Source organism: Dasypus novemcinctus, chromosome 2, assembly GCF_030445035.2.
Source record: "Dasypus novemcinctus isolate mDasNov1 chromosome 2, mDasNov1.1.hap2, whole genome shotgun sequence".
In the NCBI taxonomy this organism is placed as follows: Eukaryota; Metazoa; Chordata; class Mammalia; order Cingulata; family Dasypodidae; genus Dasypus; species Dasypus novemcinctus.
This window is the reverse complement of record NC_080674.1, coordinates 120,863,546-121,007,724: the sequence shown is the minus strand read 5'-3', so window position 1 is coordinate 121,007,724 and position 144,179 is coordinate 120,863,546. Positions and strand designations below refer to the sequence as shown.

The window sequence follows — 144,179 nt, the reverse complement described above, 5'->3', positions numbered from 1 at the left end:
AAGGCCCAAAGCCTGTGAAGACAGATGAAGGCACCAGTAGTGCACTCTCAAGTGTTAGAGATGGCCAGCGAGCATCTATTTTGGAGGGAAAGTGGTGTGAATCAAGGGCTTAGACTAAAGTCTGGATGTTCTCACCATTGTACATGAGACACTGTTAGTATGAGATGGGGTTGAGGCTGGATGAGAAAGTGGATGGGTTGTGGACTCAGGCCAGGGACTGTTTCAGGCCCCACAAATGTTAGGGGTGAGCTTAGCCCTGGTCCTGATGCCTCACCCCCTTCAGGGCAGCCTTGACTCCAGCCTGTTTCCATGCCTGACCTTCACTGTCCTGTGTTCTGTAAGCATCTTATATCTTTCTATAAATGTATTTGCTTATTATAGTCAGAGTTGGCCTTGTTTGCTGTCAAGAACACAGACAGAAACAGAAACCTTAAAGGGAATTTCATCCCACCTTTCATACATCAAGTCTTTATCTCTCCAGTACCCTGGCCAAGAGGTTGGTTACAATCACATGTCCTGAGGGTTAAAGACCCAAGTTAGAGGCCACAGTCCCCCAACTCGGGACTCACACTCTCTTTCATCATCAGGTAGAATCAGAAAAGGATGAACAAATGGAACTGATAAATACTTAGACATGATTTAGCAAGTCATCAGTCAGGTCTTCATTTTGAAAAGATTACATAATCTTGAACATAGAAGATCTTAAAGATTATTTTTAAAAATTCATATTTGGTGCTTTTAAATTGCTCACCCTTTCTAAAAGGACTTCAATATTTATTTTAGAGATGTTTGTATTTGTTGTGTTACTTTTTCACCAACTTTAACTCCCAAGTTGGAATACATCTGCTTTTGGGGCCAGGAACTGTGTCTGAGTCATCTCTGTAGCACAATGCAATGTACACAGTAGGCCCTTAGCAAATACTTGTTGAAGTCATATCTTTTATTTATCATTTATAATAGGCAATACTGTGTGGTTAACATGTTACGTATCTGCTACAGTATCAGTCTCTTTGGGATGTAGGAAAATAGGTATAAATTTTAGATAAATAGAAATATATTTTTACCCTGTTCCATAAGAAGTTTGCAGCACACTTTAGCGGTTATTAGTAATGATGCATAAAGATTTGAGTAAACCGGAAAGTGAAGATATTGGATATTGTAAGTAGTGACATAGTGTAAGAAAACGTTCCAGGCAGGAAGCCAAAGAAAATCGTGGGTGATAAGAAAGAATAAGACAAAAATTGGGAATAGTAAGAAATAATAAGTATAAATATTGTGACATTGTGTGCTGAGTTGCAGTCTTCAAAGCATTTTATTTGTGTCTCTCATGCCTGGAGAGATAGGGGGCCTGATCACATTGCTGCAGAAGAATCCGATTCTCAGAGGCCACATGGCTATTAAGAGAATGACTGAGGATTGAAACTAGGTTTTTCTCTGTTGCTTTAGCTCTTAGTGACAATTTTCAGCTTCAATGAGAGACAGAAAAAATACCTGAGTATTTATGATGAAAAGAGAAAAATCACTAACAATAGCCGAACTTTATTGACAGTTATAGCAGTTTGATGTTATTGATGAATTCCAAAAAGAAATATTGGATTATGTTTGTAAACTGATCTTTTCCTCTGGGCATATTAGATTATATTGGATTCATAGGTTTACTTGATTAAGTAATTATGTAAACCTCTTGTGCCAGTAGGGTGTTGAGTTCCCACCCTTTGGTGGATGGGGACTCACAGATAAAAGGCCTGGCAAAGGACAGAGTTGGGGGGTTTTGATTTTGGAGTTTGATGCTGAAGGCTTAAGCTGGAGCCCCAGAAAGTAAGCCCACAGAGGAAAGAGAAGCAGTCCCCTGGAAGGCAGGAACCCTGGAAGCCTGAACCCTCACAGACATCGGCAGCCATCTTGCTCCAACACGTGAAAATAGACTTTGGTGAGGGAAGTAACTTATGTTTTATGGCCTGGTGTCTGTAAGCTCCTGCCCCAAATAAATACCCTTTATAAAAACCAACCAATTTCTGGTATTTTGCATCAGCACCCCTTTGGCTGACTAATACAGCAGTTTACAGGGCAGACACTTGTATTAACTTGCTTAATCTTCACAGTGTAAGAAGCCATTTCTCCATTTTGAAGATGAGAGAACTGAGCCACAAGGTAGATTAATGATTTTCCCATGATTACTTGGTTCCTAAATGGTAGCAGTGGAAGCAGATTTTGAATGCAGGCTGTTTGGTTCCACACTCCTAATCTCTTTACCTTATTCTGAGCATGAGTTCTCACCCCTAGAGAAGATTCTACTGAAATTACATATACAGACATACAGACATGACTTTGTATTCTATAGCTTCAGTGGTGGTTGGCCTAGGAATAGCCTGGCTTCTGTGCTTGTTGCTAGGCCAGAGGTATTGATGATAGTTTCATTTATTTATTGATCACTTATTCTACATAGCTTAATTTTATTCTCAAATATTCTTTAGATATTCCATAGCTATGGAAACAAAGGTATAGAGTTAAACAATGAGCACAGGTTCACATAGAAAGTGGCAGAGCCAAGAATTCAGTTTAGAACTTTGTGACGCCAAAGATTCTTCTCTTAAAACTACATTAAACAGCTAACATATCTTCTTCAGTGCAACCCTCCTCCCACCCCCAACTCTATCCCCTAAGTGCTCATAGTTTTAATAATCATTTTGAGGTGATTGATGGTTGCCTTCCAAACAGCCATACCCATCTTCTTCCTTGTTAACAGAACCATGATTTTGTTTCTTTCTTTCTTTTTTTTTTTTTTAATGAGCGACCAGAGATTGAACATAGGACCTTGTACATGGCAAGCAGGCACTCAACTACTGGGCTACATCCACTCCCCAAAGAAAGTTAGTATTTTCATTTGTTCATTTTTGTTTTTAGGAGGTACCAGGGATCGAACCCAGGACCTTGTACCTGGGAAGCTGATGCTCAGCCACTTAGCTACATTGTTCTCCTTATTTATCTCTTGAAAGACCAGTGAGTGGTTCAGGGATTAGCATGTTTGGGCAATTCTGACTAATGACATATGAAAGAAAGTCACTGGTGCAGAGTGGTTTTCAGAAAAGTTTTCCTTTCTCTTGAAAAGGAAAAAGTGTAGTCTCTTCCTTCCCTTCCTCCTCCTCTGGTGAAGGTGTGCTATCTGGAGTAGTGGTAGCTATCCATCCTGCAGCCAAGAAGGGACAAGCCAATGCAAGAAAAGCCACTGTGTGCTGAGGGACTTGCAGTAAGGCTGGAGAGAACTTAGATCTCTGATGACATCCTTGAGCCACTGAATATCCCCATTTTAGAACCTTTCAACCTTTTCATTGAGACAATAACATTTCTTTAGTGTTTAGGCCACTTTTGTTTGGAATTTCTTTTATATACATTTGTGTGCATCGTTTAAGATTTATTTTATTTATTTGTCCCCCACCCCCTTGTTGCTTGCACTCACTGTGTGCACTCTGTGTCTGTTCATCTGCTCTTTAGGAGACACCAGGAACCGAACCTGGGACCTTCCGTGTGGAGAGAAGTGCTCAATCACTTGAGCCACCTCAGTCCCCAGTTTTGTTGTCTCTCTCATTATCTTTCCTCTTTGTGTCTCCTTGTTGTGTCAGCTTGCTGTGCCTGCCCATTGTGCCAGCCCTTCATGACAGCTTGCTGTTTTGCTCCTTTTCTCCAGGAGGCCCTGGGAACCAAACCTGGTAGGCAGGAGCTCAACCGCTCAAGCCACATCCAGTACCCCAGTTGTATGCATCTTGACTGATACAATTACATCATCTCCTCACTATCATCATTATAGAAACATATCGGGTGCTTATTATTGCCAGACATTGTGTTAAGCATATTATGTGCATTATTTTCTTTAATCCTCACTACAGCCCTATAAAATGGGGACTTTTATTATTCCTGTTTTACAGATGAGGAAATTAGAAGTTAATTTGTCGCAGGACCCACAGCCAGGAACTGACAACAATTATCTGAAGTACCAGGCACTTTATTTCCTTCACCTTTATTAATACTTGCAATGAAACAACCTTTATTATCCTTTTTTTATTGATGAGGAACCTGCAGTTTAAAGACATTAAGTTCTGCCCTACAGCTAGTAGTGCAAGATTCAAGCTGAGGCCTTCTTGACTCCCGAGCCCAGGCGGTGTTCACAGTGTGTGCAGGGCTCCCGCTCTGTTCTTACTCTTCTGGAACTCTGAAAGCACCCCTTGTTCTCAGTCTTTTCTTTAACTCTTCTTTCCTTAACCCCTACTTGTTGTCCTCCAATCCACCAGGCCCTTGCTTTCTCTTGGGTGACAAGGGATGCTAATCTCTGCTCACAAGGGATTTAAGGAATCTGCTACATCTCCTACTAACAGGAGGCCATAACAGGCAGCACCTCTCTCTCCTGGCAGCCACTAAACATTGACGACAGGTGGAGATCTCAGGCCTGTAGTAGGTACACGATGGGGCAAAGCGTGCTGGCCCTGGCTTGCCTCAAGCCTCTGTGCGCTGTGTCCTGGTGAGTATGATTTCCTGCATGTGACTTGTAGGCAGAGCTGGCTCAAATGCTGATCCTCAGGACAATTAGAATATAGAAGAAAGCCTGTTTTTAGACCAAGGTAGAATTGAAATATTGACAATATTAAAAATTAGAGGCAGGAAAAAGAAGAGGACAGAATGAAACTGAGTAATGGGGAGTGAATCTGAACCCACAGATTCCTTCCCCCTTTGCCCAGTATGCTTCCTCCTCTCCTGTAGGCTGAGCTCACTAGGAAACTGTGGCCCTTCATTTCCCACCTCAGTCAGTTGTGCCAGACTCCTTGCCTGTGTTCATGCAAGTCGGGATGTTTCCTGCTGCTCCCCCTGCCTCCCCATCTTTCAATCCAAATTCTACCCATTCTTCAAGATTCAGGATAAGTCGCATATTCTCCAGGAAGCCTTTTGGAACACCTGCTCATGTGTGTCTCTCTTTCTCAGGACCTGTGATGATTCAACTCCTAAGCATGGATTGTTTTTGAAAGTTGTTTCTTTGCTCCCTCTGAAGCCTTTTGATGGGTCATTGTCATGACTGGTCCTGGAATTCCTGACCCTTGAGGTGTCCTTGCTGGATGTTTAAGGCAATGTTTGCCACCTTAGATAATCATGAGCCCATGGTGAAGGGCATCTGATGTCCTTACCTGAGCTCCATCCTTTCCTCCATCTTCAGGTGACATCACCTCAGTTTTTCTTTGGTGTAGTTAGGAAAGGGCATATGGCCCAACCCTAGCCAATCAGCTTATTTCATTTCTTAAACCACTGTGGTCTGTTCAAGGAGAACATGCAACTCAGGCCACTTCAATATGAGTCAGCCCTGGGACTTGTGCTGGAATTATTAAAAAGGTGAGAAACTCTTTCCTTAATCTAATTTAATGAAGGCCTGGGTTCTTTGTGCTTCAAACAAAGAAAGTGTGCTGAGAATAAAGCCAACACAGAGGAAATTAGGTCAAGAGTTAGCAAGAGACATATTGATTCCTGACATCATTTGATCTAAATTATATACCCAGACAGACCCACCCTTAGAATCTTCATTTCCTTGAGACAATGAATTCCCTTTTTGCTTAAGCCTGTTTAAACTGGTATTTCTCTCAGTTGGAACTCTCAGCATCCCAAAGTTTCATCCACCCAACAAATGGAGTTTCCCAATACTGTATTATTAAGCCTATGCTGTAAGCCTGCAACTACTAGAAGAAAAAGCAAAAGTTGTGTCCAAAACAACAACAAATGCATTTGGTTGCTGCCTCTTTCCCTTTCTTCTTCCTTCCCTTTTTCCATTTTTCCCTTGGAGTATAGGAAAGTGAGCAGGGGCCTGATGCATGGCCTCGAAAGCCTTATCAAGGCTTTGGATTTGTCTTCAATAAGATTCTGTGCTCAAAAGGAACTAAGCATGGTTCTCTTCCTAACTTGAACTTAATAAAACAGAATTCTGGACTCAGTGTGGTGTTCATACTAAAAGGATTTTGTTCTTGGGGAAAACCGGGTGCTAGATCATTCCTAAAGTTGCCTGAGCATTCTAAGGACCCTCTGAACAGACCAAGGGGATTTGGGCCTGGTTCACAGGAGGTTGTTAGAGAATTAGCAACGAGACGGCATTTTCAGAAAAAGGACAGGCTATGAATAATTTCCAGTAATTTCACAGTTGTGGCTTGGGTTTTTTAACAGGTTTATATACTTTTGTGGCATGGGAAGTTTCTGGGCCTTCTGCATGGCAAGAAAAGTAGAGGGATGAAGCAAGGAAGACATTTGTAGATAATGAAGCAATTTTCAACTGGTAGATGTCGCAACTGCAAACAAACAACATTAACACAACAAAATGAAAAGCACATACATACAAACAGAATGGATATTTTCTTTCCTGCTCTTACTGTGAGCAAATTTTTGTTGTTGTTGTTGAACAAATTTAAAAATTTGAGTCACATTGGTTTTCAGGGTTTGCCAAGTAGGTGAAAATTATTTGTCTGCTTATTTTTTCTGGACTTCAGGCCCCCTGCTTTGGGCTCTGTGCCTGTTCATGGTGCAAGAGAGGACTGGCTAAGGGTTATTCCCCCAAAGCCTCCCTGATCACCATTTCCTCTGGGAGATGGGAAGTTGCTGCGGTGGCCTCCAGCCCAGGGACTTAGCCGAATGTCCCAAAGCATGGAAGTTTCCTCACTTTGCTTTGTTCAGATCACAAGACTTTATGTGTCAGAGAAGAGGAACTGATGCTGACAGCTGGCTTTCTAAGGGAGGTTGGGGAAGCTTGAGATATAAATTATTGGCATTTTCCTCAATGAAATGAACTGTTTGATAAAAGCTAGTTAACTGACCAGTTGGTTTGACATCTTGTAGTTTCCACTTCATCCTTCAAGTTGCCTCAGTGGTGCATAAGTATATGACTTTTTTCTCTAGAATCTATGTGTTTCCTAAGCCTCCCAAACTCTTTAAAATGTATATGAGACTATGTTTCCTTTTTTTTTTATTTTTTCTTTAACTGTTTTCTTAAAATTACAGAAAGAGGGGAGCAGATGTGGCTCAAACAGTTGAGTGCCTGCTTCCCACATGGGAGGTCCTGGGTTCGGTAACTGGTGCCTCCTAAAAAAACCTGGGGCCTCCTGGTGAAGGCAAGTTGGCCCACGTGGCAAGCTGGCTTGAGTAGAGAACTGGCACAGCAAGACAACACAACAAAAAGACACAGAGGAGAGACAATAAGAGATGCAGCAGACAAGGGAGCTGAGGTGGTGCAAGAGATTGAGTGCTTCTCTCCCACTCCAGAAGGTCCCAGGATTGGCTCCAGATGCAGCCAAAAAGAGAAGACAAGCAGACACAGAAGAACGCACAGAGAATGGACACAGAGAGCAGACGAGGGGGTGGGGGAGGGGAGAAATAAATAAATCTTTTAAAAAATTTTTTCATTTAAAAAACAAAACAAAAAAAAACAACTCAGGGGAGCTGATGTGGCTCAGTGGTTGACTGCCTGGCTCCTATATACAAGGCTTCAGATTCAGTGTCTGGTTCCTGGTACCTGAAAAAAAAATTACACAAAGAATTCATGCTTATTATAGAAACATTAGAAAATTAGGAAAAACAAAATGAAGAAGAAAGAATAAGCCTAGAAGTAATTGTTGTTAACATTTTGTTACATGTATTATTATTTCCTTTTTACAAAAATAGGTTTCCTCTATTAACTCTTAGTAACATGTTGCAGTGGTTTGAAGCTGTATGTACCCCCAGGAAAGCATGCTCTTAAATTTAATCCATTCCTGTGGGTGTAAACCCATTGTAACTAGGATCTTTTGAAGAGGTTACTTAGGTTAAAGGTGACCCAACTCATTCAGTATAGTCTTAATCTTTTTATTGGAGTCCTTTATAAACAGAATGAATTCAGAGGGAAAGAGAGAAAGCCATGGAAGGAAGGAACTAAAAGCAAGGAAACCTGGAAGAGAAGGGAAATACCAGCAGATGCCACCTATTGCCTTGCCACATGGCAGAGGAGCCAAGGATGCCAGCTGGTCTTTGGGAAAAAAACATTGCTTTGATGATGTCTTCATTTGGACATTCTCACAGCCTCACACTGTAAGCTAATAAATTCCCATTGTTTTAGTCAACACATTTCATGGTATCTGCTTTAAGCTTTAAGCAGCCTAGAAAACTAGAACACTTGTTTTATTATTTTTAAATTGAGTATATTCTAGACATTTTTCCTTGTCAATAAATATACGTCTATGCAGTCATCTTAGGCTGGCTGCATAATATTCTATTGTCTGGACATATATATATATATTATATATATATATAAATATAAATATAAATATATATATATATATATTTATTTATTTTTTTATTTTTTTGCCAGTTCCTATTATTTGGCAAGGAAGAGTTTTCTTGGATTTTCTTTTAAAGATTTATTTTATTTCGTTTATTCCCCCCCGTTGTCTTCTCTCTTGTGTAAACATTCGCTGTGTTCTTCTGTGTCTGCTTACATTCTCCGTGGCACCGGGAATCTGTGTTTCTTTTTGTTGCATCATCTTTTTTTTTTTTTAAAGATTTATTTTTATTTATTTCTCTCCCCTTCCTCTCCCACCCCGGTTGTCTGTTCTCTGTGTCTATTTGCTGCGTCTTCTTTGTCCCCTTCTGTTGTCAGCGGCACGGGAATCTGTGTTTCTTTTTGTTGTGTCATCTTGTTCTGTCAGCTCTCTGTGTGTGCGGCACCATTCCTGGGCAGGCTGCACTTTCTTTCGCGCTGGGCGGCTGTCCTTACAGGGCGCACTCCTTGCACGTGGGGCTCCCCTACGCAAGGGACACCCCTGCGTGGCAGGGCACTCCTTGCACACATCAGCACTGCACATGGGCCAGCTCCACACAGGTCAAGGAGGCCCAGGGTTTGAACTGTGGACCTCCCATGTGGTAGACGTACACCCTAACCACTGGGCCAAGTCCACCACCTTGTTGTGACATCTTACTGCATTAGCTCTCCATGTGTGCGGCGCCACTCCTGGGCGGGTTGTGCTTTTTTACCATGGGGTATCTCTCCTTGCAGAGTGCACTTCTTGCGCATGGGTTCCCCTACGTGGGGGACATCCCTGCGTGGCATGGCACTCCTTGCACACATTAGCACTGCACGTGGGCCAGGAGGCCCTAGGTTCGAACCCTGAACCTCCCATATAGTAGGTGGATGCTCAATCAGTTGAGTCACATCTACTTCCCATTCTTGGTTTCTTTACATAACATCTTGTATTTACAAATTTGTGTACATCTTTGATTATTTCTCAAAACTTTCTTGAATTGGAATTTTATGTTAAAGTGTGCCTGTTTGTAAGATTTGAATACACTTTGCCAAGGTAAAAGGTTGTGCCAGCTTAGGAGAAGCTATAACTTGAGCACCAGGTTTCAAGCACTGATGACAATTCTGCTCACTTTGGGTGAGGAGTGTAACAAACCACACAGACTTATTTTCTTTTTCAATAAACTTCCTTCTTCTTTGTGGTTTTGCCTCTCTTTATCCTTAATACATTAAGAATTTTCAGTACAATAGAAGTATATTGCCCCTCCACACTATTAACCAATATTTCCTGACTGCCAATCATGAACTCAAACTCGGGGCTCAGCACAGCAGTGAGCAGGACCCAGTCCATGCCTTCAGGGAGTGCACAGCTTGGTGGTGTTAAGTAGACCAGAATTTTATGTAAGTAATAACAAAGGCATGCATAGTAATTTTAAGATCATCATTTAAGATGCTCTCATTTAATTTATACAACACTAACAGTTGTATAACTGTCAGTATTACTAACCACAGTTTTAATGAAATGAAGACATAAGGCAAAAAGAGATTGGCTGAAAGCTTATATAGCTAATACATGGCAGGGTGGCAACTCTAAAGCTCCTGCTTCCTCTATTTTGCCCTCAGAGGGCAAGGGGAGAAAGAAAATATTATAGCAAGGACATTAGAAGGAACTTGTAACAGTTTGATATGGTTATAAATTCCAAAAATAGATACTGGATTATGCTTGTAATCTGATCTATACCTGGGCATGACTGAGTTATGATTAGGGCGTTGAGTCCCTACCCCTTGGTACGTGGGGACTCACAGATACAAGGCATGGCAAAGAACAGATTTGAGGGTTTCTGATGCTGGAGTTTCGATGTTGGAGTTTGATGCTGAAGACTTAAGCAGGAACCCTGGGAAGTAAGTTCCCAGAGGAAAAAGAAGCTAGCCCCAGGAAGAAAGGAACTTTGAACCCAGAGAAAAGCAAGCCTCAGGAACATAGGAACTCAGGAAACTTGAACCGTTGCAGACATTGGCAGACATAAGCAGACATCTTGCTCCAAATAGACTTTGGTGAGGGAAGTAACTTATGCTTTATAGCCTGGAATCTGTAAGCTCCTACCCCCAATAAATACCCTTTATAAAAACCAACCAATTTCTGGTATTTTGCATAAGCACCCTTTTGGCTGACTAATACAGACCTGCTTACCCCAAGTTCTTTTCCTCATTTTCTCTCTTCTCTGAAAATCCTTCATGCATTCCTTTATGCCAAACTTTGCCTCTTGAGACATTCTTCTTTTTAAGAGGTAAATAGACATGAAGCCCCAAGAAATATAATAATGTCTGTAGTTGTTCTTTTTATAGAAAGTCTAGATGGGAGTGGGATAGCAAAAATGGAGGGAGGGATTTTAGTAGACAAGTTTCACTGCCTGTATTTAATATATACAGACCCTCCTTCCATAAGATGTTGAGACTCTAATATTGAAATAATTGATATTTTAAGAGATGATAATTTTAGATTTGATAGTTCCAGTTCAATAATTTATTTTTATTTTATGAATTATGATACCATTACATATTTCCTACATATAGTATGTATAAAATCCATAACTAAGAAAGGGACCTTCTGACTATCCAGTGTGTTGTAGTATCACAGAAGTAATAGGACATTCTTGATTATGATTTAATCAAATTGGAACTTCCCAAAATATGGGCAGGGTCATTTTAGATTTTAGAGGTAGGGAAATTTTTCTCTCTCTTAGTGAACAAATGTGTTTCCTATTAGCAGATCAGAGTTTTCAAATGAATAGTGTGGCAGTTTGATATTATTGATGAATTCCAAAAAGAAATATTGTGTTTGTAAACTGGTCTTTTCCTCTGGGCATGATACCCTTTGATTGTATTAAATTCAGAGGTTTCACTTTTATTTGATTAAGATTAGGGCTTTGATTTAGCCACATCAGTGGGATATTGAGTCCCCGCCCCCTCGGCTGGCGGACACACAGAAAACCATAGGGGAGAGGAGAGAGCTTAGTTTTGATGCTGGAGCCCAGGGGAGAGAGCAGAGCCATTTGCCTGATAGACTACAGCTGGCCTTGTGGAGAGAGCACAGCAGCTGAGCCTCAAAGGACATGAGCCCTGGGAAAGAGACCAGTCTTATGCCAGCCTACATCTGAGATAGGAAGAAGCTGGGACCATGGAGCCTAAGAGGAAGAGGAAGGCTGAACCCTTAAGAGAACCTCAGCCATCTTGCTCCAGTACTGCAATGGACTTTGGTGAGGGAAGTAACTTACTCTTTATGGCCTTGTGACTGTAAGCTTCTACTATTTATAAAAGCCAACAGCCTTCTGGTACTTTACATCAGTACCTCTGTGGCTGACTAATACAGTTCCCCCTTTTGCCTTAGGTACTAGGAAGTACAGAGCTAATTTGGGTGTTGATTGCAGTGATAGTCTGTATTATAGGCTTTATAATTCAGCTCTCTCCCCTGGGTTTTCTAATCCAGGGCCTAGTTCTTTTATCTTGTTTTAATGGGTCAATTGGATTTTTGGCTTTTGTCATAAACTTCCTCCTTCTTTTTGAAAATAGATGAGAAATTAAAGATGAATAAATGGAAGGGGATGTGAAGAAATGACCACTGGACTGGAATGTGGAAAAAAGAAGGGCATAGGTAAATTACTCTATCAGTCACTTGTCCCAGCTTAGATATCTGCCTGGCTACATTTTACCTGAGTCAACTGCTTTTCTGCAATCCATATGCAAGGTGTGTGTTATCTCATTTGTGACATGCTTGGGCTTGGCTAGCCAAATAAAGTCAATTGGTCATCTTTTTGGCTTCTGAAGTTAATATTCTTATCCAGTGTTTGGAGAGCCTCTGTTAGAGGAGAAGCACTGTATAAACACATCTGTTCTTCCCATAGTCAGAAGAAGTGACTTAAGATTGAGTGTGCTGGACTACAAAAGTACTTCCATTGGAGAACTGGATGGTCCAGTGCTTCAAAATAGTAGTGGTGCAGCAAGGAAAAGTTGCTGCAGAGCTTGCTTTGGAGGTTGAGCCTGAATTGGTGTGGTCTTTCTCTGAGATGCCTTCTTCCAATGGCAAAGTGTGTACCTTCATATCTCTCTAAGGATACCTCTGGGTATCCTGGCCCCTAAATAAATAGCTTGCTTTTTTAGGTTAGTTGATGGGAAGGATTCTCTATGTGAGATTCTGAAGTGTGATGCTTGAAGGCAATAATGCAGATTCATTGACAATGTTTAAAGGAAGAGGAATGTGCTGCCTGAGATAGATGGGTGCTGAGTGAGAACAAGGTCTATCATTTGGGGTGAGTTCAGTTCTTGTTCTCTCTGCCCCTCTAATCCTCTAGCTTCTGTAACACAATGGGGCCAAACTAATGTCAGCAAGATCCAGAAGCTCTTCAAGGAGTTAGTCTCCTGTATACACTGTTTTAATTTTATGGGGATGAAGTCTCCACACAATCCTTGACAATTTAGATTGGGATTAGAGAAGTTAAGGAATCATATTTAAATGATTTCTTAGCTTTTTTCTCCTCTCTTATTTACTAGTAGTCATTCTAGAAAATCAAATATCAGGTCAAATACAATGAAAGTTCAAAACCTGTTTCTATAATTAATTTTATTTTGTCTTTGAGAAAATCAGTCTCTTTTCCTTCCCCAAGCAGAAGACAACTTTGCTTCCCAGGCATTTTCTTTGCAAAGAGTTTTTTTTTTTCTCTTTATTTTCAGGGATCACACAAAAAATGGCAAAAATATTGGTACCAGAGACTCATTGTTAACAACTAGGAGGAAGTTTTAAAAGATTTAGAAAGACTGAAACTCAGCAGAGAGAAATTAAGCCAACTATTATAGCTTAAACTCAGGGGACTTTCTCTCCCATAATATTCTTAATTCTTTTAGATAGTCTATGTCCATATATTCTAATTCCTTGTTACTTAAAGTGTGATATGAAGATTTGGCATCACTTGGGAACTTTACATAAAAGTCTTGGATTCCCTGGATTGACATCAATAAGAAAGAGATCCCGTTGACTGTTAATATTAAGATAACTCTAATTTCCCTGGATATATGCCCTGTAGAACTCCCTGCCAACCATGTGTCCTCTGTCATTAACATCCCACACCAGTATTCCTCCGCTGCCATTGCTGAACCTCTCTGTGATCCAAAACTTCCTAAAAAGTGAAGCCCCAATATATTGCCCAGTCCCCTTAATAGTAAAATGGAATATAGCAATGAGTTTAAAGGTTAGATATAGAATACTTACTAATTTGGAAAAATTATGGTAAAAGTAAATTGGGGTATCAAAAAATTGTCTACGTCCAATCTTTTTCTTTTCTTTTTTCTAATTATTAAGCTTATCTTCACAAGAGTTTTAGATCACAGTAATTCAAATATACAATATACAGTACTCCCACATATCCAACATAAAACCAATCTTATTGGTCCCAATGAGCTCTCATTTTCAGTAATGATTCAACTTCATTACTCAGATTTTTTTCTGGTAAAACCTAAGAAAGACTCAGTTCATCCTTAAAATGACTTCAAGCTTTGGAATCCTCAGAAGGTCACCCACATGCTAGCTGAGGAGCAGATGGCTTTTCTCTAGTGTTGCCTGTGACTTACTGCCTGCTGGGGGATTCCGAGGGAAGGCCAAGGACCCCTCCCAGGGCAGACAGATGCAAGGGCCATGTTTCTTACAGTGCTCATCACATCAGGACTCTGATATGTTAAAAGTAGAAATGCGGGGTGCCCTCTCTCCCAATCCTTGTTGAATGTTGTCATCTGGGATCAGGCAGTCCTGTGTTTACCGTCCCAGTCTTCGAGGGACATCCAAAGGCTACAGTTCTGACAGACACCTTGCTATACTCAGTCCTTGCTACCTTCCATATACACCTAGCCACTCTGGCACCAAGCCCTCCCTTCAACCTATTTCCTCCATGCAAATCACCTCATGCTGAATAATTGATGCTTGTGGGTCACTATTGATATAAGTCCATCAGACACTAAGAGTCTGAGTCCCCGTTCAGATGGGACCCCAGCTATGTGAAGCAACAGTATGATGTAAGTGGTTAAAATGACAACACCACCAAACATATCAACAACATATACATGTTTTGTTTAATTACTAAGGAAATCAAAATGACACGGAAAAGTATTTTTCCTAGCTCACTGGAAATGCTTGTTGAGTCAGCTCTTGAGATCAGAGCTAGATGAACAATTTAATTTGGGAAGATAAATTTTAAGGTAAACATCCATAAACTAGAGAGGGGCAACCACAGGGTAAGGATGTTGAGGTGTCTGGAAATCATTTACACAGTGAAAGGAAATGGCAAGTAGAGGTCAGGATGTCTTTAAATACTTAAATGGCTCTCGTGTGGCCAGGTGAGGTCTCTTTTTCTGGATTATTTGGGTGTATACACTAAGATCAATGGGAGAAAATTACAAAGAGGTGGATTCTGCAGCCACAAATCATCCAATAAGGGGTGAATACTTTGGAAATCAGACTTCTCTATCACAAAAGTATCTAAGAGGGATTATGTTTATATCAGAGCACTTTAGAAGAAATTCTTCAAATAAGATTAACTAGATTCTTGGAAAAAAAATCTAAAAGGAATCTTAGAGATTATTTTCTAGAGTGGGGATTTAATTTACTCTAACTCACAGTAATTACTGGCAGAGAGCAAACTAGAACACAGATTTCTAATTCCTGGCCCAATATGCTTTTCAATGCATGCCATTATTTCTTCTAAGGTCCCATATAAATCTCATTTTCTTTGATGCTCTATCTTCCCCATGGGGATCAGGTGACTGAATGGGAAATTGGAGAAAATCTGGTAGACTAGAATGATTTGCTCTCTCTGGAGTTCGCTATAAAGGGAATTAATGCTCTAGAGGCTAAACTTTCTTCTTATCCTTAGATCATTTCTTTCCTTCATTCAAGTCCTCTGATTTCTACAGATTGCTACACCTTTTTCATAATTTATCAATAGGGTTCTGGCTAATTTTCCACTTAAACTTTGACTTTATTTGATAGCCACTTCACTTGCTTGTTTCTCAGTACATAGGTTGGAAATCCATTTATGCTTTGGGTCAATGGAATGAAATGATTGACCATTGAGATGTCATATTTAATTCAGAGAAGGAGTAGACCCATTCGTGAAAGGAAAAAATTCCTTTAGACATGCCCAGAAAATATACTGGGCTAAAGCACATACTTTGACCCAGGTACTGTGGGATTTCTGAATAGATTGTAGGGCTTTGAGGCACTTGGGACTCAGTTACATTCATGACCCAGTGTAGAAGCTTGCTGACACTTAAATCTCTGGTGTCAACTGGCCAACCATTGCAAGTGTCGACTTTCCTATCTGGGAATTAGAGTTGTAGCAGTTTGATGTAGTTATGAATTCCAAAAATAAATGTTGGATTATGTTTGAAACTGGTCTGTACCTGGATATGATTAAATTATGATTAGGGCTTTGATTGGGCCACATCAGTAGGGCATTGAATCTGCACCCCTTTGTGGGGATAAAAGGCATAGCAAAGGACAGAGTTAAGAGTTTTTGATGCTGGAGTTTTGAGCTGGAGCCCAGAAGTGAACACACAGGAGAAGAACACATGGCAGAAGCCCTGGGGAGAGAGTCAGTGCCATTTGCCTGATAGTCTATAGCTGGCCTTGTGGAGTAAGCACAGCAGCTGCAGCCTCAGGAAGAGGGGAACCCAAGAAGCCTGAACTCTTGGCAGATGTTGGCAGCCATCTTGCCACAATGCATGGCAAAAGACTTGGGTGAGGCTTTATGGCCTGATAACTATAAGCTTCTACCCCAAATAAATACCTTTTTTAAAAGCCAACAGATTTTTGGTATTTTGCATCAGCACCCCTTTAGCTGACTAATACAAGGGGTATTTCCAACACTAACACTGTTTACCTCCAGGAATGTTAGGAGGAGTCATGAGCGAAAACTGCAAGAATTAAAATATAAAGTACTACTATTAGACCCATCAACTTTTAGCGAAAACAAAAAACAAAAGAACAAAACATGGCCAATAGAAGTAATCGTGTAATTATGGCAGAGAAAAGAGGGTAAAAAAGAAAAATTAAAACTATTTTTAATAACTGAGCCTTAAAATCCATTTCATTAATCACAATGTAAGGCTCTCTTACCTCTCATCTTTCTTCCCTTCACTTTATTCCTTTTGCCTAATGGTAGTCCCCTCCTTTTGCCTCATGTTTACCCCCTCCTTTCTTGTCTTCACCTACTCCTTTTATCACCACTTTCTCCTTCCTTCCTTCTTTCCTTCCCTCCACCCTCCCTCCCTTCCTTTCTTCTGTGTTGCACTAACTAGGAATATGAAGATGCATTTAGCAATGAAGGCACAAAGAGAAGTAAGATAGGTGAGCAAGAAGTCAACTACCATTGTTTGCTTGATTCTCACTATCATTCAGTAATGCTTAAGATCATCTATAGTGCAATACACTCTGCTAGAGTTTGCGAGGATGCCAAAAGATAAATATAAGCTGTGCCCTCCAGATGTTTATAGTCCAGTGGGGAAGGGAAATATAAAATAGCCATTCTACTTGGGAGAAACTGGTTAGTGTTTTAAGGGAAGCTCAGAAAGATGGCCTTGAGACGCAGGAAAGGGGACATGACTTGTGGTGGGAGGAGGTAGTAAACCAGATACACTTAATGAATTTGGTAGAATTAGATCCTTGGAGTGATGAGTATATAGTAGTTCACTTATTCATAATTTCTTTGACAAATATTTATTGTGTGTCTCTATGTGTCAAGTATTGTACTTGGAATGGGTATATGACAGTGAGCAAAACAATATGGTCCAAGTCTTCATGGTACTCCTAGTCTAGTATGGGAGACAGACTAAACAAATTAACACACATTCATACATATTTAATAAATGAAAGGAAAGTACAGGGCGCCATAAGATACAGCAACAGGAGGAACCTAATTTCGACTGAGGAGGACATTAACAGAGGACTCTGAGTTTCAGAGATGAACAGGAGTTGGTGTTGGGAAGAGTTCTCCAGGAGTCAGTGACAGTATGAGTCAAGATCTTGGAGCAGGGAAATGGATGTGGCTCAAGTGATAAGGCCTCCACCTACCATATGGGAGGACTTGGGCTTGATCCCTGGGGCGTCCTGGTAAAAAATAAGAAGAGAAAGTGTGACTGCACACTGAGCCAGTGCCTGCATGGTGGGCCGAATGCTATGTGAGTGCCCACATGATAAGCCAAGTGCCCACGCAAGTGCCTGCATGGCAAACCAAGAGCCTGTGCAGTGAGCTGAGTGCCTATGCAAGTGCCTGTGTGGTGAGCCAAATGCCTGTGTGAGTGCCTGTGTGGTGAGCCAGCGCCTATGTGGCGAGCCGAGTATCTGTGCAGCAAGCCAAGTGCCCACACAAGTGAGTCACAAAGCAAGGCGATGATGCAACAAAACAGAGACGAAGGGGAGAGTCAAGGTGAAGTGCAGCAGAGATCAGGACCTGAGGTGACACAACTGACAGGGAACCTCTCTACACATTGGAGGCCCCCAGGATCAAATCCGGGTGAATCCTAGAGGACAAAGACGAGAAGAGAAGACAAAAAGAGAGAAACAGATACAGAAGATTACACAGCAAATGGACACAGACAGCAAAAACAGCGGCGGGGGGCGGGGGGGAGATCTTGGGGCAATTTCCTTATACTGAAGGAACCAAAAGCAGGCCTTTGTGTCTTGAGTTCAGTATACAAGAAATAGAATGATAATCTTATATCTAAAAGGTCAGGGTGTTAGGCAGAGGCTAGATCACATGGGGCCTTTTAAGTCATGGTAAGAATTTTGGGTTTTATTGTAAGTGCAATTGGAAAAAATTGAAAAATTAAAGAAGAGAGTTACATGACCCAATTAATGTTTCAAGAAGTTCCTTCTGGCTGCCACTGAAAGACCGAACTGGAGGGAACAAGAGTAGGCATGGGGAGACCAGTTCAAATCTGCTGCAGTAGTCCTAGTGATGGTGGCTGGGCAGAGCTAGGTGGTGGCTGTCATATGGAGACCAATTTTAGATTATGTTGGTTGAGAGGGCAGATGACTTTCTAATTAATATCGGTTGTATCCAGCCAAACTGCATTTTTAGTTTTCCTATTTCCACTTGTTAAGTGTTGAAGAATCTGTAATTGCATTTTCAGTAACCACCTCTGGTACCATTTTTATGTTCAATCAATATCAATGTCAACCCACACAAAGGTCATTTGTCCCAGTTCTTCTCAGCTGCTGGGTTTCCCTCTGTTCTGCCCTTACTCTCAGGCCACTGTACTGAGCTTCTCTGGATTCTTTCCTCTCTCATGTTCTTCCCTACTTTGCCCCTTTCTTGTGTTGTTCTCAGTGAGGGAGTTCAAAAGGAGGAAGTAACAGGGGACTTGTCAGAAGGAAGGTAGCGACTGCAGGGAAAAGGAGGCAAAATAGAAGGCTGGGTGCCAAGGCAAACTTTGCTGACTTTGTGTCCAAGTTTTGTCACAAGTTTTTCCTTTTCTGTCATCTCTGCTGAGAAAAACAGAAGCTGTGGATGAATGCCCTTTCACATCCTACCTCTCATGACCCCTTACAACAGGAATGTAGATCACAAGGCCCACGTGAAAGGTAGTAGCTCCCTCATGGCTTGGCATTCAAAATGGCCACCATTACAGTGATTCCTTTGAGAAAAAATGGAGGAGTTATTGAGAATTTTAATGATGCCTGAAAATCTCTGAGGGAAGCGAGAGAGTGCTGCAAGGGGGCATCCTTGGGGAAGGGTGAACAGACCATAGTTGCTTGAAGACCTTCCTGGGAAGCTTCTGGAATGGACCTGAAATATCTGTTGGATCCCTAGGCTTAAGCACTGAAGGTTCCTGTGAGAAATCAGTCATGTTTTCTGGGAAGGGCAACACATAAGTGCATTGACCTTTTATTTTTTTTATTTTATTTTATTTTCTGTCTTTATTTTTAATGTTACATTAAAAAAAATGAGGTCCTCATATATCCCCCACTCCCCTCACCCCCCCACTCCTCCCATAACAACAACCTCCTCCATCATCATGGGACATTCATTGCACTTGGTGACTACACCTCTGAACACTACTGCACCACAGGTCAGTGGTCCACATAATTACACTCTCCCCCAGTCCACCCAGTGGGCCATGGGAGGACATACATTGTCCAGTAACTGTCCCTGCAGTACCACGCAGAACAACTCCAAGTCCTGCATTGACCTTTTAACTCCAGATTCTTTATTAAATTAGGGAAGAGGGGAGCTGCTTGGCCTTTTTAAAAAAATTCATTTAAAAGCAAGTGTTTATTTTGTATGAAAAAACAGAATACAGATCACAGGAACAATTTGCTAGTTGCACTGAGTAATTATTGCTCATATATTATAATATTCTTATTTTACATTTATCTGGTCTACTCCAGCTCTTTTCTGGTTACTATTTGAAAGGAATACCTTTTTCCAACCTTTCACTTTTAACTTGGTTGTGTCCTTATTAGTGGTTACAGGAGACAATGGGAGTTTCAGGTGGGCTTTGTTCTAATGTATTGTAGTTTGAGCTTCTTCACTTTGGTATGAATTATAAGCCTCTGGTGATACTTTAAGCTAATGGTTTTTAATACTGATCTCACATTAGAATGACTTGAGGGCCCCGCGTGATAAAAGTGCAACCTGCCCAGGAATGGCGCAGCACACATGGAGAGCTGATGCAACAAAAAGAGACACAGATTTCCAATGCTGCTGACAAGAATCCAAGTGGACACAGAAGAACACAGAGCGAATGGACAGAGAGAGCAGACAATGGGGAGGGGCAGGGAATAAGGAGAGAGAAATAAATAAATAAATAAATCTTAAAAAAAAAAGAAAATAGAATCACTTGAAGGGCTTATAATAAAGCATGATGCTTGGGCCTTACCCACAGAAATTCTATTTAATTGGTTTGAGGTGGGGCTCATAGCTTAATAAACTTCCCCAGGTGATTTTGAAGTACAGCCAAGGTTGGGAAACTTGACCTTGATTTCTGCAGGGAACCTTTTTCCATCACCAGGCCTCTTCCTAAACAATACTACTCAGGATAATTTGCTTACAAAAATTATCCTTTGGAATCTCCCATGGACTAGTGAAGGAAGATGAACCATTGACAGGCCCTTGATATTGATGAATCTACTTATGAAACTTTATTTTTGAAATTGAAACTTAGGTTAGTATTATAGGGTGCCTAAGAGTTACCTCCTGAGAGCCTCCTTGTTGCTCAAATGTGGCCTCTCTCTAAGTTGAACTCAGCATATAAATGCATTACTTTCCCCCAGTGTGAGACATGACTCCCGGGGATCAGCCTTCTTGGCATTGAGGAACTGCTACCAAGCACCAACTAGCAATGCAACTGGAGAAAGACATTGACCAAAAGGGGGAAAGGATAAAGACAAATGAGTTTATATGGCTATGAGACTTCAAAATGAGTTGGGAGGCCATTCTGGAGGTTACACTTACGCACATCTCAGCAGGATCTCATTGACTGCCACAGTAAATATTGCCTCAGATAGCAGACACTATATGCAGTGCAGACAGCTAAGGAGTTTGATGCCCCTGCCAGTGGACCCTACTTGGGAATTTATGACTGCCAGTGTGACAGAGTTGGACTCAGTTGTGGTTTCTCTACACATGGCTCTTCTGCCCCTTCTATTTGAACCTGGGCCAGCTGGGCCCTGAATCTCAAGAGAGTTGCAACACCTATTCTCCAGTTCATTGGACTCACCCAGGACAACTAACAAGAGATGATGATGGACAATGACCATTCCAAGGAACAGAGAGAGTCTGCAACTGCAATCAAGACAGTCCCATCCATCTGCCCCATGGGATCTAAGATCCCTCTCAATTAGAGGTGGAGTGGGCATCTCCATCCCAGAATCCTTAGGATTGGGGGTTGAACGATGGATCAGAGTACACTTACTGGTATTCTAGTATAGACTTATTGTGATTCTAGCAATGGAAGAACTTTTATCATTTATGTGGAGGCAGTGGCCAATGGAGGCTCTGAGGGAAGGGAGAGGGAAACATACATATAACATGGGACATTTTCAGGACTTGGAATTGTCCTGAATGACATTGCAATGATAGATACAGGCCATTATGTATATGGCCGTAACCTGCAGAATTGAGCAGGAGAGAGTGTAAACTGCAATGTAAAGTATAATCCATGCTTAGTGGCAATGCTCCAAAATGTGTTTATCAATTGTAACTAATGTACCACACTAATGAAGGATGTTGTTAATGTGGAAAAGGAGGGAGGAGTCGGGAGCGGGGCATATGGGAATTCCCTCTATTTTTTATGTAACATTTATGTAATCTAAGTATCTTTTTAAAAAAATAAAGTATATAATTTTAAAAAATTACATAGAGTCCTTGCAGTAGGGGTTCTGATTTAGTAGGTCTGGGTGGGCTATGGAATCTGTATTGAAACAAGGCTTTCAGAATTGGATGATCACATCTGGGAGCTACTATTCTAGAAAACCCACTTCCACAACTCAGATTGATCCAGGTCACCAACTAATTTTGTTCATTTCATTTTTGTTAACTGGTTTTTGATGTCCAACATCCATCTCCCCTTTACTTTAATTAAACAGCAACTTGATTTTCCTAGGGGCCACCATTCCTCCTCTCCTTTTAGTCCATGAGGTTGGCCCATAATCAATGGTGGCCAGTTAATAAATTCCATCCTTCTTGAAAAAGTGATATTTCAAGGATGGGCATATGGAAGAAGTTGATTCAATATAACTCAATCCTTAGAATTTTCCTGGAAGTGTTGCAAAAGAAAGTTCTCTCTTTCCTGTGAAGTTGCTAAACTGGATGGAAGTAAACCAGAACCTGCATGCAGGTGATGCTGCCTGAGAATGGAGAAGAAATTGGAGAAGGCAGAGAAGGAAGTGGGGGGAGCAGGGGTATGTGGAGAGGGGTGGAGAAGAGAGAGCCAGACCTCTGGCAACATTTTTGAAACCCTAAAAAGCAATGCAATACCTAAATGTAAAAGTCAGATCACTACCAGAACTTTGTTATAGGAGGCAATAAATTCTCTCTTCTTTAACCCGTTCAAATTGGGTTTCTGTCACTTGCAACCAAATATATCCTTCTTAGTATTTCCATATTGTCCTTCCACTCTAGTCCTAGATGACCTGGCAGGAACATTGACTAAGGGTCTAAGTTTCTCTATAAGGCTCACTGAAGTTATCTGGGGTCAGAAGACTGAGTTTGAGTCCTGGTGCCCGCTCATTTACAAATAATGACCAGGGGAAAACCTTATAATCTCCTATAAAGTATAGGTGAAAATCTCTCCCCTACCTGTATCACAGGGTTACTGTGATAATCAGATGAGATGATTGATGTACACTGCTTTCTTTAGTGGTATGGATGTGTGAAAATGCAAGTATGGGGCACAGGAGAAAGGGAATGCTGATTTTTGGTGTTGGCTCTGTGCTAGACACAATGCCAGGACCTTTACATATATAACCTAATTTCATCTTTACAACAACTCTGTGAGAGGCAGGTGGTGGTGGGAGTTCATTTGTATAGCAATTAGTTTATTTCCTGGTTCAGGAAGGTTGCTCAATAAATATTCACTTCTTGTTATAACTGTGCCACTAACTTAGTGACCTAGGATGAATAGCATCTCCAGCTCTCAGCTTTCTTCAACTGTAATATGGAGTCTTAACTTAAATGATAATTATCATTCCATCTAGGCTGCATTGCACAAGGCAGAACTTTTGTAATATGTCACTTGGAAAAAGGGTTCTGTGTTCAGAAAAGTTTGGAACATGAAGGAATCAATGGTAAGCAGGGGCTTGTATAAGTTTGCATAGCAAATCTGTGGACAAGCTTGGGGTGACTGGATGCTCTATAGCTTCATAGAGGTTTGGGTTACACAGGTGCATGCATTTGTAAAAATTCAGTGCCTGTGATCTTACTCTTTAATTCCTAGTTTGTAAACTTTTTAAAAAATATTTATTTTTATTTATTCCTCTCCCCTTCCCCGCCGTTGTCTGCTCTCTGTCCATTCTCTGTATGTTCTTCTGCACCCACTTGCATTATCCAGTGGCACCCAGAAACTATGTCTCTTTTTTGTTGCGTCATCTTGCTGTGTCAACTCTCTGTGAGTATGGCACCACTCCTGGGAGGGCTGCACTTTTTTTTTCACGCGGGGCGGCTCTCCTTGAGGGGCATACTCCTTGCATGTTGGGCACCCCAAGCGGGGGCACCCCTGCGTGGCACAGCACTCCTTGCGCACAGCAGCACTGCACGTGGGCCAGCTTACCACACGGGTCAGGAAGCCCTGAGGATCGAACCCTGCCATGTCCGCTTCCCCCTAGTATGCAAATTTTACACCAGAAGGAAAGAACTGTAAACAAATATTCCACTCTAGATAATGCTGAAGGAAAATTGTATTCATGTCTATAGTTTACTTTGAAAAGCACCCAAAATAAGATGTGTGGATAGGCAGATAGATGAATAGATACATAGTAAAGCATAGTATAATGATAATGACAGAATCTAGACAGGTTTGTACTAGTGTTCCCTGGAAAGTGCTTTAAATTGTGCTAAATGTTTGAAATTTTTCATAATTAAATGTTGTTAAAAAATAATCTGCAGCCAAGCTTGGACGCCTGCCCAAGAGCTGTGTCTCTCTGATCAGCCCATGTTCCTGCTTCTTTGTGGGCCTCCATGAGGAGACCCATTAAATAAAGATCTGAGCTCTTGTTTTCTGCAAGATCTCTTAGTTGAAACAGGCACAATATTTTATGTGTTGAAAAAAAGGCCCACCCTCTTTTCATGAGGTAAGCTTATTTCCTTCTAGCATGTTCCCCTTATTTTAACGAAAGCCAAAGCTCTCTTTAAGCCACAGTAAGCAGTTCTGAAATAACCCCTCTGTTTCAGCTGTCATCACCTCTATTTCCAGCTGCTCCCTTGGCTTTGAGCTCCCCCTTCTCCCACAGTCACTTTATCACCATCATCCCTCCCTCAGCCTCCCTGCAGCCTGCATTCTGGACCCAGCAAGCCTGGAAAACCATCTGGGATTCCTCCTTTACCTTCCCTCTTTTAATCTCGAGACAAGCCAGGAGTTTAAGCAGAATTCTCTATTATGGTTTTAGTCCATTTAATCAATTAGACACATCAAATCTGTTACTGTTCTTAAACTCTGATTTCAGCACAATTTTTGCACAATTATAATCTCTGTCATTTGTTATGCTTTTCTTAATTCCAAACACTTCCCATCTCTTTTCATGGCTTATTTGAATTTTCAGAAGATAGTTTGGCAAGTATCATCTCGCTTTCACAGATGGAGAATCTAGGAGATGTTGAAAACTAACATTTATTAAGTTCCTACTGTGTGCACTCACTGTGCTGTGAGCTTTCATGTACACTGTCCCACTTATAACTCACATCCTCTGAGGTAGAGGCTTATTGTATAGGCACCCCTTTTACAAATGAGGAAACTGAGTCCCACAGAGAATATTTTCTGAGGCCCAACTACCAGATGGCAACTGACACCAGAAGTGCAGTACGACCAAATGTCAGAGCAAGGGAAGATAGTAGCAGTTTCCTAAGTCAACCACTGTATTTTCCAGCTGATATTACTAAGGCCAACAGAGTTGAAACAAGTTATTGAGAAGAAAAGCTAGAATTAGAATTCAGGTCCAAATTTTCTAACTAGCCCTAATTTAGAAAATGAGAAACTTCATATAGATAAAGACCTATAGATAAGGTTGGAGTGTTTCACGTACGTAGGGTAGTTGTATGTCATTTTAGGCTGGCATTGCAATTTTTAAATATGGCATGGGCTGAGTGCTGTGTTGCCTTGAAAACTCACAGCCTGTGAGGCACTTGGGCAGCCTGGGCATAACCAGTGTTCCTGTGTGCAATAATTGTCTTGTGTGCCTGGAGATTATGAAAGCGGGAACAGCACCCATAGTTTCAGTATAAACATTGCAATGAGAAGTGAGTGAAAAAAACATGGTGGAAGACCCTGGACTAGCTGGACTTCTGGGCCTGCTCATTTAATGCTCCCGTCTGTCACCTCCTGATTCAATTTGACTGGATTTGAAGGTGAATAGGGAGGGCAAAGGCTTAATTTCCTTATTGACCTGATTTGTATCATTTTCACTCAAATAGCATAAACTTGCCTAGCTGATAGATTTTGGATATGACTGTTCATACCAAGTGTTGCAAACCAAAATCTTCTTACTTTTGAAGCTGATATTTACTTCCACTTCCCAATAGAGTTGGTAGCTGGGTCTGAGGTTTATTTGTATATTTAGTTGCTAGTATATCTGCTATAATTGATTGGTCCTGTAACACATGGTGTCGTTGAAGGTGAACAAAGCTGTATGAACTGTCATGTGAACAGGTGGCTCATATTTGTGAATGGCACATATAGTAGGTTGAATTGTCTCCCCTAAAAGATATGTTCAAGTCTTAACCCCACTACCTGTAAATATGACCTTATTTGGAAATAGGATGTTTGCAGATGTGACCCAGTTAAAATGAGGCCGTACTGAATCAAGGTGGACCCTAAATCCAATAACTGATGTCTTTATAAGAGAAATGAGAGGGAAATTTGGGTACAGAGACACAGAGGAGACATACAGACCTTAGCAAGGGCATTTATTTTATAATAATAAGTGAAAATGCTTTTAGAGTCTGTTTCTGGGGCTCCTTTGTGTGGCTTCTCACTTTTGGGGTATGGAGAATGGGGACATAATGAATGAATGTCTTTGAAGAAAGAGCAGGAGCTTCAGGTTCCCTGGGCTCTCTGCATAGCTCTAGGATGCCTTTGTAATTGTTCTGATTTGAAATTGCCTGCTTGCTTATGTACTTTCCCTCTCCCTCTGCCAAGACCTCCTTGAAGTTGTCATGTCTCCAGGGTCCAACTCAGTGCCTGACAAAAAAAAAAAAGGCATTTAATAAGTGTTTGAAATAGTGATAGAGCGATATGGAAGTGACTCTGAGGCAGGCTACAGAGTGGTCAAGACATTGACTCTGTTCTCATGGTCTCGAATATGCACATGAATTTTTCCATGATAATGCCGGACAAACCCTATTCTCATTTTTTTCCTTTGGCTTTTAAAGTATCTTACCATTGTGACTTAAAACAATTGGGGCAGGCAAAACTTATTCTTAATTAAATACTTTAGAAATATTTCTCCCTATGCATCTTTTACTTTGCGATCCTTAAAATAGGGATATTGTTATCTCCATTTTTTAAAGTTTCTGTACAGTATAAGGATCCTTTAAAAATTGCCTTGGATATTTGGAATTATATCATAGTATAATTTTGAAGGAGTATTTGCCCTTTTTTATTTTAGCTTGCATGCAGATTTTCCTAAAAGCAAAACTTTTTTTTTTTAAAGATTTATTTTTTATTTATTTCTCTCCCCTTTCCCCCCTCCACCCCCAGTTGTCTGTTCCCTGTGTCCATTTGCTGTGTTCTTCTGTGACTGCTTCTATCCTTATCAGCAGCACCGGGAATCTGTGTTTCTTTTTTTGTTGCGCCATCTTGTGTCAGCTCTCCGTGTGGGTGGCGCCATTCCTGGGCAGGCTGCACTTTCTTTCGCACTGGGTGGCTCTCCTTATGGGGCGCACTCCTTGCGCATGGGGCTCTGCTACACGGTGGACACCCCTGCAATGGCAGGGCACTCCTTGCGCGCATCAGCACTGCACATGGGCCTGCTCCACATGGATCAAGGAGGCCCGGGGTTTGAACTGAGGACCTTGCATGTGGTAGGCAGAAGCCCTATCCATTGGACCAAGTCCACTTCCCAGCAAAATTTTCCTGATTGAACCCAGGCTGTGAGGAGAAATTACATGATGTATCTGGGGATATGTCATGCACATTATAGTCATTCAATAAATACTACTTAAAGAGAATATTTCTTACTTTAAAAGGCTGAATAAAGTATTTTAAAATAAAAGTCAAAGTAGCTTTAACAGATATAAATATGTGTGCTTATTCTTGCAGGTTTTATGTATAAGCACAGTTTTTACAATTCCCTGCTAAGTAATAAGTGGATAGATTTCAAGACTAAGATTAATACTTTACTTTGGAATATTTTAACTTTTTTCCATTTAAGATTTTTTATTTGGAGTCTGTGGGAAAAGGGCAGGATGAAAGTAATAATCACCCATAAATTTGCCAAATTTTTGAGAAGTGTAATCTATTCCATCATCACCACTATCAAAAGCTAATCTCTGTTACTAACAATTTGGTCACATTACAGACCTTTTTAATCTCACGCATACACACACACAGACACACATACAACTCTCACTCATATAGATTGCTTTAGTTTTCTAGCTGCTAAAACAAATACTGTTCTCAAGGCATTAGCTTAACAATGGGAATTTATTGGCTTATGGTTTTGAGGCTAGAAGTCTAAAATTGAGGTGTCAACAAGGTGATGCATTCTCCCCAAAAACTGGAATTCTGGTGCTGGCTGCTGGTGATCTTTGGTTTTTGGCTTCTCTGTCACATGGCAGTGCACATGGCAGCATCTTCTCCTTTCTTTTTCCCATTCTGTGGATTTCCAGCTTCTGGCTGCTTGCCATGCCTTCCCTTTCCATTTGACTTTCACTCTGCTTATAAAGGATTCCAGTAATCCATATTAAAGCCTAACGTAATTCAGTTGGGCCACACCCTAACTGAGGTGACATCTTGAAGGGATTTTATTTACAGTGGGTTCACACTCACCAGAATGTGGACTAAGACCAACAATAGGTCCAGACTGGGAATCATAATTCAGTCCACATTCACATGTATTTTTATTTTCCAAAATAGAATTGTGCTAATTATACTATACTACTCTTGTCTTGTTGTTGTTGTTTTTTTTTTACCTAAAAGTATTTTATAAACCTATTTCAAAGTCAGTATATATACATCTCTCTTTTTTTTCTTCTTCAATTTTGGGCTTTAAATTCAGCTTTTCAATGTTTTTTCAGTTTATTTCTGTGTTTGGTATGAGGCAGGGATGTAAAGTTGGCTTTCTAAATGGATTGCCAGATGCTTCATCCAGTCATCAAATAAACTATTCTATCCTACTGAGTTGAAATACTGCTTTCATTAGGAACTGAATTCCCATATGCATGTGAATCTGTTTCTGGACTTTTATTGTCTTTCACTGATTTATTTCTTATTTCTATAGCAATTAATTATTGTTTAATTTCTACAACTTTTAATGTATTTTGACACCAATTTTTCTGTTCCTGTACAAAGTAATACAGGAATAAAATACAGTTTTAATTACTGTTTTAATTTTTATATCTGGTAGGAAGAGGTCCCCTTCACTGTTTCTATCTTCTGGTTTGTTTTGCTTTTATTTTTTAATTTTAAATTTTAACAAAGTAATACATGTACATAACTTAAAAACTAAATAAAATGAAAAGGCTTATAATTACAAATAACATTGATCCCACTCTTTGTCAACTTTTAATCCTTACAGGTAATCTCTTTTGCCTCTTTTTAAAATTTTATCTTTCTGGCATTTACCTCTAAATTTCTAAATAATAAGTTTATATTACTTGATTTATCACTTTTAAACATCATTTCTGGGGAAGTGAACTTGACCCAATGGATAGGGTGTCCGCCTACCACATGGGACGTCCACAGTTCAAACCCCAGGCCTCTTGATCCGTGTGGAGCTGGCCCATGTGCAGTGCTGATGCGTGCAAGGAGTGCCGTGCCACGCCGGGGTGTCACTCGCGTAGGGGAGCCCCACGCGCAAGAAATGTACCTCGTAAGGAGAGTCGCCCAGCACGAAAGAAAGTGCAACCTGCCCAAGAATGGCACTGCACACACGGAGAACTGACACAAGATGATGCAACTAAAAAGAAACACAGATTCCTGGTGCCGCTGATAAGGATAGAAGCAGTCACAGAAGAACACACAATTAATGGACACAGAGAGCAGACAACTGGGGGTGAGGGGGAAGGGGAGAGAAATAAATTTTTTTAAAAATCTTAAAAAAAAATGAACATCATTTCTGGACTTCTGCTCTAGATGGTAAGCATTCCTCTCTCTTACACCCCTTTCCCCTCCTTCTCAACAGAGCATATCACAAATTTTGATTACATCAATCATTAGTGCTTACACTAAAGATTGGACACTTTTACATAGTTTACTTTAGGGTTCCCTATTTGTGTGATATAGTCCTTTGGGTTTTGTAAAATTCATCATGTTATGTACCCACCGTTACAGTTTCACATTCCTAAAAATGCTTTGTGATCCACCTATTCATTTGTCCCCCTCAATGCCTGGCAACCACTGAGTTTTTTACTTTCTCTGTAGTTGTGCCTTTTCCAGGCTGACTTTTTTCACTTAGCAATATGCATTTAAAGTTTTGCCATGTCTTTTTGTGGTTTGATAGTTCATTTCTTTTTATCATTGAAAAATATTCCATTGTATGGATGTACCACAATTTGTTTATCCAACCACTTATTAAAGAACATCTTGATTGATTTTAATTTTTGTCAGTTATGAATAAAGCTGCTATGACATGAAAAAAATTGGACACTTTAAATTGCAGAACCAATTTGATTAGTATATTATGACTGCATTTCTTACACAAAATTTTGGGTTCCGTTGGAGTTACTAATTGCTTTTATTTTAACTTATAGAATTTTTTAAAAATAAAATTTTATTGAAGTATATCATTTATACATGAAAATACATAAACAATAAATGTATAGAAAAATTTGTGAACTTAAATCATACAAGGCTCCCATCCATCTCCCCACTACCAACACCTTGCATTGTTGTGAAACATTTTTTTTTAAGATTATTTATTTATTTATTTCTCTCCCCACCCCGGTTGTCTGTTCTCTTTGTCTATTTGTTGCATCTTCTTTGTTTGCTTCTGTTGTTGTCAGCAGCACGGGAATCTGTGTTTCTTTTTGTTGCGTCGTCTTGTTGTGTCAGCTCTCCGTGTGGGCGGCGCCATTCTTGGGCACGCTGCACTTTCTTTTGTGCTGGGCTACTCTCCCTACGGGGCGCACTCCTTGCGCGTGGGGCTCCCCTATGTGAGGGACACCCCTGCATGGCACGGCACTCCTTGCGTGCATCAGCACTGCGCATGGGCCAGCTCCACACGGGTCAGGGAGGCCTGGGGTTTGAACCGAGGACCTCCCATGTGGTAGATGGACGCCCTAACCACTGGGCCAACTCTGCTTCCCAAACATTTCTTATAAACTATGAAAGAACATCACCAAAATATTACTACAAACTACAGCCCATATCTTACACTTGGAGTATTTTTCCACCAACCCACATAATTATTAACATTCTATATTAGTATTACATATTTGTATTGTTCAGGAGAAAACGTTCTCATATTTGTCCTGTTAACTACAGGCTGGCATCCTGTTACCTTGTACAATATTTAAACTTACATCTAAATTTTTCCAAATATTCCATCAAAGACACTGTATACCTACTAGCAGAATTTTTCCCAGTTGTCGAAAGCATCAAATAATTGATCAATTCCCTCCTTTTACCTGTAAACTTCCTTCCCAGAACCTCTGTTTTCTTACTCCAAACTCCTGTTTCTTCAGTCCCACATTTTTCTGTTAGTTTACCTACTCATTTTGTTGGAGCATATTTTCCAGTTGCTGTAAACCTTTCTGTATTCTGAACAACGTTTATGTTTAAATATGTTACTTTTAAACAACATATTTGAAATTTGTTAAGTTTGTTTTTTTAAATTAGAGAACTTGTAGGTTTACAGAAAAATCATGTAAAAAATACAGCATTCCCAGATACCTACTCCATTATTAACATTTTGCTTTAGTGTGGTACATTTGGTATAATTCATGAAAGAACAATTTTTGTAATTGTACTATTTATTTTATGCCATTATTTACATTAGGGTTCCCTGTGTTGCACAGTCCTATGTTTTATCTTCAATTTTTATTCTAGCAACATATATGAACAGAAAATTTCCCTTTTAACTGCATTCACACATATAATTCAGTGATGTTAGTTATACTCACAAAAATGTGCTACCATCACCATCATCCATTTCCAAAACTTTACAATCAACCTAAATATAATTAAGCATTAAATGTCTATTACCTACCCCTAACCTAATTTCTGGTAACCTATGTTCTAGATTCTAACTCTATGTTTGCTTATTATAATTATTTCATATCAGTGAGATCATACAATATTTTTTCTTTTGTGTCTGGCTTATTTCACTCAACATAATGTCATCAAGGTTCATTCATGTGGTCGCATGAACCAGAACTTCATTCCTTTTTAGTACTGAATAATATTCCATTGTATATAAATATGCTGTGTTTTGCTTTTCCCTTCATTGGTTGATGGACACTTCGGTTGCTTCCATTTTTTGCAATTGTGAGTAATGCCTCTATAACATTGGTATGCAAATATCTGTTTTGAGTCCTGCTTTCAATTCTTTTGGGTATATACCTAGTAGAGGGATTGCTGTTTCATCTGGTAATTCTATAGTAAGCTTTCTGAGGAATTGTCAAATAGTCTTCCACAGCAACTGCTCCATTTTCCATTCCTGCCAGCAATGAAAAAGTGTTCTATTTCCCACATCTTCTCCAACACTTGTAATTTTTTTTTAATAGTAGCCATTCTAATGGGTATGAAATGGTATCTTATTGTGGTTTTTATTTTCATTTTCCTAATAGCTAATGATGTTTAGAATCTTTTTATGTTCACCCAGCACCATTTGTTGAAGAGACGATTCTTTCCCAATTGAGCGGACTTGACAACATTATCAAAAATTAATTGGTCATAGATATGAAGGTCTATTTCTGAACTCTTAAATCAATTGGTCTATATATCTATCCTTGTGTCAGTACCATGCTATCTTGACCCCTGTAGCTTTGCAATAAGCTTTAAAGTCAGGAAGTATGAGTCCTCTAACTTTGTTCTTCCTTTTCAAGATGTTTTTGGCTATTCAGGGCCGTTTACCCTTCCAAATAAATTTGATTATTGGTTTTTCCATTTCTGCAAAGTAGGCTGTTGGAATTTTGATTGGGATTGCATTGAATCTGTAAATCATTATGGGTAGAATTGATATATTAACAATATTTAGTCTCCTAATACATGGACATGAAATGCCCTTCCAGTTATTTACATCTTCTTTGATTTCTTTTAGCTAAGTTTTGTACTTTTCTGTGTTTGAGTCCTTTATATATAATTTATGCCTAGATATTTGATTCTTTTCATTGTTATTGTAAATGGAGTGTTTTCATTGATTTCCTCTTCAGCTTGCTCATTACTAGTGAAGAAACACTACTGATATTTACACATTGTTCTTATATTCCTCTGTTTTGCTGAATTCGTTTATTAACTCTAGCAGCTTTGTTGGAGATTTTACTAGTTTAACTTTTTTTCTCCTCTACTACATGACCCCCCCCCCCACCACCATTGGAATAGAAACACTTTGTTTCTATTCTTTGGTTGGATATCCTAGAAATTATAACATGTGTTCTTGACTTATCACATGTTAATCCATAACTTTACCCTCTTCCCAGACAGCACAAATTATCACCTTCCCAAATTTTATGAATGGCCAGTACTCATTTAGATTTACTCACATGTTTACTACTTCCTTCACTACATCTTTATCACTTCATTTGCTCTCCTTTTTTCTCTGAGCTTTACCTTCTTCCTATGATCATTCTCTAGGATATCCTTTGTGAAAATCTGCAGGAGACAGACTCTAACTTTGAGATTTATTTCTGGTGAGAATAGAATTATAAGTAGGCAGTTATTTTCTTTTAGTGCACTGAAGATAATATCCCCCTGTCTTCTGGGGTTTTTTTGTTGTTGATATTGAGAAATAGATATCATTCTGCCACTTTTCTGAAAGTAATTTTTTTTTTTTCTGTAGCTTCTCTTAGTACTTGCTCTTTGTCTTTGGGTCTTTTGTTTTGTTTTGTTTTGCAATTCGAAGTTTGGATTTCTTTATTTTTATCCTGTTAGGGATTTATTGGGCTCCTTAATTTGTGAATTTCTATTTTTCAACAATTCTAGATATTTCTCAGCAATTTTTTCTTTAATTTTCCTCTCTACTCTCCTCCTTGGTCTCCAATTATACATATGTTAATCCTTTTCATTCTATGTTAATTGTTGACCCATGAGTTGGGCACTTGTTTTTGTAAATAAAGTTTGGGTTAAAGTTACACTTACTCAATTACCTATTGCCTTTGACTTCTTGTGAGCTACAATGGCAGAGTTGAGTAATTGCCTCAAGACCATATGACCTTCAAAACCTAAAATATTTACTATCTGACATTTTAAGCAAAAGTTTGCCAATTCTTACTCTATATTTTTTTAAAACAATTTTCCTGTTTTTGCCCTCATCCTTTTTGTCTCTCTGTGATGCATTTGGGAGACTTTCTTCTGATTTGTATATTTATTCCCTAATTTTATCTTTGGCTATATTTGATTTATTGTTAAACTTCCATTAAATTCTTAATTATGGCTATTGTATTTTTTTTTAAAGATTTATTTATTTATTTATTTATTTATTTATTTCTCTCCCCTTGCCCCCCACCCCGGTTGTCTGTTCTCTGTGTTTATTTGCTGTGTCTTGTTTCTTTGCTTCTGTTGTTGTCAGCGGCATGGGAATCTGTGTCTCTTTTTGTTGCAACATCTTGTGTCAGCTCTCCGTGTGTGCAGTGCCATTCCTGGGCAGGCTGCTCTTTCTTTGGTGCTGGGCGGCTCTCCTTACGGGGCACACTCCTTGCGCGTGAGGCTCCCCTATGTGGGGACACCCCTGCGTGGCATGGCACTCCTGCACATCAGCACTGCGCGTGGGCCAGCTCCACACCGGTCAAGGAGGCCCAGGGTTTGAACTGCAGACCTCCCATTTGGTAGACGGATGCCCTGACCACTGGGCCAAGTCTGCTTCCCATGACTATTGTATTTTACAGTCTAAACTTTCTGTTTCTTTTTGAAATCGAAGTCACTTTTTATAGTTTCCATTTGTCAGCTGAAATTTTCTAGGTTTTCTTTTATATATTTGAACACAGAAAACATGGTTTTAGAGTCTATGTTTGATACTTTCACTATCTGAAGTCTTTGAGAGTTTCTTATGTTTCCTTTTTTTTTTTTTTCCTTTTTTTCCCCAACACTCCTCCTAGCTCATGGAGTCTTATGCTGGACATTGTATTTAAAATTTATTTGTAGAAAATTTGAGGCCTAGGATGAAAACATCTACCACCAGAGAGTATTTTCATTTGCTTCTGACATTCTGGGGCTGTTATAATGGAAGTTCCAGACTTCAATTCCCTGAAACACCCATATGAGGGCAGTTTTACTTCCAATTCACTCTTTCTGTAACAGCAATGATTCCCAAACTTGTCTGCACATTAAAATCATCTGGGGAACTTTGAAATATACTGATGCCTGTGTTCTGCCCCAGCAATTATGATTCAATTGGTCTTTGGGGTGGCTTTGGAATATTTAAAGGATCTCCAGTGATTCTAATGGGTAGGCAATTTTGGGAAGCTGTGCTCCCAACTTAATGTGTGGATATTTATCAGACTCTTAACTTGGCAGGCCCTTTTTTCTATATTGCAGCTGTTTCTTCCTCATCAGGATAAAAGTAATTTTGCTTTCTTCTCACATTCTCCCAAATTTTGGCTTGGTAACCCTCCACTATCTTATTAACTCTTTTGATGCTTTTAAGATTATATATACACACATACACACATATGATAAATCATATGTGTGTATGTGTGTGTGTGTATAAATTGTGTGTGTGTGTAATAAATTTCATACAGTTGTTTTAGTGACCACAACAGGAAGGTTTGTCTAGCCTACCTTTAAGATAACTGGAAGTCCTCCAGATGTTTTTTAAAAGAAACAACAAAAGGGGTGGTATTTTAGAGTTCTTAGCCTTGTGAAAATGTCTTTATTTTATCCATTCTCTGGAGTCATAGGTTGACTGGGTTTTGAAGTCTATGTTGAAACTAATTTTTCTTTCATATATTTCAAGGTACCCACTATTTGATCTCACTCACTATAGCTGAATAATCTGATTCCTGTCTTATGACTATTTCTTTGTAAATGATCTTTTTTCCCCCGCCTCTATGGGAACTGTTAAGATCTTCTCTTTTCCTCCAGAACTCTGTAATTTCACAATTATGTACTTTGGTATGTGTTTTATTCCATCCATTTTCTTGGGCGTAAAAGGAACACTTTCAATCTGGAGATTTTTGTATTTTATTGCTGGGAAAATTTCTTGGCATATTGCTTTCATGCTTTCCTTCTGTCTATTTGTTCTCTTCTCTTTTTCCAGAAATAATTTTGGTTGGATATTGGCCTTCTTGGATTCATGCTCTACATTATTTATCTTTTCTTTCCTACATTTTAGTGTTATGCATTTCTGTGCTAGTTCTTGGATGAATTCATCAACTTTATACTGCAGTCCTCCTATTGACTGTTTCATTTTGATGTCGATTCTGCACGAAGAGCAAGCGCGGAACCCTACATGCGCCACTCACGACAGAAGCCCTTTTCGAATGTTTCATTTTGATTAAATACTTATTTCCAGGAGTTCCTGTTCTTTGATTTACTCTTTTTCATAACATTTATTTCTGAGTATAAGGATATAATATCTCCACATGTTTCCCTATGGATTGTAGATTTTTAAAATCTTATTTATTTCTTTTATATATTTTTTCTTGTTTTGGTATTTCTGTTTTCAAGCTAGAGGTTTTCTTCAACCATCTGGGTAGCCATGGCTCTCTGTTCATATTTACAAGTGAATCTCTAAAAGATCATTTGAAGTCCCTGAGTGTATGAGCAGAACTTGTTGACCTGAAGGCTCCATTTGAGGTACAGGAACTCAGTATGTGGAAGCTTTCCCTCTACAACTATTCACTTTCTCAAAAGAGAAACTTTGATACTTTTAAAAATTCCTTGCTGTCAGCAAGCTGAGGGCAGTTTGGGAAAAGGTGACTGTGGGTTCAACCATTCCTTTGCAGACTTCCATGAGCCTCCCCTTTGCCACATCAATCTGGGTAATACTGAGTCTGTGTGAAATGAGAGGAGGGTATGGCTACTCCATACCACTAAAAAAATTCTCCTGTTTTTGTTTTTTTTAAGGATTGCTTTGGAATTATAGGTTAACTTGAAAAGAATGCCAGTCTTATGATAGTGTTCTTATTCAAGAACATCCTTTTATTTTATTTTATTATTTTTAGGTACTGGGGCCTGGGATTGAACCCGGGACCTTGTAAGTGGGAAGCCGGTGCACATAGGCTCCCCTGAGCTGTTTTTTTCATTTGTTTGCTTATTATTTGTCTTTGTTTTTAGGAGGTGCCAGGTACAGACCCCAGGACCTCCCAGGTTGGAAACAGGCACTCAACTGCTTGAGTCACATCCACTCCCCATCATTTATTTTTATCTTTATGATTTTCTACAAATTATTATAGTTTTCTTTATGTTAAGTTTATTATTAAAAATATTCCTGTGGTAGAATTAAGAACATAAAAGTTACAATTAAAAAGTAAATTTAAGAGCTTAAAGATTTAACTGAAAGATTGACCCAAACACAGTGCAAAAGTCTGAAAAGAAAACTTATGAGAGAAGAGTTAAGAGACTTGGAAAATAGATCCCCAAATTCCAATAGCCTTCTAAAACAACTTTCAGGAGAGAACAGAGAGAAGGAAGAGACCACTAAAGAAACTAAAAGAATAAAACTGCCTTAAGTTGCAGAATGAGGAAACACACACAGACATACACATACCTGTACTCCACAATGTGATGAAATTTCAGAAAGATTAATAGAAAATTCCAAAGGATTCAAGAGAGAAAAGACAAATCACCTTAACTTAAATCCTGAGAACTTTCTGCACTCCTCTCCATAGACTGTTAGGTTGGAATCACTGACTCTAGAACCCTCAAATAAAAGCTTCAAATACTTATCTCTTTAGAGCAAGCATAGTCTGTCACTAGCACCAGAAGACCCTGTGGAAGTTGTGTCAGCACTGTGTTCATGTGTTGTTATCATTGACAGTCACTGAAGACCACCGATTAACAGCAGAAAGCACAGGGCCTTGCCATCTTCTAAGCATTTGTGATGCCTCCAGAGTCCCCAGTTCCTCATCCAGCCTGCTCTGTTTGGAGAACCACCCTCATCCCTCACCTTTCCAGTAGCCCATAATCCCACAAAGACTCTTTGGAACAAAAGATAGGCTTGGATGCTTAAAATTCACACTCTCCACCAGAATGGAGAGGAGTGCCTACACATGAGGGGAAAGCCAAGAGCTATGCCTGAGATGCTCAAGTTCTGGGACACTTAGGCCCCAACCTCCTATTTCCCTAAGTTTTTTCAAAGGTTCAGGGAAAAAAGGTGTTCAATCCAAGATCCTCTTGAGATTTTGAAGTGCTCAGTCCAAAGCTGTCCCTAATAGGGTATGGAGGCAAATCAATGGTATACCTACTAGACAAATGTGTATGCGTAAACCTACATTTGTGTAGATATATCCATTTGCTTAGGAGGGATAACTTGAAATCATTTAATAAGGTAAGCTTTACCCCTCATTTTGCAGATAAGCAAATAGGTTATAAATAGGAGTCCTAGGGATTAGGATGATGGTCCCACTTGCCATTAGGATGACAGGTGTAGGGGAGCTTTCATGCTGATAATGTACACAAGACACCTAATGTGTTCTAGCACAAACTGCTGAAGTTCTTCCCCTTTTCTCTTCAGATGCCTCCACATTTCTGTCCATTGATCGCAGCTTTCAGACTCTATGAACCACAAGTATCAGGTACATTACCCTGAGAACTTGGACAAGGTATCATGAAACGTGTTCTAAGTGTGGCCCATTTGTTCATTCAGTCACTCAGAAACATGAATTAAAGTCCTTCTTTATACCAGACCTAGTGCTTGGTACTGGGAAGAGAAAGATGAACATGGACCTGGCTATAAAGGGCTCAGGTCTCAGCTTTATCACCTACTGGTCAGGTAGGCTTAAATAAGTCATTTAAGTTCCCTGATCCTTCATTTTCTCATTTTTAAATGGAAATATGCTGACTTTGTCTATCTGACTCACAGGTATTTTTGTGTGTGGTTCTAGTCAGATAATATGCATTAAAGTGGTTATGGGAAAACCAGTAGGGCATTATTTTCATTTTCCTATATTATGTCTCTCTCCTAATTAATCTTCATTTCTAAATAAATGTTAAGTTCAAATAATGCTTTCATTTCCCACCAGAATGAGCATCTGCTTCTTTGTGGTATGTGGTGCTTTGTTGACCCCTTCCTTTTTATCTCTTGCTATCTCCTTTCCACTGTTCTGTGAGGGGTGCATGAGTCACATCTCTGAATGACTATGTGAATTTTTCTGCCCTTCTCTTGAAATACCCAGAAGAACTAAGAGTGGAATGCCCCTGGCTAGGTGGATCCTTAGTGAGCACTCCTGTCTGGTGACATCCACCACCCAGGAGCTTCTTATGAGGCTGTTCAAGAATGGGGGACTGACTTTTCATTGCTAGGGCTTCTGGTTTCCACCCAATGGTTGGTACCCTTGTGGAAAGGATTTTACCAGTTAGGCCAAACCATCTATTTTATTTTATTTTGTTTTGTTTTGTTTTGTTTTTTTATTTCTCTCTCCTTTCCTTCCCACCCCTTCCCCCAGTTGTCTGCTCTCTGTGTCCATTTGTTGTGTGTTCTCCTGTATTCTTGTCAGCAGCACCAGGAATCTGTGTCTCCTTTTCTTGCGTCATCTTGCTGCGTCAGCTCTCTATGTGTGCGGAGCCATTCCTGGGCGGGCTGCACTTTTTTCCACACTGGGCGGCTATCCTTATGGGGTGCACTCCTTGCACGTGGGGCTCCCCTATGTGGGGGACACCCCTGCATGGCACGGCACTCCTTGTGTGCATTAGCACTGCGTGTGGGCCAGCTTATCACATGGGTCAGGAGGCCCTGGGTTTGAACTCTGGACCTCCCGTGTAGTAGATGGATGCTCTATCCATTGAGCCAAATCCACTTCCCCAAACCATCTATTTTAAATCAAAATAGTGACAGTTAATACTTCAGTGTTCTAAGAGCTTTACACATATTAACTTATTTAATCTTTACAGCAACTCTGTGTTATCTCATTAGACTTAGAAAGGTTAACAAACTTGTTGAGGGTTACAAAGCTGATGAGTACCAGAACCAAGATCTGATTTCAGGTGATCTTTCTTCAGAGTCTAGGTTTTTAACCACATTGCTACCTTTTAACATTATCTTTGTTTAAATAGCCAAGAGTCAAGAAAATCTCCCGTCATTTAATGGGCCTTACAGGGCATTGCCATTCCTTGATTCTTTGATGATACAAATAAAATTCACCCCTGAGATCCCACCTGCTCTGTATCCAAAACCCCAGCCAAATGATCTCCTCTGTGCTTGAGTAGCAGGCTAATGGCAGCTTGAATCATAGGAACTTGTCAACATTTGGCCATTTTTTTACTTATACAAATGCAGTTTCATATAATTCAACTTAATATTTGTTGAGCTCCTACCTAGGTACAAAATTTGGTTTCCAGCACTTTCCTTAAGTTAGATTTCATTTAATCCTCACAACATGGCAAAGTATTTTTACCTCCCTTTTACATATGAAGAAACTGAGGCTCAGAATAACTACCTGTGAATCACAGAGCAAGAGTAAGTAGTAGAGCCGGGGTCCCTGTTCCAAGATGGACCCCTTTCTACTGCACCGCACTGCTCCACAATGTACTGCACTGCACAGCACAGCAGCTGCACACTAAACTCCAGGAGCTGAGAGGAGCCAGAAGGCTTTCAGGCAAAAGGGAAGGATCATATTAAAATGACAGACTCAAGTTATACTAGGTTTGAAATGAAACATAAATCAAAAAGGAGAAATAATATAACCTCTGGAAAACAGGTAGATATGACTCAATTAGAAGCACAAGTCAGCTTTGGAAAACTGAATTAGAGTTGCTGAATTTTATTCAATATTGTCCACATCTACCAGAGTCCACAAACTTGAGAGTACTTGCTGAGATATAAAGAGAATTTGAGGATTGATGGGTGATTTGCCTAATTGGAGAACTCTGCTGTGGGGGGCTGAGTAAGGGGAGCCCAGATGGTGGGTTTAAATGGGTTCCTGGGACAGTTAGGGACTATTGGGGTTCAAATTGAGACAAATCTAACTAGAGAGCTTAGGGATAGATTGGGGGAAAGGTGGGATGAGGAATGGTCTTCTTAGTCAATCAATCAGAAAAGAGTGATACTATGAGCTCTCCAGACTCCCTGGTGCTGACAAAGCCATCTTAGGCTTGGGGATCCAGGTTCATCATCTGGAAACACTTTTGAATGACTACAGGCTATAAGTTATGGAACCTGAGCTGGGAAGGAAGAGGGAGTGTTAAATAGGTATGAATACCCTGAGATGTGTTCCAATTAAGTGAAATATTATTTAGGGATAGATGTAGAAATAGTTTAAGTAGTTCCTAAGCATTTGTTTTAATTCTGTGATTTTTTTCTGTGGGAACTACTTTCATCTGGTTCTTTTAAATGCAGATTGAGTCCTATTCTCTTTATTTGCCACAAGCATTTATTTGCCATAAGCATTTTTTAAAAAAATTATTTATTTATTTCTCTTCCCTTCCCCCCACCCCAGTTGTCTGTTCTCTGTATCTATTTGCTGCGTGTTCTTCTGTGTCCACTTCTGTTGTTGTCAGTGGCACGGGAATCTGTGTCTCTTTTTGTTGGGTCATCTTGTTGTGTCAGCTCTCCGTATTGGCAGTGCCATTCTTAGGCAGGCTGCACTTTCTTTCGCACTCCTTATGGAGCGGCTCTCCTTATGGGGCACACTCCTTGCGTGTGGGCCTCCCCTACGCGGGTCACCCTGGTGGCACAGCACTCCTTGTGCGCATCAGCACTGCGCATGGGCCAGCTCCACACGGGTCAAGGAGGCCTGGGGTTAGAAGCCCGGACTTCCCATGTGGTAGACGGATGCCCTGACCACTGGGCCAAGTCCGCTTCCTGCCATAAGCATTTTAAAGCACCGGACAATTGCTGCCTCATTCTCAGCGAGCTGATTGGGATACCCTTGCTGAATGGCAGTCTCACCAGCCTTGGAATATAAAGATAAGTCTCAGCCTGTGGAATGAAAACTACCACAAGAAAGTAAGAGTAAGTGTTATCATTGATCAATGTATCTTTTCTGGACAATCGATCAAGTGTTGGAGAAGGCAGAGACTTACAGACTGCCTTCTAAGAGCTTATAATCTAGTTGGGGAAACATGATATATACACACAACACAACACAAAACAGTATTTCACAAATTCCAAATGAATGGTGATGAGTAGATAATGACTAGACAAATAATAGATAATAAAAATGATAGAAATCAAGGCAGACATTTTCAATGGGGCTAATGAAGCAAGAATTCCTGAAGGTGGTGGATTTGTGTTGAATCTAAAAGAATTAAGTATTCAGGGATACTGAGAAGACAAAGAAAGGCATTCCAGGCAGAGAGAATAGCACAGGAAAGAAGTACTGAAGTGGGAGAGCCTATATCTGCTTAGGGTTCTCTAACTCCCTACTTGACAGCTCCACTTGTCCCACAGGAATCTCAAACTGAACACATCCACTAAAGAACTCTTGGTTTTTATCCTCCTACTTGTTCCTGTCCTCCCACCTCCCATGTCTTTCCTCTCTTGGTAAATGGCATTGCGATTCCCACAGGTGCTTAAGCTTAAACCCTGGGAATCATGCTTGACTTCTTTCATTTATTCCTTTTGTCTCTAATTCATTGACAAGGGATGTCAACTCTAGCACAAGAATATCTTAATTCTGTCCACATTTTTATGATTCTAACTTCTACCGTCAAACTTCAAGGTGCTGACCTCTTCTGACTGCCATTTTGCAATGGTTCCCTGAGTTTCAAGCTTCCAAGTTTACCCCACTTCCCCAATTCCTTTTTCTACCCAGTAGTCAAATAAATGATCTTTTTGAAATGTCATCAGATCAAATATCAGCAAATCATTCACCACTTAGGGTTCCTTCACAACTCTGTTGTGAATGGGATAAGTGTACCTCTTTTATGTCCCATAAGGCCTGGGGATCTTTCCATTATACTATTTTGAAATATTGATGTGGTGTGTTCTTCACTGGTCTAGAAGCTCTAGAAGACCGAATAATATGTCCTATTTGTCTTTGTATCTTCAGTGTTGATTACAAGTCTTGGCTCAGTGTATGGTGCTCATTAAATTTTTATTGAAACAATGAATGAATGAATGAGTGAGTGAAGCAAACTGTATATTGTGGTAATTTGGAGCATGGACTTTTGAGTAGGCTGAATCCAATTAATTCGAATCCTGGCTCTGCCACCTACCAGCAACATAGAGTTATAAAAGTTACATAGCTCCTTTGACTTTCCTCTGTGAAATAGATACAATGAACTATCTATCTCACAGGGTTGTTGCTAGAAGAAAATGAGGTAATAGCTATAAATTGCTTAACACATTACTTGGTATGTAGTAAATACTCATTAAATGGTATATTATACAAAACAAATGAATTTTATAAATTTCATGCCTCCTCCCCCTTCACGTGCTTTATTCCTCTATCCCGTAATTCTTCAAGGAGAATTTGTTGGTTCAGACAGACACTGTTAGAAAGTCTGTTTCCTTTTTCCCTGAGACTTCCTCACTATTTATATGAAATTTTTCTCTGTTCAATCCTGGATTCAAATTCACTGTCACCAAGTTCCACCCACCTCTATGCCCTCTGACTGATCCCCAAAGCAAGGTACTCGGGTCACCTGGAACCTTAGAGAGAACCCACTATTCAAGACTGGAGAGAAGCAAAGGGCTCAGATGACTAGATGTTTGCTCATTACCTGCCAGAGTTGAGGGCCGGACTGGGAGCCAGAGGAGGGAACTTTGCAGGCAGAGCAAGGGAAAAGGAGAGTCCTTGGGCAGACTGTGGATGATGTGCTAGCAGTGTGCACTTGTAGCCCTTTCCTTCCTTTCTGGGGTATATCATTGTGGATTGCCATTGCTAACAATGAGCTCAGTGGCATTTCATCTAGGAATACTCATGTTTGCCAGCAAAATGGCTTAGACTATAAGGGGATTTATTGTTTTATTTAACAAGGAATCTCACAGAAAGACAGTTCCAGGTTTGGTTAATTTCACTGATCAACAGTGAAATTTCATCACCTTTTAAAAAAAAATCCACAGCACTTAGGATATATATGTTTGTTTGAATGAAAATGAGTAAGGATAAGTAAATATGATGTGAATAGGGTATAAGAGTATCGCTGTGGAAGGAAAAAGGTGTTGTGGTGGATGTGTGGGAGTGCTGTATATTATATATATGCATTGCTGTGGTCTAGGACTCCTACAAAGAAATGCTGAATAATTAGGGGGGGGGGGGGGGGGGAAAGGATAGGATGTGGAATTTTTTCAAGTCAACATTCTTTATCTAAGTTCTTTATCTAACTTTATCCAAGTTCTTTATCTATCCTTTAAACCCATCGCTATATGCCATTCCCTAGTAAGGGACCATGACATTATATTGGGCTTCAAATTTCGGGGAGTTCTGGATCACAGAGTGTTTCAACAATGGCAATGGAGGGATACTGGTATGGGATACCAATGACAGGTGATATATGGCTGACAGGGAGCTGTACAGAACATATGTCCAGGGTGCATGGTAATGATTGGATATACTCATAGTGGCAACAATTAAAAACCCAGCAGGGGGGGTACTGGGTTCCTGGCCAGTGGTGCTCTGTCGTGGTCCCTAGGGGAGCAGCGATAGTCTCCCAGGTACAGCGGCGGGGACCGGGAGGGAGTGAGGGTTCAACAGTGAGCCCCTGATGCTAATGACTATGCTTGTGAGCGGATAAACCTAAAATAAGAACAAGGCCTAGAGCAACATTGTGCCTGGGAATTTCCTCCTGTCAGCCTTCATGTTACTCAAATGTGGCCAGTCTCGAAGCCAAACTCAGCATGTAAATGCAATGCCTTCCCTCCAGCGTGGGACATGACACCCGGGGATGAGCCTCCCTGGCAACGAGGGACCACTATCAAATACCAACTGATGATGCAACTGGAAAAGGACCTTATATGGAAGGTTCAATGCGGATCAGCAGAATATCCCTGTCTACATAAAATAACATGACTTTAAAATGCTGTTTGACCTAAAGTAAGGGGGAAATGGAAAGGAGAAATGAGTTTATATGGCTACGAGTTTCTAAAAAAGAGTCTGGAGGCTGGCAGAAGGATTGCCCTCATGCACAACTGAGCAGAGTCAGAGAGACAGATAAAGCAGATACAACCCCCAGATATTGGTTCCTATGAAGGCTAAAGAGACCCATGAGAGTTATGGTCATGGCCGATGGGGTTTACTACCAGGGCAGATGGCCCCTCTTTGGAAATGGTGTTTATGTGTGATGAATCTGGACTCAGATGGGATCTCCCTTCATAAGACTTTCATACTAATCTGCTGGAGGTGCAGTTAACATTGGGGTTTAAGATATAGTTAGGGGATTTGAATCTCTGGACTGATAATGTGATAGCCAGGTCCTGAGCCTCAACAGACTCCAGCACCTACAATCTGATTTATTGGACTTACCACACTCAGCTAAGATGGAGTTGAAGAGGACAATCACCACACCATGGAGCCTAGAGTGATTACAACTGAAAATGGGAGGATGGCAGCCAGCATCCATGTGGAATCTGAGCCTCCTCTTGACATAGAGGTGCAATGGACACAACCAATCCAATGTCCACATAGAAGAGGTGGCATTGGATTGGGAAAAGTGGACATGGTGGACGATGGGTATGGGGAAAGGCAGGAAGAGATGAGAGGTGGAGGCGTATTTGGGACATGGAGCTGCCCTGGATGGCGCCTCAGAGGTAATCACCCGACATCGTAAATCCTCACAGGGCCCACTGGATGGAATGGAGGAGAGTATGGGCCATGATGTGGACCATTGTCTATGAGGTGCAGAGGTGCCCAAAGATGTACTTACCAAATCCAATGGATGTGTCATGATGATGGGAACGAGTGTTGTAGGGGGGGGAGAGGGGGGGTGGGGGGGTGGGGTTGAATGTGATCTCACATATATATTTTTAATGTAATATTATTACAAAGTCAATAAAAAAAAAAAGAAAAGAAAAAAAATAATACAAAAAAAATAAAAAATAAAAAAATAAAAAAATAAAAAAATAAAAAGAAAATGAGTAAGGGAATGAATTAATGGAGGAAAAACATTTAAGAAATTAAGTAATGATAATGCAGCTCATTACTAAAGCAGGGCAGTGATACAGAGACATGACAAGGTGGCAAGGTGTATAATTAATTCCCTAATAAGAGGTACCTGTAAGCAGTTCATTGATTGCAGAGGAGTGAAACATCCCTATGAGACAGAGCAGTCGGGAAAGACTTCATCAGGAGGCAGTAGGGCCTGAGATGGTCTGGAAAGGATGGATAGAAGCTGATTAAGTAGAGCAAAGGGGAGGAATTTCAGATGGAGATTCCTTATACTCAGACCTTACATCTTAGAAAACATGACCGCTGATGTTTCTTTAAGGAGCTGATGTTTCACTTGGTTTTGGATCTGTGGCTAAATTCTTAAGGACCCAGTCAATCCCAGAGTCTGTTTTCTTCTTGCTGGTGAGTAGGAGGCTGTTGCAGTGCAAAGCCCACACATCTGCAGAAACATTTTCTTTGTAAACTAGCTTCTCTATGACAACCATTGCATGTGTTCTGGGGTAGGGGCCAGCTGACTCAGGAATTAATCAAACTCCTTTATGCCAATTCTCATCAGCTTTCAAAGGGTCTTTAACAGAAAATGCCTAAATGAGCAGTGAATGAATATTCATAGATATATTTTCCCTCTCAACAATCCAGAAGGACGCCTCTCTCAGAGCTGGTTGCTGTTTCTTGGTAGAGTGGACTAGCTTCAGCCTTTGTACTTACTGCAGAGAAGAGGGGAAATGAGTCAGCCTTTGCCACAGAAGAAACAGAACGTCCTCCTCCTTTTCGTGATAAACTTGTCAAAGGCCAAGAGGCGTTGGGGAAGGTGTCACAGGGATTCCAATCAGAGCACTTGTCTGCAATGTTAAGACAGTCTGGCAAGTGTGTTCTCCACAATGACCCAGATTAACCTCTATGGACCCACGTGACTTGGTTTTTCATAACCTACTTTTTACTCTTTTGCCTTGCCAGACCCACAGTTCTCAGCATTCTGATTGGACATTTCTTTTCATAAATAGTAACTCCAAAATTTGAAGAGGACTTAATACTTTGTGAGGAGGTTCCATCCTGATTCCCTCAAGGACCCTGAGATGAAGGCAGGGAAAAGACCATCTAACCCATTTCACAGGTAAGGGAACTGAAGCTCAGAAAGGTTAGTTAAGTCACAGAAAGTGTGGGGGCACAGGAAAGTGAAGAGGACATTGGAACTCACCAGCCCTGACTTCCAGGCTGGTGTTCTCTCCTCTGTATGACCAACTGCCCTCCCACCATTAATCTGAGTTTGAGACACATACAGTGTCTAACCTTGACATAGAAAATCTTAGAAATTAAAAAAACTGTCGTTTCCCCCCCTGCTTTTATTTTTTTTCCAACTCAAACCATTTCGAGTTCTTCATCTAAGGATCTAAGTAGTTATTAAAGTTCTGGTCTGAAAGAGGTCTCTAAAATGGTAGATCATGCACAGAACACTTTCTAAAATCCTTCTTAAGAGCTCACATGGCTTTGTCATCTGGGGGTCACTTATGCAGCATGAAACAATCTCCCTTTCCACTTCTCTTTCACATGATGTACTTGGAGTCACCCTTGGCATAGGGAAGTGGTGGGTCTGAAGGGAAATATCTACGTCAAAGACTTTGCCTGCCAAACAGGCACTCCCCAACAGTGCTTGTGAGGCCTTATGGAGGCCAATGAGATTATATCCCTTGAATTTACAAATGCACTGAATTTAGATCCATCAATCACACTTTGAGAACTCTTTATACATATGTCTGTATGGACATAACATGATGCATAATCAAGGTTTTCCATTACAGCCTTGTTTTGTAATTAGTAGCAAAGATGAAAGAATCTATGCGCCCATCTATAGAGGACTGGTTAAATGAACTGTAGTGGAACCACATAATAAGACACTAAGCAGCTGCAAAAATGAGTGAGGAAGCTGTCTGTAAACTTTTGCTAAGTAAAAAAGCAAAATGCAGAACAGTGCATACAGTTTGCTATATTTTGTGTAAGGGATGGGGGATAAGTATATGTTCATATTTGCTTTTTTTGTATAAAAATACTCTGGAAGGGTACTTAAGGAACTGATAAAATGATTACTTTTGGGAGATGGAGAGTGGGATGAATGGTGATGGTGGGAAGAATGTTTTGAAGTTTTGAGTTTTGAAGCATGTTAATGCACATTAATTTTAGATAATTAAATTTGCCCCCTACCAGTCAGCCAAAGTGTTGTAACAACAGAATTGAAAACTCTGATTGAGTTTATAACTTGGAGTTTTCCTAGAGATGTATGCTTTTGAATGAATCCAAATCCTTAACCCTTCAGCCATCAGCCAGGTATCAGTAAGTCACTGGAACAAACTCACCAAATAAGACCCAGTCTAAGGGCAAATATAGGGAAAAGGAAGGAAGTGTCTTGAGTCTGGGCAGGAGTAGAACGATTACTTGGCAGAGTTAAGACACTGCCTAGGGTTGTTTTAGTTACTCTGGAATTTTGCAGAATTCAGGCCTCACTCTATGCAGCACAGGTGAATTCCCAGGTGATCTTCCTGTTACGCTCTGGCTGAGTCCTGTGGCACTAACGTGACCTGTTCCAAGAATCAGCGAACCTTCTAATGCTCACCCTGCTGCTGTGCGACCTTGAGCACATCATTCCACTGCTCTGGCCTCAGGCTCCTTGCCTAGACTCACCTTGGGGAGATGTGTTTGGCTTATATGTGATCATGTAACCGAAAGGCTTCACAAATCTGACAGGCTCTAATTTGAGCTATTGTTGAAAAGAGGCCACCAAACTTAGGAGGGAGAGGGATTGAAAGCTCTTGGTAAGTTGGTTACCTGTGTCCTGGCCTCCCCTGACCTGAGGCCTGTGCTCCACCCACTGTCAGGATGGTGCTGGAGGCTGTCAACCCAGCAAGGGCGTCAAGCTCTCCCACTCTGTAGCCACCAAGTGCTTGCCTGCTCTGGTCCTGCTCAAGGAAGACTAAAGAGTTCAACTGCAACTTAATTCCTCAAACTCCAACATAGACTCTGCCTTCTCCCAAATTTGTCCCTTTCTCCCAGTGGCTGATATGGAATTGCTCGGTTCAAGAAACATATGTTTTTATTTTAGCAGGTGAAATTAATATGAGCCCAGCCTCCTCCAGCAGAGCAGATGGGAAGCACCAATCATTCCCAGTCATTGGTTGTCCTGCCCCACCTCCATGGTCACAGGAGAGAATGGGTATAAGAAATGACTTTGTTACTCTTATGGTTTTCTTAGAGCTGTGAGAATAAAATAGAAAACACATTTTTTCCCCCTACCAAGCAAAGGTAGGCTTATATTCCATAGCTCAAAACATTTCAAAGTTGGCCTTATTTGTTAAGAGTTTTGAACCCTGCACACTCTAAACATTGAGCACTCAAATAAATGAGGATTGAGCGAGGCATTCAAGAACCCATGGATTCTTCCTACAAGTATAATCGAAGCACAGCAAAGAAATGGGGTTTTGCTAAGCAAAGTGGCTTAATTTGGCCAATCTACTCTACTCTGTTCATTTGCCTCCACCATGAATGACAGAAAGGGTTTCTTTGTTCTCTCTCTTTACCCAGGTAGATAAATGCTTGGTAGACACATCTATTGCTTTACTTTGCTTCCAGGGAAAAATCTAGATAGGTCAAAGGAAATCAAGACAATTTAATAGAAAGAGCTCTGAGATGAAAGTCTAGGCACAGTCCAGGTCTACCCACTGATACTCTCTGGTTGATTTCAACACAGTCTGTGGGCCTCAGTGTCCTATTTATGGAATGGGGATCAGGAATCTCTTTTGTTTGTCTTTAGGGATGCTATGAAAATAAACGAGCTGGCTTTTTGTGACTTTTTCCCTCCCCTTCCTGTCTTCCCACCAACGCCCATCTCCTCCATAGTACTGTCCTAATGCCCCAAAGAACACCCTGCCTTTCAGATTCCTGAAGCCCATTTCCTGAAGGAGCTCACTGACTCCATGAGGAAGCAAAGCACCTCCTGGCAAAAATTACTGAGAATAAGCGTACACTATACCAAAAACAAGAATAAAGTGGTAGGACAGTAAGTACCTGCGCTGAGGAATGGGGAAAGAGTCCTGGGAATGGTGCCTGGAAGGTTCAGAAGCAAGACCTTGGAGGCTGGGCTTGCCTGGGGGCTACACTCACCCACAGGGCAGACTGGAACACTGGAGGTTGCCTCCTGTGAGACTGAGCTGGATGGGACCTGCAGGAGTGAAGGCCTTCAGAGTAAAGAAAAAGAAATCAAAACACTTTGCTGGATGGACCAAACCTTCCTACAGGCGGGATCTGACCCCTAGGCTAACAATTTGTGACCTCTAGAAAACAGGACCTGAGCAGACAAAGCAAGGTGGGGGAGGACAAATGAAAGGAGTCAAGACTTCAGGGATGGAGAGGACAGTCGGGCATGTGGTGGACATGTGTGGGGCCTGCACCCTTGGGAAAAGGAGTCTGAGTTGTGAGCATCCCTCCATCCACTCAAGGGATCAGACACCCAGCTGATTGGTCTCTCAGCAAGAGGCCCCAGAGAAGCACTCTTCATTCTTCAGCACACTGGAACTATATATGCTCACAATAATTATTATCATCATTACTGTCACCACGTGGGAGTAGGGCTTTTGTCTGGTCTGCTGGAGCCTGCCCATGCCCATTACCAGTGCATTCACCTCTAATGCTAGAGCCTGTCAGATAAACCTGCCGAGCCTGTGCCCAGCGCCTCCCCTCCCACCTGCCCTGGAAAGGTCGCTGTGGGCTGCCTTGTGTACTCTCAGCAGGTGAGACTGCGCCCTGATGAATTACAACATTGACCTTTAGCTCCCCCACGGCGGGCTCAGTCTCATAGCTTATAGTTCCTCATAATAACACGTGTACACGCGCGCACACACACGCACACACCCAGTCCAGGAAACTGTGTTAAGTAAGTTTCTAGTCAAGAATCAGGTGAAGGAGATAATTTCGACCAGAAAGTTCTTGAGACTGTTGGAAGGAAAAAACGTTCTTGTTTAGAATTTGTGCAGGGTGAAAGCATCTCACGCCTTATTTATATTCAAAACAAACTAGGGGGAGTGGGTGAAGCTCAGTAGTTTGAGTGCCTCCTTCCCATGTATGAGGTCTGGGCTTCAATCCCCCGTACCTCCTAAAACAAAACAAAACAAAACAAAACAATCTAGGAAACATTGCGCTCCTAATTCATCTAATCATGTTTCTCAAAAATTCTAGAAGAAGAAAAGTGTAATCAAACTTTAACCAGTGTATGTGCAATTACAATACATATTTTTAAAAGTTTTCTCTCAGAAAAGACCTGTTGTGGGTAATAAATCAAATTACAGAAAAGCCTGAGGAATCTGATGACATTAACTGAACACGCACTTCCACTAGAAGAATTGTTCCACTTCTCATCTTAGCTGGGGCCCCACCCAGCTATTTACATTTCAAATCCATCATTAGTATTTTTGCTACACTAAAGGGTCAAGGAGAGTTCAGTCTATTTAGAGACCATGATGTTTTGTCCAGTTATAGAGACCAGATTTACAATAACATGGTATGGAAAGGAGTAGATTCAATGAATCGTCTGGAAGATTCCTGGAAGTCCCTAGTATTTGTTTTATAAACAAAACATCCAGATAACTGGAATGATCACATTTTATCTAAAAACTCTTATGGAGCCAGAAGTGCTGAATCCTTGCTTACCCTGGGAAATTCCCTCAGTTTCCCCTTTTGACCTGAGCCTTTGGGCCTTGTAAAAACATTGCTAGGTGTTTGCTCTGGGAAGATGCTCCCACTTGAATTGGAGTGGCAATAGTTACTCTTATGGCATAAACTATTTTGCCGTTTGAGGAGAATGAGGATAAAATTGTTTTTGTTTAGGGTCTTGGCTTGCTTTCAGTTAAAAAAAAATTTTTTTTTTTTTTAATTTTTGCTTCTACTTTAAACAGAGGAGAAGAAAGGCAGAAGGAAAATAGTATGAAGTCACAGACAGAAATTCGTGTAGAGAGGCTCCACAAGCCCCTGTGAAACGGACCTTCATTTGTCAGCCTGGAGATAGAGGTCAATGTGAAATTTTGAATATTCCTTTGCATGTGATCATAGGAAGAACCTAACTTGTGGGTGGCCTACAAAGAGAAGTTATGACCTGGAATGACTTAGATCAAGAGTTCTAAACTCCAGTGTCTAAAGGGACCAGTTGGTAATTTAAATAGGCTGGGAAGAAATTGTGGCAAATTAGAAAGTTCAAACCCTGTTTCAAGGGACACCAGAATCAGGTCCAGTCAATTGCTGCCTGGTGGGAATATGGGTCTAGTGTTGCTAAATGTCTTTGTTTCTTCAAGAGAAGATGGAAATTCAGATTTTTTTATATTCAATCTTCTGATTTTTTTTTTTTAATGTTGAGCAACTGATTTAAAAATAGTTAAAACTTGAGGAGGTCTGCAGCCAGTTAAACTGACTATCCTCTCCAGTAGGGGTCTGGCATGCAGTGGCTACAGACAGCAGCTTCCTTGGTAGTATATGCAGCTAGTTGCTTGTATGGGTTGTCTTATGGGACCTTGGAACCAGTCCATTGCTGTTGATGACCACTTCTGATTTTGATTTCATACTATACCAGAAAGGTATGTGAGGTCCCTTTGGAAAGTCCCAGGTTACAGTAGCCAGGGTCATCGTGTTTGTCCACACAGCTTCAAAACAAGGAGCATGTGATTGAGGCACTATATAGGGCCAAGTTCAAGTTCCCTGGCCACCAGAAAATCCATATCTCCAAGAAATGGGGCTTTGCCAAGTTTAATGGTGACAAATTCGAAGACATGGTGATTGAGAAGTACCTCATCCCATATGGTAATGGGGTCAAATACATCCCCCATTGTAGCCCTTAGGCAAATAGCAAACCCTGTACTCATGAAGGCTTTTCCAGCACTGCCTTCACCCAATGTGTACCCACCAGTAAATTACTTCCTGGTTATGGTAGTTTGAGGCTTTTGTAGACCCCAGAAAATTATGTTCTTAAATTAATCTATTCCTGTGCATGTGAACCTACTGTAGGCAGGACCTTTTGATCTGATTCAGTTAAGGGCCATTTGATTAGATTACTTAGGTAAGGTGTGACCTATGGTGGGTCTCAATCTTCTTGTGGAGTCTTCTATAAACAGGATGAATAGAGAGAGAGAGACAGAGAGAAAAGACCCAGGAGCTCGAGAGGAACCCACAGAATCTGAGAGAGAAAAACACGTGACAGCAAGAAGCCAAAATCAACAGAACCCAGGAGAGAGAAAGCCACCGAAGGAGCAGCCAGAAGCTGAAAGCAATGGAGCCTGGAAGAGAAGGCAAAGACTGGCCATTGTGTCCTGCCATGTGACAGGAATCCATGATTGTTGGCAACTGTGTCTTCAGGGAGAGAGCTTCTTCTGGTGCCTTGATTTGGACATTTTTCTCAGCCTTGGAACTGTAAGCTTTTAAGTTAATAAATCCCAATTTTAAAAACCAGCCCATTTCTGATATATTGTAGATATAGCAAACTAAAGCACTGGCCATCATTAAAAAACAACAAACAAACGACCACCACCTTAGGTTCACCAAAGTATATTTGCCATCGGTATGTGGTCCTGGGGGCCACCAGTTTGCAATCTCTAGTTGAGATATTGCCCTGATTCAAAGCAGGGTTGTCTTCTCCACATCTTTTCAAGTCCGTGAGTTCCTCAAGCAACAGGGGCTTAATGAGACCTGTGTCCAGCACTATCTTGGCTGGGCATAGGGGTGGGAATAGAAGAATAGAAGGCATTTCCTTCCCTTCCATTTAAATTCAGGAAAGGAAAGGAAACAAGATCAACAAGCTTTCCTTCTTTTTCCACAAATATCTATGGAGCACTTTCTATGAGCAAGGCTCCATCCTTGTGGATATAGCTTATTTGCCCTCTCAAATTGTAAACTCTCCACCCCTGCAGGGACTTCAAGACAAATAGGGTAATCAAAGAGAATTAGAGGTGCACACGTTGCTACAAGAGTATGGTAAAATGCCAGAATGGCTGAGCAAAATCTGTGAATTCAAAGACAAGTTCCTAAAAGTGATGAGAGTAGGGGTAGAGAGGAAAGAATCTGAGCAAACCCCAGGTGTGCCTAGGAAAACAGGTATGAGTGTTTGGCTGATGGAGTGAGGCCAGGGAGGTGGATCTTGCAAGAGAGGAGATGAGCAATGAGAAGGCTTTCACCAGGGTGGTGGCAGTGAGAACATAAAGGAAGGGGGCAGTGTGGGAGACTGGGAGATATTGTGGTGGTAGAATAAATAGAGGTTGGAAACGAGGTCAGTTAGGAGGCCAAGGCAAGACAACGGTCAGAAAATACTCCTAGAATTGAAGGCTGAGTACCTGGAAAATATGGTGCATGACAGAAGAGATAAGAAGCAGGAATATACATACTTATATATCGTGTTTGTGTATAAGTATATATTATAAGCACACATTTCTATACCTACACATAGACACTTGAGGTGGGGAGATAGATGTTGCTTTTTTTTTTTTTTTCTGAGATACTGGGGTCGGAAATTGAACCTGGGAGCTCCTATGTGGGAAGCTGGTGCTCAACCACTGAGCTACAATGGCCCCTCCTGAGTTCGTTATTTCACTTGTGTATTAATCAGCCAAAGGGTGCGATGCAAAGTACCAGAAAACTGTTGACTTTTGTAAAGGGTATTTATTTGGGGTAAAAGCTTTTGGTTATAAAGCCTGAAAGAGTCCAACTCAAGGTACCATAAAAGGTAGTTTCCCACCCAGTCTTTTGCCATGTGTTGAAGCAAGAAGGTGGGTGATGTCTGTGAGGATACAGCCTTCCTCTCTCTCTTAAGGCTCCGTGGTCCCAGTTTCTTCCAATCTCAGCTGTAGGCTGGAGGGCTCATTTCCAGCTGCTCTGGTCTTTTTCCGAGGTCAGCTGTAAACTATCAGGCACATGGTTCATCTCTCTCCAGAGCTGGGATCAAGTTCTCTTCTCTGCTGTGTGTACCCACTGTCTATACCCATGTATCTTCTCCTGTCTATCTACTTCTGTGTGTCTCCTTGATTGAGTGTCTATTTATATAGCCCACAAAGGGGGCCGGGATTCAAACTGAGTTGCCCTAATGACGTGATCAAATCAAAGCCCTAAATCTTAACATAATTTGATCAAAGGCACCTCAGCTGAATCTAATAGAATCAAAAGGTATCACACCAAGAGGAACAGACCATTTTACAAACATAATCAAATATCTTTTTTGGAATTCATAAATAATATCAAATTGCTATAATTTTTTTGCTTCTTTTTTTTTTTTAAGGAGGTCCTGAGAAATCAAACCTGGGACCTCATACATGGGAAACAGTCACTCAATCATTTGAGCTATATCCACTCCGAAAATGTTACATTTTTGTTACGTTAATAATAGGTGCAAGAGAGACAGCCAGGAGGAGGGACCTAATATGAGGGGAAAGGGAAGTGGACATGGCTCAACTGATAGACTGTCTGCCTACCATATAGAGGGTCCAGGATTCGATCCCCAGGGCCTCCAGACTCATGTGATAAGCTGGCCCATGCACAGTGCTGCCATGTGCAAGGAGTGCCTTGCCACGCAAGGGGCGCCCCCAAGTAGGGATGCCCTGCACATAAGGAGTACACCCCATAGGGAGAGCCACACCGTGTGAACAAAAAGTGCAGCCTGCCCAGGAGTGGTGACACAGAGAGCTGACGCAGCAAGATGACACAAGAAAAAAAGGATGCTGTTTCCCAATTTTGCTAGATAATGCAAGCAGATGCAGAAGAACACACAGCGAATGGACACAGAAAGCAGACAATGGGGGGGAAGAAGAGAGAAATAAATAAAATAAATCTTAAAAAAAAAGGTCAATGTTTTCAAAATAGATGTGAGGGATAAAATACTAGTTTAGAGCTTATGAGAGAAACTGAAACTAGAGATAAAAGTTTTGGAGGTTTTTTTTAATCAAGATAATGATGTTTGATGATACATAAGTTTGTTAAGAGGATGGTGGAGGAGAAGAGAGGCCAGTCGAGAAAACTTTGAGAAATATCTGCACTTAGGATGTCAGAAATTGAAGACTATCCTGTGAAGGAGAGAAAATTAAGAAAAAAAGCTAAAAAGGAGGTACAGTAACAGTCCCTAATAATGCTGAAGGCCAAGGAGAGTACGGACCCAAGAGAATGAGATTATTAGAGTGTATTAGTCAGCCAAAAGAGTGCTGATACAAAGTACCAGATATCTGTTGTCTTTTATAAAGGGTATTTATTTAGGTAAAAGCTTACAGTCCCAAGTCCCTAAAGAATCCAACTCAAGGTTGTTTGCTCACCAAAGTCAGTTGTCACATGTCTAAACAAGATAGTGGGCATTCTCTGAGAGCATTCAACCTTCCTCTCTCTCAGCTACAGGCTGGCATAGTGCTTGTCTCTCTTCCCGGGGCTTTAGCTGTTTGAGACTTCTCCTTTCTGTCACATGGCAGGACTGAAATGATCAAGTTCTCTCCTTTTCCGTGTCTATGGATCTCTCTCTCTTCCTATGTCATCGTCTGTGTGTCTTCTTGAGTGAGTGTCCATTTATATCAGCCCACCAAGGGGGTGGGGACTTAACCCGAGTTATGCCCTACTGACATGGTCAAATCAAAACCCTATCTTAACATAATTTAATCAAAACATGTCATCTGAATCTAATGCACTCCAAGGGTATCAAACCCAGAGGAGCAGTCTAGTTTACATAAGCTCTCTTTTCAGGGATTCATAAATAATTTCAAATTGTCACAGAGTCATCAAGAAATCTCTAGTGAGCAGCTTGGGTTAGGTGGGGGAGAAGAGTAGAAGTCAGGATGCAAAAAACATTTGAGGGTAAGTGGGTGATGAAGAATTAGAGATAAACCATGAAAGGAACACTTTCAAAAATTTGGGAAGGAATAGAAAGAAAGGACTCAACTGAAACAGCAGTGATGAACATAAGATAGAATGTAATGGTGGGAAGTGATATTCTGAAATATTACTGAGGTTTTGGTTTCCCATATGTCCTTGTACCTGAGGTTTTTCTACAACTCAGGCACCTTATCCTTGCTGTATTTGCTGCCTCAGGGAAGGGGTGCCATGGCAGACAAAAGGCTTATCAGAACCTCATCTATAGCTTCAGAGGAATACAAGATGACCCATCCTGTGACTAGATAAAGATCCTCCTAGTTGGGAAAGAAGAAGTGGTAAAGGAGAGGCACTCACATTGTATTTCCCAAGAAGGGGGTCCAGCTCCTTGCAGCGCCTTAAATCTCTCATAGGGGCTCCAGGAACCTGAGCGCAGAGGAGACTTGTGGGCCCTCTCCTAGGTGTATGACTCCAGAGAAGAAATGATAACTGAAGCATGTGAAGTACGAATGGCAGAGACTGTGGCAAACTTCTAAAAGGGGCGGCTTCTACTCAACTCCAAGTAAGTATTGCCATTTGCAAATGTTATCAGACAATATGGTTGATTAAGAGAAACCAAAACCCAGTGCAGTCACCATAGGGAGGCTTTGTAGAAGAGAGAGGTTTTGAGCATTCCCATAAAAGTTAACGTCAGTTAATCAAGGGGCATTTGCTTTTATTTAACACTGCTTTTAAGCACTGCAATGTTTCCTTGGTATTCAATGCTTAGGAAAAAGAGCCAGGTGAAGAAGGCTCACCTTTACATTGATTTCATTTATGTCATGCTTTTGAATCCTGTCAGATGTATTTTTAGAAGCCCTTAAATGAATGGCATTTCATGAGACAAGGTAATTTCCTGAAACTTCAGCCCAAGTTATTTCTGTCTTGTTGCTTTCAAAGGGCATCAGAGCTCACAATGAAGAGGAAAGAAGGAACAAACAACAAAGGTAAAAAGCGAGCTCTTGTATGTGGGAGGCAGGCTTGCATGGAACATGTGATTATGTTGCAGGAGGTATGGATATGAATCATGAAACTGTTTAGCAATTCTTTTTTCCCTAGAAAAAAAGATTCAATGAAACAGAACAACCTATGATTGAAAGTTACATAAATGCTGGTTAGTGTTATTGAACCATGGAAATCTCAACTGATAATGATTTTTTTGCTTTTAAAAAGCAACTAATTGCCAAGGATATATTTCCCTCTGCTTTTCAGTGCATGCTGAATTTTAGAGAGAATTTGATGATTCATGTAATGAACAAAAATATGTGTTATTGCATAAGAGAAGGAAAATGATTAATCTATCACTTGGGGACCTCTCATTTCCTAGTTCATTATGCAACATGTGGGGTACCTTGAAGTGTGCTTTTCTCTTAACAGTGAAAAATATACCTTGGCTGAAGTGGATTTAGGTAAACCTTGTTTTACTAAGAATTCAGCTCCCAAAATAATAATGTCCTCATTCTGGAAGTTTGCCCTGCAATATGCTGAGTGCCAGATGGCACTAGAAGCATCAATAAAAGAAAATAATTTCTAATGCAGCAAGTGAAATGCTTGTGGCAGATGCCTTTAGCTGCAGGGCCACACTGGGTACAGAGTAGGGTCTGTGCAGGTATGCTTCACCAGGCTTTTCCTGACCCTGTTCATCTTGCTCTTCCAGAAATTGCAGAATGAAGTACAATAGCAGTTCTCAACTTTGTCTGCACATTGCAATCACCTAGAGAAATTTAAAATATATTTTGACACCTGGGGACAATCACAAGAGATTCTTATTTAATTAGTATGAGTTGTGGCCTAGGTATCAGGTTTATTTTTCTTTTAAAGTCTACAATTTTATATATTCATGAATTTACCACCACAAGTATATTAGTCAGCTGAAGGGATGCTGATGCAAAGTACCAGAAATCTGTTGGCTTTTATAAAGGGTATTTATTTGGAGTAGAAGCTTACAGTTACAAAACCCTAAAGAGTCCAACTCAAGGTACCTTAAGAAGTACTTTCTCATCCAAAGTTTGTTTCCACATGTTGACCCAAGATGTCTCTGAGGGTTCAGCCTTCCTCTTTCCTTTTAAGGCTCCATGGTCCCAGCTTCTTCCAGTCTCAACTGTAGATTGGCATAAGGCTCATCTCTCTTCTTGGAGCTTGTTTCTTTCTGGGCTCAGCTGCTCTGTTCTCTTCACAAGGTCAGCTGTAGACTCTCAGGCTCATCTCTCTTCCTGGAGTCACAGGATCCTGTCTGATGAGCTGTCTCTCCTCCTCTGTGTTCTTCTTCTCTGTGTTTTCCTTCTCCATGTATTTACTTCCATGTGAGAGTCTGTTTTATCCCCACCAAGGTGGTGGGGACTCAACCCTGCATGCCCTAATGACATGGCCCTAAAAAGCCCTAATCTTGATTTAATAAAGTAAAAGTGTAACCTCTGAATCTAATAGACTCTAATACACCCAGAGGAACAGACCAGTTTCCAAATACAACCCAATATCTATTTTTGGAATTTATAAACAATATCAAATTGCTACAAGAAGCAAGATAATGAAACACTTCTATTACCCCAAAATGTTTCCTTGAGCCTCTTTTTGATTCCCTGCTTAGCTCTGCTCTCCATCCATTCCTAGCCAACCACTGGTCTTCTTTCTGTGACTTTAGATTAGATTGCATTTTCTGAATTTCACATAAATGTAATCATTCATATGTACTCTTTTTTGTCTGGATTCTTTTACTACACATATTTATTTTGAGACTCATCCATGTTGTTATGTGTATCAATACTTCATTCGTTTTTACCACTGAATAGTGTTCCATTTTAAGAGATACAATTTGTTCATCCTTTCATCTGTTGATGGATATTTGGGTTGTTTCCAGTTGTGTTTTTTTTCTTTTGGCTATCACAAATAAAGCTACTCTGAATATTCCTGTATAAGTCTCTGATGATCTAGACTTTAATTTCCCTTAGGAAAATACCTAGGATTAACTTTTTAAGAAACTGCCAGGAATTTGGGTTTTATTCTATGTGAGATGGAAACAGGGATGGTGGGATCTAACCTAGGTATTTTTACTTTTTTTCTAAATTAGAGAAATTGTAGGTACACAGAAAGTACAGATATCCCGTATAACCACCCCACGCACATAGTTTTCCTTATTATTATCACTTTGCATTAGTGTGGAACCTTTGTTACAACTGCTGAAACAGTACCACTATAATTATATTATTAACTCTAGTCCATAGTTTCCACTAATGTTCACTGTTTGTGTTGTACAATTCTATGTTTTTTAAAAAATTTTATTCTGGTAACATATACACAACCTAAAATTTCCCCCCTTTAGCTACATTCAGATATATAATTATATTCACAATGTTGTACTACCATCACTGCTATCCATTACCAAAACTTTTCCATCACATCAGGGTATTTTTAAAGCTCTCAGGTTGATTCTAATGTGCAGCTGAGGTTGAAAGCCACTACTCTGTTAGAGAGCTCAGTAAATCATGGATTACAGAACGCTAGCGCTTGATGGGAACTAATTCTTTCCTTTATAGATGAGGCAAATGATACCCAAAGCAACCAAGAGATTTATACATTTTATTAATAGGAGAGTGCTGACTAAAATGCATCCCATTTTAAATAAATAATAACTACATAGGCTTTGCTTGGTTGGTTGGGGGAAATTTGGGACTTGAAAGTGCTTGTGAGGGTCATCAAAATGCCTTCTGCCTACATTATATGGGACCAGACACATGTTTACCACTCAAAAATGTTGTTCTGGGCTGTTGTGGATCTTCATCCAGATGGAGTCAGGTCTTTCAGTCCATTTGCCTTTGGGCTTCATGCTTGAAGTTAAAATGTTTTCCCAAAATAGGCAGGTAAGTACAAAGACCCATTAATAACTTGCGTGAGTAAATACTGCCTTTTCATGAGGTCCTTTGTCTTCACTTTAAAGGCTGCCATTCCACTCTGTACAATCAATTGCTCAACTAATGGAGATGAGCACTCACTAGAGATGAGGATATGTGTGTGTTGCTTTGAACATGAAGATGCATGACATGGTTGCTGCCTTAAATCAATATGTATTGTCTATGAGGGGTAATATGTCATAGTGGACATATTTTCTTGTTTTCCCAACATCTTTTAGGGAAACTTCCCTCTTTCTTTCTCAGTTCAAGTACCAAGGTGACCAGCCCTACCTCTAGATTTAGAGTGGACTGAATCCCCAGGTGTGGCCAAAATAGCATGAAACTAAGGCATGAGGAAGTGGTGCAAGCTGAGGCCAACAGGGACAGCCCCAAGGTTTATAGGAGCTGTAGAGAGGGGGCTCCAGTGTGTGCAATGAACCCAACAGTCCAGGCAGCCAGAGTTAAGGGAGGGAGAGAAGAGCAGAGCTCTGATGACAGTTTGAGCCCCTGGATCCAGCTTTGCCTGAAGTTCCCTGGCTTCCTTGAACATCCTGGACTTCTCAGTCACATGTTCCATAACCCCCAGTACAACCACCATTTTTTTCCCCTGGAGTTAGTTTGAGTTGGATTTCTATCCTTGTCAAGTAAAAGAGCCCTAAGACTTGGTTTTATCTCAGTCCACTGGAGTCCCTAGGACCATCTGCTCCCATTCATCTGGATGGCAAACCCAGCTGATGTTTTGGCAAACAAACCCAACATGAGTGCTGATAAATTGGCTGTGCTGCCAGACCTTTCTGGTGTCTATTTTATAGTCAATTTGTTTTCAGGAGATTGTAGAGAAACTGCTGGGGTCACATGATTGGTGATACACAGATTGATTTGATTTTTTTACTAATAATGGGTCTCTGGCATCACAATCGTCTTTCTTGACAAGACTTGCTATTTTCCTGCAAAATCCTTTCACTATCTGTCTGAATACTAATCAAAGAGCCAAATATTGAGCAGCTTTTAAGTCTTTGCTTCTCATCTTTAACTCTTAACATGTGTATGGTGTGTAGTTGAATAGGTGACTTGGGACTTCAGTTAGCTTTTTAGTTCATAATTCTATGTTACAAATTTATCCATAATCTTGGATGAGTCTCTGCTGCGGTTTTTGTTCCTCTCCTCCCCTCCCCTCCCCTCCCCTCTCCTTTCCTCTCCTCTCCTCTCTTGTACTGGGGATTGAGCCCCGGGACCTCGCATGCAGAAAGCCAGTACCCAGCCTCTGAGCCACACCAGCTCCCCTGAGCTGTTTTTCCCTCATCTGCCCTGGCTGTTGTTCACTCCTGCCCTTTTCAGAAGGCACTGGGAACTGAACCCGGGACCCCCCACAAAGCCCAATTGCTTGAACCACATCCGCTCCCTCTGCTGCTTTACTGAATAGGCAAACCCAGCCCATGCTTAAGATGCCAGAAACGGTGAGAAATATTTTTTAAATATTTTTATTCTTGATTTATAAAAAAGCATTGAAATATTCATTGTGGAAAATAGAACTTTGTTGTCTTTCTTACACTCATTTTGTGATTTAGAATTATGTCAATTGTGAATTAAATCTATCAGTGGAAAATGGGAGGCACATCTTGAGCCTCGAAATGTTTTACTGTCTGTAAATACCAAGTAGCATAAAAGCAAGAACTGAAAAAGTAAAGGGTAATCAGCGTGGGAAATGAGAGTTAAAAAAGTTGTGAGGAGACCCATAAATCACTTAATCATTGGGATTCAAAACAACTCTTAGTAGAAAATGTTCTAGAAATGTGCTATAGGTTTGTATTATTTTATGCAGAATGAAGAATCTCAATTCTTTTGTAAACAGTTCAGTATTGCAAAGACTCTTTGGTTTTCTAATTTATTTAAAACATCCATTGCTTCATGAATTGGTCTCAAGCACTCCTCAGCAAGTTATTTATATGGTACTTGACTACAACTGCAGGTTTATATCAAGCCACAGATGTATAAACAAAGAGTATTAACCTATTGGTTGGATTTAAGACACTTTGGGCTGTTTATATCTACTGACATTTCAAATTACTATGTCTCTCCAGATTCTTCCCAGAACAACCATTGAAGGTGAAGGCTGTTTCTAAATAGCCTTAGAGACAAACAATATGTGTGTTCTAAAGAATAACCAATGAAGAAACAGTGAATGACTTATATTTACATTTGAAATCATGGAGAGATATTTCAAAGGAGCTGGAAGGGAGTCAGGATGACTCTGAAAGAAAAGTGGTGTCAGATAGTGTGCTAGTGATGTTAGTGATGTGGGCTCTTGCCATTTCCAAACAGATGAGAAACTGTCGGGGGCAGGGAGGTGATGAGGTCCAGGACGGAAGATGAATGGTGGCTGTCACACTGACCTTTTTTCCTTTTAAACTTCTTATTGTAGTAACATATATACAACTCAAGAGTTCAGTGTACTAACTTTATTCACAATATTGTGCTCCCATCACCAATATTCAAAACCCCAACTTTTCATCACCTCAAACAGAAACTCTGCACCCATTAGGCAAAACTCCCTCTCTACCCCACCCTTGACCCCAGGTAACCTACACACAGTGGCCATTTTTACATAATTAAGAAACGTAGGTTTGTCATGAAATTATATTGAATTTCTCTAAAAGGAAGATGGTCTATTTGGCTATTTCCTAAAAAAGACTTCAGTGGAATGATTTGGGGCAATTTTCCCCAGTTGTAGCCTCCAGTAACAGTGGCTTGACAAATGAATAGTATACTAAGAGAAGCATGGTTAAATTATCTAGTACTTTCATGAAATGAAATATTACAAAGCCATTAAAACCATGCATTGACAAAGGTTAATAACATGAGAAAATGGGACAATAAATTCTTAGCCCCATCTGAGAATAAGCATGGTACTAGGAGTGGCAGAGGAATGCAAATAATAGTACACTGAAGGTGATACTATTTCAGAGGGAATATTGATAACCCACCTAACTCATATAATGACTGACCCATCATTCAAAGCACTAATTTCCTAGGAAAATTTCTCAACCACTCCAGTCCACAGAGGTCCTTTTCTAAACACCTTCTCCCCTACCACCTTCCAAACTTCTTGCACACATGTCATCTCTCGGTTACATTGATATTTAATTCCAAACTCTTTATATGGGCCATCTTTTTCAATGGCTGACATTGCCTTCCCTCTGGGTCTTGTACAGCCTCAAGGAGCAAATATTCTCATCATGGGTTAGCTTATGATTCCCTAAATGTCATCTTTTGGAGCATGTTTCCTGGCCCATAAAATGCCAATGCTAGCAGCCACCTGCCCAGCACGCTTGATATGAGTAACTGAGGGTAAACATCCTGTGTAAACTTGGTGGTGCTATTACTAAAGGCTTAAAAATGTCAGACAATTAAATATAGAGACAGGCACCAGGGGTTCCTGAGAATAAAACAATGACAGGGATAGAAAGCTCAAAGTGCTCTTGAAATGGTGCCCAGCAAAGCAAGTTGATTCAGGAGGAATTTCTCTTCTTGGGTATATTAGTTACAAGCAGAACATAGAGAGGTGGACTCAATTGAGAAATGTTTATTCACTACCTCGTGTGAACTCAGCACTATGCTGGGTAACATTGGGGAAGCTGAAGCCATCATTAGCAAGAGCTTTGTTTTGGCAAGTTTGTGGCATGCAACCCAGAACTGGAAGATATAAATCCTCAGGAGTACAAACACTCATCTAGAGTTGTATCACAGAGCATACTGAGCCCTTGGGAAGAACCCTAAGAGAGACTCTATTTCCCCATTGAGATCTGATTCATTGTATCTTGGAGCACAAGACCCCCTCATACATTCACTTGTTCTGTTATTGTGTTGTGGATTAAATTGAATTGGGAAGCTCTGCATTAGAAAGAGAAGGAGAGGAGAGGAGAGGAGAGGAGAGAGGAGAGGAGAGGAGAGGAGAGGAGAGGAGAGGAGAGGAGAGGAGAGGAGAGGAGAGGAGAGGAGAGGAGAGGAGAGGAGAGGAGAGGAGAGGAGAGGAGAGGAGAAGAGAAGTCAAGTGAAGTCAAGTCAAGTCAAGTGAAGTCAAGTCAAGTGAAGTCAAGTGAAGTGAAGAGAAAGAAAAATAAAAGAGAAAGAAAGCAGGGCACTGACCCTGGTTGGCACAGAGTACACTTTCTTTAAACCGGACCCTATTTACAGCATGGCTGGACTCCTCTGCCCATTGGACTGGGTGAAAACCGACAATCCCAGCCATCCTGCCCCTTTGACCTGAGGCAGTCTGGCTGACTAAGGGAAGGAGAGGAGGTCAGGATTTACTTGGCCAATTCTGGATATCAGGAGGGGTTGCATGGCAATTTTTGCACAGTAGTACACCATCATGCACCCCGCTGCATATCACCTGAAAAGAGATCTTATAATGAACCTGGATTTAGAAAACAAACAATAAAATTGAGACCACAGGAACATGGTGATAGCATTTCCACACTGTGATATTTGCAGCACCTTTGCAAATATTGACTCACTAAGTATGTGGCTAAAATTTAAACTTAGTTTATTTTTGAGCTAACCATGCAAAAATGGGATTTCTCCCTCTGGGAGGAGTTTTCCTGGCCATGGTATCAAACCTAGAAATGCGCACTCCTTTGTAAAGCAAACTGTAGTTGTCTACTGTTACGTCTTCTACTCCCTATCTAAATTCATAAAGGGCTTTCTACTCTGGTGTAGAACAGCCTTTTCTCCTGTGGCTGAGAAATGAAGAGGCAAGGTCAGTTACAAGTGATGACATGTGGTCTTATAAAAGCAATCAGTCTATTTTAATATGGAAATATAATGTTTGCTTTTCTCTACCCTGCTCCTCCCTGCCCCCCCCCCTTTTTATTTTATTTTTATTTTTGGGGGCTGTACTTTAAAAAATATCTAAAATAAATTCCCCTCTCTTCTTGGGAGAGTTGCACATCAGGGCCTCCCTGTCCTCATGGAATGACAAAATAACATTTGGTTTGTTAATCATACCTGGGAGTAGTAGGTGAAAACTCCTTTGCAAAAGGGAAGAGGAAAAGGTTGAGAGAAGAGGGGAGTGTCCTGGAAGAAGGCATTTAGTGGAAAGGAGGTTTTCTTATTACTGAAGAAGAAAGAGGTCTGTGGGTCTCTTGAAAAGGGCATGTGCTCCTCATCAGGTTCAGGACCCCAAATGGTAGAATAATGTGTCTAAGAAGATGGAGCTCGTACCTGGGACTTTCAGTCCTGACAGTAAATGCTGTATCTCAAACTCAGCACTGGGCAGCCTCAGGGCAGTGTGGGGCTTCCACATGGAAATTAAGTTAATTTGGAGAAGACAAATATGGTTCTTCTGGTGCACCTAAGTAAAAGAAGCTGCTCTAAGCATTTTTCATCCCTCGCTGACATCATAGTGACAGACACATGAAATGGTTCACTTTGGAACTAATCCAATCCACATTTTGTGCGACTGAAATTTATGTAATTTGGGAGTCTTCTTTAAGAAAAAAGAAAACAAACTTATAAACATAAAATTAGCTAGAGGATCTTCGAAGGAACCTATGCAATTGAGGAAATTGCTTCATTTCTTTTACAATAAATCCTCCTCTGCCAGCACTATTACATTTTGTCCTGCTTAAGATGGTGGAAAAAGAGCCTTCGAGGGCTCATCTCCTACCGTCCGTGGACAACTTTCTGTCTCTTGAGGGTGTTCCACAGTTTTCTACAGCGCTCCACACCATTTAAAACCAGAGGAGACACTGAAAATGGGTCATTTGCACAACTGACTTGAAAGCTTACCCTCTCCTGGAAATCCCTTAACTAGGTTACTCAATTAAATATTTTACTTTAATTTTTAAAAATCATTTATAGCAGAATGAAAGGCTCAATCTTTGTTAACCTCTTTCCCTGTAAGATCCTACCCCTCCACCTCTATGTGAAACCATTTTTTGCTTTTTGCTTGTTTTTTTGTTTTGTTTTGTTTTGCAAGCATTTAAAAAAGAAATTTTAGGCACCAAGCAGGCCAGAAGATTGTCAGGGGAGGTGACCTCACTGAACCTATTTTTGTGGTCCTGAGGGAAAACTGATTTGCTCATTTAATGATAAGGATCAAATATGAGATGGCACAGCTCTTAGTTTCTTTTTTTTTAAATTAAGATTTATTTTTTATTTATTTCTCTCCCCTTCCCGCCCTGAGGTGTCTGCTCTCTGTGTTCATTCACTGTGTGTTCTTCTGTAACCACTTCTATCCTTATCAGCGGCACCGGGAATCTGTGTTTCTTTTTGTTGTGTCATTTTGTTGTGTCAGCTCTCCGTGTGGGCGGCGCCATTCCTGGGCAGGCTGCACTTTCTTTCACCCTGGGTGGCTCTCCTTATGGGGCGCACTCCTTGTGCTTGGGGCTCCCCTACACAGGGGACACCCCCAGGGCACTCCTTGCGTGCATCAGCACTGCACATGGGCCAGCTCCACACGGGTCAAGGAGGCCCAGGGTTTGAACTGTGGACCTCCCATGTGGTAGGCAGACACCCTATCCATTGGGTCAAGTCCACTTCCCAGCTCTTAGTTTCTAACAGTATCTCAACAGGTTTTCTAAGCTCTATTGACTTGGAAATGGATAAATACTCAAGTCCAAATAAATGGTCAACATTCTCTGAGTCATCACAGTGGAGAGATGAAGGAGGATAATGGAATCGTTTTTGTGGCCTTTGCTAGAGAATGCATTTAGTTAAATATTACCATTATTGGAGGATCCTTTCACTGAAGACATGCAAAAGACTGTGCTATAGATTCTAAAGAAAATACCAAAAGACAAGTTCCAAAACATTTTGAGCACTGCGTTTTTGCTACCGACTCAGATATTTGGTATCATTTTTAAAAGGATATCTCATTGCTGTGGACTTAAATCTCTCATTAATTGAAAGAAAAATTCCTCACAATGTTTAAGGTGTAATACTGTAGATATTAAATTTTGTTTTCATTAGTCAACATTTTCTAATCCTCTTTGTGTTAGACGTAATGAATAAAGAAACAGCAGGATCTTGCAATAGAAAAGGAAAAGCTTGTATTTGTTTTCCACAATTGAACTTATGGCCTTGCCTTCTTTTTACTTTCTTAAAAAAGAATAATTGAAAACCCAAATCATTAAGAGTCCAAGAAACAGCCTTGGCTTAAGGGGAAAGAGCAGGACAGGGAGTCAGGAGACGGGAGCCCTAGGCCCCATTCGGCCACAGCCAGCCAGATGTGACTTTGGTCACATCCTTCAAGCTCTCTGTCTTGGTTTATTCATTAGTGCAATGCGGGGTGGGGCTAGACCATCCCTAGGTCCTTCCCAGCTCTAGTGATGGTTTGATGATTTTCCTTTGATAATTCCAAAAGCCTTTATGTAACTCACAGGGCTATGAGTCCTTTTAGGGCAAGCATACGGGCCTTAGCTGCCTGCTCATCATTGTACAACCAGTCAAGCCCAAAAAGATATTTTTGCCAAAGGTAGTGTGAGAACAGTGTGTTCAGACACAAGCGTGGAGAGCTAAGAGATTTCTTTATCCTGACAACAGGAATTGGCATGGGGCCACTGTCCAGTGTGGACTTGACACGGTAAACTGGCTGCTTTGGGTCAGAATCCCAGTGTAATGAAAAGGCTCACCACAAACATTCTGTCTGACCTTTGGCCAAGTCATTCACCTCTCTGGGATACTATTTCTGTATATGTGTAACTGAGGGTAATAAGATCAGCCCTGCCTCGCTCAGCGACTTTTGATAAGGTCAAACCACATAGGGGAGTAAAAGGGTTTGAAAAATGGAAAATGCCAGATCAATAGAAGGATTTGGATCAGTTTTGAAAGTTTTTTCTGCCCCTGTACAAGGCCTAGGGAGGAAGCAAGGGCTGCAGGATTTCAGTGTTGGGTCGGAGAAAGAGTCTGGATAGGGGGTTGAGGGACAGGAGGGTCCAGTGAAGGGCAAGACCAGAGAACTAAGGAACATGGGGTTGGCTCGATTCAAAAGCCACTGAACTGGGATGCTTGGGAGCTTGGAGCCTACCACTGCCACATTCTCACTCCTCACTGAGGCTTCCACCTCCAAAGGCCCTTTGTTTATTCATGGTACAGATTTGCTGCTGGAAAACCCTGTTGGAGTGTTCCTTCTAAACAGAAAATGCCTGGCTATGGGATTACAGGGGCTGCTACCCTGATGTCTGCACTTGGGCTCTCCTGCCTTGCAAGGTGCCCATGGGTGCTGCACATGCAGCAGACACCTTAACCACTTCTCAAGAGGGGGCTCGATGGACTAGCGAGGCAGTGACAATGCTGAGATAAAAACCAGGCCAGTAATAGCAATGCTGATAGCAATTACTTTCTATGGAGCACCATGTGCCAGTTGCTGAGCTAACAGTTTTATGCACATTATTCACATCTACACTATGAGCTTATTATATTATTATACCTCATTTTAGAAAGGTTAGGAGAGGTCATGGAACTTGCCTTACATCACTTATTCTAATGAAAGAGTTGACTTTGAACCAGTTTGTTCTGAGTAAAATACTCTACTTAATCACTGTGCTGTTCTGCATCTCTTATATCCACACATTCTTGTCAGTTCAAGGCTGTATGAACTTTAGTAGGATTCCAAAGTAGGAATCAAGAAAATTCTGACCAGTGAAGAGATCAGGAACTATAGAGATCCAAAAACAGTACTCCTATAAATAAATAAAATAAAAACAGTAGTAAGTCCTTTTGTGAGATAGAGTATTTAATTTACTATTTTGAAGTCATTCATTGTTGGCCTAGGAAAAGTAAGATGCCCCAGAAGGAGCGAAGAATGATTTGTTGTTGACCATTCCAGCTAGTGGTGTGCTGATGCTGGCTTCCACTTGCTCCTGCTATCAAGAGCCAATTGTGTGGGAAGCAGATGTGGCTCAAGAGATAGGGCTTCGGCCTACCAAATGGGAGGACCTGGGTTTGATCCCTGGGGCCTCCTGATGAGAAAGAAGAAGAGAGAGCGTGCCTGCACGGCAAGCCAGTGCCCATGCCATGAGCGAGTGCCTACATGGTGAGTCAGTGCCTGCGCAAGTGAGTCATGCAGCAAAATGATGACGCAACAAAAGAGAGACATGGGGAGAGTCAAGGTGAAGCACAGCAGAAACCAGGAACTGAGGTGGTGCAGCTAACAGGGAAACTTTCTCCACATCCAAGTTCCCCAGGATCAAATCCCAGTGAATCCTAAAGGAGAAAAAAATGAGCAGAGAGACCAAAAAGAGAAATAGATATAGAAGATCGCACAATGATTGGGCACAGACAGCAGAAACAGCAGGGCGGGGGAAGGGAAAATAAATAAATATGTAAATCTTAAAAAAAAAAAGGAGCCAATTGTGCCCATCTTTTTCCAATCCATGAAGTAAAGTCTCTGCCCACACTAGAGGTATTTACACCACAGGAAAGGGCAAACACTACAAATTGAAGCTTTTTTCTGCAGAGTCAGTTGTTTGACATTTACCTGTAAACCATTGATTCCAACCCTGTGTATCATTTTCTTTGATAAATTGTGGATCCCTATGAATAGTTATTGTTTCTGAAACATGGGGTTTAAAAGGAGGTCTTCATTCTATGCCCATGGACATTATACATAAACTGTTCTGCAATCACATCCAGAGTCTCCCCATTTTGTCTGAAATGGCATAGAAGCATGCATGTTTTGGCTGTTCTCCTACCTCCTGCCTTCTTCTAACATGTAAGAGTGCATGAGGAGAAGGAGGTGAGCATTGTCCTGGGTTCATCAGGGAGGTAGAAACGTCTATTAGACACTGATCCTAACACCATTTGACTAGAATTATGAGAAACTATCACTAGACCATCCTTCTTCCTAAGGTTTCCTCTAGTTCAAAGATCCTATGCCTAAATAATTGACATTTTGTGGTCCACAATGAATAAAACGTTCTAAGTATGTTGCTCCTCTACCAGTTTGGGGAAGGACTGGTTTTTGGTCTCAGTTCCACAGCTGGTTCCAGACCTCTGTTCTTTCAAAGGCTATTTGCTTTCCTGATCTGGACTTAGCAGGTGGAAGGATAGCTTCCCTTGGATTCCTTAGTAAAATAGCAGCCAGAGCTGTAGTAAAAATAACAAGAGATTAAATAGCCCACTCTGAGCAGCCAATCACTGGCATGGCCCCGTGCTGTCGGGAAGCTGGGACAGCTGGGAGGGCCCTGCTGGGTGCATTCTGGCTTCTGCTGGGCACTGTTCCTCATGTGTAAGGTCTTATATAAGATGTGAGTACAGCAGCCCACCCCCCGCCTGTGCGTGCACAGTTCACAGGACACAGGATTAGCTGTCTACAGCCAAGCTCTATTTCTGTGAGGCAGAAAGTTCAGCTGAAGGGTAGCCACTGGGAAGATAGTAATCTATTTCATTGAAGGGAGCAGAGATAGAGATTCATAGGGAGAAAATTACTTTTGGAGTGATTTTGTATAGATAAGGCAAGAACGTTGGACATCGAGCAGTGGAAGAAAGAAGAAAGAGTAAATGAACATGAAATTAACTGTTCCTTCCGTTTTTCCCTCCTTTGGTGACTTTACAGAGTCAAAGCCAGGATTTAAAAACTTTAATTTATCTAGTAAACCTGATGAAACAAGACTGAATTAGGGAAACGGACTTTGGCCCAGTGGTTAGGGCGTCCGTCTACCACATGGAAGGCCCGCGGTTCAAGCCCTGGGCCTCCTTGACCTGTGTGGAGCAGGCCCATGCCCAGTGCTGATGCGCGCAAGCAGTGCCGTGCCACACAGGGGTGTCCCCCGCGTAAGGGAGCCCCACGCGCAAGGAGTGCGCCCATGAGGAGAGCTGCCCAGCGCGAAGGAGGGAGCAGCCTGCCGAGGAATGGTGCCGCCCACACTTCCCGTGCTGCTGACGACAACAGAAGCGGACAAAAGAAACAAGACGCAGCAAAAAGACACAGAAAACAGACAACCGGGGGAGGGGAGGGGAATTAAATAAATAAAAATAAATCTTAAAAAAAAAAAAAAAAGACTGAATTATTATGTCTTTACCACTAAACTGAACTTACAGTTGTATGCACATCATACATTAAATAAGGTAAATTCTAGTTTTTCCACATCCTGGGGAATCTCTATTAGCCCAGAGACCAAATTCCCAAAACAGGCTCGGCAAAACTTCTGCCATCTACATAACTGATACCATTTGTTATCACATTCAGGGTTCAGGAAAGGGTGTTTTTATTGGGTATGTGCTTACCCAAATCAGGTAAGAGGTATGGGGATAATTTAATGTGATTGATTAAGAAAAAATTATCTTAACTCACATTTCTTTGCTGGTGGCATTGTAGTGTATTTGTGTAAGTGTGTGTGTGCATGTATGTTGGCAGTATGAGTGTATCATGCATGTGTGTGTGTGGTCTGTTGGAAGTGATAGTTTTGAAAGAGGACAGTTCCAAAGTTGGGAAAAGTAGAGTCAAGCTGGGATCTAAGGTGGAAGGTAAGAACCAGAAACCAAGGCAGGTTGAAAGCAGGGCTGCTGAGGCATATCAGCAGGGCAAAGTCAAGAAGGCAGAAACCAAATTAGGAAAGAGCTGTCACATAAAAGGAGGGGGTATAGAATGTGCGCTAGGAAGCCCAATGTTAGCAAAGAGAGTGTATGCCCCAGGGCCTAGACCAATAGTGTTTGTCAATAGGTAATAGATTCTAACCCCCAAATGCTTCAATGTACCACTTGATATGTGATATTTAGATTCAGATGAGTACCCAAAGTTTGTGGAAGTCCCTTTGGAAAGTTCCTCCAGAGCCAACATTTTGAACAACACAACAAACAAACATCATGCATTCTTTTTCAAATGGCTTTATTATCTGTCTATTTATTTTTATCCTTTCTATTTAAAAAAGAGGGGCGGCAAGATCAGATTTGTGCCAGATTAGTACCTGTAATGCCAGCTAGGAGAGTGTTGCAGTGGTCCAGGAGAGATGATGGTGGTCCAGACTGGGGGGCCTGAGAGGGTGAGCAGGTGGGAGATACAGAGAAGGGGGAAGATTTGAGTACTGATTCAGCCAGTACTACAGACTTTTATATACATTTTAAGTTTTCCATAATATTTTTTTAATGACAAGAAAGTAAGAAATGGTGGGGGGGGAGCCTCCAAGTTGAAAGAGACGTAGACAAGTCAGCCAATTGCAACATAGAGGTCTTATTTGGATTCTTGCGATTGTTTTAAAAAATTGGTGAGGCTTGGAGAGTCGAACACTGACTTTTTATATTAAGGAACTGTTATTATTTTGTATGTTATAATGGCATTGTGATTTTTAAAAGTCCTTATCTTTTAGAGACACACGCTAAGATATTTATAGATGAAATGCTACGACTGGAGTATGCTTCACAAAATATGGGGGAGTGGGAGGGGCATTTGCTGAGACAAGATTGACTCTGAGTTAATATTTGTCAAAGCTGGATAATGGATTATGGTGGTTCATTATACAAGGAGACAGACCATTCTTTCTGATGGCAACTGCTAGAGCCATGCCCAGAAACTTTTTTCAGGGAGACATGTGTATTGTGTTCATTTGATCAACATTCTTATTGCTCTAGGAAGAAGGCATCCAAAGGCCCATATTAATATTAATAGATGAAATAGGGCCACAAGAAGGTGGGAGTTATAGAGGAGCTTTTTTGTCTCTTTTAAATATATATACAATTAAATACCTCCAGCTCTTCTAAAAATAGAAAAGAAGATGCATTTTGTAATCGAGTTGAGTGACAGTGTTGTGGGAATGGCTAGTTGGCTTCTTTCTCTTCTTCCTTGATAGCTGAACTCTAATTTTTTTGTTGTTGTTGGAGGTTTCCTTGCCACCCAAAATAACACTTACATTTCCCAGCTTCCCTTATTACTAGGTGTGGCCAAGTGATTTAGTTCTGGCCAATGAGATGTAAGCACAACTGCTATGTGGGACCTCCTGGAGGGCTTCCTAAAGGGACTGACTCATCCGGGAGATGCACTCCTCCTCCATGGGCCCCTCGCTCCTCCCTGCTACTTGGACGGCAGGCATGAGGTGGAGGACGCTGTGTCCATGCTGGTCCGTCAGGTGACCTCAAGGATGGGAGCCACACAGTTCAGTGGGGAGGAACAGAGAGATAGGAGCAGAGATGTGAAAGGACTCTGGGCTGCTTACGTCTGGGCTTATTTTACAAAGTAAGAGTAAACCTTTGGGTGGCTAAACCAAAATTACTTAAGGTTTTTAATGATATGCGAGCATACTTAATGTTGATACAGGTGCCTGATTGTTTGATGTTAATAAAGCATTGTCTTCTGGTATTATCCATTAAAAATTAAAGTGTACAGAATCATTGACTCAGCAATTCTACTGGCAGGACTTTACCCTGTAGAGAAACACACAAGAAATAGTATTGTTTTTAATAGCAAACACAGTAAGCAAACTAAGCATCCATCAGTGCAGCCTGCTTACCTAACTAGCCCATCAGTGGAGTGTTGGACAGCCTTTCAAAGAATGAGATAGACCTGCATGAGCTGCGGTGAAAGAGCCTTAGGTCTTATTATTAACTGGAAAAAAAAATCAAGCTTGTGCAGTATGATCTCTTTTGTGTAAATAAAAAGGTAGGTATAAATAATACATTTTTCTAAAAGGAGAAAGAGTTGGAGGTGTAGAGGGAGGCCTTTACTTGTCACTGTGTGTATTTTGTGCAAATTGGATTTTCTATTGCTGGTCTTTCTCTACATCAATTAAAAAATTAATTCTAGTAGCATATACTTGCCAAAGGCCTAATTTCATAAATTAATAGCACAAAGAGTTCATGTTAATTAAATTTTTCAGTATCACTGTCTTAATATTCAAGATGCAGTCTGACTTCTTATCTGTACTAATTTAAGTGTTTGCAACAAAGGTATTATGTCTCCGGCCACCTCCTGCCTGTCGTCCTCCCCCTCCTCCTCCCCCCTCTCACACTCAGCTCTTCCTCTCACCACCCCCTTCCCATAAATGCATAATGGCACCGAATCTCCAAGGACCTAGTCTTCCCAGGGTCCATGCAGAGGATCAGGGGAGGCCTCAACACAGGAAGGAATCTCCCCAGAAAGCACTAAGCTATCTAGGGATTCCAGGGATTCTCCTTGCCAACTCTGGGGCTGATACTGATACTCCACTTGAACACAGACTTCTGGGAACACTCAGTGGCCTCCAGGTGGTTCAGTCCTGTTGTTTGCTTCTTGCAGATGAACGAGGACACATGCACTCTGCCACGCATTGGCAGAGTTTATTTACTTGGCCTTCATATTAAGGCAAAGGTTTACCTTGACCCTTTCCTGCAGAATGAAAGGTCCACTCCATGAGGCAGATGGTAGAAAAGATGGCATTAATTCCAAAGGATGTCAAGGCCCTTTGGATCTGTAAGCAAATCTCAAAAGGTGCTTTAATTTTAGGACAGTTATCTCTCTGGGAAATAACCTTGGTTACCGGTTGCATACTTTAGTGATAAAATCTGAACCTTGGGAAACGGATGTGGCTCAACTGATAGAGCAACCGTCTACCATATGGAGGGTCCAGGATTTGATCCCCAGGGCCTCCTGACCTATGTGGAAGCTGGCCCACACATAGTGCTGCTGCGTGTAAGGAGTGCTGTGCCATATAGGGGCGCCCCCACATAGGGGTGCCCCACACACAAGGTGCGCGCCCCGCAAGGAGAGTCGCCCTTCATGAGAAAAGTGCAGCCCGCCGAGGAGTGGCACCACACACATGGAGAGCTGACACAGCAAGATGATGCAACAAAAAAAGATGCAGATTCTCAGTGCTGCCTGATAAGACAAGCAGATGCAGAAGAACACACAGTGAGATGCAACAAAAAAGAGATGCAGATTCCCAGTGCTGCCTGATAATACAAGCGGATGCAGAAGAACACACAGCGAATGGACATAGAGCAGACAACAGGAGGGAAGGGGAGAGAAATAAATAAAATAAATCTTAAAAAAAAAAATCTGAACCTTGGCAACCCTGTGGTACAAGAAAGAATTACTGTAGGATGAGCAGGAAAAAGCATGTCTAAGGAGTGGCAAGTTCCACTGTTGCTTCAGGCATGCGTTCTCTCGTAGATTAATGTCAGTTGATCAAGTCTAAGAGATAAAGAAAAGAAAATTTGGAAAACGTGGGATTTAGGAATTTGTCACTTAACCAAGTGAATAGTCACAACAATTTTGGTTGTGAAATATGTATCCAACTCAAACTGGTTTAAAGAAAAGTAGAGATTTATTGATTCAAATAAATGGCAAGTTCAGGAGGTGATTTCAGGTACAGTTAGATGCAGGGCTGCATTAGTTTCTTACTGCTACTGTAACAAATTCCCACAAATTTAGTGGCTTAAGACAATACAAATTTATTATCTTATAGTTCTGTAGGTCTGATATGATTCTCATTGAGCTAAAACCAAGATGTTGGCAGGGCTGTGGTTCTTTCTAGAGACTCTAGGATAGAATCAGGTTTCTTGCTTTTTCTCATTTCTGAAGATTTCCCACATTCCTTAGTTCATGGCCACCTCCATCTTCAAAGCCAGCAAAAACTAATTGAGTCTTTGTCACATCCTGTCACTTTCTTTCCTCCCTCTTCCATGCTTAAGGGTCCATGTGACTGCATTGGGCACTCCTGGATAATCCATGATAGCCTCCCTACTCAAAGGTCAGATGATTAACAATTTTAATTTCATTTGTAACCTTAATTTCCCTTTGCCCTTTAACATAAGCTATTTACAGGTTCTGGGGAATTAGAACACAGATTTCTTTGGGAGGCCATTATCTGCCTACCTCAAGGGCTTTAAGCAGTGCATAAAGGATGCTATTGTTGTCTGTACCTGTCAGCCCTGTTTTCCTATGTGCTCATTTCATTCACAGGTGGGCATGTCTCACAAGGTGGTAAAGATAGTCTTAGCTCTATCTCCAAACTTAGCAACTGCAGGGCAAAGCACCTCTTTCCTATAGTTCCAACAATTTTAGGGCCCCTATTTTCATTGGCCCGGCTTGGGTCACCTGCCCATCTCAGAAATACTCACTATCCCTCTAATTTTCCAGGCCCAGATCTGAATCTCATGGAGATTTTTTAAAAAAAGGAAAATTAGTTTGTAGATATCAAAAGAAGGGAGAGGGATGACAGAAAATAAATTTAACATCTACTACACCAGTGCAGACTTCAGAGCTTCAATTTTTTCCAATGGGACATGAAAGGGAGAAGGGGAACTATAAAAATCTATGAAGTATATGCTCCTTCTTGAAACGTTAGAGATTAGAGGCTCCCAGACATAACCTGAGGCTTTGGGGGTTAATTTATAGTCTTTGAGTTTCCTGGGCATTATCTCAAACTGGAAGTAGAAAGCACATAGATGCTCTTGAAGGTACCCTCTAGGCCTGGATGAATTTCTGGTCTAGGATTCTCCTAAGAGACATGAAATAATTCAAAGGCATTCTGTTTTATGCAAGTGGCCCACAGGCTGTACTACTCCTTCTTGCTCCCCAGGCATTGAGGCTGAGTGGCACATGGGATTTTTCATTTTAGATCCCACAGATCCCATGTGTGTCAGAACGCCATGAAGGCATTCAAGTTGGGCACCCTACACTAAGTGAAGGAGCTCAAGCTCTGGCTTTGGGGTCACTTCCACTGTGGTCCAGAATGGTTGCAATTCTTGGTCTTGTTCTTTAGAAACTCCTGGACTTTTTTGCATACATAGAGTAAGAATTTTCTCTTTTCCTTGTCATCCCTAATACACAATTTATATGAGCTAATTGAGTGAGTTTCAGACCTTGCTGCCAACAGAACTCTCACTAAAACAACTTCTGAGACTTAAACCAGCAAAGGAAAAATCCCATGGGGAAAGGGTCTTGCTGGGTGGTCTTCACTTCCATGAGATCTCTGAGAGCCACTGGCCCCTTTAAAGAGGACCTCCAGGTTTCTCTTTGGCAGCCCCTGGTAATGTGGACTCTTTCAGGCTTCTGCCTACCCTGGCATCTGGGCATAGCTAACTATATCATAGAAAACACCAAGCTATAAATGACTACTCTTTTTACCCCCACATTCTTGTTCAAGTTGTCACCTTGCATGTTTGGGAGATATTTTTTAATGTTTGCTTGCTTCTTTCTGAATCTTGATGACCTCTTTCATTGGATCCACTTATAGATGCCAGAAGAGGAAAGGGTCCTCACCCTAAGCCCTCAGTCCCTTGAGTGTTTTGGGGCTTCTTGCTCAATGCAGTGGACGTGCAGCATATCTTAAAGCCATCCTGCAGTTCTTTGCTCTTTTCTGTGAGTCAGAGTCATGTGCTGTCTAAAATAAGTGGTGAGGGTGGGCAGGGCAGTCCAAGCACAATAACAATTCATCGAGTTTATTCCCAGGAAGAGTGTGACTCCTCATCCAAAGCTCAGCAAGGCTCAATTTGGCTGTTGTAAGGGTGAACTGAGCACACAAACCCACTGAGTTGGCTGATTCAGCTCAGCCATGCAAATCCACAGTTGCAGCCGCATATTATGTCTTTAGGGAGATGGAGGTAAGTGGTTTCTAACCAGATGTCTCAACATTAAGCAGTCACATACTTGTGGCTGGGCTTCCCTAATAAAGTGCACAGAGGGTGTGGTTACCCAAGAATGCACAAGCTGATTCTGTGCAGCTCAAAACAGATGCATGTTAGGGATTTTTATACTTTTAAAATATGTGCAGAGAGTAGACAGTGAGCGCAAACAACACGGGGGAGGGGAGAATTAAAAAATAAATCTCCTCCCAACACACACACACAGACACATACACACACACTTGTAAAAATGTTCTCAGGAGCGTTCACCCAATAGCTCACACTGATTGTAGGACAAATGGCTAAATTCCAAATCTACCTATGATCCATAATGTTCAGCTGCCTATTCAGTCTTAGAAAATTAATAGGGCGATGACATGACTTCCAGGGACTGCATGTAAGATGAAATGAAGGAAGGATTATGATTTGTAAAAGTCATGCCTTGATGAGCAAACTCCAGGCATCTGTAGCTATAATGCATTATAGCACAGGAATGGACACCCTTTTCTGTAAGCAGCAGTGCAAAGAGGAAGAGAAGTTGTTTAGACGTATTACAAAATACCAGCATCTCAAAGGTTTAGCAATTTCCAAGGATTACATGTGACAAGTCGGAAAGTATTTTTTTTCCTGTCATGACAGAGAAAACTTTTAGAAGCCACTCGGTGAGGGGGATATTGGTTGTTGGACTTAAAAAAATGCTTGACGACCATCAAGCCTCGTCCTACGCAGATAGGTGACAAAAATTATACTTCTAACCTCCCTTTCTAACCATTTCTTTTACCTTCCTCCTGGCTTTTGTACATTCCACCTCACCACCAGCCACACCACAGGAAACCATTACTCTCTCTACCTTCTTACAGTTCTCATTTTTATCCTAGAATGAGGACCAGCCACTGTGTTTCTTTCTGGTATGATTCAAAGTCCTATTGTTAATTGTGAAATAGAAGGACGTGTCCCCCTTTTAGTAATATCATCAAGGGAAGAGGGTCCTCTGGGCAACAGGAGGGCTTTGGTACATCCTTGAAAACACAAATCATGATTAAGGCAAGTGCTACTTAAGACAAAATAGCATATCCAACAGAAGACCAGAAGGATAAATCTATCCAAAAGGAAAGAAAGTGTCCCTGAAAGAAACTTGAATTGTTTCTATGTGTTGCTGTTTTGGTTTTTTGTTTTGCTTTGAGAATTTCACATTTCCCCTCCTCTGGTGCCTGCAGATTCAGAAGCAGCCACAGTCAGCACTTACCATCTCTTTGGGACTGAGCAGTCACTACAGCTTCCTGGTAAGATATCAGCTCCTGAGAGTCCCTGCCTACAGCATTTTATGAGGACATGCATTTAGATACTTTAGTTATAAGTAATCTACTAACAAACTGCAATTATTTGAAAACTTCCCATCAGACTATAGTTATTTTGGCCAGAATCTTTCCTTGTCATCACTTGGAAAGCCTAACTCTGGGCTAAGTGCCACATAAATACCAAAATGTGATCAGTTTGCTTTATTGCTTACATTTGCTAACTTTTGAGAGCAATGCAATGGACACTAAAAAAAGGAAGAGATTCTAGGATTGTTAACGTCTAATGATTTTCACAAGTTCTGAAGGATCACATTTGGAGATACACATCATGCAGTAGCCCCAACAAATGATCATTCCAAATCGTAATGACCTCAGGGAGTGGATTCTGTCCTTGTTAGAGGAACATCCCATTAAGATTCCATTTACTTCGAAGTAATCACTTTGTCCCTTTTAGTAACCTAGGTCGATGGCTCTTATCAGTGCTCTAGTGCTCAAGGGGTATAGTAGAAATTACTTTTCCATTTTTTGTAAGGAGAAATAAAATGTTGAGAAAGCAGAACCAGAGCTCTTTCCCTCTGGTGTAGGTCTGAGCCTATTTCTCCTATCATGATTCTATCAATTCTTTTGTCAATGTTTTTTCATTTCTTTCTTAGTGCTAAAGATTTTCTTCTAATTTATTCCACCCTCAAATTCCATGTCTTGCCAAACAACCAATTTCCCATTCTCCTCCCATAAAGTCTTTCCTCCTTTCTTCCATCTCATGACTTCTTATGCCCTTACCTGTAGAATCACAGTGGGGTGGGCATTTTTTACCCATGCAATAAGGGCTCTGTGGGATATGTGATAAATTCCCAAAGGCTTACAGTTTGCAGCTCATTTCTGCATCCAAATGGCATGACATGTTCTCCATTAAGCTCACGTTCTCAATAACTTATGGATAATCTAAGTCCCTTTGGAGTTTCTCCCCCATCCCAATTTTGATATTATTTTCCAGTCTCTTGACAGGCAGATTTTTTCAGCTTGCTACAAGGAGGTGGTGCCACCTTCTCATGATATTCAAAGCCCTCATACACAAGTCTCCAGTCTTCTCTTCTCCTTTTTTTTTTTAAAAGATTTATTTTATTTTATTTTATTCCCCCCAGTTGTCTGTTCTCTGTGTCTATTTGCTGCGTCTTGTTTCTTTTGTCCACTTCTGTTGTCGTCAGTGGGACGGGAAGTGCGGGCGGCTCCATTCCTGGGCAGGCTGCACTTTCTTTCGCGCTGGGCCGCTCTCCTTACGGGCGCACTTGCACCATGGGGCTCCCCTACACAGGGGACAACCTCTTCGTGGCACGGCACTCCTTGTGCATCAGCACTGCACATGGGCCAGCTCCACACGGGTCAAGGAGGCCCGGGGTTTGAACCGTGGACCTGGCATGTGGTAGACGGACGCCCTAACCACTGGGCCAAGTCCGTTTCCCTTCTTCTCCTTCTTAATACCTACTCCTCACCTGCACTCTGTTCTAACTCAGTATTCATTGTGTATACCTGATCTCTCCCTCCCCCTTGCTGGAGATGACACTTTGTAAGGTTGCCTGGATGGTGAACCATCAAAGGAGTGCAAGGGCCTCACAAGACCCTGGGCCTGGACCTAGACCACAGGCCTAAAAGGAGAAAATAGCATCCCACAATTGCACATGAGCATGTTCCCATTTCAGTTTATGTAAGTTACTAATATAAATTTTAACTGTTTTTCGAAAGATTCATTGTGGATTTGGGTCATTTCATCTTCAGGACCCACTTAATTGGCCTTTTTTAGATTTTTGGTTAGAACCAAAAAAAAGCTATTGGAGACTAGAAAACAAAAAACAAATGAATCATGTCTTTATTGCAAGTTGATTTCACAACCTGCACACTCATAAATGAGCATCATTAGCTGAGTTTAAAAACAATAGACATATCAGGGAACTTGGCCAATCAGATCACTGATGCACACAGGTCTAGGGCCTGACGACACAGGAAAAGGTGCTTAGTTAAGCAAGCTTTGAGAAATGAATAACTAAACTAGAGTGGCATTTATGACAACACAGATAAAATGGAAAATGTTAATCATCCACGGTGGTGACTAATTATAAAACCTCCTTACTTAAATATTCATGTGTGGGAAACTGTGATGAGGAAGGCAGAGCCTTTTATAATGAAGGTTGTGATGAAGGTTGCAGCTGGTTACAGAGATTCTGAGCGTCTCCTTTGAAGGCTAGCCTTCTCAGAGGCAATTAGCTCTGTTATTTTAAGATAGTGGTTCTTGAAAGCTGGGGAGCATTAAAAATACACCAGACATGGCAATGCCTATGCCTCACTGCTGATCAACTAAGCCAGAATGTCTGGAGTATCAGCACTCTGCTTTAAAGTCCTCCCAATGATTCTAATATGAAGCCACAGTTGAGAACCACTGCTTCAGAATGTGTGATGACTTTGTATTTTGAGAGAGAATCAGGAAAGCTATATTTCAGAATGGTAGGCTGAGTACATCCTAGAGCTTCTTCACACCTGCCACAAGGGCCTTAACTGATGATTCTAAATAAGAAGTGAAACCTTCAATGAACCAGAAACAGGGATAAATCCTAAAATACGGGGTATGAACTGGAATTGAACCAAAGACAGAAAGTCCAACCTAAAATGTGCACAGAGTATTGTTCAAAATGTGAATGGACCACCAAGACTGCTCCATCCCCAAAGGTGGGAGAAAGAGAAGCAGGATGGTGTCAAGGACAATCAACATGTAGTTCCTTGGGACACTACTGGGGAAGAGTCCAGGCAGTTCATCCTCCACTGATGCCCTTCCTTCTGCTTTTGAGCCAAATGTCAATGACAACACATCCAGTCAGGGCAGTGACCAGGGAGCCCAAATTAGCCATGTGCCATGGGGCTGATGTTTCCAGAGGAAATAGGGTACTAAACCTGAAAACCCCAGAGAAATCTTATTCATTGGCTTGTCCTTCTTCCACTCTCACTGCAAACAGGCCAGGGGATATCCAGAGAAGCAATCTCCCCAAGCAGATGACACCCACTCCCACAGAAGACCATCTAACCAAGATGACAGAATCAAGGATTACCATACATGCAAGGAAGATACTATGAAAGGAGGCGAACAGCAAAATGGAGGAACTAATATGTGAAGAAGAGAAATAGTAGAGCAAACAAAGCAAGAACTAAGAATAAGTTAATCAAAAATTTCTAATGGGAGGAAAGAGCAGTTGCAAACAAATCAACTTGAGGCCATGGAAATAAAAATTTGATCCTTATAGTAAAAAACTGGGGGACTTGGCTCAAGCAGTTGAGTGCCTACTTCCCACATGCAAGATACTGGGTTTGGTTCATCCTAAAAACAGCAGCAACAACAACAAAAACAGAAGACAAGCAAACAAATGAAAAGACTAACTCAGGAGCTGATGTGACTCAGTGGTTGAGCACCAGCTTTCCACATACAAAGTCTGCAGTTCAATCCCCAGCCCCAGTACCTAAACAAACAAACAAACAAACAAACAAACAAAAACTGAATGGGTAGATGAAATATTTTTTCTGAAAGTTTAATTTTATTATAATAAAAGCTAATGTATGCATTATAACCTAGTAGTGGTTCATAAAGTTTAATAACTCACAAGAATTTTAGAATGCACATACTATTAATATTTAAATAAGGAATTATAGAAAGCATGATAAAGAATAAACTGTTTACTGTAATCCTTTTGAAAAGCCTTGGTCCATTTGAAAGATCAACAATGAATGAAAAATAAAGCAGAAGAAAGGAAAATAATTTTTTCCCCTCAAAATACATAAAAAACATCAATATATAAGAACCATTTGTATTTTAAATGCCCGGAGTAAAATGGACCAAATTTTCAAAGGCATTTGATAGCAGCTTGTAGAAGGACATGTTTCATCTGATTTACCTAGTAAAGTAAGAGTAAACATGGCATTTAAGATATGGTTGGGTTTTGCTTCCACCTCCTGAATGGCCCCACTCCTCCTACCAGGCCACATTACATGAGCATGCATTTTTGTTGACCCACTAAGGAACCTAAAATAATGATTTAAAAATGGCTGCCCAGATTACACTCACCAGCAGAGCTCTTTACTCTTAAGATGAATGCCAGTAAACCCTAATGGTATCAACTTCTTTGATCAGGAATGAAGAACTCCTCCTTCGGCAAACCAAATTACTTTCCTGGCCCTTTTTAACCAGTCCTATAAAGCATTTTTGTTGCTACATCTGTTTATTAATTATGATTGCTATTTATGTCACAGGAATTTTCTCCAGGCATGCCTGATCTATTTCTACTTTCTATGCTTATTTTATGTAGTGCCACAGATTCTCTTTAATTGATTTTATAATTGTTGTTCTCTAACTAGTTACTACTCATCAAGGCACACCTTACATTTAGATCAGGGGTTCTTAACTTTTTCTGTTCCATGGACCTCTTTGCCAGTAAGATGAAAACCACAGAACACTACTGTAATTTATTACATATATTCATAAGTGAAAGAAATGCCAGGTTTAAGTTAGAGATTAGAGGAAATAAAGATAATAAGTTGATTTTTTAAAAATTCAAGTTCATGGACCCCCTGAAATCTTTCCATGGACCCCTTGGGTGTCTAAGGATCACTGATTAAAAACCCCTGATTTAGATCAAAAAGAAAAATTGGCAAGTAGATACTAAAGCACATATTTCTTAACCTAAGTAATATCTGAAAACATAAGACTTTAATTACATTTCTGTTGAAGAAAATTCCTTCAACTTTGGTGGTTATACAAGAACTTATATCCAAATGTCAATTTCTAACATAAATCATATTCCTCAGCAACATGTATTTTCAAAAGAAAGTAAGTCATATTAAAGAATTATTTTCCTAGATGTTTTTTATACATTTTTAAAGCAAATTGAAAATTCTGAGTAAACTGAAAGTATGTTTAACAAAAATAAATATGGTACACATGGCCAGCTTATAAATTCCTTAGTTTAAAGGAATCATTGAATTTAAATTCTGCAACTGATCTGTAAATTCAGTTGTTTTTCTCCAGAATTTTATAGGTACTGTGTCTCACAAAACCATGCCCCACGGTCTTAAAATGTCTTTTTTGGCACCAGTCTATGCAAAAGCTTCTGGTGAAATACTTTCCCAAAAATAGTATAATGTAATTTTTTTACTTTTCCAGAAAAACATGGAAAGTTTTTCAACCATTAGCCTTACAATACAAAAGTTCAATTACTACCAATTACTCTTAAATTTTGGTCTAAAGATTTTTTTAAGCTTAGACATCTTTGATGTTTTTTAGTTGCACCCCCATAGAAAATTACTGGATGAAATACACTGGACAATTTTAAAAGATAAATCTTAGTGTCTGACTTATTTGATACATCCTTAGCATCCAGAATAAAATCTGTAGGAAGGAAATGAATAAAAATTTCAAAGAGTTCATACATGCTGGAGTCTTAGGACAAGGAGCTTTTACGTGAAAATCCTAAGAGGTTCTGCCCATCTTACTGATTGCATGCATTTTCCCTCATGGAATAGCTGAAGTTTTCTGATTTGTTTGTGGAACTTTGGTTTCTATTCCTGAGAATATTCCTAACACTTCTTTTTGCCCCTGGCAATAGTCCAAGACTGGTTCCCCTTAGGCTTTGTAATCCTTCAAGCTCTTGCTAATCACCTCTGCTCTGTCATCCGCACCTGAGTAAGAGGTGCTCCAGTCACATCATCAAAGCCAATAAGGTGGAGAGTATTGAATTCCATACTGTAGACTCAGCCATGTTGTAGATTCCACTGTGAGCAGCAAGCCCTTGCTGAGTGACCTCAAAAGGCAGGTTGAGGTGCATCGCCAGGTCTATGTGACAAACTATACAAGACTTCAGTAATCCTCTTGTATAGAAAAAATAGCACTAGCTATACTGGGTGCTATTTTTCAACTCATGAAGGACCAGCCCAATCATGACATTGTCTGGGATGCGTGTCCCTTGGTGAATGAAATTCTTGGCCAACACGCTAATTTTTGTGTCCCTCAGGACAGTGTCTTGGAGCAGGTTCCCGCTGGAGAAATGCTTCAACTGAAAGCATGTGATGAAGTATAAGGACATGTGCTTGCTGGAGCCTAGACTCCCCATGAGCAGGTGCCCATCGCGCCCATGGGTGCTGAGAGAGGCCCAGGAGTCTCCAACAGGTAGCTAGGACCAGGCTGAGATGTCCTCGGCTCCCCCAGACCCCCTGTTCCCTGGGCTCACCGGGCCCACATGAGGTGCCTGCGGCACTCGGGCGTCCCCAGAAATGGAAAATGATATTTTAAAGCTGACACTACTGAAGAGAAAATTTGTGATTTGAATGGTTGAGCCAAGGAATTTTGCCACAATATAGTACAAATGGCTGCAGAGATGCAAAGCATGAAAGAAAAATTAAATGACATAAAATGTAGATTCATAAATTTCACAATTCACAAGTGGAAAGGGAGAGAATGGAGGGACACAAACTTTCAAGAAATAGTAAAAAAATAGACAAGAATTTCCCAGAATTGAAGAATGGTAAGAGTGTGCAGTATTAGACAAATATATTAACAGCACAGTACAGAACATTTAGAAACAAATTTGACAAAGTTGTGAGTATATAGGTATTCTCACACTCTGCTGGTAGGATGTAATAGGTAAAGCTAGTCTGGAAGGCAATTTGGCAGTGGCTATTAATTTTTTTAAAAAATTATTTTTCAGGGAGGAGTGGATGTGGCTCAAGCTGTAGAGCTCCCACCTCCCACATGGGAGGTCCCAGGTTCAGTTCCCAGTGTCTCCTAAACAAACAAAAAGCAAAACAAACAAAAAACCCAACTCAGGGAAGCCCATGAGCACAGGCTTCCCACATATGATATGAGGTCCCAGGTTCAATTCCCACCCCTGGTCCTGCAAAAAAAAAGAAGTTACTTCTCAGTATCTTTCTTTCTTAGACAAACATTCTCACATGGGCACAAGGAAGCTCATATGAGGGTATTCACTGCAACCTTATTTATACAGCGAAAAGTTTTAACAATGTAAATGTTCACTAATAAGAGTATAATTAAATGAATTTTAGCTATACTATGGAATATTATAACACAGCTAAAAAGATTGAGGCAGATCTGTATGTACTGACATGAAAAGATTTCTACAGCAGCATAAATACAAGTTGTAGAATATTATATACAGTATAATTTATACATGTACATAATATGCATATGTATGTGTGTATGCATGTATGTATGTATAAAAAGTGAACTGGGAAACCAATGAAAAGTTTTGAGCAGTGGAGAGACATGACCTAATTTTGTTTAAGATTGTTCTGTCTGCAAGAAGGAAGGAAGCAGGGGTCTGTTAAGAGGTTATTTCAATAGACCAAGAGAGAGGAGAAAGAAGTACTATTTAATTTTAATTTCTTCTCTTATGAGTGACAATTAGCATCTTTTCATTTGTTTATGGGCCTTTTATACTTTATTACTATGCAGAGTTTTTATGCTGACAATTTCCTGTTGGTCACTTTTCTACCCTGGAAAATGCATTAAGGTGAATTTACTCCACAATGCAGAGTTTTTATGCTGACAATTTCCTGTTGGTCACTTTTCTACCCTGGAAAATGCATTAAGGTGAATTTACTCCACAAGCCTTGAAACAGTCCTCAGTTCCTTCTTGGGTGGTCGAATTGCACAGGCTTAAAATAGCACCCAACTATGCTTCATGTGGAACTGATGTGATTTAGGGGCTGCTGAGCCACGAGTGGTGCATCTACTTCATTCTCTATCCATTCTCCAGCCCCTTCATTGCTGAAAAAGATCCATAAAAATGATGTGATGTGTTGTTCTCATCTATTAAAAAAAAAAAAAAAAAAAGAGGGAAAGCTTTTTCCAGAACAGTTCTACTTTGGGACTAGAAACCTAATTTCTGTATTTGTATTTTGTGGGGGCAGAATAGAACTCTTCTTACATCTCAGACTTTTAAAAATTGTTTCTGCCATTTTGGGTCTTTAGTCATAGCTCCTCTATTATTGTTGTTGTATCCAAAAGAGTTATAATGAATACATAAGAAAATGCAAAAGTCATATGGATATTTAATAGAAATTTGGTGCATCCCTTCTAGCAACAGAAATGATGATGTTATAATTTGAAACATAATGCTAATCGCCTTGCATGCTAAAGCAGCACACTATCACTATCTTTTAGGATAACTAATTATATACACAGAGAGGGATCCCACAAAGACCTTATTATCCATCTGGAATAGATTTAGACTTCTAGTATATGCAACCTTTAACTGAGATATCTAATTTAGTACCAGACTCTGATCCCAGAATATCCCAGATAAAGGATTTGTTAACAGTGGGTACCATTTGCTTGGCTCCGGGTGTGAGTAGGCACAAGTACTCCTGAGCAGCTTAGAGCAGGCACAGTCGATGCTGGCCTGCTGGTACATGCCAGATTTTTGAAGCATACTCAGTCCTTTCTGGCTCCTGAGGCCACCTTGCCCCTTCCTCCTTTTCCAGGCTCATATCACACACACCACTTGAAACTAATGATTAGGAAGTTTGTTACATGGCATCTGGTAAGATGTTCTTTGACAAAATACATAAAATCAGTAGCCAAGTAATATCATCTAATACATTTGCTCTCATTTAGCAAAAACTTTTAATGCCAACCAAATGTGATTGTGGAAGTTTATTGAACTTTTCAAGGTATTTCTTCACAGTAATAAAAGCCAAATAGCATAATGGTAAAAGAAAAACAGGAGCTCCTCATACAAGGCCTATTTCTGTAGTACTAATCATTTTGAGGTAAATATGCCTAAATTAATTTATTGCCTGACCCCTAAGGGAGAGTTTCGGGCATCCAAGGAAAAAAGCTAAAAGCCATGAAAATGGTAAAAGGATTGATAGTCACTCATTCATTTATTCAGCAAACATTAACTGGGTATTTAACTCTTTGACCCGTTGTTCTAGGCACTGGGACACAGCCCATGAGAAGGAACAGAGCCTAAATGCCTGTACTTAGGAAGGTGATCTTTTAGTGGATATTACAAGCCAACATTTACACAAGTGTGATTGATATCTGCTCCTCTGGGGAACGTGGGATGATTTTAGGTCTCTGTGAAAGAACATTCCCCAGCCCCAAACTTAGGTTTGATATGTGTGTTTTATTTTATTTTTTGAACTTATTTTATTATGGTAAATATTAAAAGTTCATAAAATTAGAGTGAGAATAACATAAGCCCCATGTACCCACCATTGATAATGATCAGCATTTTGCCTATCTTGTTCTATTACCTTCTTTTTATCCTGGAGTGTTTTAAATAATAACACTCTTTAATTTTAATGGTTAATATATACTGTGCATAAGAACAAAATATAACTAGCACACCAAACCTATAATTTCACAGTATTATTGTCCAGGGTAAAACCAAACTACGAATTTAAGTTTTAAACTGCTACACAGATATGGCAAAGTTCAAGAAAGGAGTACACAAATGATGAAAGTTTATGAATTATTGTTATGGGCAATAGGAGATTGGGAGGAGGTAGTAGACATTCCCCTTCATCTTCCCTCTATTAGTGAAGTTAGCATAGTTAGTAGAGATTCCTTCTCCAACAGAAAATGCTAAGTACCATACCCAGCACTTAACACGCAACTACAAAGTAGAAGATATTATTCTTTTTGGAAGGCATCTTTGATTTCAGAATATCGATAGAGGCTAACATTTATGAAGCCCTTACTGTGTTCTGACACTGTGGTGGAACATTTACATCCATGATGTCATTTCATCCTCACAGTCACACTATGAGTAGATGTTATTATTCCTATTTTAAGAATTTTAAAAATTGAGGCTCAGAGAAATTAAGTAACTTGACTGAAGTCCTGGAGCTAATAAGTGGTGGATCTCGGCTTTGAATTCAAGCCCAGCTTACTGCAAAACCCATGCTGTTTTTCCACTGTGCCCCCCAGGAGCCAGGGCCCACCTGCAGACCACCAGCCACCCGCAGGCAGTTAGGGAAAGAACTCTACGTGCGGAATTCCAAGGCCTCGTACCTGACTCTTCCCTTTGCTAAGGCTTCAGTATTTTACTTCATGTTTTCTGAGCTTCTGTTTCTCATGCATAAGATGGGGGTAATAATGCTAATTACCCAATGTGCAAGTACAAAATGAAATCACTTCTATGGAAATACGTCAGTGTAAGCGCAGAATAAAGGTTTGTACCATATTCACGGGCTCATGAGCAGGCTCTGCTGATTTGGGCAATACCCTTCCCCCTTCGGGTGTTGGTGTCCTCAGTGGTGAAGACCTCCGTAACCTTAGGGTCCTTCCAAGGATAACTTTCTGAAACCGTATTCTGATTAGACCACAATAAATAATGCTGATAGTGTTAACAGAAATAAAGTCCCTTCGTGTTATTTTATTTATAAAATTTTATTTAAAATTGTTTATAATTTTCTTAGTCTGGATTCTTCAGAAAACAGAACCTCACAATGCTATGTGCTCCCACTTTATTAAAAGAGTGCAATTCCAAGGAGCAGATACGAGGGAACCAGGGAATAAAGCAGTAAAAGAGAGAAAAATCTGAGCAAGCATAACTGAGCTGCTTGCCTCCAGTGCAAATGGTTGCTCTCTCTTGTAGGACCCTCTTCTGAGATGCTGCATCCCAGGAAAGTCCATCTGGGGTGAAAAAAAAGAGAGAGAAAGAACTTATTCTAGCAGTTTCCATCCATCTCCCGTTAGGCAACATCTTGACCATGAGGAATTAACTCCCCTGCAATTATGGGTTGTGCCATTGATTGGGACTCTGAGGCAGGTCCCTTCCATCTCACACCTTGTTGTTAACAGGGACGCCTAGGGTGGAGGTGAGAGGCCTATGACCTGGGCATGAGCTGGGCTCTGGGAGGGTGCACCTGGGCCAAGTGGTTAGAGGCAAGAGACAGATGAGGCTGAGGGGGCATTTATGTCCAGCCTGCTTCGAACCTTAGAGACTCTGAGGGATTTTGCATCTATAATAATGATGAAAGAAAAAATTATTCACAGAAATAGGAAAAATGTAGCTCAGTTTCTTTAGCCTTAAAAGGGAGGATAATAATTGTATTTACCCATAGGGTAATTGGAAAGAAAGAAGTAAATTAATATTTATGAGACATTTAGAATATGTAAGTGTTATAAAAAGACCGCTGTATAAATATTTGCTTAAAAAAATACTAGCCACTTTAGCTTACATTGTGTCTAGTTTCCTAGCTGCTCTGACAAATACCACACAACGTGTTGGCTTAAATGATGGGATTTATTGGCTCACACTTTCAGAGGCTAGAAGGCTTTCTTCCTCCACGGAGTGGGTAGCATTCTAGTTGGCTGACAATCCTTAGATTTCTTGACTTTCCTGTCATATGGTGACGTACTCTCTTTTCTCTTCCCAGTTCCATTGACTTCGGCTTCTGTCTCCTCGCTGTGGCTCTCTCTCAATGACTGACTTTCATTCTGCTTAGAAAGGCTTCCTATAATCCAAAGTAAAACTCAACATCATTCAGTTGGGTAACACCTTAGCCAAAATAATATCTTCAAGAAATCCTATTTATAATAGGTTCTAACCCACAGGAATGTGGATCAAGACCAAGAACATATGTTTTTTGAATGTATGTAATTCAACCTGTCATACATGGTTTTGACACTTATGCATTAAATTTACCTCTAAGTTTTCTAGCAGTTAAGGGGAAAAAAAGGATAATATGGCAGGTTTCATGATATATTTTATCAGATCAAAATTAGCCTTAAATAAAGCTAATAATTTACCTGGCACTAAAGCCTTAGAATTAATCCCAAGAGATATAAAAAGCAGAATAAACAAGGTTTTCAAAAATGGGTTAAGCAAGAAAAGTAGAAGAGTTCCTCATATGATTTGTTGTTTCACTAATATATCAGTGGATAAAACTATTTCTTCTAGAAGCTAAGATAATGAGGTTCAGATTTTTAACTTTCTCTTATGTTGCTCAGAACCAGTTGTTCTCAATTAGGAATGATTTTGCCCCCCAGAGGACATTAGGCCTTATCTGGTGACATTTTTGGTTGTCACTACAAGGAGGTGGTGCTATTGGCATCCAGTGGATAGAGGTGGGGGAAATTGCTAATAAGTCCATGGGACATATCTATACTAATATATATATATATGTGTTTATATACAGTTTATCTGAAATTTAACTCGGAATCCTGCATTTTAATTTGCTAATTCTAGCAACCCTAGCTGCTCTTCTTCCTACAGTGCACAGGACAGCCCTCCACAGCTAAGATAGTGTGAATAGTGCTGAAGTTTAGAACCCCTGCCTGAAATGAAGGAAAGAGCTTAGCAAACTTTCCTAGAGAAATGGAGGGATAGCAGGATGTGAAAATATCTTCCCCTTGGTCAGTTTTGATGATGATTAGATAGCTGACAATTAATTTCAGCTCCATACCTCTATAAATTAGTCTAGCTTATTTATATCTGTGATGTGATGGAAGCAAGGATGCTGTCTCCAACAAACAGGTGACAAAATGGGCCTTCTTTAGGAAGCATCTTGAAAATACCTCATTGCTCTTTAAATGTCTCTGTTAGTACCAATAACCTGACACTTACCACTGTCTTTCTAGTCTTGGAGAGATTTATTGTGTATGCCATCAGCTAATCCAGAAATATTTACCAAGACTGATGCTGAATAAGGCAATGTGTAAAATAAAAAGAGGCATAAAATAGAGCCTGCAATCCCAAAGGGTTAGGACAGTCGAGCATGTCAAGTCTCTCCTGTTACTTTTACTGGGGTTTGGTGTATGCTCAGGGGACCTGAATCTCTGGACTGTCCATGTGACAGCCAGACCCTGAGCCTCAACAGACCTGCAACTCCTACCCTCTGGTTTATTGGACTTACTCCAGTCAGCTAACAGGCAGGTGAAGAAGGTCAACTACCACACCAGGGAGCCAAGAGTGCCTACAACTGCAAGCAGGAGAATTGCATCCATCATCCATGTGGAATCTAAGCCCCCTCTCAATATAAAGGTGGAGTGGACATAACCATCCCAGGGTCCACAGAATGGAGGAATAAAGTATGGATTAGAGTGGACTTACTGATATTCTATTCTGGAACTATTGTGATTAGTAATGGAAGAAAATGTAGTATTGATGTGGAGAAAGTGGCCATGGTAGCTGCTGAGGATAGGGAGAGGAAAGAAGAGATATGATGTGGGGGCATTTTCAGGACTTGGAGTTGTCCTGGGTGGTCCTACAAGAACAGTTGCTGGACATTGTATGTCCTCCCATGGCCCACTGGGTGGTCTGGGGGGGAGTGTAAACAATATAAACCACTATCCATGTAGTGCAGCAGTGCTCAAAAATGTATTCACCAAATGCAACGAATGTGTCACAATGATGAAAGAGGTTGTTGAGGTGGGAGGAGTGTGGTGAGAGGCGTGGGGGCTATATGAGGACCTCATTTTTAAAAATGTAACATTACAAAAAAAAAGACAAAAAAATAGCAAGAAAGAAAAAAAATAGAGCTTGCAGTACTCAGCTTACATTTTAGTTGCAGAGATAATACAAGAGAAAGATACTCTAGGTAGGTACTCTAAATTCTACCAGAAGAGGGACCCATTTCTTGACTGGGCTGTGGGAGGCATGATGGTTGAGCTCCAGGGAAACTTGGCTGTTTCCAAAGAGGGAGCCTCAGCAGGCACTGGGCCCAGGAATAAGACAGTGGAAGCCACCTAGTGGGAAGCACCACTGATGGGGGAGCATTTGAATCCCTTTTCCTCCTCCTTAGCTCATTTACTTCTCTGTCTGCCTGTTGCAAAGGCCCATATCATACTGCTTTCTGTGGCTTCATCAGACACTTTTTTTTTTAAGGAGGCACTGGAACTGAACGTGGGACCTCTATATGCTCAACCACTTGAGCTACATCCACTCCCCATCAGCTACTCTTTTATGTAATAGGGACCAAATAATTCCTTTTGTGATAGACATCATAGAAGAAATGTTCTCTAAGTGTAACTGTAAAAGGCCACAGTTTAACATCCCCCATGAAAATATTGACAGGGTAACCCTCACTCCCACCTGCTTCCTATGCCTGAAGTGAAATAAGTAGGGGTTATGGATGCCATCAGTTATCATTCAGCAGATATGATTTGCCATTCAGCAAACTATAGAGTTTACATTATTAACTGTGAAATGATGTAGTAGAATGGAGAAATCAGCTGCCCCTCAGCTAAATGACTTAAAAGAGTGGAGACCACCCTCTAACCCATGAGGTTGCCTACATACCTTTCTTATTCTTAATTCATATCAATCTTTTTTGGACTTCCATTAACCATTCCTTAGCTATGGGAAGATGGCTCCTACATTTCTGACTTCATGTCACAGGAAAGAAACCTAAAGGAAGAGTCAGGCTTTGAATGATGTACAAGAAGTGTTCACACCTGTGACCCTGACTCACCCAGTATGAACCCAACTACACTTCGTGTCCTCTGCTTAGAAAAGGCAGGGCATTTTGTTGTACATTTCTGAAAGCTTGCCATAAAAAAAAACAGCTAAAAATAACCACGTTTTTGTGATTGAAGTGTTGGCTTCAATTTTCTGAAAAATGTACCTCCATGGTATACTTCCTTTTCCATCAGGGTTGGGAAACAAAATGCCACTGTACTTTTATATGCTGCAATTCCCAAATGCACAGATTATTTTTCACTGGTTTCATTTTGAGCTGGAGGACTCTTGATAACGTGGTTATATTTGAAAAAATAAAATTTTTATTTTGGAATAATTTTAGATTTATAGAAAAGCTGTGAAAGTAGAACAGAGTTCTTGTACACACTTTATCCAGTTTCACTTATTGCTAATATCTTACATAACTAAGGTACATTTTCACAACTAAGAAACTAATGTTGGTACATTACTATTAACTAAACTCCAGAATTATTGGGGTTTTATTAGCTTTTCCATTAAATTCCTTCCTATTCCACATTCCAGTCCAGAGTGCTATATTGCATTTAATTGTCATGTTTTCCACATCCCCTCTGATTGTGCCGGTTTCTCATTTTCCCCTTGTTTTTCAGGACCTTGACAGTCTTGAGGAGTACTGGCCAGATTTCCTGGTGAATGTCCCCAGTCCGGGTTTGTCTAATGTTTTTTTTTACTTGATTAACTGGTGTACTGGTTTGAGTATTATGTGGACCCCAGAAAATCCTGTTCTTAAAGTGAACCCATTGTAGATGAGACCTTAATTAGATCACTTCAGTTAAGGACCTTTGATTAGACTGCAGAACCCAGGGTGGGTCTTAATCCTCTTACTGGAGTCCTTTATAAATGGAGGACTAAAAGCAGCAGACACACAAAGAAAAAGCCACAGAGATGGAGAGAATGGACCAGGAGCTCAAAAAGGAACCCCAGGAGCAGCCAGAAGCTGAAGCAGCAAGACCTGGAAGAGAAGCAGATGCCTCCATGTGCATTGCCATGTGAGAGAGGACTCCAGAATTGCTGGCAGCTGATCTCCTGATGACACCTTGATTTGGACATGCTCACAGCCTCAGAACTGTAAGCTTTTAACCTAAATTTCCATTATAGAAATCAACCTATTTCTGGTATATTGCTTCCAGCAGCATTTAGCAAACTAAAGCAACTGGTGTTATGAGTTTTGGGAAAGCTACCACAGAGGTTAAATGTACTTCTTGTCACCTCATATCAGGGTCTATCTTATACTCACAAGATACCACCGGTGTGCTAACCTTCATCACTCAGTTAAGGTTTATTTGCTAGGTTTCTCCATTGTAAAATTACTATTTTTCCCCTTCCCCATCTAGTCTTTGGAAGCTAGTCACTAAGTTTAGTCTCCCCAGGTGGTAAGAGGGGTAGGGAATTCTACCTCCTGGAGGGGAGAGTATCTACATTTATTATTTGGAATTCTTGTGTAAGAAAGATTTCATATTGCTATTTTAATGAAATATTTTAAACAAGTACATTGAAGTTTAGCAAATATCATTTTGCCAAATATGCTTCAGATTGCCAAATATGCTTCAGATCCTCATTAAAAAAAAATGTTACAAAATCAGTCGAAGTCTCCTTTGCACGTCTCCATATCCCATTCTTCTCCCTTCTTCCCTAACAGGTAACAACCAATCATGTCATTACATATATGTGCATATCCATAAAATGATTTTCCATACTTGAATGTTTCATTGTGCACCTGACTCTTCTCATTCTATTTTGTGTTTTTGAGATCACAGTAAGTAGCTTCCATATTACTTTACAAATTGGGTTATTTGCAGAAAAATTTCCTGTAGACAGTTAATTTACCCAATGGTGTAAAAATTCTTACAAGTTTTAGTCCTGGAAAGTGAAAGACACCTGACCTTGACATAGGATGGTGAGATGGGGGTTTGCAAAGGGGTAAGAGAGGAGGGAGAAACTATCTTACTTGGTCATCCCTACACTCTCTTTCTTCCATTATCCTTTCTCTTCTGGCTACCCCTTCTCTAACATGTCTATGTCTCTTGGCTTCCCACCTTTCTGGAAATCATTTCTCAGGAAAAGGACTTAAGCGTGAGGAAAGATACATCAGCTGTCGAGAGACAAGACTCCATAGGAGTGAGAATAACAAGCTTTCAACATCTGAGCTCCAAACTTGAATGCCATATAACTCAAACTCAATATGTCCCAAACTAATGCATCATCTTTCCCCACAAGCTACTGTCCCATCTGTGTTCCTAAGTTCAGTATCCATCCAGCTGCTCAAATCAGAAACCTGGAGACATCCTTGACTCTCACCTCTATCTCCTCCCACACTGAATCAAGGCCCTGGTCATATTACTCCTACCTCCTAAATATCTTAATTCTTCCATTTATCTCTGGCTCCATGCCATCACCTTCACCCAAGTTACAAGTTACATTAACTCAAAATTTAACCCAAATTACATTACACATGTTCAACTGGTCTCCCTGATTCCAGTCTAGCCCCTTCTAATCTATCCTCTACTCTGCAGGCTGGACAAATCAAATCTTATCACTCCCGCAGTTAAACTTCCCTACTGGCCTTTGGACAACATCTGAACTTGTAATGAAGTTTACTAGGCCTCCAAATCTCCTTTTTGCTGTGTCTTTCTAGCCTTATTTCCTACCCTCTTTCTCTCAAACTCCATTTATCAATCATGATCAACTTTTGTCGTGTTCCCAAAATACAACACGTTCACCTCTCCTCTGAGGCCTTCACACATGCTGCTTTTCCCTCTGCTCAGACTGTGTCCTCATTCAACTTGAATCAGCTATCAGTTGTTAACTTAATTTCTTCTTTCTGCAAGAGAACTCTCTGACCCCTAGACTAGGTTCCACTCTTGTCATGTACCTCCTCTACGTCCTCTATTGTGATTCTCATTATATTTTATTGTATCTTCTTGTATAGTTGTCTGCCTTCCTACCAAACTGCAAGTGTCCTGAGAGCAAGAATTAGGTGTTGTTCACCATTGTAACCCCAGCATAGCCCAATATCTGGTACATGGTAGGATTCAGTCAATATTTGTGGAATAATGGAATGAATTTCCCACTTGCCTGTATAAACTCTTCCACAACAATGGACAGTTCTCTATTTAATATAACCATCCCTCATTTTGCTCTGTCTCACTGCCTATTTATTTCATTGATGCTTGGAATTAATTGACTGGTTTGATACATTATGGCATGCTTATAGAGAGTATCAAATACATCTTTTGAATTTGAGTGGGGATCTCTGCCATCTTGAAAGAGAGAGGAGGCTGATAATTTTCAAGTGGAAATATCTTCATTTTATAATGTATTTTAATGAAGTTTGCAATGGGGGTAGAGTTAAACAAGACAATAATTAAGTAAAATTAGCTTTTTTAAAGCAAATTGGTTAGAAACCAAAGACTTTGTCAAATCAAATATAAATATAAAATAATAATATCAATATTAAGAAACCAAAGGGACCACCTGTAAGAACTGCAGAGACTACCATGGTTGTACTCTGAAAATCTTTGGGTAGGGAAGATCTTAGAGAGCCTCTCTGACTGAGGAGTCTATGCCAGAGTTTGAAAGATTTATGGAAAAGAAAATTTTATAACTGTTCTCATAACCCTTCTAGGTGTTAGAAATGTTGACTCAAGGAAACTTGAGTCTATTGATTTTATATTTAAATTCTTCATGCTGCAGGTAAAACCTAACTTCTTTAGTCTTTTTGCAGTGTCGGAGGAAACAAAAGCTTAAAGAGGTTAAATTACTTGCTCATAATTTCATGTAATAAATGATAGATTTAAGCCTAAGTCTGTCTGACTTGAAAGCCTTTCCCCACCTCCCCACCCTTTGTTCTTAAGCAATAGACTGACTACCTTGCCTGGTTAATGAGATTATTTGGTAAACAAAATAATTTTGTTCCCTAGCTAGCTTGGATTTAAGGCAATGCTCACCACTGGTCAGAAATCTGTATGACTCTAGCTCTGTCCAGGGGCCCAGGCCAGTGTGAGGTGGCTCACAGGTTGCCTTTGGAAATACAGGGGTAGAAATAGAAGACCCAACACCTCATAGCCTCAGTGTCGTTCATGAACGAACTCAGAAGTTCTGACCTTGAGCATTCCAGCTTTAGGTACAGTTTCAGATTTCATACTATCCCATAAAACCCTGACATTTGAAAAGCGCTAAAGGCTAATCTCAGCTCAAAACTAGTCACTCTAAGTCTCAGTTCTCTAGTCTGTAAAATAGGGATAATAATAGTTCCTACTCATGGTTCTAGTGAGGACCGGTGCCGTATTACATGTAAAGTGATTGGAATGGAGCCTATTAGATTGTAAGCTCTCAAAAAAAGCTTAGGGATTAATATTTTAAAATTGTTACTATTGTCGTTGTTATTGTTTTTATAACATTAAACTAAGCATTTAAACAGAGTCACAGCCAAATAAGTACTGAGTTGGTCCTTGGTGTTGGGGTTCCTAACTGTTCAGTGACTCAGCAGGTAAGAAAAAGAAGTTGCTTCAGCAGCTTCTGGTAAAACACACAAACACTTACACATGTTCCCATACACTCTGAAAATTTTGTGCTTTCCATTTAGCTTTTCCCAAAATTACATCCACTGTTTTAGAAAACCATTATATTTTCCTCATAAATTATCATTAGAATATTTTACTTACTTTATAATACTTTTTATATCAGTTCTTATATTTCTCTTTTTGATTATTCACATCCAAAGATTGCTCTTTATTAGTCTTATTCATGTCTTATTCTTAAAATTTTTGACCATTCTTCTTCAGTGTTTTCCTTTTTTTCATGTTTGCAGTTGTATTTATTTCATATTTGATTTCATCTTCTCTCTAATCTCGTATTAGCATCTACTACAGTTAATCTGTTTTTCCATTTCTTCAAACTTAAAAAAACATTTAAGTACATAAGTACTCAAACTGCACAAAATTACTTTCTCATTATAAAAACAGCCAGAAATGGCAATTATTATAAGCACTTATTATAAGCTTTATTAGCTTCAAAATATTGAATGCCTGCTTAACTTTATAATTGTAGAAAATATGTTTTGTTTTTAAATATGTAACAAGTAAAGCTCAGAATGCATGAAGTGTCATTACTTACCTGGCCTCTGCTATTGTCCAGAGTTCATTAATTAACAGGCATGGATTTTACAAGTTCACTAGACGTTTGCACATTCATTAGCTGAGGGGATTATATGAGCCAGGAGGATACATGACTATGTTCTCTATTGTTGCCTTAGTCCACAGAACCAAGCTGATGGGGTTCCTCTTCCCCTGCATACATAGACACAAACACATGCCTTCGACTCTCCTTCAGAGACTTTATCCTTGAAGAACACACTTGATGTTCACCTTGATCAGGTTCCAACCCTACATAAAGGTTGGGGAAGGGTTAGAATTTCACTGACTTGCCCAGGTCTGCAGGCCCCGCCCATGCCAGCAATGTATTTGTGGATGTGTGTACTTGCTTGAGTGGGTTACGTTAGAACTACCCTAAAGGGAGTTTGTTAAGAAGAAAAAGAATGTGTTTTAGTTCTTTCTAGCAACTTGGATGCTGGTAAATGTAAGACCATTGTCATTTGTATCCTTATCCTGAAAGGATAATCCTGCCCTGGCAAATGACATTGTGACACTGCAGATGGACTCATGCCAACATAGAGAAGTTATTGAGAGGTCAAGGCCCTGATTTAGGAAGATTTAAAGGTACTTATTAACAGGAATACACCCTAATTAGGTACACCTGCTCAGGGCTAGCTGCCCACCTGGATGGTTCTGAGTGTCCACACAGGGAGGCGACAGGGGCATACCCTCACTGCATGTAAACACTCCACCTCTTCCAAGTTCTTTCTCTGGCTGCTTGTTAACAGGAAGAAGCCTAACTAATGCTGATACATCCTAAGATTCGAGATTAGGAAAATAGGATTATCAGAAAGTCAAAAATTTTCTAAAAGATTAAAGGTCCTGCATGAACTGATGTCGAACTTGTGGGATTTTTGCTTTGGAAATTGAGGTGAAAAGAGTCTGATTTCCAAGGGCTATCTATGACTAAGTAAACACTCTGCTCTGTGTCTAAACAGCGGGTGGAAACAGCTGTTTTATGTAAATTCATCTGGAACGATCACAGTAGCAGCAGCAGAACCAGGTTGATGTCAGGACCTGGACCAGGGCCTAGGGTAAATGTTTTCTAGGAAATGGCTGAAGAATCAGCAACATCTTCAGCATCAGGTATAGAAACAATTAGTGCAATGTCAAGGTCTACCTGAAGCAATTTGTTAAAAGCCATAAGACAGCTTATTCCATTACTGGGAAAATAGAAATATTCTTTATTTCATCACTTGATGTATGTAAGCCATAGCAGGCAAGGGGAGATTGCTAGAATCCTAAAGGCTCCCTAAGGGAATGTGCCATAATTCCCCACTCTGTGCCCAAAGAACAGGGAAACATTAGACAGCAGGCTACATAGACTCTTTAAAAGTTATGGGGAGTGGATGTAGCTCAAGCAGTTGAGCGCCTGCTTCCCACATAGGAGGCCCCGGGTTTGATCCCTGGTACCTCCCAAAACAAAAAGCGAACAAATGGAAAAAGCCAACTTGGGTGAGCAGATGTGGTTCAGTGGTTGAGCACTGGCTTCCCACATACAAGGTCCCAGGTTCAATCCCTGGCCCCAGTACCTCAACCACAGAAATATGTTATAGATTTCAAACCTCCAACTTGACTACAAATCTCTTTTTATGTATTTGTCTGGAAGTTCATTTCTTAGTCTATATAGTCATTTCCTGAGCCATTTTTAAAGTGAAACTCTAACGATACCTATATGGAATTTTTCTTTGTCTCTTCCCATCTACTGAAAATCATGGACTCAGATCCCTGACTTGGAAATGGAAAAAAGGGATATGAGAGGGAAAAATTATGATACTGATTATTAGGTTTTTGGAAAAGGGCAGATTTGCCCTAACATTCATTGTCCAAATCAGTCATGAGAATACCTTACTCCATTTGTTAGCTTTTGTTGTGTAACAAACCACCCCAAAACTTATGGCTTAAAACAAGAGCTATACAGGAACCCAACAATTTTGTGGATCAGCAGTTTGGGCTGGGCTCAGTTGGTGGTTCTTCTGGTCTTGGCTAGGCTCACTCATAAGTCTGCTGGATTGTCTGACAACTCAACTTTGTTGGCTTGTCACTGGTCCACATGGTCTCCTCATCTTCTAGCAGGCTAGCCCAGATTTTTTTCACATAGTGCTAGTCAGGGATCTGAGAGAGAGAGCAGGAGTGTTTATGGCCTCTTCTAAGCCTTGCTTGGAACTGGCACAACATCACTTCTACCACATATTGGCCAAAGCAAGTCACACAGCCAGTGCAGATTCAAGGATTAGTCTACCTCTTCATGGAAAGGACTGTAAATTGCAAAGTCACATTGTTAAAGGCATGGGTACAGGCAACAGAAGAATTGTAGTCGTTTTTTGCTGTCTACCATACCCACCAAATAAAGGGAATTTGGATCCAAATAATTTTAACACAGGTAAATTTTCCATGGAAGAAAAATGCACTGATAAATTGTACGGACTTGTATCTTATTAGAAATAGTAGTGAGCAGTCATTCTTGCTAATATTTGTGGGGAGCCGCCCGGAGCTATGTGCATTTGTGGTCTCCAGCAACATGGCGGTTTTCATAAGTACGCCTACTCCACCCCTGTGCTTCCGCCTTCTTCTTCCTCTTTCCCCAGTTTCCTGGGCAAAAAGTGTCGCGCCTGCGCAACAAGATGTTGAAGCCATGACCAGCACTGAAGACTCACAACCTATAGCAAGTGGTGTAACAGCATTTTATTGCCTTATGTGGAAGAGCCGCTTCATCAGGCTATTACCCCCTGCTAATACCCTCCCCTTAGTATATATTCTGATGCTCTACCCTCAATAAACAGAGACTTGATCAGAATCCTGTCTTGTCTCCGTTTCTCTCGCCTCTTGTCCCCCAATTCCCACTCCCTCTTTCAGGTGCCGGTTCGTTTGACCTGCGGGCTGGGTCAAATATTGACACCAGGAAAACAGGAAACCAAGAAGCAAATTCTCATATAACTTCAACCTAGCTTCCTAGATTTTATCCTCAACAACCTTCCCTTAATTCAATAACTTTGTTTTGTAATAATTTTTGTAAACCCTTGTTGCAGGTTGTGTTCTCTAGAAGGTAGACCTTGAGATGGAGTTTAGTATGAAGGATGTTTATAAAGGAGTGCCCTTGGGATCAAAAGTGTAGAAGAAAAAGGATAGGAAACAGAGGGGAAGTTGAGCAGCGCTGCAGGCCCAAGCCTCGGTTGACCCCTTAGGGTGCTCAGGGTCTAAAATGGCCTGGAAAAGTTGTCCACATTGGGCCAGTGTGGCCGAGCCTTTATAACCAATCCATCCACCATCAGTGATTGGATGTGGGCTACCTCTGCAACCGTCATGACCTTAGGCAAGCGAGCTTTCTGCAGATGACGTAATCCCTGAAGATGCAAACAGATGAAAGCTGTTCACTGATAGCAATTCACGGTTGAAGGCCCTTCTTTCCATGTCCATCCCAATGCTATTGGAATTATGGTGAGATTTTCTCTACATCAGTAGAAGCTGATTTAGCTAAGCTTCATGGACACATAATGTGATGATATTTATTTATTTTATTGTTTTCCTCTGAGGGTTTCAAATAGCATCATTAAGGATATCTGACTCTCAGCATTGTTATCTCCATTTTGCTGCTGGAGCAGAGCAATATGTAGTGGCATAACTGAAGACTTAATCAACTGTCTTTGGAAGTCTGCTTTCATGAATATTTCAGGTCTCCTCCTTTTAAAGTTCTTTCTGAAGCAGCACTGATTCCTGCTACCCTACCTCTGGTCAACAACTTCTGGATTGACAGATGGGGACGTGGGCTCTTTGTCCTTCATCTGCCTGGATCACATGTTCCTCACATCACCAGGAGGCAGTGAATTTGGGCTAAAGAAGGACAGGGCCTAGCAGGTAAACCCATCTCTAAAGCAGTCATGGATATTAAAACCCGAGTTTAGCAAATGGATCTATTGAAACTGATTACATTGCAATCACATGTTTCCCTGGTGAATTTAGAATAGGATTTTTTTTTTTAAGATTTATTTTTACTTATTTCTCTCCCCTTCCTCCTGTCTCCCCCTTGTCTGCTCTGTGTCTATTCGCTGTGTGTTCTTCTGGGTTTGCTTGCATTCTTGTCATGCAACACCAGGAAACTAAACTGTCTTGCTTTTTTTGTTGCGCCATCTTTCTGTGTCAGCCCTCCGTGTGTGCAGTGCCACTCCTGGGTGGGCTGTGCTTTTTTCATGTGGGGCAGCTCTCCTTGTGGGGTTGCACATGGGGCACCCTACATGGGGGACTCCCCTGAGTGGCACCGTAATCCTTGCACGTGGTGGCACTGCATGTGGGCCAGCTCACCACACAGGTCAGGAGGCCCTGGGTTATAAACCTTGGACCTTCCATTTGGTAGGTGATGCTCTATCAGTTGAACCACAAACGCTTCCCTAGAATAGGATTTAATTATAAAAATTTTTATTTATATACTTTTCAATCATCTGCTGTACTTGGAGCTAGATTAGGAAAGCTGTAATTGTACTTCCCATCTTACTGTGGGACTGCCCTTTTAAGAGCCTTAAAGTGGTCTTTGTAAGAGTTGGGCAGCTGTAATGGGAGGTAGTATTGTCCAGTGGTGAAGAGCATGAATTCTGGAACCAAGCAGACTTGCCTTGGAATTCTGACTTTGATGCTTTCTGGATATGTCTTCAGCAAGTCTGTCTGCCTCACCAAATTGCAGTTTCCTCATCTATGCATTGGGGTCACAATAGCTGCTGCCTTCTAGAAGTACTGTGAGGATGCAGTGAGGTGACGCCTGCAAAAAGCCTGGCACAGGCCCTGGAATCATAAATATTAGCTCCTCTTATTTAGGATTATGGTGAGGCATTTGATCTTTGCCCTCTGTTATATCCCCATAAGCAGATGCACCTCATTATGGTCAACTTAGTCTGCCAATTCTTAATTTTTCTGGTTCAGGAGATCTGAAGCAATAGGTAGTAAGCAGATATGAAAGAATACAGAAAAGAAACTTTTTTTTTTTAATTTCCGAAATATATATTAATCTTCAAGATAGAAAGATAGCTTAACCTGGCTAATTTCTAGGGCAATTACATTTAAAATGAGCCCTGGGAAAGACTTCATGGGAATATCTACTGGTTTTAAATCAGAACCAGTAATGGTGGTTTGTGTCTGAGATCAGACCAAAGGGAACAGGGGGAGACAGGAGCTCCTTAGTGCTGGCCAACGCGGGAGTGACTCACTGGGGTTCAGGAACGTGGGAGAAAATGGCAGCAGCAGGAAAGAAGCAGAGCCCAGGGCCAAGGTTTGCAGGCATGCGGGAAGCACACGAAGCCACAAGCCAGTGGCCAGCCGGCAGTGACTGACTGAAATGGGGAGATCATCGAGAAGTGACCACAGGCCTCCTTCCACACCATTCGCTATGACTTTAAGCAGCATCTATGGACATTTCCAGTGAAGATGAGCTTCAGGTTGGCAACGGAGACATGGTTTTTTAATAATCTCATATTCCAAAGTTTAAGTAGATTTATAGAAGACCTAACAGAGTTGTAGTCCTATCATGTTAACATTATTAATGAGAAACAGACAAAAGTGCACTGGTGGGACAACCAGCAAGATGGTGTCGGAGTAAGGAGCCCCTAGAGTCAGCTCCTGCTACAGGGCAGTTAGCAAACACCCAGAACTCTCTGGAGCTAGCTGCAGCACCTGTTTGAGGGCTTCACGAGGCCAGAAAGGCATCCTGCAACACCCCTGAAGGAATGGAAGGAGGATACTGCCCATCTGTAGAGAAGACTTGAAAGTAGAGCACTCCACACCACGGAGGCCAGTGACCATCCTCCACCAGAGGCACAAGTCGCCTTGGGAGCTGTTCCACACCTGGAATTGAAATCTCCACTTCCCAAAACAGGGGAGGAAGAGACAGTTGGGCACCATCTTCAGCTACTGATGAGTAAATTCAGCAGGCTAAAATATAATCCTGAGAACAGCTAAAGTTTGAGCCTGTCCAATTCAGAAAGAGGCCAGGACCTGCCATCTTAACTCCGTGCCTGGCACAAGGGGAAGTGGGGCCAATAAAGGTCCCAGTGCTGGTGGGGACTGGCTTCTTTCCATCCAGGTCAGATTGCAGCCATAGCATATGCCCCAGTGCCATCTCCAGCAGGGAGGAAGCTGCGGGGACCTGTGCCACCCTCTCTGGGAAATTGCCAACCAAGCCACGGAGGCCAGTGATTGTCCTGCTCTGGTTGCACAAGCCACCCCAGGAACTGTTCTGCTATTGAAATTGGAAGTTCCATTACCCAAAAACAGGGGAGGAGGAGATGGTTGGCTCCCAATTTTAGCTACAGATTGGTAGATTTGGATGGCTAAGGAATAACCCAAGGAAGAGCTGGGTTGAGAATCTGTCCAAGTTGGAAAGGAAAGAGGCCAGTGGCCACCATTTTGACTCCACCCCCAGCCTGAGGGGAACCCTGGCTGACCAAATATCACAGTGACAGTAGGAACTGGTTTCTTTCACCCAGATCAGCCTGTAGCCATATCCTAGGCTTCAGCCCTACTTCTGTCAGGGGGGAGGCTGGCTAGCTCTGCACCAACCTATCCAGGTAACGTTGGGTACCTTTGACTGCCACAAACTGAATAATCTGAAGTCTGTCGGGGCAACTGTGGTCATCTTGGGCCCTCACTGCATAGATTGCTGCCCACACCTGCAGCTCCATCCCCGCTCCATGCAAGGGAGAAAGAGGTGTGAAGCTTCATCAGTCTCTCTGGGCAACCACAGTCTAGGCCTGCACGACTTGGATTATTCCACACAATTGTGACTTTGTCCCTAACTCTGGGAAAGGAGAAAGTTGGGAGAAGCTTCATCAGTCCCTGGGACAATGAGGGCAGCTTGAACCTCCACAGTTTATAGCACCAATTACATCCTTGGCTCCTACTGCACAACCAGCAAGGGAAAAAGGGAGGAAACCCTAAACTAAAGAGAAAAACTGCACCCAGAATAAATACTCTAATGAGGCAGATACCAAGACACCAACAAATAATTACAATCCACACCAAGAAACAGGAAGCTATGGCCCAGTTAAAGCAACAGGATAAGCCTCCAGATGACATAAAGGAGTTGAGACAACTAATCATAGATGTTCAAACAAATCTCCCTAATAAATTCAATGAGATGGCTAAAGAGATTAAGGATATTAAGAAGACATTAGATGAGCACAAAGAAGAAATTGAAAGCATGCATAGAAAAATAGCAGATCTTATAGGAATGAAAGGTGCAATAAATGAAATTTTAAAAACATTGGAATCATATAATAGCAGATTCGAGGACACAGAAGAAAGGATTGGTAAACTTGAAGAAATGGCCTCTGAAAGTGAACATACAAAAGAACAGATGAAGAAAAGAAGGGAAAAAATTGAACAAGGTCTCAGGGAACTACATGGCAGCAAGAGATGTGCAAACATACATGTCATGGGTGTCCCAGAAGGAGAAGAGAAGGGAAAAGGGGTAGAAGGAATATTTAAAGAAATAATGTTAGAAAATTTCCCAACCCTATTGAAGGACATAGATATTCATGTCCAAGAAGCACAATGTACTCCCATCCAAAAAAATCTGAGTAGACCAACTCTGAGACACTAATCAGAATGTCAAATGCCAATGACAAGGAAAGAATTCTGAGAACAGCAAGAGAAAAGCAATGTATAACATTCAAGGGATACCCAATAAGATTAAGTGCTGGTTTTTTTTAACCATTCAGATGTATTTTGCAGGAGTATTTAGTCACATAATTTTGCTTAATACATTTATTTCTACACAAGACTGAATTTAGAAGTCTCTATAGAATAACATTTTTAATTACAGTAATAACACATTAATAAATTATAAATTTTAAGTGCTGATTTCTCACCAGAAACCATGGGGGCAAGGAGACAGTGGTCTGATATATTTAAGATACTACAAGAGAAAAACTTCCAGCCAAGAATTTTATATCCAGCAAGACTGTCTTTCAAAAATGAGGGCAAGATTAGAATGTTCACAGATTAACAGAAACAGAGAATTTCTAAGCAAGAGACCAGATTTTCAGGAAATACTAAAGGGTGTGCTAGAGCCTGAAAAGAAAAGATAGGAGAGAGAGGCCTGAAAGAGAGTTTAGAAATGAAGATTATATCAATAAAAGTAACTAAAAGTGTCAAAAGAGTGGTGAAAATAAAATATGAGAGATAAAACTCAAATAGGAATAAAGTTAACCAATGATGTAAAGCACTCGTATTCAGAAAACTGCAACCCAATGTTAAAAGAAATCAAAAAAGTCCTAAATAACTGGAAGAACATTCCGTGCTCATGGATTGGAAGATTAAATATCATTAAGATGTCAATTCTACTCATATTGATACACAGATGCAATGCAACCCTGATAAAAATTCCATAAGCATTTTTTTTATTGTAAACACAATTATCAAATTTATTTGGAAGGGTAAGGGGTCCTGAATAGCCAGAAACATCATAAAAGGAAAGTGAACCCTCATCTCTGGACTTTATATCATACTACCAAGCTATAGTGGTAAAAACAGCATGATACTGGCATAAAGACAGACACATAGACCAATGCAACCAACATGATGGTTCAGAAACAGACCCTCATGTGTATGGTCAAGTGATTTTTGACCAACCTGTCAAACTCACAGAGCTCAGGCAAAACAGTCCATTCAGCAAAATGGTGCTGAAAGAACTGGATGTCTATAGCCAAAAGAAGGAAAGAGGACCTCTGTCTCATACCTTATCCAAAAATTAACTCAAAATGGATCAAAAACCTAAAAGTAAAAGCAAGAACCATAAAACTTCTAGAAGAAATTGTAGGAAAGTATCTTCAAGACCTGGTGGTAGGTGGTGGATTATTAACAGAGATAAGAGTAGGACTGAGATGGACTAATGATGTTTTAATTAGCTTTACTGTAAAAGTGTGGAAATGTATAGAATGGAGGGTAACAAATAGTGAGTAATAGCTAGTTTATAAATGGGGATGTGGCTGAAAATGGTCATCTAGGTATATAAATGCCAATTGACAGAATGCCAGAGAATAATCTAGGAACTGAATAGCACAGTAAACCAAGAGGTGGATAAGAATTGTGGTTAATGGTACAGATGCAAGAGTGTCCTTTGTGAGCCAGAACTAATGTATATCACTACTGCAGAGTGTTGGGAACACATGGGAGAAATAAACTGGAATGATCTATGGACTGTGTTTAGCAGTAATAATATAATATTCTTGCATCTATGCAAATATGTACTGTGTTGATAATGGGGCAGTAGGAAAATGTGAGCCAAATGTATACTATGGACATGATAGGAATCAGATGATGTTATCTTATCTGTAATAAATGTTCCACCACAGTGTGGTGTGTTGATAGAGGGGTTTTATTTGGGAATTCTGCACAGTGTGCATGATTATTTTATAAGTTTACAACTTCTGTCATAAAAAAATGTATTTAAAAAGTAATAACAGGGTGGTTTGGGGGAAAAACACACCAAATATAAGATAAGGACTATGATTAGCAGTAAGATTTTGACAACATTCTTTCATAATTTGTAACAAATGTCTCACGACAATGTAAAGTGTTGGTGGTGGGTTGATATATGGGACCCCTGTATGAAGTTATGCATGCTTGATTTGTAAGTTCACAACTTTCACTACACACTTAATTGTTTATGCATGTTATAAATGATATAAAGATAATAATAGGGAGGGTTGAGGGAAAATACTTTTGTTAGTAATATTTTGACAATGCTCTTTATTTTTTTTTTTAATTTTTAATTTTTTATTTATTTTATTTTATTGACTTTGTAATAATATTACATTAAAAATATATATGTGAGGTCCCATTCATCCCCACCCCCCCACCCCACCTCTCCCCCCCCCCCCGCCCAGCAAAACTCCCTCCCATCATCATGACACATCCATTGGATTTGGTAAGTACATCTTTGGGCACCTCTGCACCTCATAGTCAATGGTCCACATCATGGCCCATACTCTCCCCCATTCCATCCAGTGGGCCCTGTGAGGATATACAATGACCAGTGATTGCCTCTGAAGCACCATCCAGGGCAGCTCCATGTCCCAAAGACGCCTCCACCTCTCATCTCTTCCTGCCTTTCCCCATACCCATCAGCCACCATGTCCACTTTTCCCAATCCAATGCCACCTCTTCTATGTGGACATTGGATTGGTTGTGTCCATTGCACCTCTATGTCAAGAGGAGGCTCAGATTCCACATGGATGCTGGATGCAATCCTCCCACTTTCAGTTGTAATCACTCTAGGCTCCATGGTGTGGTGGTTGTCCTTCTTCAACTCCATCTTAGCTGAGTGTGGTAACTCCAATAAAACAGATTGTAGATGCTGGAGTCTGTTGAGGCTCAGGACCTGGCTATCACATTGTCAGTCCAGAGATTCAAATCCCCTAAATATATCTTAAACCCCAACATTAACTGCACCTCCAGCACATTAGCATGAAAGTCTTATGAAGGGAGATCCCATTTGAGTCCAGATTCATCACACATAAACACCATTTCCAAAGAGGGGCCATCTGCCCTGGTAGTTAACCCCATCGGCCATGACCATAACTCCCATGGGTCTCTTTAGCCCTCAAAGGAACCAATATCTGGGGGTTGTATCTGCTTTATCTGTCTCTCTGACTCTGCTCAGTTGTGCATGAGGGCAATCCTTCTGCCAGCCTCCAGACTCTTTTTTAGAAACTCGTAGCCATATAAACTCATTTCTCCTTTCCATTTCCCCCTTACTTTAGGTCAAACAGCATTTTAAAGTCATGGTATTTTATGTAGACATGGATATTCTGCTGATCTGCATTGAACCTTCCATATAAGGTCATTTTCCAGTTGCATCATCAGTTGGTAGTTGATAGTGGTCCCTCGTTGCCAGGGAGGCTCATCCCCGGGTGTCATGTCCCACACTGGGGGGAAAGCATTGCATTTACATGCTGAGTTTGGCTTCGAGACTGGCCACATTTGAGTAACATGAAGGCTGACAGGAGGAAATTCCCAGGCACAATGTTGCTCTAGGCCTTGTTCTTATTTTAGGTTTATCAGCTCACAAGCATAGTCATTAGCATCAGGGGCTCACTGTTGAACCCTCACTCCCTCCCGGTCCCCGCCGCTGCACCTGGGAGACTGTCGCTGCTCCCCTAGGGACCATGACAGAGCACCACTGGCCAGGAACCCAGTACCCCCCCTGCTGTGGTTTTTAATTGTTACCACTATGAGTATATCCAAAGATTACCATGCACCCTGGACATATGTTCTGTACAGCTCCCTGTCAGCCATATATCACCTGTCAATGGCATCCCATACCAGTATCCCTCCATTGCCATTGTTGAAACACTCTGTGATCCAGAACTACCCGAAATTTGAAGCCCAATATAATGTCAGGGTCCCTTACTAGGGAATGGCATATAGCGATGGGTTTAAAGGTTAGATAAAGAACACGTGTTTACTTGGAAAAAATTTCTACATCCTATCTTTTCCTTTTTTTTTTTTTCCCCCTAATTATTCAGCTTCTCTTCACAGGAGCCCTAGACCACAGCAATGCATATATATAATATACAGCACTTCCATACATCCACCACAAAACCTTTTCCCTTCCACAGCGATACTCTTACACCCTATTCACATCATATTTCATTAACGTGATGTACAGAGTCTGAGACACTAGCTTTCTAACAAGGTGACATCTGTGCTTACATTATGGTGCATACTTTAGGATACACAGTTTTTTACATTCTTAGTTAGCCTATGTTTTACATTATGGTTTACATTATCAGTCTGTCATCTCCTATATGTTATGGTGTAATATTACATGTTTTATATCCATCCTTGTGTACTCTCAAGAAACTCGTCTCTTACCCCCCATTTACCTTGGTTCCACACATTTAACGTCCAGACAATGCTCTTTAATCATTAGTTAAAAAGGTTTAACAATAAGGTAAGATGGTGGTGGTATGGTGAGTTATGAGAGTCCTGTATGATATTATATATGTTTGTTTTGTAAGTTCACAACTATTACTATACACTTATTGTTTATGTATGTTTGTGTGTGGGTTATGTATTTCAATAAATTAATTAAACAAACAAAGAAAAAGTGCTCTGGTCTAGGTTACTCAAAGGCCATGTCCTCACCAAGCTAGTGATTCAGTTTTAGGTATCAGTTTGGCCAAGTGATCTGTATAAGTGAAATGAAAGTCTTTGAAGAGGATGGGAAGTCTCAAACTACAGCAGAGAAGAATGTTAAAACCACTTTAAACTGCTGATACAGTGTGATAAGGAAGTCTCGACCCAGCTTGGCAAGTCTGTGTGGAACTGCACTCAAGACAGAATCCTCCATTACCAGCTGGGGGCTCCCTGGCCACCTGCTATTTCAACCCCCTCACAAGCAAGGCGAATGAAGCACATAGCTGGTTTGTGGCAGGCCTCCTGCCTCCAGACCAGGCTCCCCCCACTGCCCTCTCCTTTGAATCTCATTTGTTGGAGCCAGAGGTTCTTACACAGGGAACTTTAAATATACATTGGAGTTTTTACTGGATTCCAAAAGACGAAAGTGTTGGGTGCTTCCAGCTCAAATTTAGATGCAGACAGTCCCTAAATCCATGGGTCTGAATGAGCAGATTAAACGAGCAGCCGCTGTGCCGACACCTGTTTCTCAATTATACTGGGGCTTTTAGCTCCACATAGATCCATTCTAAGTGTTATTCAATCATTGGATTTGGGGTGCATGTGTGGTGTGGAGTGGAAAAAGGTGTTGTGTAGAAACCTCTCTGAACCAGTGAACCAGCAGTAAGTTTCCAAAGACCAGAATCCAGATAGGAGTCCTGCAATATGAAATGAGCACACTCTTTGATGAGGTGTTTTGCTTCATACTTTTGTACCACTGTTTGTGCCTGACTTCCAGATTGATTTGTATTTTTATATACAAACAGAAGAAAGTCACAAGATTGCCTTCTTCAGTGCCCAGTTTCTGAACGAATCTGTTGTTGCAGTCACTAATAAATGTCCCATATTGAGTGTGTGAAAAATCATCCTGTAATTAGTATGGAATAACCCGTTTCTGTAATTTGAATGACTATGTCTTGAGAAATTTCTATCTTCTTTGGTTCATTGGGTATGAGGACACTAAAAATGATTTTCCTTCCCCAGGTCCCTCCACACACATGGCCCCTCCCTGCCTAGCTAGTGGAGGGAAACATTCTGGACCTAGAAAGGAAACAGATGATCCATGCTGAGGGCTTTGGTTAGAGTTGGGCCATATGGAGTCCACCCTGTTTAATCCACATGGTGACTCCAGTGAGCTGGGGATGTGGGCAGGATGCGGGGACCCATCACCCTGCAGCATGCTCACACCACTCTACCCAGCTAGGTCGTAGGTACACCCCAGGGCCCTGTCTTGGATTCTTAGCTCATCATGAGATTTCAATGGATTTAATGGCTAATAGGATCTTTTAAATATTGAATTAATAATTGATTTATAATTCCTTGGTAATGACAACAGCTCAGGGAAGGTGAAGGTTGTGACTGGGAGACTTGAATTGTTACTGGATGGGAACGGTTTCACTGCTCTTAACTTGCTGAAGCTGGGATGGGTTCCAGGAACTTTTATTTATTTATTTGTTCGTTTACTTGTTTATTTATTTTCAATGTCTTGATTTATGTCAACAGACCTGTGGATTTTGACATTTCAGGTCAAGAAGGTTTTTTGTGTAGGAAGTGCCTGCATGTGGCACTGACTTGGTGAGTCAAGCTCTCCTAGCTGACACCCTTTCCCTTTTCATTCATCCTACTTGACTCCAAGGTGAATCTCTACATGACCTCAGTTTTGGGCTCTGCACAAATCCTTTAGTGGTACTCTTTCTTCCCTCCTCCCAGCTTTACCCACCAGAGTCAGGAGTCTGTTCATCTTGGAAATCGAGAATTAGGCCTCATGGACTACATCTCACGAGTGCCCTTGTGCCAGTCAAACTGGACTTGCTGTTTCTCTGGCTTCTGCTTCCTCAGGCTGCAGGGCCCTCCCCCTTGCCCCTCCATGCGCCACCTGAGACTCCATGGCACCATCTTCTTCTGGGTAGCACGAACCTCTTAAAGGCAAACATTACCATCCTCACCTGTGTCCCCTCGGGTGTCCACCAGGACAGTCCTCGAGGTGCTTAAAGCCTGGTAGAGGAAGAGCCAGAACATGACCAGGGGGTTCAGAGCTGAGCACCAACAGAGGAAACAGCTGAAAACCATCCGTGCTGACAGTCACGATTTTGAAGTCTAACGGAATTGCTAAAATGACTGTTTATTTGCTCTATAAAATGTCTACCATACTGTGGGTTCTTCAGGTGCTATGTGAAGATTTAAGTCCATAGTGTCTGAGCCTTGGCAAGTATAGGCATGATGTGGGGATATGAAATACAAATAAACCAGAGATATATAATAATGCCACTCATTAACTAATTATTGTATTTCTGTAGCAGAGTATTTTTTTCTATGTGTGGCATTAATGTACATCTGTTTGGGTGATGGGAGAACTTGAAAATTCCAAAATCCTTATTTCCCTATTTGAGAGACTAGTTCAGTAGGATGTCTGTCTATATGTGATGTATTTGTTACAGTATTTTGAAAGATAAATAGTCTATTAGGTTGATGTATATTAAGGACAGCCAAATAGATTGCTTCCATCTGGTGATGAAGGTAGGATTTTCACAGCTCAGGCCTTCACCAGTAGGTGGGAAGACAAGACCAATTAAAGCATTATGAAACGTGTGTTTTTGCTGCCCCTGTTATTTCTGTCTTAGGTTCCTTGTTTTGTTCCTAAAAGATTTTTAAAACCTTATGCCTAAAAGTTAATTTTGCTTAATTATGAAGCAGACATGTGTGTTTATATTTATGTGAAATATTAACTGTGTAAAGATTTTTTTCCTTTAAAAAAATCACAATATTTAAATAAAAAATGAAGGTCAGCAATGCAAAAAATAAGACAGCAAAGGATATACAATAGTAATATTTCTGGAAGAACAATAAAGTGATAACATCAGTTGCCTCTGAGGAAAGGAACTGGGTGGTTGGGAGTGAGGAATAGAAGGAAAATTTTCACTGTATACCCTCTTGTAACTTTGAATTTTGAAACGTGAATGTTTTAGCTATTAAGAAAAGCAAGCAAATAAAATCTATTTTTAAATCTTAAGGAACTGTAATCCCTTACTATAACCTATAATTTTGCGCAAACTGATGAGAAACACACTAGTGTAGATACAGAAAGTGAATCCCTAGGAAATCATGGAACAAAGAAGCAGAACTCAGCCTTATAGAATTATGTGTTGCTGTTTTCCTCTGAAAAATATATCAAGAAACCTTCATGAATGTGCATGTGCCCTGGCCCTATGGTCCATGCCTGGGAAGCAGACAGACAGGCTGATGATAGGCCAAGGACAGGTGCTGGAGGGAAGCATCTAGAAAGCTCTGGTGAACCAAGCAGAGGTAGCCAGCTGCATTAAATTCTGCATAAAATGCATGTCTATGAGTTTCTGTGAGGGCCCACTGCCAATTAGGGATTTGAAAACTCACAAATTGTTTAATTTTGTGAGGCTCATTTGAATTTCAGGCAGTAAGACATTGAGTTTTGATGGTACCCTGTCACACCACCTGCCTTAATGAACTTCGTTCACTTCAAAACAGAATAAATTTGTGTTCTCTGGTATAAACATACATAATGTACACAGAAAGTACTTTATAAAATGGGTTAAGGGTATGTCTACCAGATGCTTTTTACGTGCCCATCCCTTTTTTTTAATGACGAATTAGCTTAAAACAATAAAGAAGCTACAACAGAGCCTGTGCCACCCACGGGGCTAATTTACCAGATAACCCAGTTGGTTGTCAGATTTGCAAAGCAACCACAACAGGTCATCGATACTAAAATTTTTCAGAGCAATTTGCAAATGTTAAAAGTTTGAATTTAGTTAATAAGCAATTACTGAATGACAGTATTGTAGTAGATTCTATGCAGCCTTTAAAATATGTTTCTTTTAGTAAAGCAAAGCATGCATAAGATTTGCTCTCTTGGGAAGCGGACTTGACCCAGTGGTTAGGGCATCCGTCTACCACATGGGAGATCCGCAGTTCACAAACCCCGGGCCTCCTTGACCCGTGTGGAGCTGGTCCATGAGCAGTGCTGATGCATGCAAGGAGTGCCCTGCCATGCAGGGGTGTCCCCCGCATGGGGGAGCCCCACGCGCAAGGAGTGTACCCCATAAGGAGAGCCGCCCAGCGCGAAAGAAAGTACAGCCTACCTAAGAATGGTGCCACCCACACAGAGAGCTGACACAGATGACACAACAAAAAGAAATATAGCTTCACGTGCCGCTGACAACAACAGAAGTGGACAAAGAAGAAGCAGCAGCAAATAGACACAGAGAACAGACAACCGGGGCAGGGGAAGGGGAGAGAAATAAACAAACAAACAAACAAATAAATAAATCTTTAAAAAAAAAAAAAGATTTGCTCTCTTGATCATTGTCTTTGTTTCCTAGGGCTGCTGTAACAAAGTACCACAAACTCAATGGCCTTGAAAAGAACAGAAATTTGTTGTCTCACAGTTCTGGAGGCTGGAAATCCAAAATCTATAAGGGAGAACCCCCTTGCCTTTTCCTTACCTGGTGGTTTGCTGGCTATCGAGGGCTTCCTCACTGCCTCAGGGGTCACATGGAATTTCCCCTGTGCCTCTCTGTGCCCAACTCTCCCCTTTTCTTATGACGACGCTGGTCATATTGGATAATCCAGTTTGGCCTCATCTTAACTGGCAAAGTCTTCAAAGACCCTATTTCCAAGTAAGGTCATATTCACAGGACTGGGGGTTTAGGATGAGAACTTGTCTTTTGGGGGACAATTCAACCCACAATAGTCATGTTTGCTGAACATTTAGAAGGTTCATATTAAAATATTCATATTGCAACCCCAAACCGTGGAAAATTGTGAATAAGGCAAATCCCTGACATAAGCAGAATTCTCTACTGAACTGTATTAAGTGGACCATCCATCATGAAGCAGCGCTGGAGGACAGAGTCCTGGATCTTGTTCCTCTCCTTAGAGTCTGGCTGAACGTGTTTGGCTGCCAATTCATGTTCTTAGTTCCAGAGCTTAAAAAAGTTATGTGGATTACTGCATTAACTCCTCACAACTACCACTTAGGCTATAATTATTCTGTCTGATAGATGAAGAAACGGGAACACAGAGAGGTTAAGTCATTTGCCCAGTCACACAGCTAGTCAGTGTCAGATCCAGCCAACCTGCCTCCAAAACGTACGTTCTAACCACTATGCTGTTCTACTGCTCTAAATAGAAGTATTTTGTTTGATGGGGTCATTTTATAGCTTCTATGTTTAATGGATAAGGGTTGACTTTAGCTACAACTGAATATTAGGAGAAAAGAAAGCTGTGGTGAACTCAGGGCTGTCATGTACGATATGCAGGTGGGCACGTCCAAGCCTAGGGACCCCATCCTTGTTATGGCCCATGGAGGGCGTCTGTTAGAATTATACAGGCACAACATACATAGCCTGAATGTTGTTGAACTTTGGATGAAGGTTTTCTTACCATGAGGGATATTATTTCCTGAATGACTCCTGTAAGGTTATGAAAAATAGATGACAGGATGAGAAAAAGGGTGGAGGAATTATGTAAACAATTAAGAGAGCAGTGTAGAGTCAAGGAGAAGATTTTGTTCTCACAAAATGGGTACTATACTATTGTAAAAATCAGAACTGTCTGGAACTGGCTTAGGATTTGTTTTACCCTGAGAAGAGTAAACATAAATTGAAGCACCCTCATACTAAAACAATCCATTCTTTTCAGACATGGGACATCTGTGCTACTTGCCCAGGACTCTCCTCCTCTCTCCCCTCCTCAGGCTCTGATCCTGCCCAGTGTTGTGCCATCGGCTGCTTGAAAGCAGGTTGTGTGTGATGATTTATATCAAGCAAGAAGTAGAGAATGCTGAGTTCTATTATTTTATCTCCTTGAGGCTTCATGGCAGACACAGGAAAACTTGGTCAACTGAAAACAGCTTGGCATTTCTTGACAGGACTCACGTAACAATTTATAGGCAAAAAGATACTCCAACTGCTCCTGGGGATACCATAGCAACAAATCGATTTCTCCCGCATAGATGGGCCTGGCAAGGCTATTAGCTGCCCTCACAGCTCAGCATGTACTTGGCTGTCAGGCTGCAGGGTCTGGGCAAGGTGCCCCATCCTCAGTGCAACTCCAGATTCAGGCCCAACGAGCTCCCTGGTGTCGTACCGGATCCAGGCTGATGAGGTGGGCCCAAGGCCTGACCTATCCCAAGGAAGCCACTGGGCATGCACTGGGCCTCCCCCTGCCCTGCCCACTAAGGGTGATACTCAGCTTTGGGGATGTTTGGGAGGCCGTGCCAGCCTGGATTTATCAGCACTCTTTGGAAGAGTTTTGTGTCCTTTCATGGAGAAAATAGTCAGGATAGAGTGGAGTCCAGAATGAGGAGAGGAAAGGACCAGAGGGTCCAGGGCCTTGCCTAGGAGCCGTTGTCCCCAGTCCTCTGGAGTATGGGGTCCTCTGTGGCCACCACCCTGCAGCACAGACCTAGGGAAGGGAAGCAGCTTGAACTGCCTGTAACCTGACCCTGGCCTCCCCTCTAAAGGCTTGAGCTCCTGCTCCACAACCTCTCCCCCAAAACACTGCCCCCCCCCCCTAAGTCTTGAAGGGCTCCCTCAGGTCAGGGAGTGGAAAGAATAACCAAAAAAACTCCAAGGACTCAAGGGAGAGCACAGGGTAGCTACCAGCACAGGGAAGAGGAGGAACAGATGGGTTTTTGCCACTCTTTGGTCCCAGCCTGATCATCCCAAGGTTCACAGAGCAAGAGTCTAGTTCAAGTGGAAGGTCAGACCAATGATGGAGAATCGCAGGCATGAGTTTTGGAAGAAAGGGCCCAAGATCCTGTGAGTAGGGTCCTTGTCCTCTACCTCCACCACCCCCATTCTCTTTCCCACCATCATCCTAGGCTGAGGCCATGCAAGGGTGAGCTGGCAAGTTCAAGCTCTTTGTGAGGAGGAGGAGGGGATGCTGAGCAAGAAAGGAATTGAGGAGATGATGCCCTGGACACCAGAGGTGCATTCTTCTTTGGTCTATCAACAACGATGAAGCCTTCCTTCTTTTTCTTTGCTTGCAGATTGACTGTCTTCCCTGTAAGATAATGTTTTCCTTCTGCAACAAGCCTCCTACGTATCACTGCCATCCAGGCATCCCTCTCATCACCCACTCATCTGGAGAAGACTATTTTTGTGCCTAATTCTCTTACTGGAAAGAGCTGTGCTTCAGTGCCTACAGTACAGATGGAAAGAAAACAAACTAAAAATGCAGTCCTCTGCCTCCATGGTGAGGATGGAGAATCAAAAGCAACAACAATACCTGCAGCTGTCTCACATTCTGTGATGATGTGATGAGGGATAAAGAGAGCGAGGAAGGACAAGAGGGCTGAAGTTGTGGCAGATGTGTTTCCTCTACTCAGTACTTGATCTGGATCTCACCATGTTCCCATACCTCCATTCTGTCCTCCAGAAATAGGTGCAGAGACCTATGAATAAAATACACTGTAAGCAAATGGGCTTCCTGTTTTTGTCTTTGATGAGCTGTAAAATTGCTATTGCTGCACAGTTATGGTCAGAGAAATCTCTATATAAGCTGTATGCTTTTCAAGGGAAAAAATTGACACCACCAGAAATAAAGTAGTCTGAAAATTCCCGAAATGAAAAATAATAACAGAAATCTTACCCCTTTGTCATTAAGGACATTGAAAGAAATGGAAAGGAAATGCACTATGCCTTGAAGAGGGAAGTGCAGAGCCCCCAAGTTCATGCTGAGAAATATGCAATACTGTCTCTGAACATAGGAGAGTGTGATCTTAAGATTCTCAGCACAGAAATACTTTCTCAGTATGCAGAACATATACTGTAAAGTATCCTAAGAATGAAATAAGCACAGTCATGGAGACATCTCCCAATTAGTTCTGGTCCAGCAAATACTCCAAACACAAGTATCCTCCCTCCTGTGACACTGCCCTCTATCTTGGATCATTTAAACCAATGCCCATGGTAAGTTCAGAATGAACTGGAAAGTCACCTTCCAAAACAGGAGCCCTCCAGCCCTAAAGCGCTCCCACTGCCTTGAGCCTACCGTCATCAACTCCCACACATTGCACTCTGCCCAGGCAAAGAAGAGGCAAGAGGGCCCAACAGCAACCGTGAAAGCGTATCCATTTCAGCCTTTTGGAATCTACCCAGTATTGCAGAAGTCCTGTCCTGAATAATCATCAATGGATGAAACCACTAGACACAAGGTTGATGGGAAATTTCACCCAGGAGCAATGGAGATGGCCTACCTGCCCCCACTGATGAAACTCAGAAACTGTAAGAGTAGGACAACCAGATATCAGGTGCCTCCTGATGTGCTGCAATAGAAAAAGCACAGCATAGACACTCATGTACCCTTGCCAAAAAAAATTTAACCTAAATTTAATCAATCCTGTGGATCTAACTCCCAGTTTAAAAGGAGATACTTGGGATAGAGAACAAAGCTAAATGACCCCACCAGGAAGCAAAGAGTCAAAACCAGACCATGAATTATTGTACAAGACTATTGTCCTTGTTTTTTCAACACATCATTGGGAATAAAAAGTAAGAAGAAGAAGGAGAAGGAAGAGGAGGAGGAAAAAAGGAGAAGGTCCTGCTCTACAGTGAAAGATATTTGAGACATAAGCAAATGCAATGCATGAGTCTTATTTTTTTTTCCTTTTCCTTTTCACAAATTAATTTTTTATTAGAGAAGTTATAGGTTTACAGAACCATCATGAATAAAATACAGGATTTCTGTATACCATCCCACCACCAACAATTAAATTGGTGTGAGACATTCATTACATTTGATGAGAACACATTTTAATATTTGTTTAACTTACAGTTCCCTGTTTGGGTAGTGTAGTTCATTAATTTTCTAAAAAAAATATTCCTTTGTCATACAAACAATCTAACATTTCCCCTTTTAGTCATACTCCGATATATATTTCAGTGCTGTTAATTGGACTCACAAAGTTGTGCTACCATCACCACCATCCATTACCTAAATATTTCCATCATTCCAAATAGGTCTGTACATTTTAAGCCTTAATGTCTCATTCCCCATCCCCACCCTGTCCTTTGTTAACCAGTACTCTAGATTCTGACTCTATGAGTTTGTTTATTTTAATTGTTTCATATAATAAGATTATACACTTTCCTTTTATGTCTGGCTTTTTTTCCAACATAATATCTTCAGAGTTCATCCATGTGGTCACATGTATCAGGGTTTCATTCCTTTTTATGGCTGAATAATATTCCATTTTATGAATAAACCACATTTTATTCATTCATCAGTTGATGGATACTTGGATTGCTTCCATCTTTTAGCTTTTGTGAAAAATGCTCCTGTAAACAGGAGTACAAGTTCAAGTCCCTGCTCCCAATTATTTTGGGTATATACCTATTAGTGAGATTGCATTGTCATATGGTAATTCTATACTTAACTTTCTGAGGAGCCACCAAACTGTCTTCCTTAGTGGTAGCACCATTTTATATTGCCACCAGCAATGAATGCTTGTTCTTATTTCTACACATCCTCTCCAACACTTGTTATTTTCCATTTTTTAAATAGTAGCCATTCTAATGGGTGTGAAATGGTAGCTTATCGTGGTTTTGATTTGCAATGATGCTAATGATGTTGAGCATCTTTTCATTTGCTTTCTGGCCATTTGTATATCTTCTTTGAAGATATGTCTTTTCAAGTCTTTTGCCCATTTTTAAAGTGGTTTTTTTTTGTCTTTTTGTTGTTAGATTGAAGGTTTTCTTTATACATTCTGGATATTAAGACATTATCAGATTTATACTTTCCAAATATTTTCCCCCACTGTAGATTGTCATTTACTTTCATGATAAAGTTCTTTGAGACACAAAAGTTTTTAATTTTGATGGGGACCCATTTATCTATTTTTCCTTTTGTAGCTTGTGCTTTGGGTATAAAGTCTAAGAAACCATTGCCTAACACAAGGTCATAAAGCTACTTCCCAAAGTTTTCTTTAAGGAATTTGATAGTTCTAGCTCCTACATTTAGATCTTTGATCCACTTTGAGTTGATTATTCTATATGGATTTTTTTTTTACAAAAGAAGATCCAGTTTTCCCAGAACTGTTTGTTGAGGAGACTCCTGTTTCCCAACTGAGTGGTCTTTGCCACCCTGTCAAAAACTTGTTGGCCAAAAATGTTAGGGTTGATTTCTGAGGTCTCAGTTTGATTCCATTGGTCTATATGTCTGTCCTTGTGCCAGTACCATGCTGTTTTGATGGCAGGAGATTTGAAATAAGTTTTAATATTGGGAAGTGTGAGTCCTCCAACTTTACTCTTCTATTTCAAGATAGCTTTAGTTTCTAGGCACCCCTTACCATTCCATAAAAATTTGATAACTGGCTTTTCCATTTCTACAAGGAAAGTTGTTGGAATTTTTATTGGGATTATATTGAATCTGCAAATCATTCTGGATAAAATTGACATCTTAATTAGTTTTCCAATCCATGGACAGAGAATATCCTTCTGTTTATTTAGATCTCCTTTGATTTATTTTAGCATAGTTTCATAGTTTTCTGTGTACAAGACCTTTACATCCTTGTTTAGATGTATTCCTAGATATTTGATTCTTTTAGTTGCTAATGTGAATAGAATTCTCTTCTTGATTTCTTTTTCCAATCGTTCATTGCTTGGGTATAGAAACACCACTGATTTATGGTACTGCTTGTACCTGCAGTATGTTGAATTCATTTATTAGCTCTAGGAGCTTTGCTATGGGTTTTTCAAGATTTTCTGTATATAGGATTATATCATCTGCAAGTAGGAGAAGCTTTACTTCTTTCTTTCCAAACTTGGATACCTTTTATTTCTTTTTCTTGCCTAATTGCTCTGGCAAGAATTTGCAGTACAATGTTGAGTAACAATGGTGACAGTGGCATTCTTGTCTTGTTCCTGATCTTAGAGAAAAAGCTTTGAGTCTTTCACCATTAAGTAGGATGTTAGCTGTGCGCTACTCATATATACCCTCTTTCGTGTTTAGAAAGTTTCCTTCTATTCCTAGTGTTCTACATGTTTTTTATAATGATGGAGTGCTGGATTTCATCAAATGCCTTTTTCTGCATCAACTGAATTCATTGTGTGTGTTTTCTCCATTCTGTTACTGTTGTGTATTACATTAATTGGTTTTCTTATATTGAACCAACCTTGTATTCCAGGAATAAATCTCACTTTATCCTGGTGTATAGCTCTTTTAATATGCTGTTGGATTCAGTTTGCTAGTATTTTGTTGAGGATTTTTGCATCTATATTCATAAGACATATTTGTCTAGTTTTCTTTTCTTGTGATATCTTCATCTGGCTTTGGTATGAGGGTGATACTGGCTTCATAGAGTGAGTTAGGAAGTGTTCCTTACTCTTCTTTTTTTTTTTTGGAAAAATTTGGGCAGAATTGGAGTAACGTTTTCTTGGATTGTTTGGTAAAATTCTCTGTGAAACCATCTGGTCCTGGAACTTTCTTTGTTGGGAGATTTTTCATTACTGATTCAATCTCTTTTAATATTGGTTCTTTATTAGGGCTCTCTAGGGAAACAGAACTGATGGAAGATATTAATAAGAGATTTTATGAGATTTTATAAAATTGTTTCACCAGTCTGTGGGGTGCATGAATCCAAATTTCACAGGGCAGGCTACAAGCCAGGAACTCTGATGAAGGTCCTCAATGAGTTCCCCAGGAGAAGCAAGTTTTCTAAAATAGAGATGGGAATTATCTCTTTGAATGCTGAAATCACTTCTCCTTTTAACACCTTCAGCTGATTGGATAAAATGTCTCTCATTCCTGAAGACAATCTCCTCAGTTGATTGTAGATGTAATCAGCCACAGATGTAATCAACTCACTGATGATTTAAGGCCCAAAATATCCTTGCAGTACAATTTAGCCCAATGCTTGCTTGACCAAACAACTGTCACCATTGCAGGGCCAAGTTGACACATTAGCCTAACCATCACAGGTTTGCTGAGATCTTCTATTTCTTTTTGAGGCTATGCAAGTAGTTTGTGTGTTTCTAAGAATTTGTACATTTCATCTAGGTTATCTAATGTATTGGCATATAGTTGTTCATAGCATACTTTTATAGTTCTTTTTATTTCAACAGCGTTGATAGTAATGCACTCCTTTTGTTTCTGATTTTGGTTATTTGTATCGTCACTCTTTTTCTTTGTCAGTCTAGCTAATAGTTTGTCAATTTTATTGAGCTTTTCAAAGAACCTACCTTTGGTTTTGTTGATTCACTCTATTTTTGTTTTTGTTTTTGTTTCTGTTTTTGTTTTCTATTTCCCTTACCTCCACTCTAATTTTGTTGTTTCCTTCCTTTTGCTCACTTTTGGGTTTAGCCTGCTCTTCTTTTTCTAGTTCTTCTAGTTTTAAGGTTAGGTCTTTGCTCTGAAATCTTTCTTCTTTTTAATGCAAGCATTTAGAACTATGTATTTCCCTCTCAGCACTGCTTTTGCTATATACCATAAGGGTTTTTTTGGTTTTGTTTTGTTTTAAGATTTATTTATTTATTTAATCCCCACCCCGGTTGTCTGTTCTCTTTGTCTATTTGCTGTGTCTTGTTTCTTTGTCCGCTTCTGTTGTCGTCAGCAGCATGGGGAAGTGTGGGCTGCGCCATTCCTGGGCAGGCTGCACTTTCTTTCGCGCTGGGGGCTCTCCTGACGGGGCGCACTCCTTGCGCGTGGGGCTCCCCTACGCGGGGGACACCCCTGCGTGGCACAGCACTCCTTGCGCGCATCAGCACTGCGCATGGGCCAGCTCCAAGGAGGACCGGGGTTTGAACCGCAGACCTCCCATGTGGTAGACAGACGCCCTAACCACTGGGCCAAGTCTGTTTCCCTACCATAAGTTTTGAATGTTGTATTATCATTTTCATTTTCCTCAAGATATTTCCTAATTTTGCTTCTGATTTCCTCCTTAACCCATTGGTTGTTTAAAAGTATGTTATCTCATTTCCACATATTTGTGAATTTTCTATTTCTCTCTGTTATTTATTTCTAGCTTCATTCTATTGTGGTCAGAGAATATGCATTGCTTTCAATATTTTTAAATTTATTTAGACTTGGTTAGTGACTCAACATAAGGTCTATCCTGGAGAATGACCTATTTGCACGTGAGAGGACTGTGTATTCTTTTTTGTTGTTGTTGTTGGTTGAAGTGTTCTGTATATATCTGCCAGGTCTAGTTGGTGTAGAGTAACATTCAAGTTTTGTACTTCCTTAATGATCTTCTGACCAGATGTTTTATCCATTATTGAGAGTGGTGTATTCAAGTCTCCTACTATCAATGTAGAACTGTCAATTTCTCTCTTCAAATCTGTCATTATTTGCTTCATATATTTGGGGCTCTACTGTTAGGTATATATATAATTGTTATATCTTCCTGTTGAATTTTTCCCTTTTTAAATATGCAATGACCATTTTTGTCCCTTGTAACTGTTTTTGTCTTGATATCTATTTTATTCAATATTAGTAGCCACCGTACCTGTCTTTTGGCTACTTCTTACATGGTGTATTTTTTCAATCTGTTCACCATCAAACTATTTGTGCTTTTGAATTTAAGATGAGCCTCTTACAGAGAGCAAATAGTTGGGTCATGCTTTTTAATCCATTCTGCCAAGCTCTGTCTTTTCACTGGAGAGTTTAATCTATTTACATTTAAAGTCACTACTGATAATACAAGACTTTCTTCTGACATTTTGCTATTTATCCTTAATAAGTCTTAATACTTTTTTTGTCCCTCACTTTTATTAATGCCTACTTTCATATTTATTTGGTATTTTGTTTTGTATCATATTGAGTGCCTTCTCATTTCTATCTGGATATATTTTTCTTTTTTTTTTTTGTAGTTACCATGGGATTAAAATTTAACATCCTTAATATATAACAATCATATTTGGTTTATACCAACTTAACCTCAATAGCATGCACTTGTGCTTTTCCCATACCTCTCTATGCCCCCACTTTTTTTTTGAAAAAACTAGATTTATCATTATTTTTTATTTATTTGCATTTTAGCACCTGTAGGAAGGAAGAAGTGGATTTATATACTAAACAATACAATACAATAATACTGGCATTTTTAATTACCCAAAGGGTACCTCTACCACAGGTCTTTATATCTTTATGCCACTTTAAACAAATATATTTTGTACTTTACTTTCAGTCTAAAGAACTCCATTTAGCAGGTCTAATGGTGACATTCTCCCTCAGTTTTTGTTTAACTGAGAATGTCTTAATCTCTCCCTTATCTTTGAAAGAAAGTCTCACTGGATATAAAATTTGGGGCTGGAAGTTGTTTTCCTTCAACACTTTAAGCTTTTCAATCCACTGCCTTCTTGTCTCCATGGTTTCTGATGAAAAATCAGCATTCAGTCTAATTTGGACTCCCTTGTATGTAACATGTTGCTTTTCTTTTGAAGCTTTCAGAACATTCTCTTTGTTCTTTGCATTGGACAGCATGATCAATATATGATGGGGTATACTTTTCTTTGTTTATTCTGTTAGGTGTTCTCTGGGCTTTTTAGATGTACATATTCATATTTTTTGGTACGTTTGGAAAGTTCTCTGTCATTATTTCTTTGAATATTCCTTCTGCCCCTTTTTCTCTTTCTTCGTCTTCTGGGACTCATATAATGCATATTTGGCATGCTTGATGTTGCCCATAGGTTATTTTCACTTGTAGTATTTCCTTTTTCTTTCTGCTCTTCAGCAGACTCATTCCAAGTGTGCCATCTTCACGTTCACTTATTCTTACTTCTGCCAGCTCCACTATGCCCTTGAAATCCTCTTGGGAATTTTTCATTTCAGTTATTGTGGTCTTCAACTCCAGTATTTGTATTTGGTTTCTTTTAAAAATCCTATCTCTTTACTAAGACCAGCTTGTGAAAAGGCAGAGATTTTCTTGAGCTTCAGCCTTCCTATCAGGAAGGTGGGCCCAAGGCAATTGCACTGTACAGGGATTTCCCTGTCTTTCTGGGTCCCAGTCTTGTTCAAGGCTTTTGCTTGTTAGTTGTTAGAGTTGCCCTGTTTACAGGAGTTTTGTTGTCCCCTCTGTCCCAGGAGATAAACCTTCTCTCAGGTGTTTGAAGGCAGAAAGATCTTGGTCCCAGACTGTCTGCTTTTAGAGTTTTTTACACTCCTTTTGTTGTCTGAAGGTGCTTTTGCCTGGAGTACAAATTCTGGAAGGAGGGTACAATGGAGAGGACTTCCCCAAATCAGTCTTTCCCAGTCAAAACAGGGCCAGGGACCTATGAAAAAGGTGCAGACAGTCTCCAAAGTATCCTAGGGAGGGGATCAGAAAGGGTTCCAAGATATTATCTGACAGATTCCCAAAGCTGAGCTTTTCCAGGCTGCCCAAAAATGCAGCCCTTCAGCTAACTTCCCTCCATAGCCTTGAGGAAACGTAGCATCTTTAAATCTCCAGCATCTCCACCCCCATCCCATGAAGGTTGAAACCATGGCTGCCACCACCTTTGTCCAGGGTGGGTTGAAACAGTGACCACCCCCAGAGCCAAATCCTCCAGTGATACAAATTCCCTAATCAATACTGTAATCAGTGATGAGCCAGGCCCAACCCTATTCTTGTGGAAGAGCAATTTTAGGTCTCTTTCTGTCACCAGCAGCTAGACAAAGGCTGGATCCTGTGGCCTGCTGCAAAAGTGGGGTGTGGGCACCAGAAGGAAGGGAGGGTGGGAGGGAAAGACAGAGGCAATTAGAGAAACTTGTATATGGCCTGCTATTAGATAATGCCAAGAAATTACTGTTGTTATTTACGATAATGGCATTACTGTTATATAAGTAAATGTCTGTAGTTTTTGAAGATGTATACTGAAGTTGTGGGGTTTAAATGACATGATGCCTGGTAGTTACGGAAAAAAAAGCTATATAAAGCAAAAAGATTGTTTAGAGTCCTGAGATTCTTTTATGAATGATATTATATACATAAACATACGTTATTTACCAGTAAATCAAGCACACACAGACACAATGGAAAACATTAGGCCTGTTACCACTTGCTTGTGAAAAGCATCATAAGCAATTTTCTGAGTAAGTGGAAATAGGTCTGTTTTTTCTCCATCTCTCAAAAGAACTTCTTTAGGACCGGCAAGACTGTAGGATTACACAAAAATAAATATTGATGGCTTTTGAAATATATAATTTATTTGAAAATCCACTGATTTCTAAGAAACATCAGGAATGTTAACTTACAATTTGCCACTTGGAACAAAAGGGGCTGAATCTTCCTTGTGCCAGGCTTTCCTTAAGACAGTGGTTCTGAAAGCATCCCCTGGTAACTTTCAGAAATGCAAATTCTTAGGTCCCACTTGAGACCTACAGAATCAGAAACTCTTGGGGTGGGGCAGGCAATCTTATTTTAACAAGTCTGCTGGGTGATTCTGCACACTAAAAATGAAAACCACTTCTCTGAGAACATCAAGTTAAGTGTTAAGAAGGTTCATTAAATCTGCAAACCTCTGAGAGGATCACTTAGTGCAATGCAGAAGTAATACACTAAAATGACCCATGCTGTTGTTTTCACTAAATGATGGGGAGTTATACAATGGCATTACCTCATATCCCCCACCCCCATGACTCTAAAGATCTTGCAGAGAAAGTGCATTGACAATTCTCTTTGAATTCAGACTTAACCAGGAGATTAATGTGCTCAAAGTGTTTTAAATCTGGTTGCCAAATCCCATCAATTTAACACGAAGCCATCTTATTCATCATAAAATTCTCAGCCCCTGATTTGACTGGCTTGTTATGAGCATACCCTTGAAGTATTATCAAATGTGGGGTATTTCTCCTCCATCTTCTTTGACCTCTAGAGAATGAACTTAACACCCTCTTTGGCAGGTCCCCCATGCAGGCATTTTGACTTGTTCAGTTAGTTGGTTTATGTATAAGTAGGAATCAGAGGCAAAGAATTTAGGAGAAATTTGTGCTTAAGTCTGAACATTTTCTCTCCCTTGATATCTGGAAGAAGTAAGAAATCTTTCTTCTTAAAGAAAAATATATTGTGCAAAGAGATTAGAAAGCACCCTCCCTCCCCGGAAAATATAACTGCACTTCTAAAACAATAATTTGAATGCTAACCGCTGAGTGAAAGCGGAAAAAGGAAAGTCACATGATGATTTTACAGGGGCATGAAGCCAACTCTGACAAGGTCGATGTTGAGTTGCTGGAGGGTCTAAGGAAGGATTTTTCTCTTTCCCATTCTACCTTGAAGAAAAATCAACTTGATGCAAACTCTAGTTTGGAAACATTCTGACTATGTGAGTCTAGTCTCTTTAGGGCCACATCTGCTTACCAACTTGGAGGTGTATTTTTTAAATTTCTAAAAGTGGAAACTGGTTTCATAGTAAATAACATTTCATAAGAAACAGAGGAAAGAAACTTGATATTAAAACCCAGCAGTGCAAGCTTCAAATCTCAGTGTAACTCTTCTGTATGTTTGAATTAGGCCAGATTTCTTATTCTCTCAGCCTCCCTTCCCCATTTATGAAGTGAGAATAACAATACCTAGTTTGCAAAGTTTGTGTAAATTCTGTTCTGCTACAATACATGTTCTTGCATATACCAGTTAGTTCATAAATAGCAGGTAAATAGAGAAACGGTAGAGTTGTAATCTGGAAGTCCTGTTGGATGTCTCCAGCTTGTTAATGATTTGTGTTAGTCGTAAGGAGGGACACCGAAATAGATGTCAACCTAATCCAATACAGGTGTCAGGGTTGCCAGCAAAAGTGGTCCACACAGACTCTGATGGAAAGATGTTTTACTTGCATACAGATGAGACAGAGCAAGGGCAACTTCGCCAGTGGGTGTCAGTTCCCCATAGACGGTGGGTCTGAATCTGTGACCAATGCAGGGACATGTTTAATGTACAGCACCCCTGTGTGTTTGTGTGCTGCCACAGTGGAGGGACCCTATTCCCTCCCTGCCAGGGACAGGTTTACCACCGGGATGTAAGCTGGATGTTGGAAAACATGCCAACCAGAGTCGGACTGTCTCCAGTGAATGTTTATATATTTTTGGGACAGTAGGGGAAGGGGTAAGTATCAGTTTGGCATTATTTATGAATTCCAAAAATAGATATTGGACTATGTTTGTAAACTGTTCTGTTCCTCTGAGGGTATTACATTGTATTAACTTCAAGGTTTTACTTTTACTTGATTAAATTATGATGAGGGCTTTCACTGGGTCATGTCAGTAGGCAGGGACTCACAGAGAAAACAACATGGCAGAAGAGAAAGTTGGAGTTTTTTGATGCTGGAGCCCTAGAAAGTAAACACACAGAGAAGCTGATACCTGAGGAAAGAGAAGGCTCCATTAGACATGATTGAGGCCCTGGGAACAGAGAAAACTGTTTGCCTGATAGAGACCAGAGCACTGAACAGCTGAACCCAGAGAAAAATGAGCCCCAAGATTAAAATGAGTCCCTGGGGAGAGACAAGACTTATCCCAGCCTACAGCTGATATTAGAAGCTGGGACCACAGAGCCTTCAGTGGAAGAGGGAGGCTGAACCCTTGCAGACACTGGCAGCTATCTTGCTCTAACATGTGGCAACAGACTTTGGTGAAGGAAGTAAATTACGCTTTATGGCCTGGTAACTGTAAGCCTCTATTGCAAATAAATACCCTTTATGAAACACAACAGATTTCTGGTACTTTGCATCAGCATCCCTCTGACTGACTAATAAAGGGTATACCAACAATCCTCTTTATCTACTAGGTGATTATGTTTTATCCCATGAGGCTTACCTGGTCCTGGCACAGGATATATTTGTGAGTCCCAGGAAAAGGTGGCAGGAAAAGGTGACAGGCCCACTACCACAATTTGTGCCACAGGTAACCATAGCTGATCACAGAGAATATAGACGTGGATGAACACAGCTGAACACAGGAAGCTGTGAACACAGGAAGCTGTGAGGATTATAGTAGTTTACGTGATGTCCATTCACCTCTTATTTTTCTTTTGTCTCAGTTTGGCACCCTACTCTGTCCTGAAAGTGCTTATTGCATGGTTTTTCCCAATCTCCATGACTTTTGCCCTTGCAACCATAACCCAGCAGGCTCAACATTCTCTTAATTCCCTTCCATCAAGGTACATACACTTTTAAATTTAAATACGTATTTTAGGGGGCGGTGGGGGCGAATGGGGACCTCATATTTTTTAATGTAATATCTTTTTAAAAAAATGAATAAACTGAGTAGAATTTGAAAAAAAATAAATACATATTTTATATTTAGCATAGTATTTCTTTCTTTTTTTTTTAAATTTTAGAACACTTTCATTTCTTTTTTTCTTTTTTTTTTTTTAAAAGATTTATTTTTTATTTATTTAATTCCCCTCCCCTCTCCTGGTTGTCTCTTTTCTGTGTCTTTTTGCTGCGTCTTGTTTCTTTGTCCGCTTCTGTTGTCATCAGCGGCACGGGAAGTGTGGGCGGCGCCATTCCTCAGCAGGCTGCTCCCTCCTTCGAGCTGGGCGGCTCTCCTTATGGGTGCATTCCTTGCGCGTGGAGCTCCCCTACGCGGGGGACACCCCTGTGTAGCACGGCACTCCTTGCGCGCATCAGCACTGCACATGAGCCAGCTCCACACGGGTCAAGGAGGCCCGGGGCTTGAACCGTGGACCTCCCATGTGGTAGACGGATGCCCTAACCACTGGACCAAAGTCCGTTTCCCAGTGTTTCTTTCTTATTAGGAATTAAAACTTTGCTGTTCACTGTGCTAATATTTTATTAGAATTATTACTGGTTTTGTTGGTGTCCTGTTTACAAGTTTATATGGGGTTTAATAGATATGTTCCTAATATTATTTTTTCATAGCCCTGTTAATTTTAATATTAGTGTTAATTTTGTAGAATGCTAGGCTTATTGGGAAGTTAAACATTGTAATAAAACAGAAATGGCATAATACAAAATAAATACTCCTGTATTTATCTCTGTGTATATGTATGTGTATAAATCTATAATAAGTTTTCAGTACTTTATAACAATGGTGGACTCTCATCATTCTTTTTTTTTTTTAATTTATTTATTTCTCTCCCCTTCTTCCCCTGCCCCAGTTGTCTGTTCTCTGGGTCTATTAGCTGTATGTTCTTTGTCCACTTCTGTTGTTGTCAGCGGCACGGGAATCTGTGTTTCTTTTTGTTGCATCATCTTGTTGTGTCAGCTCTCCGTGTATGCGGCACCATTCTTGGGCAGGCTGAACTTTCTTTTGCGCTGGGTGGCTCTCCTTACAGAGCGCACTCCTTGCGCATTGGGCTCACCTACGCGGGGGACACCCCTGTGTGGCACGGCACTCCTTGCACGCATCAGCACTGCGCATGGGCCAGCTCCACACGGGTGAAGGAGGCCCGGGGTTTGAACCGTGGACCTCCCATGTGGTAGACAGACGCCCTAACCACTGGGCCAAGTCCGTTTCCCTCTCATCATTCATTTTGACTTCACAGGTTCTGAATCTCTGTCTTTGGAGAACTCACCCCTAACCCTTATGATTTTGTTGGGGACAAAGATTACCTCCCAATATAGAGTTGGAAAATGCTGGATACTCATTTCCCAGCCTCCCTGGGAGCAAGGGCAAAAGCATGTGCCCCAAGACTCTGACAATCAGAGGCATTCATGTGAAGACTCTGACTTAGGAGCTAGCAACACTGCAACTAGGGACCAGGAACTCTCTGTCACTTCTGTGATGATGTTGTCAGTGCTTTCCTCACCAGAATGGATTTGGGTTATAGCTTTGGGTGCTCTTTACTGTTTTGTCTAGAGTTAGATCGTCATGACTTGAGGTGACTCATGAGCTATCCAATATCCTTCAAAAAACTTTTCCCCTTAACTTAGCCAGAATTGACTTCTGTTGTTTTCTATGGAGAACTTTGGCTGATATGGTGGCTGATATTATAACCAATTCTGTTTTTCTGAACATCTACCGTATCCACTATACTTTAAGGGGCACTCAGATTGGCAGAATACCTGTATGTTTCAGGTACTTATTGCTACATCTAACAAACCATTAGTAGTATAAGACAATAATTTATTATTATCTTTCATGGCTCTGATGGTTGACTGGCTTCAGCTGGGTGGTTCCTTCTTGGGGTCTCTTACTGCAGTTGTGCTCAAGTAAGTGGTTGGGTCTGGAGTCATCTGAAGGCAGGATGGGCTGGTCATCCAAGATAGTTTCTTCACTTATGTGCCTGGCTCCTTGTCCTCTCTGCATTTCCATACATTGCCTCATCCTCCAGAGCCATTGCGTGTGGCTTGGGCTCTTCACTGCCTGATGGTCTCAGAATGCTATATGGTACCTGGCTTCCAAGAGGTAGGAAATGGAACTGACACAATATTGGTCAAAGCAGTCACAGAGCCTGCCCAGGTTCAAGTAGGTGGAAAAATGGAGAAATGAACTCCAGTTCTTGAAGTGGAAATGGACAGGTCACATTGCTACTTCCAGAGATATTTTTGTGGCCATCTGTGAAAAATACAATCTGCCACATTATGTTTAATGGGGTAGGTGCTATCCAGAGAATAAGTTAGAAAGTATTAAGCAATTTCTTTTCTTTTCTTTCTTTCCTTTTTTTTTAAAGCTTTTATTTTGAAATACTTTCAAAACTACAGGATTGTTACAAAAATATTATAAATCCCATACAATAACTACAACACATCCCCAAATGCCCCTTGCCCAGATACCCAGATCCATCAATTTTAACATTTTGCTACGTTTGCCATATCATTCTATCAATCATCTCTATTTTTCTATCTATCTATCTATCTATCTATCTATCTATCTATCTATCTATCTATCTATCTATCATTTTCTGAAAATTTGTATGTAGGCCATATAGACCATATATATGATGCTCCTTAAATGCTTAATACTGTCATGTACATTTCCTAAGAACAAGAATATTCACTTATGTAACCAGCTTAAGGGATTATCAAATTCAAGGAATTTAACACTGATGTAATGCTTACAGTCTATATTCCAATTTTTCATATGTCCCAATAATGTCCCTTTGAGTCTTTTTTCCTTCCTTGATCGATCCCATCCAAGATCATGTATTCTGTTTAATTGTCATTGTCTCTAGAATTGCTCTTTCTCCCTTTTTAAATAATGGGAACATATATATAATTACATAAACTGTTCCATTTCAACCATTCCAAAGCATAGCATTCAATGGGATTAACTGTATTTGCAGTATTGTGGTAATCTCACCAACTTCTACTGTTAAAACTTTTCCATCTCCCAAATAGTAACCATACACTCATTGTGCATCAATTCTCCATTCCCCTGGCCCCTATTCCTTACAACCTGTACTCTAATTTCTGTCTCTATAAGTTTGCATGTTCTCCAATATTTTCCCTATAATTACCATGGGGCTTAAGTTTAACATCCTAAATCTATAATAGCCTCATTTACTTTGATACCAATGTAATAGTATATACAAACTATGTTCCTTTTAACTCTCCATTTCCCACCTTTATGCAGTTCTAGTCACACATTACATGTTTGTATATTGTATGTCCAAAACCACTGATTTGTCCTAACATTTTGTGTATTTGTCTTTTAGATCCTGTAGGAAGTAAAGAGTGGATTTAAAAGCCAAAATTACAATAGTACTGGCACTTATATTTACCCGTGTCATTACTCTTACTGGAAATCTTTATTTCTTTATTTCTTTATGTGGCTTCAATCTATTGTCTATTGTCCCTTCTTTTCAACTGCAGAATTTTCTTTAGCCTTTTCCGTAGGGTGGATCTGAACTCCCTCAGTTTTTGTTTTCAGTGAACATCTTAATCTCTTCCTCAGTTCTTTTTTTAATTTCTCTCCCCTTCCCCCTGCTCCCCCCGCCCTGTTGTCTGCTCTCTATGCCCATTCATTGTGTATTCTTCTGTGTCCCCTTGCATTCTTGTCAAGTGGCACCAGGAATCTGTGTCTCTTTTTTGCATCATCTTGCTGCATCAGCTCTCAGTGTGTACAGTGCCACTCTTGGGCAGGCTGTGCTTTTTTCATGCAGGGTGGCTCGCCTTACAGAGCACACTCCTTGCACGTGGGGCACCCCTATGCAGGGGACACCCCTGCATGGCATGGCACTCCTTGCAGGCAGCAGCACTGCATGTGGGGCAGCTCACCACATGGGCCAGCAGGCCCTGGGTACCAAACCCTGGACCTCCTATATGGTAGGTGGACACTCTATCAGTTGAACCATATGTACTTCCTCCTTCAGTTTTTTGTTGTTTTAAAAAAATTTTTTTTCCTTTTTTTCTTTTTATTATTATTATTTTTTAAAGAAACTTTAGATTACATAAAATTTCATTGAAAATATATGGGCTTCCCCCATACCTCAACCCCTTCTTCTCCCACAGTTTTCCTCATTAACAACAACTTTACTTATTGTGGCACATTTGTTATAATTCATGAACACATACTGAAGCATTGCTGCTAACCATGGTCTATAGTTTACATTATGGTTTACACTTTGCTCTGCACAATTTTATAGGTTTTGACAAAATGTATAATGGCCTGTATCCATCATTGCAATGTCAGGCAGAACAATTGCAAAATTTCCCATGTTACACCTATTCTTCCCTCTTCCTCCCCTCAGAAACTCTGGTGATGATTGCCTTTACATCAATGTTACAAGTTCTTCAATTCCTAGAATAATAAACCTACTTTAATCCATAGTTGCATTCCCCCTTTGTGTTTGTTCATTCTTCAATCTTGAGGATTTGGGGATGGTGATGCCCACTCTGCTTCCAGTTGAGAGGGGGCTTAGATCCCATGGGGCAAATGGGTGGACTGTCTTGCTTGCAGTTGTAGATATTCACTGTTTGGGGGGATGGCCGTTGTCCATCATCATCCTCATGTTAGTTGTCCTGGGTGTGTCTGATGAATTGGAGAGTAGGTGTTGGCTGCAACTCTGCTGAGATCCAGGGCTCAACCGGCATATGAACCACCAGATAACTTAAGTCTCTGGGACACTTACTTAATGGGTATATTGCTACTTATATGTTCAAATAAAAGGGGTATAAGAACCATGTGTAGGAAAATTATAAATGAGTCTAACTCTGATACATTGGGCGGATAGGTTATCATATATTTCAAGGTAAGGCCCACTGACAGGGGGTCAAATACTTGGGGTTTTCTGCCCTGCTTATAGTATCCAGATCTCTCTAGTGCCCTCAGGAGCCCCCCTGTTGAGGCCCTGTTTACTGAAGCAGTCAGCGAGATCCTGAGATCCTCGTAGGAGGTACAAAAGCATTACCTCTGAAGTGACTTCCTGACTCACTTTGAAATCTCTTAGCCATAAAAACTCTTTTGTATTTAATATTTCCCCCTTTGGTCAAGGGTTTTTTCCAAATGCATCACTAGTTGGTGCTTTGTGATAATCCCTCAGTGCCAGGGATCTTTGGTCCATTTTGAGTTGATTTTTGTATATGGTTTGAGGTAAGAGTCATCCTCCTTTTTTCGTAAATGGAGATCCAGTTTTCCTAGCACCACTTGTTGAAGATGCTATTTTTTCCCAATTGAGTAGGCTTTGCCACCTGGTCAAAAATCAGTTGGCCATAAAAGGAGGGTTGCTTTCTGAGCTCTCAATGTTATTCAGTTGGGTTATGTGTGTTCATTTTCAAAATTTTTTTAAAAAGATATTTAGATTACACAAATGTCACATAAAAAATATTGGGGATTCCCATATGCCCCACTTCCCATACCTCCCAAATTTTCCCACATTAACAACATCCTTCATTAGTAAGGTACATTCATTGGAATTGATGAACACATTTTGGAGCATTGCCACTAAGTGTGGATTAAAGTTTACATTGTAGTTTACACTCTCTCCCACACAATTCTGTAGGTTATGGCAAGATATATAATGGCCTGTATCAGTTGTTGCAATGTCATTCAGGACAATTCCCAAGTCCCAAAAATGGCCCCATACTACACTGCTTTTCCTTCTCTCTTCCTCCATTGGCCACTGCCTCCATGTCAGTAACATAATTTCTTCCATTGCTAAAATCACAATAAGTCTTTAGCAGAATACCAATAAGTCTACACTTTAGTCCATAGTTCATTCCCTAATCCTGAGGATTCTGGGATGGTGATGTTCATTCCACCTCTAATTGAGAGGCAGCTGTGATCCCATAGGGCTGATGGCTGGGACTCTCTTGCTTGCATTTGTAGAGTCTCTCAGTTCCTTTGTAAGATAGTTGTCCATCATCACCTCCATATTAGATGTTCTGGGTGAGACCAATGAACTGTAGAGTAGGTGTTGCAATTCCGTTGAGATTTAGCACCCAGCTGGCGCAAGGACAGTCAAAGATTTAAATCTCTTGGATGTACACCTTCCAACACTTGTATTAATTATAGGGTCAAATAGGACAGAAGAGCCACGTGTAGGGAAACCACAACTGAGTCCAACTCTGTCACTCTGGAGAGCATAAATTCCAAAGTAGGACCCACTGGCAAGGCACCAAACTCCTGAGCTATATGCCCTGACTACAGTGCCAGGATGTCTCCAGAGCCCTCAGGAGCCCCACTATTTGGGATAGTATCTACTTTGGCAGTCAATGAGATCCTGCTGAGATGTGCGTAAGCATAATCTCTGGAATGACCTCCCGACTCACTTTGAAGTCTCATAGCCATATAAAGTCATTTTTCTTTACCTTTCCCCACTTTTGGTCAAAGTGTTTTTCCACTTGCTTTGCTAGTTGGTTCTTGGTAGTTGTCCCTTGGTACCAGGGAGTCTCATCCCTGGGAGTCATGTCCTACAATGGGGGAGGGTAATATATTTATATCCTGAGTTCAGCTTAGAGAAAGGCCGCATTAATAACCAAAGGAATATCAAACTCCCATCTTGGGGAGCTCTGCTACATTCTCTAATGAATCAGCAAAAATCCATCAGAGTATAGGAGCAATGATTAGTGAAGAAGGACGGGCCATTGATAGGCCCTTGATATTGATGACTGTGCATTGAAACTTAGCCTAGTATTATAGGGTGCCTAAGAATTGCCTCTTGGGAGCCTCCTATGTGTGTTCTTGTGCCAGTACCATGCTGTTTTGATTACTATGGCTTTGCAATAAGTTTTAAGACTGGGAAGTATGGAATTTTATTGGAATTGCATTGAAACTATAAAATGCTTTGAGTAGAATTGACATCTTAATAGCATTTAGTCTTCCAATCCATGAACACAAAATATCTTTCCATTTGTGTAGGTCTTCTTTAATTTCTTTTAGTAATGTTTTGTAGTTTTCTGTGTATAAGTCCTTTTCATCCTTGGTTGGATTTATTTCTAGATATTTGATTATTTTAGTTGCTATTGTAAATGGAATTTTTTTCTTAATATCTTGTTCCAATTGTTCATTACTTGTGTTTAGAAACACTACTGATTTTTGTGCTGATCTTGTATCCCACCACTTTATTGGATTCATTTATTAGCTCTAGGAGCTTTGTTGTGGATTTTCAGGATTTTCTGTCTATGGGATTACATCATTTGCAAATTGGGGAAGTTTTACTTCTTCCTTTCCAATCTGGATGACTTTCATTTCTTTTTCTTACCTAATTGTTCTGGCAAGAACTTCCAGTGCAAGGTGAATAACAGTGGTGACAGTGAGCATCCATGTCTTCTTCTTGATCTTAGAGGGAAAGTTCCACTCTTTCAGCATTAAGTAGAATGTTAACTATCGGCTTTACACATATACCTTTTATCATGTTGAGGAAGTTTCCTTCTATTCCTAGTGTTCTAAGTGTTTTTTATCAAGGAATGGTGCTGTATTTTGACAAATGCCTTTTCTGCATCGATTGAGATGATCATTTTTTTCCTTAATGCTATTAATGTGGTATATTACTTAATTGAGTATCTTATGTTGAGCCAATCTTGCATAATAGGGATAAATCTCACTTGATCATAGTAGTGCATTTTATTTTGAGTTTGGCTTAGAGAGAGGCCACATTTGAGCAACAAGGAGGCTTTCAGGAGGTGACTCTTAGGTTATATATGATACTAGGCTAAGTTTCAATTTCTCAAGAACAAGGTTCATAAGTATAAGCATCAATATCAAGGGCCTGGTGTATTGGTCTGTCCTCCTTTGCTAGATACTGCCTATGATGTACTCCAGGGATTCTTGCCACTCTATTAGAAAATGTAGCAGGACTCTTCAGGATGGGATATCAATACTTTTTTGGTTATTGTGTGGGTCTCTACCCACCAAGACAACACTCCATGACCACTTGAACATATTCATAGTTCAAGCCATTCATGCCATAGGTGCACCCCTCCCCATAAATCCCCTCACCCCCAACACCCAGTAAAAGCGGTCCTCCCCTTCCACAGTTGCAACTCTTCTGCAATCCAAAACCTCCCCCAAAGCAAAGCCAAAAAATGAATAAAAATAATTTAAAAAATACAGAATAAAAAAATAAAGTATATATAAATTTTTAAAAAATGTTTGCATTGTATCTTTCATTCCCAGAAGATCTGTTATCTTTTATATACGGTGACAGTTTTTTCTACATGTTCCCTTTTTTTTCACTTTTAAGCTTTAGGTAACATAAAAGTCACATAGAAAACATAGGGTATTCTATATACCCCACCCCTCGCTCTCACATTTACCCCTATTAATAACATCTTACATAAGTATGGTACATTTGTTACAATTGATAAACAGATATTGAAGCATTGACACTAACCATGGTCAATGGTTTATTTTATGGTTCACATTCTGTACCGTACACTTTTATAAGTACTAACAAAATGCATAATGGCCTGTATCCATCATAGCAAGATCATATAGAACAATTCCAATGCCCCAAAAATGCCTCAGGTCCATTCATTTTCCCTTCCCCTTGGTTCCCATGGGTCCCAAGGAACCACTCAGTTGCAGCTTTTGAAGAACAAGATTCAGTTACATGCATTAATATTGAGGGCCTGACATATTGATCCGTCTTCTTTCATTTGGCATTGCCTATGTTCTTGAGAGACCCTTGACCCTCTATTTGAGAACCTAGCAGGACTCCCCAGGATGAGAGTTTAATGTTTTCTTGCTTATTGTGTGGGTCTTCATCTCCCTCAGTTTTGAAAGACAGTTTTACCAGATACAGAATTCTTGGTTGGCAAATTTTTTGCTTCCAGCACTTTAATTATGTCTTCCTGCCGTCTTCTTGCCTCCATGGTTTCCATGAAAATTCAGCATTTAGTCATATTGAAGCTTCCTTGTATGTGACATGTTGTTTCTTTCTTGCAGGTTTCAGAATTCTTTGTCTTTGGCATTTGACAGTGATGGATGTAGGGAGACCAATACCTGAAAATAACTTGCTTGTTCCCCTTTCTCTCCATTGCTAGGATACAAAGGAAAGAATTATATGTAAATTGGAAGGTAATGAGATGCAACTTTCTTTTGGTGTCAAAATTCCATGTCTTGTGGTCGAGAACATCCTGTTGAAACAATGAAGTATGAAAACCAGCTTCAACCAGTTGACCAGACCTGCACAGAAGAAGCCCCTGGGCAGGCCTCCTTGACCCATGTGGAGCTGGCCCATTTGCGGTGCTGATGCACACAAGGACTGCCCTGTCATGCAGGGATGTCCCTGCATAGGGAAGCCCCACGTGCAAGGAGTGTGCCCCATAAGGAGAGCTGCCCAGCACGAAAGAAAGTGCAGCCTGCCCAGGAATGGTGCCACATACACGGAGAGCTGACACAGCAAGATGACGCAACCAAAAAGAAACAGATTCCCATGCAACTGACAACAACAGAAGCGGACAAAGAAAGAAGAGGCAGCAAATAGACACACAGAACAGACAAGCGGAGTTGGGGGAGAAGGGGAGAGAAATAAATAAATAAACAAATAATTTAAAAAATAAAAAAATAAAAAATAAAAGTAAATTGAATGTTATTATATTTACCATTCAGTGGTTAGTACACTTTAAAAAGAGATTAATGGATAAACAAAATGCGGAATAAGCATACAATAGAATATCACTCATTTGTAAGAAGGGATACAGTACTAACACATGGGATAACATGGACGAATCTTCAGGACTTTATATTTAGTTCTTAATAGCACAGTGATACACTCTTTGTCCTTTGTGTCTGGTTTGCTTCACTCAAAATAATGTCTTATAGATTCATCCATATTGTCATATGCTTTGTGACCTCATTTTTTCTTATTGCTGCATAACATTCCATTGTATATATACACCACAGTTTGTTTATCTACTCATCAGTTGATTGACACCTAGATTGTTGTCAACTTTTGGAAATCATGAATAAAGCCACTCTGAATGTCAAAAAAAAAAAAAAAAAAAAGAAGCCGCCCCTGGCTATCTTCACTTCAACTTGTTTAATTAACATAGTAAAATTCCCACCCAGGGGTGGAGTTATCTGCCCCTTTTTTGATCATGCAATGTATGTGTAAGCATGATTTCCTGAACATGCTAAATCATACAATTTATAGCTATGTATGGTCACCCATATGCATAAAAGCTAATGCATAATCAAAGTAAATGCTAAGTAGAAACAGGTATTTAAGAGTGAAACCACAGCACAGGGAGTCAGGTCTGAGTCACTTTGACTGACCTTGGTTCCTTGCCTCTGCAAACACAATAAATACAAGTTCTGCCCAACTCTCCTGTTAAGGGATTTTTTGGTTTTGTTTTGTTTTATTATCTTTTTTTTTTAAAGATACATAGATTACACAAAATGTTACATTAAAAAATATGAGGTTCCCATATATCCCCACTCCCCACCCCACCCCACTCCTCCCACATCAACAACCTCTGTCATTAGTGTGGCACATTCATTGCATTTGATGAATACATTTTGGAGCATTGGCTACACAGCATGGATTATAGTTTACATTGTAGTTTACATTCTCTTCCAGTTCATTCAGTGGGTTATGGTAGGATATATAATGCCCTGAATCTGTTTCTGCAATATCATTCAGGACAACTCCAAGCCCCCAAAATGCCCCCACATCACATCTCTTCTTCCCTTTCCCTGCCCTTAGCAGCTCTCATGGACACTGTCTCCACATCAATGATACAGCTTCTTCCATTGCTAGAGTCACAATAATTCAATAGTGGAATACCAGTAAGTCCATATTTTATTCCTCCATCCTGAGGACCCAGGGATGGCAATGTCCTCTCCACCTCTAAATTGAGAGGGGGCTTAGATCCCACATGGCTGAGGGATGGGATTCTCCTGCTTGCAGTTGTAGGCTCTCTTGGTTCCCTGGTGTGGTGGTTGACATATCTGGTTATCCCCAAAGGCCCAGCTTTGGGGTCTAACAACAGTTTGATCATAATATGCCATAGTATGGGCCTATTTGGGTTTATCCTGTTTGGAATTTTCTGAGTGTCTTGGATATTTATATTTATGTCTTTCATTAAATTAGGGAAGTTGTCAGCCCCTTATGTGTTTGAATGTTCTCTCTGCCCCTTTCTCTCTTTCTTCTCCTTCTGGGACTCCAAAAGTATGCATGTGGGAGCATTTGATGGTGTACCACAGGTTCCTCAGGCACTCTTCACTTTTTTCCATTCTTTTTTCTGCTCTTTATACTGAATGATATCAATTGTCTTATCTTTTTTTTTTTTAAGATTTATTTTTATTTATTTAATTCCCCTCCCCTCCCCTGGTTGTCTCTTTTCTGTGTCTTTTTGCTGCATCTTGTTTCTTTGTCCGCTTCTGTTGTTGTCAGTGGCACGGGAAGTGTGGGCGGCGCCATTCCTCGGCAGGCTGCTCCCTCCTTCGCGCTGGGCAGCTCTCCTTATGGGTGCACTCCTTGCGCGTGGGCTCCCCTACGCGGGGGACACCCCTGCGCAGCATGGCACTCCCTGCGCCCATCAGCACTGCGCATGGGCCAGCTCCACACGGGTCAAGGAGGCCCGGGGATTGAACCATGGGCCTCCCATGTGGTAGACGGACGCCCTAACCACTGGGCCAAAGTCCGTTTCCCTGTCTTATCTTTAAGTTCACTGGATCTTTCTTCTGCAAGATCCAATATGCTGTTGGACCCTGCTAGGGAATTTTTAATTTCTGAAACTGTGGTCTTACCTCTGTTTGGTTCCTTTCCATAATTTCCATCTCTATTTTGATATTCTCTTCTTCATGTTCATTTTTTGATATTCTCTTTGTATTCCTCTATCATTTTTTGATTTCCTTTAGTTCTTTGGAAATATTTAATACCATCTTTAAAATTTATTTATTTTTAAAGATTTATTTTATTATTTCTCTCCCCTTCGCGCCCCCCCTCCCGTTGTCTGCTCTCTGTGTCCATTTGCTATGTGTTCTTCTGCATCTGCTTGCATTATCCAGTGACACTGGGAAACCATGTCTCTTTTTTCTTGTGTGATCTTGCTGCATCAGCTCTCCATGTGTGCAGTGCCACTCCTGGGCAGGCTGTGCACTCCTTGTGTGTGGGGCACTCCAACATGGGGATGCCCCTGCTTGGCATGGCACTCCTTGCATGTGGCAGCACTGCATATGGACCAGCTCATCACTGGGTCAGGAGGCCCTGGGGATCGAATGCTGCACCCTCCATATGGTAGGCAAACACTCTATCAGTAGACCTATGTCTGCTTCCCTAATACCATTTTTAAAGTCTTTTTCTAGTATGTCCCAGTTCTGGTCATCCTCATTGCTAGTATCTAATGCTTTATTCTTCTTTGCCTGGCCACCACTTCCTGTTTCTTTGTGTTTTGTAACCTTTTGTTGTAACCTGAACATTTTGATATTTTAATGTGTTACCTCTGGAACTTAGATCTGAGGTGTCTGTTCCTTAAGCTTGTATATTGCTAGTGTTATAAAGAGCAGAAGGAATGCCCTTATGCACAACTGAGCAGAGTCTAAGAGACAGATAAAGTAGATACAACCCCAGGTATTGGTTCTTTTGAGGGATAAAGAGACCCACGGGTTCTATGGTCATGGCAGATGGGGTTCACTGCCATGGCAGATGGCCCTTCTTTGGAACTGGTGTTTCTGCGTGATGGAATTGGACTCAGAGGGGATCTCTTTTCACAAGACTTGCATGCTACTTTATTGGAATTGTAGTTGGTGCTGGGGTTTAAGATATATTTAGGGGATTTGAATCTCTGGACTGATAATATGACACCCAGGCCCAGAGCCTCAACAGACTTCAGCTCCTACACTTTGATTTATTGGACTTACCCCACTCAGCTAACATCAAGTTGAAGAAGGTCAACCACCACACCATGGAGCCTAGAGTTGTCTACAACTGAAAGCAGGAGTAGTGCATCCAGTATCCATGTGGAATCTAAGCCCCCACTTGACATAGATGTGCAATGGACACAACCAATCCAATGTCCACAGAAAAAATGTGGAATGGGTGTGGGAAGGGTAGCCATGGTGGCTGCTGGGTTTGGGGAATGGGAGGAAGAGATGAGATGTGGAGGCGTTTTCGGGAAGTGGAGCTGTCCTGGGTGGTGCTTCACAGACAATTACGGGACATTGTAGATCCCCCCAGGGCCCACTGGATGGAACGTGAGAGAGTGTGGGCTATGATGTGGACCATTGACTATGGGGTGCAGTGATGCTCAGAGATGTACTTACCAGGTGCAATGGATGTGTCACGATGATGGGAGAGAGTGTTGCTGTGAGGGGAGTGGGGGGTGGGGGCGGTGGGGTTGAATGGGACCTCATATTTTTTTAATGTAATTTTTAAAAATAAATAAATAATTAAAATAAAAAAAAAATAAAGAGCTTTCCTTGAATACCAGGTGTTAACAAAAAAAAAAGGAAAAAAGAAAATACCTTTCCTAGTCTTTGCACATTGATCTGTGTGAGGACTCTCCTTCAGAGCTTATCCATATAATGAGTTTAGACACTAGCTCCAAACCAAGCCCAGGCCTCCTGATTCTTTCTACGTAAGTATCTTTTCTTGAGGCACATGTGGCCCTAGAAATTCCTCCCTTTACATAGATACAAATTTCCCCTCTTCCCTAGGAAAAAGTTTACTCACAGTCCTGGGAACTGCCTCTATATCCTTTAGCCAGCAACCCGTTGGCCCAGGCAGCCCAACTGGTCTGCTCTCCTACAGCATTCTGTAGGAGTGCTCTGTGTACTGCCAAATACATGCAAGGCAAGTTCTGGGACAGCAAGTCCCTCGCCACCACCAAACAGTTGGTCCAGACTATACATGCTCCCAGTATGTGC

General features: G+C 40.7%; 1 long non-coding RNA gene and 1 other non-coding gene across 5 annotated transcripts; both read left to right on the top strand.

Annotated features, from left to right (window-relative positions):
- Positions 1 to 44,775: 44,775 nt before the first annotated feature.
- Positions 44,776 to 139,922, top strand: LOC105746980 (uncharacterized). 4 transcript variants are annotated; one of them, XR_009180883.2, is made up of 6 exons: positions 44,776 to 46,684; positions 56,847 to 56,995; positions 57,373 to 57,419; positions 79,115 to 79,180; positions 94,287 to 94,764; positions 95,336 to 97,064. It is a non-coding gene; the product is annotated as an uncharacterized lncRNA (long non-coding RNA). The 4 variants fall into 4 exon arrangements; XR_001119177.4 differs by lacking the exon at positions 95,336 to 97,064 and having other exon boundaries at positions 94,287 to 95,157; XR_001119178.4 differs by lacking the exons at positions 94,287 to 94,764; positions 95,336 to 97,064 and adding an exon at positions 82,198 to 87,790.
- LOC111766273 (small nucleolar RNA SNORA70) lies at positions 52,000 to 52,130 on the top strand. Its single transcript, XR_002798365.1, has one exon. It is a non-coding gene; the product is annotated as a small nucleolar RNA SNORA70 (small nucleolar RNA).
- Positions 139,923 to 144,179: the final 4,257 nt, after the last annotated feature.